General features: G+C 35.8%; 8 protein-coding genes and 1 long non-coding RNA gene across 20 annotated transcripts in view; 5 read left to right on the forward strand and 4 right to left on the reverse strand.

The window, feature by feature from the left end:
- Window positions 1–2,739: 2,739 nt before the first annotated feature.
- LOC115951746 lies at window positions 2,740–3,201 on the reverse strand. Its single transcript, XM_031068897.1, has one exon. It carries the CDS (start codon window positions 3,199–3,201, stop codon window positions 2,740–2,742), a length of 462 nt encoding a protein of 153 aa, XP_030924757.1.
- A 3,554-nt stretch (window positions 3,202–6,755) lies between these two features.
- LOC115953044 (tRNA-specific adenosine deaminase TAD2) lies at window positions 6,756–25,888 on the forward strand. Of its 4 annotated transcripts, none has more exons than XR_004083635.1 (8): window positions 6,756–7,589; window positions 9,057–9,134; window positions 14,561–14,598; window positions 16,986–17,052; window positions 20,798–20,957; window positions 21,042–21,163; window positions 23,430–23,533; window positions 25,627–25,888. XR_004083635.1 is itself a non-coding variant. In XM_031070477.1 (8 exons), exons 2-8 carry the CDS (start codon window positions 9,069–9,071, stop codon window positions 25,668–25,670), a joined length of 591 nt encoding a protein of 196 aa, XP_030926337.1. In that variant the 5' UTR covers window positions 6,760–7,589; window positions 9,057–9,068; the 3' UTR covers window positions 25,671–25,888. The 4 variants fall into 4 exon arrangements, 3 of the variants coding, with proteins under 3 accessions (XP_030926337.1, XP_030926338.1, XP_030926339.1); XM_031070477.1 differs by having other exon boundaries at window positions 6,760–7,589; window positions 21,042–21,138; window positions 25,612–25,888; XM_031070478.1 differs by having other exon boundaries at window positions 6,768–7,589; window positions 21,042–21,138.
- A 9,960-nt stretch (window positions 25,889–35,848) lies between these two features.
- On the reverse strand, window positions 35,849–39,301 carry LOC115953045. 3 transcript variants are annotated; one of them, XR_004083637.1, is made up of 4 exons: window positions 39,254–39,301; window positions 37,992–38,246; window positions 37,708–37,831; window positions 37,099–37,495 (listed from the first exon to the last, which is right to left on the reverse strand). It is a non-coding gene; the product is annotated as an uncharacterized LOC115953045 (long non-coding RNA). The 3 variants fall into 3 exon arrangements; XR_004083638.1 differs by lacking the exons at window positions 37,099–37,495; window positions 39,254–39,301 and adding an exon at window positions 35,849–36,578 and having other exon boundaries at window positions 37,992–39,247; XR_004083636.1 differs by lacking the exon at window positions 39,254–39,301 and having other exon boundaries at window positions 37,992–39,247.
- Window positions 39,302–39,682: 381 nt separating this feature from the next.
- LOC115953041 (putative pentatricopeptide repeat-containing protein At5g52630) lies at window positions 39,683–41,799 on the reverse strand. The gene has a single exon (XM_031070473.1). The coding sequence runs from the start codon at window positions 41,693–41,695 to the stop codon at window positions 39,794–39,796; it is 1,902 nt and encodes a 633-aa protein (XP_030926333.1). The 5' UTR covers window positions 41,696–41,799; the 3' UTR covers window positions 39,683–39,793.
- Window positions 41,800–59,054: 17,255 nt separating this feature from the next.
- Window positions 59,055–80,703, forward strand: LOC115952918. Of its 4 annotated transcripts, none has more exons than XM_031070270.1 (24): window positions 59,055–59,433; window positions 59,555–59,655; window positions 60,014–60,209; window positions 60,287–60,368; window positions 60,463–60,745; window positions 61,482–61,584; window positions 61,681–61,817; window positions 62,624–62,797; window positions 63,665–63,867; window positions 63,970–64,113; window positions 64,202–64,290; window positions 67,761–67,908; window positions 68,161–68,213; window positions 68,785–68,840; window positions 71,777–71,940; window positions 72,276–72,469; window positions 74,344–74,395; window positions 74,475–74,547; window positions 78,845–78,946; window positions 79,072–79,168; window positions 79,258–79,374; window positions 79,458–79,699; window positions 79,820–79,960; window positions 80,256–80,703. In XM_031070270.1, the coding sequence occupies exons 1-24, from the start codon at window positions 59,244–59,246 to the stop codon at window positions 80,436–80,438; spliced, it is 3,324 nt and encodes a 1,107-aa protein (XP_030926130.1). In that variant the 5' UTR covers window positions 59,055–59,243; the 3' UTR covers window positions 80,439–80,703. The 4 variants fall into 4 exon arrangements, with proteins under 4 accessions (XP_030926130.1, XP_030926131.1, XP_030926132.1 ...); XM_031070271.1 differs by having other exon boundaries at window positions 72,279–72,469; XM_031070272.1 differs by having other exon boundaries at window positions 60,035–60,209.
- A 2,267-nt stretch (window positions 80,704–82,970) lies between these two features.
- LOC115953711 lies at window positions 82,971–83,426 on the forward strand. The gene has a single exon (XM_031071472.1). It carries the CDS (start codon window positions 83,129–83,131, stop codon window positions 83,327–83,329), a length of 201 nt encoding a protein of 66 aa, XP_030927332.1. The 5' UTR covers window positions 82,971–83,128; the 3' UTR covers window positions 83,330–83,426.
- Window positions 83,427–104,367: 20,941 nt separating this feature from the next.
- Window positions 104,368–112,699, forward strand: LOC115953279. Of its 4 annotated transcripts, none has more exons than XR_004083667.1 (8): window positions 104,368–104,583; window positions 105,320–105,496; window positions 105,634–105,830; window positions 105,958–106,065; window positions 106,219–108,206; window positions 108,459–108,534; window positions 108,974–109,141; window positions 109,489–109,580. XR_004083667.1 is itself a non-coding variant. In XM_031070874.1 (8 exons), the coding sequence occupies exons 2-7, from the start codon at window positions 105,397–105,399 to the stop codon at window positions 109,645–109,647; spliced, it is 2,628 nt and encodes an 875-aa protein (XP_030926734.1). In that variant the 5' UTR covers window positions 104,372–104,583; window positions 105,320–105,396; the 3' UTR covers window positions 109,648–109,675; window positions 112,468–112,699. The 4 variants fall into 4 exon arrangements, 3 of the variants coding, with proteins under 3 accessions (XP_030926736.1, XP_030926734.1, XP_030926735.1); XM_031070874.1 differs by lacking the exon at window positions 108,974–109,141 and adding an exon at window positions 112,468–112,699 and having other exon boundaries at window positions 104,372–104,583; window positions 109,489–109,675; XM_031070875.1 differs by lacking the exons at window positions 104,368–104,583; window positions 108,974–109,141 and adding exons at window positions 104,635–104,718; window positions 112,468–112,699 and having other exon boundaries at window positions 109,489–109,675.
- Window positions 112,700–117,385: 4,686 nt separating this feature from the next.
- Window positions 117,386–118,459, forward strand: LOC115954122 (dehydration-responsive element-binding protein 2F). The gene has a single exon (XM_031072021.1). It carries the CDS (start codon window positions 117,458–117,460, stop codon window positions 118,316–118,318), a length of 861 nt encoding a protein of 286 aa, XP_030927881.1. The 5' UTR covers window positions 117,386–117,457; the 3' UTR covers window positions 118,319–118,459.
- Window positions 118,460–141,839: 23,380 nt separating this feature from the next.
- Window positions 141,840–144,179, reverse strand: part of LOC115953163 (DNA-binding protein SMUBP-2) — a 13,476-nt gene continuing 11,136 nt past the window's right edge. Inside the window, exons 15-16 of the mRNA XM_031070697.1 lie at window positions 142,274–142,464; window positions 141,840–142,130 (exon numbers count right to left, since the gene is read on the reverse strand). Coding sequence (XP_030926557.1) covers window positions 142,288–142,464 — 177 coding nt within the window. The 3' untranslated portion in view covers window positions 141,840–142,130; window positions 142,274–142,287. The remainder of the gene's footprint in view (window positions 142,131–142,273; window positions 142,465–144,179) is intronic.

The raw sequence follows: 144,179 nt of genomic DNA on the forward strand, positions 1-144,179 counted from the left end.
AAAGGCATAGAGACAAAACATGCGAAATAAAATAACAACAATTTTTATTAATACGAAAAATTATTACAACGTACAAAGAGGGGCTCAAACGAGCCTATACAAAATGTGAACTGCCTAAGCAACAATTACATCCGTAGTACAGATAAGTAAACTGTCAGGCGTCTTTTAAACTCGTCTTCAAAGTCTCTCCAATCTCTGCCTCAATACTGCTCATATTACGATAAGAACCTTCTTTGGGAAAAAATGAAGGAGAAGGAAATAGTAAGGAAGAAATCAATGAAGAAGATGGAGGAGATGAATGAAGAAGATGGAGGACATGAGTAAAGAAGGAGGAGAAGAAGAGAGAAGAGATGAAAAGAAAGAAAAAGGAGCAAAAGAGGGAGAATTGAAAGCACCAGGATGGAACTGGTGCTGGGAAGACTAAGAAAGGGAGACGGAGGATAGCACCAGTGAAGGAAGAGAGGAAGAAGTAGAGACACTTAGTCCCTGCCTCGATCCTGACTCCCAACACACTGGAGCCATACTAGGTATGCTCATAGGAGAGCGGTTGGTACTGATGATGGGTGTTCTCGACTCGGTCACGCCGAAAGTTTGGCGTGACAAGTCCCTGTTTCGGATTTTGACTGAAAGAAGGATGAGGTTGATTTTGAGTCTTCGTCATCCCTATCCCGATAGAGCCATAATGAGCTTTATTGGAACATGGCGTTTATGGGAGGGGTCTGGCTCCTGCATCACTCATTGTTATGGTAAAGTGTATCGCGATTTAGTTTATAAACCAGTGGGTAAAATGAACCCTAGGGGAGGCCAAGTATTTCAAATCTCAGAAGGATGAAAAGGAATTCTTTACAAAAAAAATAACCTCCTCCCTTCCTTCTTATACAGAGGGTGGAGCGGGAGACATTTAATAGGTTCAGATCTCCAAAGGAATCTGTCAACACAAACATGCCGGTTCCGTTTCTCCACCCCATCAAAACAAACCGCCGAATTAAAGTAGTCTCGTAAATAGTGGCCATTAAAAGCACGTTTTGGGATACCCAAACGATAAGAACGCATCAAGCGCGAAATCAAAAACTGTCTCATAGACCGGTGCATTTCTTGGACAGACAAAGAGCCGCCAGCATTATTAATAGGCCAAATTGATTGGGCCGCAGGAAGAGGTTCGGCATCACCAAAACCCCCCTTTCCAACCAAGAGGTTGGACAGCCGGGTTTTGAGGGGCTATTGTGGGGCCCAAATGATTTACGGGTCAGGCCCATCTACCCGGGGAGAATCCGAAGGCCCAAGCCGAGGAGGGCTATGGCCCAAGCTCGACAAAATAGCCTATGGATACCGCCGAGGACAACTCAGTCCTCGGCAGACCCAAAGTCCCCCCTGAAAGAAGGGTAAAAACGGTATAGGACTGAAACTTGGAAGAAAGATCTAAAATATTCAGGGAAAGCTGCCCTTACTGCCATTCAACGCTCTGAACCTGACAGAGCCGCATTCTTTGGTTTTTACAACCACCCCCAACGACTTTGAATATGGGCTGATGGGACAAGTATCAATCTTGGAAAGGTTGACCCTATACGTGGACGAAGGACAATGAACGCAGGCAAATATAAAAGGAAAAATAAGTAACCTAAAGAAGGGGTTGGGAAAAATGGCCAAAAACCAGAGCCTCCCAGCCCACCTCCAGGAGAAAGACTCCAGGGGTGAAAGAAAACTTAAACTTGTACGAACACCACGAAAAACCCACCGCCTGTCGATCAAGGCCTAGCCTTCCAAACCCACGCTCTACAAATGATATTGTTAGGGCCTTTTCACGGGCGAACCCGACGCTGTTACGGTCCGCCACGAATCGTGTCCTTACATATACATAATTGCAAAAGTGAAGTTTTCAAAAACTTATACATTGTCAATACTTTATACATACCTGTATTTTATTATTTCTTGTATATTATTTTGAAACTATATATGCTAAGAATGACTCAAAACTATATTTTTGAGAAAGTATTTGTCATATGATATATGATTAGTATTGGCAATATTGTAATAAAGTAAAAATGCTTTCAAACGGTCAGCTAGACAGTCTACAACCTTTGTCAACATAGAGTTAAGTGTTGGTATTCGGCCGATGTAGTGTTATTGTAGTGTGGTGCAGTGTTATTGTTTGCTCTTCGGTGTCAGTGTTATCGTTTGCTCTTTGGAGCCAGTGTTGCCTCTTTGAGGTTAGTGTTATCGTTCCCTATGAGAATCACCCACCGAGTGTTTAGCAGTTTATGTCTTTGTCTGACTAATGTTTTTCATATCAAACTATTGTTTTATTGTTATTGATTTTTATAAGTGGAAAAATTGTTTATTACTATAATATATTGTTTCTACCTATTTAGTGTATTTTGGCTAATTAAAGTGGTTATCATTTTATTTACAAATTACAGTGCTATAGTAAATGTTTTCTTTCTGACAGTTTTATAAAATAGATTATATTATTGTTAAAACTATTTGTAAATGTTTTGTAAAGATTATATTTTGTCAATGATACTATTATTTTGTTTTGAAAGACATCCTCATGTTATGTAGTCTCTTATTGGGCTTCTAGCTCACCCCCCCTTTCTCCACCCTTTCAGATTAGAGCAGTGAAATATCTTTTGGTGGTAGATCATTGGAGAAATAGATTGAAGACTTCTTTTGGAGCTATGTTAATTGATGGATTGTTTTAGTATATTTTCTTAGGATAGTGAGTTTGTTATTTGTGGAACTCTATAGAAAATAAGTAGGCAAATTTGATAGAGTGCTTTTAATTAAAGTAACTCTACCTCCATTGGATAAATGCAAACATTTCCATCCTACTAATCTCCTTTCCATCTTATCTAGAATCGGGTTCCATATTGTCTTATCCTTGAGTTTAGCACCCAAAGAAAGACCCAAATAGTTCATAGGAAGACTACCTTGCTTGCAGCCAAGAACAGACAGCAGTAACTCTATATTATGCACCACTCCAACAGGAACCAATTCTGACTTGCTTAGGTTTATTTTTAGACCAGTGCCCGCCTCAAACCAAATAAGCACTATACGAAGAATCAGAAGCTGATCAAGATCGGCATTACTGAAATTCAGAGTGTTATCAACAAAGAGGAGATGAGACACCACTAAAGATCTTCCCTCTAAATTACCCACATGAAAGCCTGATAGGCGACCTTCATGGACAACTTTGTCTAACATTCTTCCAAGGGCTTACATGACTAAGACAAACAGCAAAGGAGACAATGGATCGCCTTGTCTCAACCCTCTAGAACTCTCGAAAAACCCACATGGAGAACCATTAATCAATATTGAGAAACAAACAGTAGATAGACAAAAGAAAATCTACTGCCTCCACTTATTAGGAAACCCATTGCGTTCTAACAACTTCATAAGGAAACCCCAATTTACATGATCAAAAGCCTTCTCAACATCTAGTTTGCAGAGTAACCCTGGTAGACTAGTCTTCAATCTACTGTCTAGGCATTCATTAGCAATAAGTACAGGGTCAAGAATTTGCCTATTCTTCATAAAAGCATTCTATAAAGATGAGATTATATTTGTCATGATCGCGTGTAGTTGAGTAACCAAGACTTTAGCAATAATTTTGTAAACCCCCTCAATAAGACTAATCGGACGAAAATCCTTGACATCAATAGTGGTAGATTTTTTTGGAATGAGAGTAACGAATGTTGCATTCAGACTTTTTTTAAACTGACCTCTTGCATAAAAATGATGAAAGACAACCATATGATCAGATTTGAGAATCTCCTAGCAAGCTTGAAAAAATGCCATTGGAAACCCATCTTGCCTAGGATATTTATCACCATTGAAATTCTGAATGACTTCAAAAACCTCTGCCTCCTCAAAAGGTCTCTCTAACCAAACCGCATTATTTCCGAATATCATTGGAAATTCCAGCACATCTAGAAAAGGTCGAATCACTTGTTGTTCAGAGTATAAATTCATGAAAAAATGAGTTATACAATTCTCAATCATACCTTGATCGAAGGACAAACTGCCATTAACCAACAGGCTCTCAATACCATTATTTCTTCTATTAGAATTCGCCATCTTATGAAAAAAATCTTGTACCCCTCCCTCAAGTGGAGAACCCTAGAGCGTGCGTCTCCCTTCTAGCATCCAAAGCATTCAACTTACTCCAAAGTTGCTGCTTCTTAAAGGTGACATTGCCAAACTCTGTTTCATTCCACTTTTTTAGATCTAATTTCAAAGATGTCAACTTCTTAGCCAATATATAGCTAGGAGTACCTTGGCACATATAAGATGCCCGCCAAACCTTCACTTTATCCACAAACTCCTCTGCTCTCAGCCACATATTTTCAAACCGAAAAGGAATTCTCCGTCTCCGTTGACTCCCCCCTTCCAATAAAATTGGAAAATGATCTGATAGTACTCTAGATAACCTTTTTTGGGAGGAAAAAGTGAACTGATCTGCCAGAATTGGAAAGACGAGAAACCTATCTATTCTTGATGCTGAGCATGTATTAGACCAAGTGTAAAGAACCCCTTCCATAGGTATATCCATCAGCCTTTGAAGAGCGTTGAAATCAGAAAAACCATGCATAGCCCGGGTATAACTTACACCCCCTAATCTCTCCAATGGAAAGCGGACTATATTAAAATCGCCTCATAAAAACCATAGCAAATCTCACCAACTAATCAACTCGGTCAATTCCTCCCCTATTTTACGACACTTTTTGTTTGAATTTGGCCCATAGACTCCTGAGAAAGCCCACTCAAAATGATCACTAACATCTTTAAATTTGCAAGAAACAAAAAAAAAAAAAAAAAAAAAAAAAAAAATCCCACAACTTCCTCCACCTTTTCCACCACCCTTCGATCCCACATCAATAAAACATCTCCAGAAGCACCTCCAAAACCTAAGTACAGCCAATCAATATAAGGACAACTCAAAATGCTTCAAACAAGTCCTCTAGTAATCCACTCAAGTTTAGTCCCCTGCAAACACACAGTATCAGCCCTCCAAGTACGAAGCAAATTACGAATCTGTAGCCGCTTTTCCAACCTATTTAAGCCTCTAACATTCCAAGACAACAGCTTTACATTCATTGAGAAACAAGCAAAGCCCTATCCCTAATAATACCTCTACACCTTGTTGAGGTAGAGCCATAATTAATCGAGCTAAAAAGGCCTCTTAGCTCTCAAATACCTTTCACTCAAACTCTTCAAATTTTGTGTGTTTTGTTCCAAATCAGCCCTCTGCTTTAACTCAGCTTCAACAGCTAACAAAAAGTTAGTTGCTTGCTCTTCCAAACACTGTAGTGATGTTCCCAGAAAATCATCAAATCCATTGAACCTACTTTGGAACCACTCTGAATGTAGCTCATTCCTTGTTGTACTCTTAACACCCACTACTAGGCCAAGGGTAAAGAGAAAGCCAATGATTAAACAACCAAAGGAGAGAAACACTCTTCATTTGGGAGCTCAACTTCCTCCGATAAAGTATCTGAGACCTAATCCTCCACCACTACTATATCCCCTTCCATTTGAGCCATTGACGCTACCTCAGAGTCTGACTGAATCAAAGCCAGCTGATTTTGCTCTTCCACAACCTCGTCATCTTCATCCGATGATAGAGAAATCTAAATCAGGACTGCCACCCTCCTCCCATCTCGTAATTCAAGGACCTATTGCTCTGAATTAGGGGTGTCAAATGGGTGGGTTTGGGTGAGTTTAGGGTGGGCATAATTGAGTTGGGTATATAAAACCCATTCACCCATTAAAACCCATTTAACTAATTGCTTTTATCCCAAACCCAACCCAACCCAATTATAATGGATAAACCCCAATCCATCCAATTACTTAATTATCAAAATTACCAAAATGCCCCTTAAAGTGAAAAAGACCAAAGTACCAAAATATTTTAGTTTGCATTTTTTAAATGACACATCAACATTTTAATTTTCTGTCACTTTCTCGTCGATTTTCTCACTCTGCTCCTCCTCTTCGGCTTTGGTACTAGACAAAAGGGACAACCTACTCTTCAAGCTTCCACCGATTTCAACAAGATCGTTGTGATTGCAATTGTGATGATGATGATGATGATGGATCAACGACTGTGATTGAAGAAGGTGGTGGCAGGGCCAGGAAGTTGGCAACGTCGCAGAACTGGCGGCCGAGGGTTTAGCTGAGGGCGGAGAGGTCGTCTTTAACGCCATGAGGAGTCATGGATGGGCTGTGATCATCGTGATCTTGCTCTAACGAATCTGGATTGTGGGATTGGAACGATTTGAATAGCCGAGACATTACTGTAAATTTGAGTTAATGAAATTGAGAAACAAGAACATAATCGAAGAATGAGGACTATGCACTTGAATTTGAAGCTCTCTGTTTTTGTTTTTGTTTTTTGTTTTTTAAAGTGCTCCTTCTAGTCTTATCTAAACAACTGTTAAAGTGAGAAGTCGAGAGTAGTGCTTTTTTTTTTTCTTTTTTTTTTAATATTAAAGAGAATAGGTTTTTGTTTGGTTACCGAGAAAATCATAGGATGGTTAATTTTCATTTGTTTAGTCCAGATTTTTTATTATTAAAAACTATGTTTTATTCTTCTTCTTTATTTATTATTTTTTTTTTTTAATTACAGAAATGGGTAAGTTGAATTTGGGTATATTGTTTTTGGGTTAAATGAGTTTTTAGTTAAAACTCAATAACCATTAGATTTAATTGGGATGATATCTATTTAATCCAATTAATAATTTGGGAAGTTTAAGTGCAATTATAGTGGGTTGGTTTAGGAAGGCAAAGGGATTTAGGCTTACTTTGCCACCCAATTGTACTATTTCTTTATAACATTACCGAAATGCTCATGAAGGATCAATCGGAGATCTCATTGCAGATTCTCCTCACCCTCTGCAATGGATGTTGACCCATTCAGAGTCTCAACTGACTCATCGGCGCTGATGAACTCAGTAGCAGCACCATCAGAACCATGAAACACTTTAGGCTACAGTGGAGGACGACCCATTCAGAGCCTCATCGGACTCATTGGAGCCGTTGACCTCAGTAGCGGCACCATCAGAGCCGAGAATCACTTGGGCTGGCAACGCCGTACATGTCGGATCACTTTGAGTCTGAGGAGGCTTGGGATCCACTGCATCTGAACTCGAAATCACTGCGGTGACCATCGCGGTGCTCATCGAGGCATCACGGCACAAACATCGACTTCTCTGGGTGAGACTAATGGAGTGTGGGAATGTACCGTTTGGTCTCGCGAGGTGTAAAGGATGAGGAGACACCTTGATCAGTTTTGGGCCGCCACACAAAGATGGGCTTATGATTATAGTGATCGGCTTCTGATGGGTTATAAAGAATGGCCTTGGTGTGGATTTAATAACAACAGCCTTGGTTTTTATATTATTTGGGCTTACTTTAGAAAGGCCCACATTCCAACCTTAAAGATATATCCAAAGTGTGACTAGCTTCAGCCTTCAGTGCCGTTAGAAGCAACGCCTTTTATCACAGACGAAATATCTGCCGCGGTCCTATTTCTTTCTTTTTTTAATACCTTTATTTGCACAAGCTTCATACAACTTCAACTAGAAACAAAGGTACTCTCTCCTCTCTTCGCTCCCTACTTTTCTCTTCTCTCACACCATCTACTTCAAATCAACCTAAAATTGCTTACACTTATTCTTCATTTCCCTAATTATATTATTTATTCATGACATTTCGTTTCTTGTGGTTCTGTAAATTGATGATAATGGATCAGCTTAACTTATGGTTGTGTTTCTTATGATTTGAAATTTGATTTATAATCTTAATCTTAACCTTAATTTTGGGTAGTTAGATCATAAGGGTGACCTTGGCCTTGTGGGAATGTAAGCATATGTATAGCTTTTAGTTACTTGTAAATGCAGACCCTGCCCTCCTTACTTCAAATTTTAGTTGCAAAGTAAGGGACTGTAATGCCTGCCTGGGAAAGTAGACTCGAGTTTTCGTGTTCAACTGAGTAGGAAGGAGATTAATTAATTGGATACGGGTATGATTTAAGAGTTGAAAAAAGTGACCAAAATGTGCCACATCTTACCCCTAGGGATAATATATGGCACATTTGGCTTCTTGAAGTGGAGGTCAATAGTTTGAATCTTCCCTTCACCTTTTCTTTCAAGCCAACCTTTTTTAGGTTTTACCCAATGTACAAAACCTCACTTTTGCTGTAGGGTCTGGGATTAGTGATTGGTAGATAGCCATAACGCCCCACCCCTATTTTTTTTTTTGGAGAGGTTCATTCTTAGACTCGAATCTGCGACTTGTTGCTTTTTGGGGGGTGGGGACCCAACCCAAATAAATTATGCTTTTGATTTCTTTTTGGTTGTGCTCTTGGGGAGAGGTATTTGATGAAGAATATTAATTGGGTTGCTTTATTTCATTCCCTTTTCATAAAATATGGATGGTTCTCTTAATATTTTCTTCTTTAATTTTAAGTAGGGTTTGAGGTTTGTTTTTTAGTTTATTTCCCAACATTTTCTCAGCTACCTAAAAGTACAGCATTTGAATTTTGAGGAAATAATAAGTCAAATATAAGTTAAGGGCTTTCAAGAATCCTGCATGCATTCTCTAACATAAATTTTTGGAATTTGTTTGCCTTAGAATAGGCACATTGACTTTGACTTCATATTGTAGGAAATATAATATGCCAATAAGAGTTTGAGTTTCAAAGTTGCAGACTGATTTACAAATTAAATATTTGTTATAGTTTTTCATCTTGTGTTGGATGTTAATCTTTTGTTTGTGATCAAATTACTATTTTTAAGAAATGAAAAGGAAAAAGAAAAGACAACTAAGTGATTTTGCATTCATTGCAAGTTGTACAATTGTTTCATGATTGGCAACTAAATCAACTACTATGTCATGTAATTGAAAGAATTTACTATCAATATAGGAATCTGTTATTTTAAAATTGTAAGTCTGATCTGATTTCAAAATACAAACCAATATTACATGTTGCTTTTGTCTCAGGTGCCTAGGCACATGATTACACTTGCATATCTTTTCTAATATTTACGTCTTTTAAGGTTTTGGGTTAGATGGCATCACATGAGGAAGATTGCTCTCCCGATACTCTTGCATTTATGGAACTTGCGATACAGCAGGTAATGCATAGGCCTTCTCATTTATGCTAGGACTTATTGCCACTTATAACTTACACTCCGTTTGTTTCAACGAAAATGTTTTCTAAAAAATGACTCTTTTTCTAGAAAACATGATCTGGAAAACTGACTCACTTTTGTGTGTTTGGTTGCATCCCTAAAAAGGAGTTGGAAAATGTTTTTTGATGTTTGGTACATGCAAAAGATTAGTAATATTTCTTGTAATTCAATATAAGTATATGAAGCAAAACTCTTAGGATTGAGAATAAAAACAATTTTTTGATTTGGCTACGATAGGGTCCGTTCAATAAAGGATCATGCATGACATATATATTTTGTAAATCAACTACAAAGTCAACCAAAAATAGTTCATAAAAAAATAAAAATAAAATAATAATAAAAAAATAAAAAAAACCAAAAAAGAGATTGACCCTACAGAATTTGCATTGAGAAGTGCATTGGGAATTCATTAGAAGCTTAGTGAGTTAAGCTCAAGAAACACTGCTAAAGGAGCAGACCTGAAGTCCCCAAGTGAAATAAATAAATAAAAAAACATTAAAAAGCCTATATAACAAAATGGGAATCTACCAAAAATGATTATCACTAAAGCTCAAATACCAGAAATGCACAATAGCCATTGCAAATTCCCAATATGAAAATACAAACTTTACCCAAAAATAAAGACCCACGCAAGCATTGAAGCCTTGAAGGTGTGCATACTATTGGCGTTGGTGGAGTCTTTTCTGTGGCTTGTTTTCCCCAAAAAAATTGCGGAAAACAAGGGGAGCAAAAATAAGAGTGTTTTCTGTTGACTAAGAGGTTAGTTTTCTGTTGACCCATGTTTTCCAATCTACCAAACATAGGAAAATGTGGAAAAAGTACAAAACATTTTCCACCCAAACAAATGCAGCTGTTAATTGAATATAATGAGAAGACAGGCATATTACTTTCCCAACAAAACAGGTTGTTAGCTAGTCATCAAATAAAAATCATTGTTATATATGCATGTATGTGTATTCTTAGCCAAGCCAAAAAATAAGCATTAAATTATTTTCTTTTGAAGTCGTTAAAATTAGAGATTTTCTTTTTCCAACACAAAGTGGCTATGTCAAGTTCTTTTCAAAGAGTAGGGGAAAAAAGCAAAGGATTATAGGGTCATTACCTAGGGCTGAATCTGCTGATCCCACCTAAGTTGGGAAGTGGCTATGGAGATTTGAGCTTGAAAGGGATGCCCTTTGGAGGCAAGTGATAGAGGTGAAATATGGATGTGTATGGGGTGGCTGGTGTTCCGGTCCAATTTCTGGTGTCTAGTCCATATGGTGTTGGTTTCTGGAAAAATATTAGTTGGGGATGGCCTTCTATTTCTAGTTATATTTTGTATGATGTTGGTGATGGGTCGAGGGTGAAGTTTTGGCAAGATCATTGATGAGGGGAGATACCTCTTGTTTTTAGATATCCTGAATTGTTTAGATTTTGTCGAGATAAGGGGACAAGTGTGGTTGAGCTTATGAAGTTCACTAATGGGATCCTTTTTTGGGGTGTAAGTTTTTTTTAGGGGTTTTCTTGTTTGGGAATTAGAGGTTGTCTCGAGCTTCATGGATATCAAACATGGCTCTTCAGTAAGGGGGTTTGGGGAGGATATAATGAGCTGGAAACCAGGTAAAAATAAGAGGTTCATGGTTAATGCTTATTATAGTCTTCTAGTGGGCTCTAATTTTTTTGTTTCCCTTGGAAAAGTATTTGGAAGTAGAAGATCCCTTTTTGAGTGGCTTTCTTTGTCTGGATTGCTGCCTTGGGGAAATGGTTGATAATTGACAATTTACGAAAAATGAAGGTTTGGATATTGGATTGGTGTTATATGTGCAAGTGTAATGGTGAATCGATTGACCATCTTTTCCTTCATTGTCTAATTGCTATGGTTTTGGATTTATTTGGAGTAAGTTGGAGTTAGTTGGGGAGCTCCTTGCTTGCTGGCAAGGCCGGTTTGGTCATCATTGAAATGGTCATATATGGATAACTGTTCCCCATTGTTTAATGTGGTGTCTTTAGAGGGAAAGAAATAGTATGTGTTTTGAAGATACTGAGAGATCCATACCAGACCTCAAGTTATTTTTATTTAGAACTTTTTTGGATTGGTTATCTGCCTTACGAAACCAATCATTCTCTTCTATATTTGATTTTCTTGATTCTTAATTTTTGTATTTGACCCCTATACACTAACTGTGTACTAGGGTGACCCTTTTTTTCATAAGATTAAATTCTGTAAGGATGTGGTGTAAAACCCATGTTTTACCCCTTCAATCTCAACATGCCACATCATCTTATCACATATTTAAGAATAAGCACAACCACACCTAACCAAATTGGGAGTTTATTAAGATGTTATTAGGTTTTGGTAGGATATATTGAATTTTATGTAAAATGCTGATGTGACAATCTCTTCTTGAATGGTGTAAAATATGGGTTTTACACTCTATCCTTATTAAATTCGGACTTCTTCTTCTTCTTCTTCTTCTTCCTTTTCTTTTTTTATTTTTTTTTAATTATCAATTCTAGCTTCCAATTAAAAATCAATTAAACAATGCATCATATATATTTTATTCGTGTTCATGTCTCTTAGAGAGACATTTGACAAAGAGATACGAAAGAGCGAGGGCTTTTGATATCTTGGATCAATAATTCATAAGGATTGAGAGATTAAAAAAAATATGAATCATAGGATAAGAGCAGATGGATGAAATGGAGAAACACATCAAAAGTATTGTGAGGTTGTAGAATACCTATTAAGTTAAAGGGAAAATTTCATGAGACTACTATACGACCAACTATGCTCTATGGTACCAAATGTTGGGCTAATAAGAAGTAACATATTCATAAAATGAGTGTAGTTGAAATGAGAATGTTAAGATGAATAAGTGAAAATATATGGAAAGATAGGATCCAAAATGAGGGTATCCACTTGAGCATAGGGTATCCACTTGAGGGTATCCAAAATGAGGGTATCGACTATTATAATGATGTCAATATGCCCCTTCCATTCTGGTCTGTCACATTTTTGCCATTAACCTACCTAAAAACGACGTTGTTTTTTCAATTTTCTGTTAAAAAAATTGTCGCTTTTGTGATGGTCAAATTCTAATGGATATGGATGAAAGGGGCGCATTGACATTATTGGAATACTTGAGGTTATAAATTGCTGGATTTCAAAGTCAAGGGACCGATTTTGAAGCAACCTCAAACTAAAAGGGTGTAAATAGTATTTTCGTGTTTTGTTTTTTATATTTAAGAAGTTTGATGGTTTGTGCAAGTGAATATGGAGTTTTTAGCTAGAAGATCACCTTAAGCCTATAAGAGATAGTGGTAGTAGTAGTAGAAAGAGCCCCTTTGTCTTTCTCTTGTCATTTGATTATTCTCATGTTCTAGAGGATTATTCTCATGTTCTAGAGAAATATTGACACTGAAAGCATGCACCCATGGCATGTTTTTAGACTTGTAAGAATGAGAAACAACTGCCTGTCATCTACAAAATGAGTGTGCTATTACATCTGGAATTGAGCCAAGCTTTGACTGTTCAAATGCAGCTTGATTAGTAATCATTGTGTTCAAACTCATCTGAAGATTGCGTCGAACCTTGTGTTTCTTAGAACACTCTACAAGTGGATTGCAGCAATGGATTGTCTTTCTTTTTCTAATGTGTTGGATTTTAGAGTTGCTAATCTTTTAAATGTTAATATTTTTTCCCTTGTACTAGGGTGGTGCATCCTTTTTGTGCTCTTCCAATATATTTTGTTACTTATTAAAAAGATTTTTTTTATAAAAAACTAAAATATGGTTAATGAAAACGAAATGGATATTTTTATAAGAATTTGATGAAAAGGAGGATTGTGGATTTCTCTTGTTTGGGTGGAGGAATTGGTTCGGGAATCACTCATTGGATGTTTGGGATTTCGTCCCATTATGTTGGATGTGGCTATTGTGGAAGGAGTGAAATAGTCAGATTTTCAAAGATTCTGAAAGATCAAGGGCCCAGTTGGAATTTTTGCTTATTAGAATTCTGATTGATTGGGCTCGTGTGTTGGGTTTTACAAATTGTCACTCCCTTTTAGAATTCGCAGCGTCACTTAAAATAAAATAAGTAGATGTAGAATTGTGAAAATAGTTATTATCAATTACACTTATGTGACGTTTGGTACGGGATAATGTTTTAAGATTCTTAGGAATGTTTAAAGATTCCCATGTTTGGTTGCAAATCACACTAGGGAATCAAATACCAGAGGAATCTGGATTCCCCCCCCTTTAACCCCTTTTCGGTAGGAATGTGGATTCTCTTTAAAATAGGTGGGTGTCCAGATTCCCAAACTTGAAAGAAATTGTATTTTTTTAGAAATTGACAATTTTAATCATTTTTCCTTATCATTTAAGCAACTGAGATAAAATATAAAACAAATCATCAATATCTTTCCCTTTATCTTTATCTCTTCCCGCCGAAACAACATAAACAAGAAAGACAACCCTGTTGATATATTCATCTTTTCTTCTTCTAGACTATAGTTTTAATGAATTTGTCATAATTTATAGTTTATATTTTGTTTTTCATTATTTATTTAGAGGAAGATTATTATTATTTAAAAAAAAAAAAAGACTTATACTGGATTTATAAATCTAAGGATAGAATGGGAAAAATAAATAATTCAGTTTAGATTCCTAAGAATAAACCAAATATTATAATCTCACATTCCTAAGAATCTTATTAGATTCCCAATTAAACCAAACATAGGAATAGTTACATTCCTAAACATCCAGATTGAAAGGCATCACATTCCCAGGAATTTGGATACCAGGAGTAATGTGGATTCCCCCATACCAAACACCACCTTATAAAAAAAAAGTTTTTATCAATTACATATATAATTTTGTTATTAGTTCGATATTGGAGCTGCTTCATTGGTCAATCAAAGCTATCTTATGTTCAGATTTGGCTTGTTTATCAAAAAAGCCTAAAAATGCTGAGAACGGCTAATTAGTTGAATAAATAAGCGAAGTTGAGCTTTTTCCTGAGCCAAGCCCAGCCTGTTCTTGAGCAATTTCATTTGTTGCAGCTTTATGAGCTGTTCTTGATGATTGGATTTGTTGGACTTTATCGCTCACAAGTTTTGTGGTTTTTTTGGAATTCATTAAGTTTGGAGTGCTGGAAAATTACTTATTAGTTGGTGGCTTGCTCTGATCTGCAGATGCCATTCATTGCTTCTGCTTAGCTGAGGGTTGACTATATTATAGCTGGAAGCAACGCAGAGCTTCATGTTGATTTTCTTACTGTGCATGCCTAAGTTTATTCTAGTATTCTCTTTAGTATTTAAACTATTGTTTTGCTTTTTGGAATTTAAATGGTTTCTCTACTTAGTTTCTTGTTCATTCCTTTCATGTGGCAGGCAAAGCTTGCTATGGACAGCCTTGAAGTGCCTGTTGGGTAAGCTGTTTGTTGTGCTGTCTTTTTGTATGACAGTTTTTATTATTGGATCATTAAAGATGAACTTTATTTTTTTATTTTAAAAAGACTACTCTCTAGCCACAGAGTAGACAGGTGGTGTAATACTATAGGCCTATACAATTAACAAAATGAGCACAAATCTAAAACTTCTACAAGTGAGGAAAAGGAAAGATCACTTATCACAGACATTACGTTCCCCATCATCCAATCATACAAAGAACACAAGAAAAAACGTTTCAAGTCCAGTATGGAATGTTCCCCTAAAAAATGTGATGATTCCACTCTCTCCGAATAGTCCACATAGGACACAACTGAATAGCCCTTAATTATCTGCAGCCTGGCCATGCCTGAAACCCCCTTCCAACAGGCCAGCGCCTCCTCCGCTTGTTTAGGCATCACCCAAGAAACACCAAACAAGCATAGTAAAAAAGACCATAAGCTACTTGCATAGGTGCAATGAAAAAGCAAGTGGTCCACAGATTCGTCATTAGTCTTGCACAAACAGCACCAATTGACAACACAAATATTCCTCTTTTTCAAATTATCCAGTGTAAGAGTCTTTCTTTTTTGATAGATAATAGAAAATTATATTAATGAGAAAAGGAACAATGAGTTCACGGTGGTGAACCCACTGCACCTGAACATACTTCTCCAAATACTTCTCCAAGGGAAGGAATGTACACAACCGATTGTGAGGATTTTATAATATGACTTAATAGCAAAAAAGCCACTCTTTTCAGGAACCCAACATATCCTATCCTCCACTTGCTGATCAATGTTGTTGGAGTATAGAAGATAAAAAAAAGGCCTGTAAGCCCCCAACTCCTAATCATGAAGTGACCTTGTAAAGATAACATCCCACACAATATCCCCCATTGTTCCAACAGATAAGATCAACAACATGAGTTTCTTTGCTCTGAGCAGTTTGAAACAACGCTGGAAAAGCCTCTTTAAGAGGAATCTCCCCACACCACACATGATGCCAGACCGGGTACACCAAGCATTCCCCACCTCAAACCGAATGCAATGAGAAAACCTATCTCACCCACTTCGAATGTTTTTCCATAAAGTTTTACAATAAGCATTTTTCAGAAATATGTACCTTTTAATTGCTCTACAAGATATATTTGCTAACATTGTGAATAATACTCTACAAAATTTCATGGCATGCCTGTCACCAATTGTACTCTAAAAATTTATTGCTATGACAGTTTAAAATATTTTCTAAGTGCCACTGTTTTGTGAATTATTTTATTTTGTCAGAAACTATATTTCTTGCTGAATTCAGAGTTTGTATCCCTGCAATGCCCTGCCCCTGATTAATATTTCTCTGAGCTTTTATAGAATGCCACAAAACTAAAGCTTGACTCAAACACAAGTTCAAAAATATGAAGCTTCAACCTTATAGGTTAATTATACAATCATTTTCTCTGAGCATTTATAGAATGCCACAAAACTAAAGCTTGACTTGAACACAAGTTCAAAAATATGAAGCTTCAACCTTATAGGTTAATTATACAATCATTTTAAAAAAAAAATCTGGTACACTGTTTTTTCCCCAGTCATTTTTTAAGAAAAAATTATAAATGATTATGGTGGGGCTGCTTTGGCTGTATCAGTCTCTTACAATAAGAACACTAACTATCACATTTAGTGAGTTGGACTTTGACTTATAGCTTTCAAAATGTTTAGTTTAAGGCTTTAGGTTCCTTTTTAGCTGTTGACAATCTACATGAGTCTATTCTTTATTTTTTGGTAAGTTATACATGCAGCTAGTGGGTTTTGAACCCGCAATTTCACCCTTCATCGTATTATTATGGGAGGAGGAAGTGTATTTTGAGGTAGAGCTCATTGACTTAGGTGAGACTATTTATAGCTGAGCGAAGCATAGGTTTGAGAAATCTTGGGTTAATTTGTGCTGAGATTGGGTTATTTATGTTGATAGAAGCCTCATCATGTGACCTTTTTCTTATGTAAGTCACATTGTGTGAACCAGGAAAAAATTAAATGGAATAACTTTCTCATATTTTGCTCCAAATAGCTACTCAAAGCTTGCTTTTCTTGCCCATAACTATGTTTAAGAGAGAGGCGTGTTCATTTGATCTTCAGGCCATGTACTCCTTCACATATGCAGGGCTTGGTGGTATCTCACTGTTAACTGTGTTGTGAAGATGGACATTACACTATGTTCTTCAAAACAAACATTAGACTATGTTCTTACCTTCTTACATTATAACATAAGCTTTCAAAAAAAAAAAGTTTCATGAAGTGGTACAATGAGTCTTTCTTAATTCTTATGCTGATAATTTATTCCACATTATATCTGGAGTATGATTTTATGGTTACATTATTAATATGATTACCAGCTGTGTGATTGTTGAGGAGGGGAAAGTTATTGCCTCAGGAAGAAATCGAACTACTGAGACACGAAACGTAAGATCCACTTTTCTTTTTCCTTTCATATTTTTCCACTATGTGTTCTCTACTGGTTTCCATCATTTCAGAGCTGCTTTGATCTCCTTTTTTCTGCTTTCGTTTCCTTTTGTGTGTCGTAGAATTTTGATTTGCAAACATTTTTTTTTAACCACTTTATCTTGTAGTTATGAAGCTAATACCGGTTTATTACATCTAGTCTAACAAGAAATCAAATTGCAATCACTACCACATTTCATAGAAATTTCATCTCTTAGAAGGGACAACCCCTAGTTTTTTTTTTTTTTTTTGAAAAGCTACTTCATGCGGAAAGAGCACAAAGCAAACCAAGGAGTACACGGAGAAAAAGAAAAAGAACAAAAAAGAAAAAATTAAATACAAAGGTAAGGAATAAAGGGGGGGAGTCACTAGATGTGAGTCTCCAAGCTGGAGACTATTGAAAAAGAGAACCACTAAAAGAAGTAAGCAACTGATCTCTTGAACTCTCCACGTCCTCAAATGTTGTCTCTTACCTTCCCTCCATATACACCACATTAAGTACAACGGAACCAAATTCAAAATATTTAACGAGTGCCTCCCTAACCAAATTCCAAATATTTCATGTGTCTTACCAAGAACGGTCCCAAATATTCTCTTTGGTTGGGGAAGCACTCGTCAAATATTTCGAATTTGGCTCTGTTGTACTTAATGTGGTGTATATGGAGTGAAGGTAATAGATAGACATTTGAGGACGTGGAGAGTTTGGGAGATCAGTTGCTTGCTTCTTTTAGTAGTTCTCTTTTTGACTGGTCTTGGGCTTGGAGAAACTTGAGGATATTATGTCTCAAGGAAGGAGATAATAGTACTAAATTTTCCACAAGATGGCAATATCCCATAGGTATTATTTGGGTATTTTGGGGGTGGATGGGGTGATATATGAGGAGAAGTCAGTGGTGGCTACCCAATTAGTACAGTTTTACAAAACATTATATCAAGAGACAAAGGAGTTGAGATCTTTTGTGGAGGGTTTGGAGTTTGATCAAATTGGGACGAAAAGGGAATGGCTTGAAAGGAAGTTTGAGAAGGAGGAGGTCCTTCAAGTTATAAGAGATATAGAAGGAGATAGAGCTCTAGGTTCAGATGGCTTCTCTATGGCATTTTTTTCACCATTGTTGGAGAGTTGTGGAAAAAGATGTCTTATCCATCTTTAAGGAGTTTCATCACCACAATAATCTCTTAATACTACTTTCATTGCCTTAATCCCTAAAAAGAATGATGCATTTAATATTAGAGATTTCCGGCTCATCAGTTTGTTGGGGAGTGTATAAAATCTTGGTAAGGTATTGGTGAACCGTTTGAGAGGGGTTTTAGATTAGCTAATATCAGATAAAATGGCTTTGTGGGTGGAAGAAAAATTCTTGATTCAGTCTTTATTGTCAATGAATGTGTGGACAGTTGAGTCAAGAGTAAGATTCCAAGGGTTATATGTAAGCTAGATATTGAGAATGCTTACGATCATGTAAATTGGGAGGCACTCCCCCTAGTTTTGTTGAAGAGAATGGGCTTTGGGGAGAAGTGGTGTAAATGGATTCATACTTGTATATCCATGTTTCAATTCTTTGTTTTGGTAAATGAGTCTCCAGCTAATTTATTGGAAGTTCGAGAGGACTGAGACAAGGGAATCCGCTATCTCCTATGTTGTTTTTATTTATGATGGAGGTTTTTAGTAGGATGTTGAAGAGAGTGGAGGGGGCAGGTTTAATTCGAGGTTTCAAGGCTGATAGTAGGCGGGATGATGGGGTATGTGTTCCACATTTCTTGTTTTGCAGATGATACGATTCTTTTTTGTGATGCTGATGTGGAGCAGATCCTTCATATACGGATTCTGCTACTTTGTTTTCAAGTTGTGACAGGCTTGAAGGTTAATGTGTGTAAGAATGAAATGGTTCTAATATGGTTCCAATAAGGGAGGTTGATAATGTGCATGCTTTGCCAGAGATTTTGGGTTGTAGGGTCAGGGCTTTACCTATGTCTTATCTTGGCATGCCTTTGGGGGCTTCTCTTGATTCCCCTTCTATTTGGAATCCTACTAAGAGCAAAATTGGTGGGGTGGAAGAAGCTCTATTTGTCAAACAGTGGTAGATTGATGTTTCTTAAGGGTACATTATCGAGTCTCCCTACCTATTATTTGTCGCCTTTCACCATTCCTACTCATGTGGCTAATAAGATTGAGAAGTTGGGATTTTCTTTGGGGAGGTATGGGGGGCGAGTCCAAGTCACATTTAGTAGTATGGGACAAAGTGCATGTGCCTTCGGTCAATGGTGGCTTGGGAATAAGGAAACTCACTACCTTTAATAATGCCTTATTAGGGAAATGGCTATGGTGTTTTGGGGTTGAGAAGAAAAGACTTTGGAGGAGGGTGGTAGCTACTAAGTTTGGGGAAAAGCAGGGGGATGGACTTATAAGTTGGGTAGGGGTGTGCATGGTTGGGTTTATGAAGAGCCATCCGAATGGGTTGGGAAACATTTAGCCAACATATTTGGTTTGAGATTGGGGTGAGAAATAGAGTAAAATTCTGGCAAGATTGTTGGTGCGAGGATCAACCTCTTCAATTGACTTACCTGGTTTTGTATGAGATTTCCATTAATAGAGAGGCCTTAGTTGAGTTCTCCTTAGCAAGGCAGGGTGTGGGGGAGAGTAGGAGTTGGGATGTATGTTTCACTCAGGATTTGAATGATTGGGGGTTGGATTTAGTCGTGGATTTCCTTTATACTTTGGAATCCAATACCCCTTCAACTGAAAATGGGGATCGCATTTGATGAAAGTTGAAGAATGGGGAATTTGATATCCAATCGGTTTATAATGAGTTGTGAGGTCCTCTCTTTGGCATCTTTCCTTGGAAAGGCATTTGGAAAGTTAAGGCCCCTTGATGAGTCTCTTTTTTTGTTTAGACCGCAACTTAGGATATGTACTCACGGGTGATAGTTTGAGACTTAGGGGCTTCATTGTTGTTGACTTGTGTGTTATGTGCCGTTGTTGTGGGGAGACCGTGAATCATTTGTGGCTTTATTGTGAGAAGGCTCATCGGTTGTGGTATTTTGCTTTTCGATCTTTTGGGGTTTTGTGGGTTTTACAAATAACATTACCAAATTTTCTTTTCGGTTGGGGAAGCATCTTTCAAATGTTTGGAATTTAGTTCCATTGTGTTTGATGTGGTGTATATGGAGGGAGTGTAATATGAGGGACATTTGAGGATGTAGATAGTTTGGAAGACTAGCTGCTTGCTTCTTTTAGTGGTTCTCTTTTTGACTAGTCTCTTTTTGTTCATTATTTATCTTCTCTCTTGTATTTTAAGTCTTTTTCTTTGCTTTTATCTTTTTGACTTCTTTGTGCCCTTTTGCATAATGAAGCTTTATTTATATAGATTTTTCTTACCTATCAAAAAAAAAAAAAAAAACTGTTCCCAATGGTCAAGCACAAGTCATACAACTTGAAAAAGCTTTTAAGCCTATTGATTTGGGGCTTCCCTGAGTTCTTGAATAATATTATAGTCGTGACTTCTCAATTCAAACATCCTTGAAAAAGTATGACACTTTAACTTATAACATTTGTTTCTTACAGATAAAATAACAGTAATCATATGTAAATGTTAAAGGCCTTCCACTTTTAATGCTATTTTCAGCTGTGACTAATGCTTTTTAACTAATCTTGTGAGATTTTTTATTATAAAATTTTCAGTAAAATTGACTTGCGGTATGTGTACAGGCCACAAGACATGCGGAGATGGAAGCTATTGATATTCTTCTTGAGCACTGGCAGAAAAATGGACTTTCAAAGTTAGAAGTCGCTGAAAAATTTTCAAACTGCTACCTTTACGTTACCTGTGAACCATGCATAATGTGTGCAGCTGCTTTATCAATTCTTGGTATGCTCTTAACTCTATTAAAGGAAATTTATTTTATTTTTTAGGCGATAATCTGATCATTGCATTACCTTGTTCTCTCTTTAGGTATAAAAGAAGTATGTTATGGCTGTGCAAATGATAAATTTGGAGGTTGTGGATCAATATTGTCCTTGCATTTAGGTAGCTCTGAGCCACTTAAAAGGTTTATTTCTGGACCCATCCTCGCAGTTAAGTATTTGTTGATTGGTTCAATTTATTTTCTATTCCTTGGGAAACTTGCTTTTTGTTTCTCATAATAAATTGTTGCAAATATATTTGAGACTATGCCATATATATATTTCTTGATATGATATAAAGTGTAATTTAGGGGCATAGCATTACTGAGAGAAAAGTTAATAAAACAGCCTTAACATTTGGCTGATATTCAAACAAATCCAGAGAAAGACCCTCCAAAAAGGTCGTAAAGCATATGATATAATTCTTATTGTACCAAAAATCTGCTACTTGTTGATATTTTGTTTGCGAAATAGCTACACGGATCATCATCTTCTATGTTACAATAGCAAAATTGGTACATTAAGCAACCTGTGTTGACCAGTCCATGCCTCAACTTTTTAACCAGCAGATAGCTGAAACATTTAGTGATGACTAAGTTTTATCTTTGACATAACCAATAAATGGCACCATTGTACAAAAGTAATGGTACATGAGGTGATGGTCTATTATTAATGTCCTTGATAAAAATGCATCTCTTTGGCCTTACAAAGCTATTGGATATGAGAAGAGAATAAAAATATTACAAAAAGCTAGTCATCAAAAAAAAAAAAAAAAAAACCTATAAAAAGGCTAACCATAATACACTATCGTTAATGTTAAAGAGAAATCCAAATGTATGGCATGGAAAACCTGACCCTGGATTTAACTTGGTAAAACATGGATGGAGAAGGCTCATTGCTATTGTTGCATACTCTTGTTGGTGTGTCAGTGGTGTGGACACCAGAGCAAGGATGCAGGGATTGTTTGCCATAGTTTCCATATTGGGGGTGCCACTTACTGTCCCTTAATTACAGACTTTATTGTTTTAGATAGTTTCTCATTTTACCAGTGGACATTTTCAAATTTTGAATGTTTTCTTTTATTATGATCAAGAGATTTACGATGATGTATCGATGTCTAATTGTAGTCTTTGGAGCCCATTGAAGGGGACTCCACAAATGTTTTGGGCAGTGCATTTTGAATGAGAATATTTTCTAGTTAGAATTGTTCTTGCATGGTGATTCCAAGCACCCTTAAGTGGTGAAGCCTAGGGTTTTATTTTGTTTTCATATTTTCCTGCTTTCCTCAAACATGTTCTGCATCAACTTGGATTAGAGCGCCCAATCCCCCCTCCACCCACTCCAAATCAGACTAAAGAAGAAATCAACCTCAACCACGCTTGAACAAAAACCAAATACATACCTTATGGAATCATGCGAAGCCCCTTTTGACTGATGATGCCCCATTAAAGTTGCAGTCACCAAAGCTGCCGATTGCGGTCAAACTGTTGCTGCCCCCAAACTGACTGAGAATACTGCCACAAAACCCCAAACAGTCCATGAGTCCCACAAACCGCCTCGTGCACGGCTTTGAATCCTAGAGCCCAACCCCTTCAAAACAGCAGCCCAACACAATGAAACCTGAGTCAATGGAGGGGGGATCAGACTCTGATACCATGTTGATGCAGAACATGTTGGAAAGCAAGAGAACCCTAGGCTTCATCACCTAAGGTTGATTGGAATCACCACCAAGTGAGAACAATTCTAACTGGAAAATATTTTTCATTCAAAATGCACTGCCCAAAACATTTGTGGAGTCCCGTTCTAATAGGCTCCAGAGATTACAATCATACATCGATACATCGTAAATATCTCAATCACAATAAAAGTTAATATTCAAAATTTGAAAATGTCAAAAAACAATAAAATAAGACTCAAGTCAACTGTCCCTTGCCTCTTATAAGTCTTTAAAGAGGGCTCCAGTTATGTTCCCTGTCATGAATACTTTCTGCTGACACAAATTGATTTTAGTTATCATTTATCCTTTAATGGTGGACAAAGTTCCATTTCATCTATTTTCCTCTGTTCTTTTGTCAGTAGTATATTCTCTCTTAATAATTTACTAGTTTCTTTCTGTGTCTTTGCCACCTTCTTTGACAATTGTTAAATACAAAATTTTACAGTCTCTGGTTTCATTTGCCTTCTTTAGGGAATACTTCTTATGCTTTCAGAGTGTTGTCACAAAGAAAGAAAACCAAAATTTCTGCTTGACTTGGTAGTACCCAAGAATATTTTACTTTCATATTAGATTGTGAGTCTGGTTCCGAAAGTAGAAATCTAAAAGAAGAGTGTTTACGTAACTTTTCAATTGTTCTTTATTTTTGTATGCACTCTGACTAATTAATGCATTGTTAAGTTCATTCTAATGGACAGTCTGCAACTTTCTCTTTCATGATAGTCATGGTGTTCCTCAAGGAAAGGGATTTAAATGTACTGGAGGAATAATGGCATCAGAAGCAGTCTCTCTTCTACGAACATTCTATGAACAAGGGAACCCTAATGGTATGTAACTTCATCGTAATTAGGCTCTATTTGGCTGCGTTCAAGGAAGCAATTAATCTTTTTTTGAAAGAATTGGAAAACAAGGAGAAAAGAATTCATGAGTCACATTTGGAAATGCATCTCACAATTAACCTTCTGCAAGACTAAAATTTACTCTCAAACATATTGGTGTGCTAACCATGGCATTACTGGTAACACGCTGCACTGCTTATAAAAATCATTCATTCCTAAAATGTAAGCTAACAAACAAACACTAGTCCCCTGCCCCCTCCCCAAAACTAGAGGAAAAAAAAGGGGGGGGTCAGGTCTGCCTACCAAAAGCGGGCGTGTTAAATCAAATTATTAGTTCATTTACAGAAATTAATTTTGATGGCGCAACCATAGCATGATATATATATATATATATATTTTTTTTGGTATTTCTAAAGTGTAGGGCATTTAGTAATTCTACAAGTATTGGGTATGAGCCGTAGGTTTGCTTTTATTAATAAGTCTAATATAGTTTATGGATCTTTATGTACAGGCTTTGGTTTAATTCAATTAGGGTTTTGTTTACTAGTCAAAGTAGAAATCTTAGTTCTACTAGAAGTTATGTAGGGTCTATATAAGTGTCTTATCATACTCAAAAAAGTTATATTTAATTAATAAAAATTATACAGCATTTTGAGTATTGAGGCATGTTGGCCTTAGGCTTCTTTCTTCCTCCCTTTCTCTTCTCTCTTGTTTACTGTTCACAGATAGTTACGTGACTGTTCACTATTCACAAATGCAAAAATTATATTTCAGTTTCTTTTTCTTATCTTTTCAACCATAAAATAAATAGTTTCTGTTTTGAAGCCTAACCCTTTACAAGGGATTCTAAACTGAAAATCCACAAATCTTCTTAAACGGTCCTAAAGCCACCACAACCACCTGTAGACAAATTTTCCCAATTTATCCTACGTCAAATTTTTCTTTACCTATCCAAAAAAAAAAAAAAAAATGTAGGTCCTGTATTCCTAGGATTGGAAGTGTCCTCTTTGTCAAATCAAGGCTCTGATAGCATTTAGAAACCTTCCAATCAAAAAGTTCAATTTTTTAAGAAGTTGACCAACAATGTATACAGCACACAGATTTACGACATATAGAAGTATTTCTTGCTAACGTGGATAATTAACCATAAGCCAACCCTTTTTTGAATGGGTTGAAAGCTTGAACCGTATCTTGTAATCTGGGATAATAACAACTGAGATGTTCAACAAGCCGATATTGCATAATTAACATCAATATTAGATGATAATTGGATGTCTGCTAGTCATTAAGTTTAACCTATTACAATCTCCCACATGTATTAAATGTTTATAATAGATTTATAATATGAAAAGGTGAGTAGGGTTGTGATATTATGGCCTCATGTGATGTCCAATTTGCCTTGTTTGTCAGGCAAATATCATGTCTAATTTGTAATTTTGTATTTGTCGAGATTTTAATGAAATTGCCCTGTTGCGAGAAAATGATACTCATTGACAAATTCTTAGATATTATTTGTCCTTGTTATTTTAAAATCTTAAGAACCTAGCTAAATAGAAAAAGACAAGACAATTTGATACAAATTTGATTAGGCTATAAGGTTTATCCTCTTCTTTCGCGTAAGTCATGATCTTAGAAATGGAAAATACAAAAACAAAGAAAAACGAAAAATTGGTCAGGGGTCCTAGAAAGTATATTCCAAGTTCAAACCTTAAGATGTTCTCATGTCTCAAATTCCAACCTGAATTAATAGGAGAATTGCCTTAACTTTTATTTTCAGTAAACTATGCTGAAATGTAATAGATTTTTTTGAAGTAGCTAACTTTTATTTGGCTTCCATTTGTGCATTTAAGTGTTATGCTGCTTTTCCTTTTTAAAAAAAATTGTTATGCTGCTAATAATGCACCTAGGACGTCAAATTACACCTTTCATTTGTTCAATGTGGCAAACCTTATGTGCTTAAGATTTGATTTGTTAGCATAACAGTTACATGTGTTAGCACCCTAGTATATATAAATAAAATATGCTACTATATATAATTTCATCCTCTTCTTATACTTAAATTATAGTTTGTTTTGTTTCAGCTCCAAAGCCTCACAGACCTTTGGCTCAACAGGCAACACGTTGAATGTGCACACATATAGTTTGATTCTCACTTATATTTGGGTGTTGAGCCAAGTGCAAACCAAAAATTTCCGGTAGAAAATATTTGAGTAGTTCACATACAATTGTGAATCTCTTATTGGCTACATTGCACAAGCTCATCAGAGTATGATTTTTGAAGCCCTGGCTGATACAGTGCGATTCATTGGAGTCTAAAGTTACATTTAATTTTTTTGGCTGAATGATAGGAAGGGGCAACCAAAGTGTTTTCACTAACTTGGTGTGACTATAGTAGCATTCTATTCATTAGATTTAATAGAATCCAAAGCTAAATTCTTACGTAAGTTGGCCCCCCCAAGTTTTTATCAAGGCCAAAACTGATGGCAAGGGAATTTCCTACAGGTTGTTGGGGTGCTAATGTGGCTTAGCACTTAAAAGAAAACATAACATGTATTTTCCTCCATAAATAAAAGTTTATTATTTGAGGTATACTTCGAAAACATTAAGCTAGGAGGTTCCATACATCCCTTTCTCATATATTTTGACTATGGCAATACCAAAACTTGTAATGATTAATTGGGGAAAAGGAATGTTTGTGCATACCAAAAAGCAGCAGAATTTGACAATATTATTACAACATTCGAATTCTTTCAGAAATTTGGAAAAGTAATCTAGATCCCACCCCAATGAGATCATGTCCAATGAGAAGTTGTGATTAAAAGACAGTTTTCTTAGCATAAGAAAAATGAATACCTCTAAGACCTAGTATGTAAACCATGCTTTCATGGCTCAAATAGTTATTTCTTGTGATCGTGCTTGCCACTAGAGTAAGGAACATGAAATCCATGGCTTAAGAACCATGGCAAGGAGAATCTGGAAGAACAGCGGTGAGTTAACCCCCTATTGCATTAGTTATACAAATGGAAGGTTACGCCCCCTTTTGCAACCCACGCCAATGTATCGTGTATGTTACATGAGGAGTTAATACCATTAAAGTCTAGCTTTGTTGATTGGTCATCTTTACTAACGAGGTACCTTTTTTTTTTTTTTTTGATAGAGTTTTAATGTATAACGTCCATTTCTAATAATAGTTTTTTATTATCAGACCAAGACACAAATCAGTTTTTTGTATAAGCGGAGATTGAATCATAAATCTTTTATTCAACCATCAGAGATTTTGCTAGTTGAGCTAATTGAAATCCACCATTAATGAGTGACTTGATTGGCCAAACTTGGTTAAATTCTAACATTTTCCACTTAACACATAATGGGTATGGCTAAACCATGTATCTCTCATGCCATTTTCCTTCTTGTTCATAATTATTATTGTTAAAATATATCATGCATCGAATGCATTATGTGAGGCCAGAGAATTTGTGGTCCTGGTCCACTTTCCATTAGGGCCCAAGGCCCGCGCCGAGGAGAGTAGTTGTCGAGGACAAGCAGTGAAAGTCCAAATGGCCCGGAGGTGCAGCTGAGGATGAGCCTGTCCTCGGCATCCCAAGGCCTAAAAGGGAAAAGCGACACGTCGTCAAAGGTAGCCTCCAAAGCGTTCCCAGAAGAAAATGCGAATAGAATGGGACTCGCATGGGGGTACAGTGTGGGAGTGGTTCAAGGAAAAGACGTCACCTCCGCAGTGAATGCTCCAACAAACGTCCTGGCCACATTGATGGGAAAAGACCCCTAAATAGTGTAGCTTCGGTTATTGCAACTAACAGAAAGTGAGGGGAGGCGGCTGATGGGACAGGCACTTGAGTAGTTACCTGCCTGATTGACAGATAGAAGGTCAGGATCACCTGAGAATGGCTATATAATGTAAGGATTCATGCGCCAAAGAAGGGGGGCAAAAATAATTGTACCCAGAAAGTGAAAGGAATAATAAGAACATTAAGTTCAATGGACAAGATCCATAGACAAACTTAGTTCACCTCTGTGCGTCCACCATGATTAACCTCTGTCCGGTGACCAAGGCCTAACCTTTCAGCCCACTCTCTACAAATTTTATTGTTTGGGCCTTTAATGTACGAACCCAATATCAGTTTGGGATCGTTACAAATTGAGTCCTTACAATTGGTGCCGTCTGTGGGAAGGCTTGTGCGTTGGCACAGGCGGTGGTAGGATCAAGTCCCTGTCTAACAAGGGTCTGCGAAAGCCCCTCTATCATTTCCAACAGCTCGCTGTTGTTGCCTTAATATAAAGTTCCACTAGGGGCTACACTTCGAAGCGCCAGTGGCACGGGCAGTTCTAGGGGCTTCCAACATCATGTCAACGCCCAACACCTTGGTCGAGGGGCTAATCCTCGAAACCTTAAGAAAATCTAAGTTTTGGATAGAATCAAGGTCTTGCATGGTTTTCGGACTCAAACCTATGAGGAAACCAACTACTTTAAAGAAAAACTATAAGTTTTGGACAAAATCAGGGTATTGCATGGTCCTCGGACTCAAACCTATGGGGAAACCAACTACTTTGAGAAAAGCTATAAGTATTGGACAGAATTAGGGTATTGCATGGTCCTCAGACTCAAACCTATGAGGAAACCAACTACTTTAAAGAAAAACTATAAGTTTTGGACAGAACCAAGGTATTGCATGGTCCTCAGACTCAAACCTATGGGGAAACCAACTACTTTGAGAAAAGCTATAAGTTTTGGACAGAACCAAGGTATTGCATGGTTCTCAGACTCAAACCTATAGGGAAACCAACTACTTTAAAGAAAAGCTATAAGTTTTGGACAAAACCAAGGTATTGCATGGTTCTCGGACTCAAACCTATGGGGAAACCAACTACTTTAAAGAAAAGCTATAAGTTTTGGACAGAACCAAGGTATTGCATGGTCCTCGGACTCAAACCTATGGGGAAACCAAGTACTTTAAAAAAAAGCTATAAGTTTTAGACAGAACCAAGGTCTTGCATGGTCCTCGAACTCAAACCTATGAGGAAACCAATTACTTTAAAGAAAAGCTATAAGTTTTGAACAGAACTAAGGTATTGCATGGATCTCGGACTCAAACCTATGGGGAAACCAACTACTTTGAGAAAAGCTATAAGTTTTGGACAGAACCAAGGTATTGCATGATCCTCGGACTTAAACCTATGGGGAAACCAACTACTTTGAGAAAAGTTATAAGTTTTGGACAGAATCAAGGTATTGCATGGTCCTTGGACTCAAACCTATGGGGAAACCAACTACTTTAAAGAAAAGTTATAAGTTTTGGACAGAACTAAGGTCTTGCATGGTCCTCGAACTCAAACCTATGGGGAAACCAACTACTTTGAGAAAAGCTATAAGTTTTGGACAGAACTAAGGTCTTACATGGTCCTCGGACTCAAACTTATGGGAAAACCAACTACTTTAAAGAAAAACTATAAGTTTTGGACAGAACCAAGGTCTTGCATGGTCCTCAGACTCAAACTTATAGGGAAACCAATTATTTTGAGAAAAGCTATAAGTTTTGGACAGAACCAATGTCTTATATGGTTCTCGGACTCAAACCTATGGGGAAACTAGATACTCCAAGAAAATCTAAGTACCAGACACGGCCCAACAACACGCACGGCACCTCGAATGATGCCTTTAGTCCCTCAGAAGTATGTTTAGATACAAATTCAACGCCCCATGGGCGCGGGTAAGTTAGAACTCTAGGATGTGATCCCAAGTATATCATATGCACAACTATTCATACATGTTAAGATAACTAGTTCAAAAACCATGAGATTCGCAACAATAGTAAATATCGGCAAGGATAACGAACATGTAATTTAAAGGAAAGAGGAAGAAAAGAATTTCATACATGCGGTCAAAGAGTTTAATTACAAGAAAACTCTAAAGTCCTTAAAACAAAAGGGAAACTAATTAACAGTTAAACTAGAAACAAATGCAAAAGTTGGCCAGGGCTTCTACTTCTTCAATTTCGTTTTGGCCACACCCTGGGAAAGCTAAGCAGGATTAGCCTCAGGGCCCTGGGAGACATCTCCTTCCTGGGAAGGTTGAGCAGGATCAGCCTCAGTGCCCTTGGGGACATCAGCGAGGGGAATGGCCTGAAGGGGCTGAACAAAGATGGCTGGCTCCTCGGCACCAGAGATCTGAACACTGACTATAGACTTGGCAGCCTCTTGAGGCATCTCGGGATTCAGACCTCCAGGTGCTTTTGTCGCCTCATGAGGCTCTCCTCCCTCAGTCGACTCGCCAGGAATGACAATGATTTGAGCAGCTTCTGACTGAGCAGCCTCGGCCTCCTTTGGAACGCTCATAGTCTCGAAACTGGCGAAGGCGGTCTCACGGATGGCTGGAGGATAAAATACGCTCTCCGCCTTCCACAAGTCGGACGAAGCCTCCACCCCAGCTCGTTTGAGGGCCTCGTTTCAAACTTAGGAGTAGTATAGCCTGCATACTCCAGGGATTTGAGCTTTAAGGAGGGCTTGGGTTTCAGCCACCCCCGCCTTGTAGCCCTCCTCCTCGACCTTGTCCTTAGCAGTTTCGGCCTCAGTCCTAACAAACTCAACCTCCGTCTTGGCCCTCACGGCTTCATCCCTGGCAAATTCCACCACGCCCTTAGCATTGTCTGCTTTGATCAGTTTCTTCTTTAAATCACTGATCTGCTCCTTGGCAATCTCCAATTGCTCCTTGGCAGCAAGTAGGTGCATTGTCTGTTCCTCAGCCTGTTTTTGGGCACCAATCAAGCTTGCCTCAGCACTATCCCTGGCTCTGGTTGCTTCCTTTAAGTCCTCCCTGGCCTTCGCGAGGTCAGACTTGGAATTTTTGAGGGTTCGCGCTGCATCTATACGTTTATTGCGCTCAAGCTCTGCGGTCTTACTCTGCTCCTTAACTTCTTCCTCCATCCTATAGGTAGCTTGGATAGCCTGCCAATTGAGACAAACATGTTATGAACGAGAATCTAGGAGCAAGAATCGACGGAGTTATAGGTTTTAGGAGTCTTACCATACCCAGGTACCTCTTCACACTGAGGGCAACCTCCTGCATTCTCATATTCTTCAACTCTTCCATATCAGTGGGAAGCAGCAGGACCCTCTCTAGCGCGTCGGTCACATAACCACCTTCGTCGTCTCCAAGGTTCCTCATGGATGCGTCTTCCAGTAATGGCTCCCCGTGGAGCATTGGGGCGGGAAGCCAAGCATTCGGCGCGGATTGGGCGTCGATCCTTTTCCCCCGGCCTTGATGCCCTATCTTTAACTGCTTTTAGGCTCGCGGGGCTTCGTCCCCCTCCTGAGAGGATTGGGATTTTCCCCCATTCATTGGTTCCTTACCTTTAGGACTCCTCTTTCTCTTTGAGTTAGTGGGCTCAGGTCGAGAAGGCAGAGCTGATTGAGGAGGAGCAGGAAGTTTCGGGCGGGGAGATTGTGGCTGCGACTTGGAAGAGGAAGATCTAGTCTGAACAGGTTGGGGCTGGGGTGGGGGAGTTGGAACACTGGATTGCGACTTTCCCTGTGCACCCTTCCCCAGCTGACCTTCGATGAGGTCGAATAAGCTGGTTGGGGGCTTTCTCTTAAGACCCATCTCGGCTCGAGAGGATATTTCCACTGACAACAGTTCCGCTTCGGACAAGTCAGGGTCACCCAGATCACCGGGAGGATCCTCGGATGGGTCAACTTGGTCAAATACTCCAAATCCCTCCTCGGACAGACCCAAATCACCTTCGTCCTCCGCTGCTTGGTGAGACGAGGAAGAACCCGCCAACGGGATGCCCTCCGGGACAGGAGATCCTTCAGAGATCAAAAACCCGTGCTCGACTACAGTAATTTTCAGAAGCCAAGGATCGTTAGCTCTAATCACTTGCTTTGAGTCGACAAATGACTTCTGGATGGGATCGTACCCTAAGATTTTGTGAGCGACTCTAACTTGACCATCCTCGTCATTTACAAAAACCGCCGCTTGAAGAACAGTCTCCAAATCCACCCGGTTAACCAAATGAAAGTGTCGGTGAAAGGCGTGAGGATCTGCAAAAAAGGGCATGTACATGGTTAGTAACCGAACCACACCAAATTAAGACGGGGCAAAGGATTGGCACCCTCTTACTCTCTACACCCCACTTGGTTCTCCCTCCACAATTGGACAAGGAAGGTCATCATGCCATTCCCCAGATACAATACGAAAATCCTTGTTCAACCCTTTGTTGGACTCGGGGAGGTACTGGATTAGCCGAACCCTATCGTCTCTCGTCTTCATGTAGTAGGATTTGCCCCTCAAATTTTAGAGATTGTAGCACCAATTTACGTCATGATGGGTTAGTCTTAGCCCCATTTTTTCATTTAAGGCATCCACACAACCCAAAATCCTAAACATATTGGCAGTGCACTGGGTGGGAGCTAATCGGAAATGCCGAAAGTAACTCCTCATTACTGACCCCATGAGAATTCTCATACCCCCCTCTACGAAGGCGAGAAGGGGAATTACCACCTCGCCCGTCCTTCTCTTAAGATGCCACTCCCCCTCCTTGCAGTGCCTCAAACTTACATTGGGGGGAATCCTATAGTCGGCGATGAACTTTTCCATCGCCTCTTCGGTCTCAACCAACTTTTTCAATTTAACCATCTCTAGGAACTACTAAACAGATTCAAGGGGCAATGGGAGAAGGGGAGGAACGAGAGAAAAATAAACCCAGAAAAGAAAAAGTACGAGTTAGTGAAGGCAGAGAACTTACAGAAAAGAGGAAAGGTGCCTCGGACAGGCTTTTTATGCTGGAGATAGACTTGAATTTGGATGAAAGTTTGACTAAACCTAGGATATGTGCGCTAGAACTCTTAAGTGCAAAAGTGAGAAGACAAATCAGTTCTAAAAATTATTTATACCTCCCATCGAAAGTAACTGCACGAATTTTCCCGCCCATAAAGGTAAGGAAATCTCCACCGTTAGATTACCATCAAGCCGTTGAACGTGGGAAGCACATAGCCGCCCACATTTAATGAAGACACGTTTCACCTTCCAAGGCTCCAAGAACATGTCTTCGACAGACGAAGAGTCTCTAGAACTGATAGATGACAAGGATTGACAAGCTTTGACAGAGGCTTGACGTCATCAAAACCCTCTTCTCCGTCCGAGGATCCGGACAGCAGGATTTTGAGGGGCTATTGTGGGGCCAGAGAATTTGTAGTCCCGGCCCACTTTTCATTAGGGCCCAAGGCCCGCGCCGAGGAGAGTAGTTGCCAAGGACAAGCAGCGAAAGTCCAAATGGCCTAGAGGTGTAACCGAGGATGAACCTGTCCTCGGCATCCCAAGGCCTATAAGGGAAGAGCGACACGTCGTCAAAGGCAGTCTCCAAAGCGCTCCTAGAAGAAAAGGCAAATAGAATGGGACTCACACGGGGGTACAGTGTGGGAGTGGTTCAAGGAAAAGACATCACCTTCGCAGTGAATGCGCCAACAAACGTCCTGGCCACATTCATGGGAAAAGACCCCTGAATAGTGTGGTTTCGGTTATTGCAACTAACAAAAAGTAGGGGGAAACGGCTGATAGGACAGGCACTCGAGTAGTTACCTGCCGATTGACAGATGGAAGGTCAAGATCACCTGAGAAGGGATATATAATGTAAGGATTCATGCGCCAAAGAAGGGTGGCGGAAATAATTGTACCCAGAAAGTGAAAGGAATAATAAGAACATTAAGTTCAATGGATAAGATCCATGGACAAACTTAGTTCACCTCTGTGCGTCCACCATGAACACCATGATTAACTTCTGTCCGGTGACCAAGGCCTAACCTTTCAGCCCACTCTCTACAAATTTTATTGTTTGGGCCTTTAACGTACGAACCCAATATCAGTTTGGGATCGTTACAAATTGAGTCCTTACACATTATATACCTCCTCTTAAACATAACTATTTCAAAAATATGACCGTTAAAAAAATATGAGTGGGAAATATGGTTGAAAAATTTGCAAATGTTTCTATTGGGAGATCTAAAAACTATAGCTTTGGCAATCAAAAAAATATGGCTGTTTAGAAAGGGAAAAAAAATATTAAGGAAAATTGAAGAAAAAAAAAACAAAGAAAGAATGTAGAAATAATATTTAGATGGGATAGAGAAATGATAAAGAGTCTATTGAAAAATGTATTTGAAAAAATATAGGTAAACAAAAGATAGATTCCAAACAATTTGAAAATATGACTAAGCTGCGAGAAATGCTCTAACATTACAACAAGACTGTGAGCCATCAATCTAGCCACCCTATTCCCATTTCTAAGCAAAAAAGCATACTCACAAGAACCAACAATTTGTCAGAAGCAATTGGATCTCTTCAATCAAGTGACCATACATGATCATTGGGCAGTGATAAAATTATATGACTTGTTGGACAAATTCAACATCATCACACTTTGAAAAGGAAAACATATCTAAAGCAAATAAAATAAAAATAAAATCATGAAGAAAAATGGATTTGAAAGAGAAAAAAAAAAACACTATGAAAAATCAACTTGAAAGAAAGAAAAATATCCATAGATTATGTAGTGGCTTTGTTTTAGATCTTTATAAAAGGAAAGTGGTTAAAATACCGTTGGCTGAAAAGGGTTTTCGGCTTTGGGTTCAAGATGCCTGAGGAATTACTGGCTGCCCATTGTTCAATTCCTATCACTTTGCCTTTGGCTATTGGCAATCACTACTTCAGGATTTTATCTCACCAATTTTCTGGTGTGTGTGAGACATGGGACTACTACACAAGATTGTGGATCACTAAGTTGGTGGGGAGTGCCAAATACCTTGAAAATATAAGAAGAAAAAGTTGCTTTCTTTCTAAACCATTATTAAAAATTTTGGTTTCTTTTCAAGATTCAAATGGGAGGTGAAAAAGATTTTTTTATTTTTTTTTTTTAAGTAATGAAAAATATATTAAAATTTATATAAAAAAAGTCACCCAAGTATACAGAAAGTATACATCAGGGACAATGTACAATCAAGCACATAAATTACAAGAGTCCATTAAACCATGAACTGAAAAAAATAAAATAAAATCCTAACACCACAACCCCATCCAAAGATTAGATCTAAGTTAATGTATTAGGATCACGATGGGATGTAGATATTCTATTGAAGTCTAAATTTTTTGGAGGAAAACGAAGAAAAGCCTCTTCAAGTTGGTGAAACAAGCAGATCCTAGAGTTCTCACGCTCAATAGAATTGATAGGCAAGATACAATTTCTCTAGTAACAATTAGTCAAGTGTCCCTCATAAAGTTGACATAGCCTCTATTTACAAGTGGATAAAATCCATAAACATTTGTGACCTTGAATAATAGCCCTTAAATGACTGTAATCTTGATGATATATTAATTAAAAATATGTGAAACGACTCAATGCCTCTCTTTTTTCTTTTTTCTTTTTAATTTCGTTAAGAAAGAAAATTTTATTAATTAAATAGATTACGTCAGCACTCTATAACGTAAAAGAATTACAAAAAATTGTACACAACGAAGAAGTGATTTTGAGAAACCCACAAGCTTATTACAATTTGTAAGACCCCGTACTCAAGACCAATCAAATAAAGTGTGAATCAACAGTACTTCCAATGGATTCTTTGATTTGTTTGTATTCTCAAATGTATGGCTATTTCTCTCCTTCCATGATAGCCTCATCCAACATAGCAGAATGATGTTCTAGATTGCCAAAGAGTGTCTCTCAGACCAATTCTTCCATCCAAACAAAAGATCAACCACCCTCACTGGTAACACCCAAGGAATCCCAAAAGTTCTAAACACTAACTTCATAAATCATAGACAACACCACATTGAATCAACAAATGAGCCATTGTTTATCTACTGCACTGGCACATACAACACCACCCAACTAAGGTAAATCCAAGCTTGATAAGAGCATTCATACCAACTCATGTAAAATAGCTTAAAACCCAAAATATAGAAAATGAAACCCAAAAATCACCTATATCATATATGAACTGGTTATACAAAATGGAATTTCACTATAGTGATTGTGAAAATATACGAGTCACAATAGTTTATGCAAAATGATTTTTTATTATTTCTCGAGAGTAAAGGAAGAGAGTGGATGCTGATTGTTAGGTGTGAAGAGAGAGAAATAATTTAAAAAATCAATAAAAACTAATACTTTAATGAAATGGAGTATAAAATAGATAATCAAAAGTGAGTGTTTTGAAAAATGGTTAGTTAAATTAGAAAAAGTAAATTCTTATTCTAAAATAGACAATATTTTTTGCATTAGTTGATGTGAATGCTCTAAGCCTTTAAAGGTTATCAAAACTAAGAATTTTCTCATAGGCTGCGGTCCAAACATAAAAAGAGACCCTCTTGGGAGCATTAACACACAAAACACTTCCATGGGAAAGAGTTATTCGGTGCACCATGGAGAGCCTCATAACAAGGGTGAACAGTAAATGCTCTACTCTCTTTCAATTTCCATTACATCTTGTCACACCCTCCCTCCTAGGGATATGGGAGAATAGAAGGTCTAAGAAAGAACCAATGCCAACTCTCAATCATGAAAACATCTGTAAATTCCATATTTGGCCTTCCCACCTACCGGAATCTCCATGATTGAATGGATTGATGCATTCTGATCAAGCAAGCAAGCATACAAGCTAGGGTACAACTCTTTTAGAGAATGATTTCTACACCAAACATCGTGGAAGAACCTTAAACAAGTGTTGTCTCCCACCTTAAAAGATAAATTTTACTGAAAAGTATCCTATCCTGCGCAAATACTCCTCCACAAGCTACACCAATGAGGTGCTCTGAGTGAGCTTGAAGTTCAGCCACCACATTCTTCCCCATATTTTATATCAATAACCTGTCTCCATAGATGTGTTGCATCTGTCCATAAGCACTTCCCCAGTAGTTAATAGAGCTTGATTAAAACTCCTCAAATCGTTTGTTTAACTGATACCAAGAGATCTCAATGTCAAGTATTGTTGGGCTAGCATAGGAGAATTTTGCAGGGGCAGAATTGTGCTGCAGTCATTATATATAGATTTTAGTTAATTGAATGTTGGAGCAAAAAAAATGGAGGCTAAAGGGATCCTTTTAGTACAGGCCCGGATAATATTTTTGAACTTTTGGAGAAGAAAAAACTGTTAACTTCAAGGAGTTATGTGATTTCAACTCACTGTAGCAACATTGAATTTGTGAATTACTTCTCCAACCACCAGCAAGCCAGTTATGCAGATTTTCGCACCAATGTTACTCTAAAGAATCAAAATACCTTTCCTTTCAATATACATGAAAGCAAATTGTCACATGAAAGACAATATAAAATGATAACTTTTTCACCATCAATTTGGGGAGATAGGATGATGTCATGCATAGGGCGAGCTTCAGGAATAATATCAACTTATCTCCAAATATATGGTGTAAATATGGTCCCTAATTGTTGTCAATGAGATCTAGCTTAATGGCACCTCCTCCCTTTGTAAAAGTAAGTCGGAGGACTATGTTGTGTGCAAGACCCACCAAGTGCATGTATAAGTACCAATAATAAAAAGGTGTATAATAGTTTTTATTCTATCAACTGTCAATTATTAAATTAACTGCCAAGCAAGGTACGACCAATAATTAGTGAACAGTACTTCTTAGTCAAGACAAGAGTATCAATCTGATGAACCTATTACACTTTTTTACTCTTATACTTTTTTACTCTTAGAATTCAAGGAAAGCTGAAAGTCTTCATACTTGGTCACAGTTCCCCACAATAAAGGCATGATGTATTGCTTAACGAAACATTGTCTTAAAACTGAAACAGCTAGCACAGCAGGAGTGAAGATAATGTGAGGAGGAGATATTCTCTTAATTTTATTGAAGCTCCTCTATAAGTTCTTTGGATGCAGCATTCGCAGTGCTCATAAGTGATTTCCGAGATAGATAGTTGAAACCTAAGTTAATTGAAGGAGTTGTTTAAAGTTGGGCACCAAGAAAAAATGCTTTATAAATATGCATTTATTTGTAATCATTTGATGCCATGGAATATATATATATATATATATATATCCTATTCCATTGGCATAAGTAGGTTAAACACACAGGCCTTTGAGGAACAATAAACATAATAGACAATTGATTGTAGCACTAGTGAAAGAAAACTTACAGTCTCTACACCCACGTAATTCAATATTGGTTTAGCAGCAAAAATGAGAACAAAGCTTGTGAGCATGCTGCCAATGACCAACGCTGCTGAAGCTGATGGAATTTACCTTCTGTCATTTGTTTTCCTGTAACTACTGTAAATAAGTGATGACTTTTACTTTGACTCTGGTCAAAATAGACCATAACATATTAATAGGCAACAAAGTAATTCATAAAATGTTACATTGGAGGAAAAAGAAAAACTTTAGATATATTGGAATGATAGCAATTATTCCAAAAGTGTACCTCAACGAAAACAAGAGGGCTGAGAAGGTAAAATTCGCACCAACTTGTGGCATCAGATATTCTAGTTCCATCTCCTGATTGATAGCATAACCATTCTTGAGTACTCCATTGTCATCTGCTTCAGTACTCAAACTTTCAGTAGCATCCGCTCAATCACAAAAGAAGCTGTAACGCTGACAAGTAGGAATATTGCTATCTTTGATACTTGATTGAAAACAGCAATAGAAACTCCTACAATAGTAAGCTCCACAGGACCTAATTGAAGAACAGCCTAATTATAAAGACAAACCAAATAGTAACATAGTGCTGCAACTTGCAATAGCCCAATGATCCAGTGATCAAACTTATAGTTATGGAACTTGTCACAGGCTCACAGCATGTATAAAGCATATATACTAACTGTTGCATAATAATTAACAATACAATGCACATATAAGGATAAAATGAGTCAGTGATAGAATCTAATAACAATTAACATTTAATAATGAGTTGAACAAATGAATATAAATCTAAAAACCTTGTCTAGACAGAGTAAGGCAATATATTCTACAAGAACACAATTTTAAGAACCAGTCCAATAGATGATACTTCCAAAAACTGGTGGGGGTCCCTAATCTTGCTTATATCATAATAAATCAACAGATTTACTTTATATCTTCCATACTTTCATGAAAGTTCATAGTTATCCCCATCAGAACGAAACAACTTTAATGGAAGCAGATAGTCATCAAAATTATAGAATTAAATTCAAATAGAAAATTTGTGCCGAGTATTGTGGACTTTAAACAAAGTTTTCACCACAACGAAAATGTGAACTAATTTAAGAAAGCTTAGAAAATACTCAGCACATTTTTTTTTGGAAGTCTGAAAAACATTTAGTAAAAAAGGAAAGGAAAAAATCGTACATATTCCAAGTTCAACACATTTCACATGATCAATTAATTAGTAGCATGATTACTCGGAAGTAACAATGTGGACATACAAAATATAATCTAGATATGAGATTGGGTAAGCCAGTTAAGGCTTAGGAAACAAATTACAGACTGTATAGCAAAGACACCAAAATGACACAGAGAGAGAGAATACTTGACATGTAGAAAAAAGCAGCAGGAGGAGAAGTCACCTCTTACACACTTACAGATTTTTTAAGTGATATTTCCTTTTTTTTTTCTTTTTTTTTGGATTTGTACCTGTTAACATTCAAATTAATATACCCAAAGGATAAATGGATATGAAAAAATCCAAATTTTTTCTTAACCTACCCCTCAATATGAACTTGGATCAACCTTAATGCTGTCAGAGAAAGCATTGTTGGGTTTTGTGGAGCCTAGTTTTGTTTGATCCGGTTTGAAGACCTGACACGACCCGAATAATATTACGTGGTTTTTAATGGAAGATTTACTGAGGCTTAGTAGGAAAAAAATTTTGGGCCCATTTCATATATATATAAACCGACTTTGCCGTGATTAGGGTTTTTAAGATTGTAGGTTGTTGTTGCCGCATTCTTGAGGGTGAGAGAATTAAAATATTGTACCCGCAATTTTTGTATTTTTTTCTTCCCTAATAATAGTGAAATCCCTGCAACTCCGTGGATATAGGTAAATTGCCGAACCACGTAAATATTGTCTTGTGCGTGTGATTGTTTTCTTTGGCGTGTGTTTTTCTCTATTTTTATTTCTCACAGGTTGGAAATTCGGCTAAAATTCCCTACAAGCATTTCAGTGTATGGAATAATTGGAAATGCAATGAAGCATTCTTCTTTTCCTTTAATCATTTGCTTGTGAAATTTTACACAGAAATAATCACCAATAGTCTCCACACGAGCATTTCCCACCCTCAAATCGATGGAACCGCTTATTATCCCTCACAATGATTACCCTTCTAGAGCACTTCGACATAAACTTGATTGCAGTGTGACAATCACCACAAACACGCAAGTTTTTCATAACCCTGATTGGTCTCTCAGGTGGAAAGGTAATGAGCCCAAATGCAATGGCTAGTCTTTCACTGTGATATCTAATTGTCTGATTTTTCTCTTCACCATCAACTTCTCTAAGTACAAAACTTGTGTCTGCAACATAACCAGCTCTCTCCATTTCCTCCCCTAGTTCTTCCAACTTCTGATAGATTTCTTTTGTTTTTGCGTGACATCTATCCCCAGAAGCAAATGTGTGGACTCTATTTCCCTCCTCAACCCAGCTCAAACCTGTTTCCTTCTTCATCCCCCGGTCCCTTAGCATCTTCCGAGCTTTTGCTGCTTCATCCCATCTTCCAGCAGCGGCGTAAGCATTAGACAGTAACACATGAATGCCTGGGCTCACAGGACCCAACTCATAGACTTTATCAGCAGCAAAGGCAGCCAATTCAGTATCCCCATGAATTCTACACCCAGTCAATAAAGCTCCCCACACTGATTCTGTTGGTTCCATAGGCATTTCCTTAATGATTGAAATCGCATCCTGCAATTTACCAGCACGCCCAAGCAAGTCCACCACGGAAGCATAATGTTGATCACCTGGCTCAATCCCATACTCTTTCATTCGCTCGAAGTAATATCGCCCCTTTTCAACTAAACCTGTGTGGCTACAAGCATATAGGACACATAAAAAAGTAATGAAATTTGGCTTCATTCCTGCACCTTTCATCTCTTTAAACAGCTCAAAAGCTCTATCTGTGTGCGCATGCTGGGCACAAGCTATCAGCATTGCATTCCACATACCAAGATTCCTGACTGGTATATCATTAAAAACCCGATAAGCTCCCTCGATGACTCCACACTTTGAGTACAGCGAAACCAAAGAACTACCCACGAAGCTTGACGAATCAAAGCTCGTCTTGAAGCACAACCCGTGAATTTGCTTCCCCAATTCTAGTAAAGTTGAATTGCCACAAACACGTATAACACTTGAAAATGTAAAATCATTAACATCCAAATCATCAAACAAGGCTTGCTTAAATAACTTCAGAGCCTCCTCATCTTCACCCAATTGAGCATACCCATATATCATCCCACTCCAACAAACCACATTCTTCTCAGGCATTTCATCAAACAGTTTCCGTGCAGACTTAATCTTGCCACATTTGGCATACATATCCACCGTAGAACTCCCCACAAAGACATCAAATTCATACCCAGTCTTCACAGCAAGGCAATGTATAGACCGCCCAACATCACACATAGACAAAATGGCACAAGACTTAGTGGCACTAGGGAATATATGGTCGTCGGGAAGAGCCCCGGATTGGAGCATTTGACGAAAGAAGTGGAGGGCAAGTAAAGGAAGCTCATTCTGGGCAAAAGAGGAGATAACAGAGCTCCAATTGGTGGAGGACTTACGAGGGGCTTCGTCGAAAATTTGGCGGGAAAAAAGGGGTAGTTGGGACTTGGAATAGAAGTTGATGAGGTGATTGGAAATGAGAGGGATGGTTTGAAGGCCTGATTTGATGATGTGGGCATGGAGTTGGAGACCCTTTTGGAGGGACTTGGAGTGTGTTAAGGAGAGGAGGAGGTTGCAGATTTGCCTGTACTTTTGTTCAAAGCTGCTGCTGCGGCTGTGTTGGTTTAGAGGAGGGTTATTTGGGAGAGTGATAGTTGTTGTTTGTGTTTGTGTTTGTGTTTGTGCTTGTGGGTTTAAGAGAGGGAGTGTGAGTTGTTGGAGTTGAAGGGGTATTAGCCTTGTGGCTTTGGGAAGTGGATGAAGCATTAGAGTGAGTGAGTGTGTAATTGAAAGTTTGGCTCCAGGTCCAGGATTGCTTTGTTAAAGCCAGTGCTAGTCGGTTGAAAGAAAAGCTGCAGCTGCGAGAATAGCAACGACGTCGTTTTTTTGTCGGAACAAATTTTTGTGTGGTCAGCAAGCAAGGAAAAAAACTAATCTAAAATTCCATTTATAATTTATTATTCCGGTTGCTTTTATTTTATTTATTAAGTATAAAAGTAAGAAGTATGGTACTTGGCAATTGGCATTGCTCTCGAGAGCAAGTCTTTTTAGTGATTCCTAGATATATATAGGGCTCAACAATCCGGCTTAAAAGATAGTAATTTGTAAAACCGGATGTGAGTGTTGTAAGGTTGAATGGGAATGATCGCTTGTCATCTAAATCATGAGACTTCAAATTTCAAATCAAATTCTCAATCTACGAAAATGCATGAGTAATTATTTTATAAACTATGGATAAATTAATGATGAATTCATATATGGAAAGAAATTTCATGTTTTAGAATTTGGTAAAATGTATGTATTGTGCTTAGCCTTTGTTAGATACGAGTATTGTAGACACTCCGTTTGTTTCAAAGTAAAATATTTTACATGTAAAAGATTTTACTGAAAATATTTTAATTTTACAGCATTTGGTTGTTTACATTTAAATGACAAGAAATCAATTTCAAGTGTTTGTTTCCAAAAAAAAATTTAAAAATAAAATAAAAAAATAAAAATCTAATCTCACAACCCATCAAATCCAAGTAACCACCGTCATATAAGCAAAAACCAATCCACCACCAATCTATTGACCACCCAAACTACCACCATATTGGCAAAAACCAAACCACCACCCTCATTCCACTGGCCACTTAAATCAGCAAATTGGAGAGGAAAAGAATAAAAAAGCTTGCCAACCAACCACTGCAATCCACAAAATAGTCACCACAACAACTCACAAACCATTTCAACTACCCACTGCAACCCGAACCCCAGCCTCCACCACAACCTATAACCCAATCACCACCACTACACAGCCACCACAACAACCCACAAACCATTTCACCTGCTCACCGTAACCCACAACAAAGCCACCACAGAAAAAATAAAAAATAAAAAATTGAAACCACGGCATATGCTTGTTACTCATTTGAGCCATATGCTCACTCATATTGCCCACAATCTTCAAACATTCCTAGCCACAAAATAAGCTCATGATTAAATTTCCATAATCAGCATATTCTTATTCCATTTCAATGTAAAAGATGATTTTTTTTTTTTTTAATGAATTTGAAAATCCCACCATTCTTCATTCTTGTATAATAAAAGCTTTTTTGAAAACTAAAAAGGATTGGGGATACCCCATCACAATCACAAACATTCTTCTCTTCTCTTGTTTCTTTAAACAAATCTCTGTGATTGTGTACGAACAAAATAGTATATAATATGGAGGGAATACAGCAACGTGTAGAGACATGGATGAGAGAGTAGCAAGCACCGATCCTTAATGCCTTTTCCCCATAGGGTCCATTGCAATGGCGAGTATTGATGAACCACAACCATTTTAGCTACCCACTATAACCCACAACCCAGCCACCACCACAACCCACAACACAGGCACCATAACAACCCACAAACCATTTTAGCTACCCACCCTCCACCACCACGAACCACAACCCAACCACCACCACAACCCACAATTCGTCCCAACCATCCTCGACAACACACAAAAACAGCCACGCTTGACCCATATGGAGCAAAAACCTAGATCGGTAAACCCACTCAATAGTAAAGGGAAAAAAAATTAGAACTAAGAACTTGTGGATGAGTTGATGACAATGGAGGTGGCCAAGAAATGATGGAGTTGATGAAAACAATGGAGGATTATAGGGGGAAAAAACACTCATGTGGAGTTGGTGATGGGAAGCGTTAATGAAGGGAGGAGCCAGTGATAGGTAGCGCCGGCGAAGGGAGGAACCAATGATGGGTGGTGCCTAAGGTGGAGCCGGTAATAGGTGGGAGAGAAGGACCATGGTGGGTTGAGTTTTAGAGAGAAAACTGAGAGAGTGTGAGAGTGAGAGAAACAGGTAGAATATCGGGACTGAGAGAGTACACAAAATGTAAAATGTCCAATATTTCCTCTGTAAAATATTTTGCACAAATTTGCCTTGTTGTTTTGGTTGATTAAAAATATTTTACTTTTGACCAAAAATTTTAATACAAAACAATCACTATAAAATGCGAAAATATTTTCCTGAAAATATTTTACTTTGAAACAAATGGTGCGCACTTGTAATCAATGTTATTGATTCCGTGCCGTTCCGACCAAAACGGCTGGAATATTTCATATCGGTATGCAAACCGGTACAAGAATAGCTTACGTTCCACCTCAGGTTAGATTTCGGCCTATTTAAGGTCATTTCGGCCAATTTCGGCCGAGATAAAGATTTCGGCCGGTACTAGATTTTGCCTATTTAAAGAAGGAAAAAAAAATACCTCATCTACGCCATTTTGGGCTTCACTGTTTCTCATTCAGCTTCAACATTGTCTCTTTGAGCCATCACACTTCTTTATTGTTGACATTTCCTTTGCTAGAGAACACTTACCTGTTGGGCGTGTTGGGGTCCATCCTTGATTGTGTGAGGAAGTGTTAAAACCAAAGAAAGCATTCAAAAAAAAAAAAAAAAAATGCAAAGAAGTTTGTGGAGACTGGAGAAGAAGAATGAAGGAGATCATATGGAAAGGACATGGTAAGTGAAAATGGAAAATATGTGTGGAGTAATGGAGAATGTAAGGAAACTTCTAGGAAATTTCCTAGTTCAAAAACTAATCCTAGATTCTTATTTATTTACAATAATGCCACAAGTAAAAAGTTAAAAAATATTCACATCAATTTTTTATCAACTTTACTTCATTTGCTTTAAAGGTGAAAGAGTATACACTATACATTTATTAATTTGTTTACAATTATTCAAAATGTGAATTTTATTTGTAGAAAGTTAAAAATATTTAAATATTTTTTAATCCCACTTTATTTAAGATTTAAAAAAAATTAAATTCATTATTTTATATAATAGTAATAATATATATTATATATTTTTAAGGAACTTGAAAAACCTTAAAATGGTACACCGAAATAGGCCGGTACCGAAATATTCCATTCCACTGGACAAAACGAAACGGGTCCCGAAACGGAATTAATAACATTGCTTGTAATTACAGAGAAGCCTAGTTCCATCTAGGGTTGCTATCTTGAGAAAATTCTTGTCCCGTTGGGAAAATGCATGGAAACAATGTAAAGTTGCCCTAAAAGGTCAAATGTTTCTCTCTTTGAGTTTGTAGGCTATATTGTTAGCTTCTGATTACAACCTTGGGTGGCTGACAAAGCATTTGCCAAGCTTGGCCTCATTAACAAGGGTTCCACTAATCTTTGTCAAAAATACGAAATATGGTTCTTTGAGGTTAGGTGAACTTGTTAAGCTAAAAACTATAATTATTATTGGAGAAAAGGTATGGATGTCACTTGGGAAATGATAAATATCTTACTTTTCTTAACACATACATTATTCTTTTAAAAATTATTTACTTTGATGCGTTCTCACTAAATAAATGTTAAAAGAAATGCCATTAATCAACCCTAAGAGAAAATTCTTCATGGTGATGAAATAATACAGGCATGATACAATAATCAAGTGTGTCAAACAAACTGGCACATTTTTCCTAGGAATATGAGCGCATAACTTCCTCCTTCTTTTTTTTTTTTTTGGTTTGGGTCTTTGATTTGAAGATGTTGAAGAATGTGCATGTCAAATCTTCACAATGATGAGCTTGTCTACATACCTCAAGAACTTCAACACCTTTGGGAACTTTTTTTACTAATTTTAGGGATGCAATTATCTTTTAATAAGGTCTTAGGGATATAATTAAAGTTCTTATATATCACAAGATATTCATAAAATGTTTTACAACCTACAACTTTTTTTTTTAAGATGCTGAAGAATGTGCATGTCCAATCTTCACAATGATGAGTCTACCTACATGCCTCAAGAACTTCAAGACCTTTGGGGATTTTTTTCCACCAGTTTTAGGAATGTAATTATCTTTTGATTAGGTCTTAGGGATGTAATTAAAGTTCTTGCATATCACTAGATATTCATAAAATGTTTTACAAGCTAAAAAGGTATTTGGTTGTCGTTGTGTGAGTTTTGGATATAGTCATATAGATCCATCAGTAAGACAACAATGTGGGTGCAAAAATTTTAGACATGCAATTTGGCAGACATTTTTGTGAAGTGTTTATGTATGGAAGGTTGGTCTCCATAATATTATGGCCTAATACTCTTTCTATTTTTGGTGCCAAGGTAGGAAGACAATTAAAATACCATATATATGAGTATTTTGTTGTATAAGTTATGGACTCTGACTATAAATGGTAGCAAAACCCAAAATTAAAAAATAATAATAATCTTCATTTGGGTTCCCTAAAGATGAATATATCTTCTTCTTCTTCTTAAGGGAGGATTGTATTTCATTGATGTTGAAAAAGCATTACATTAGACTAAAGCTGATTCACCGCTATTGGGTATTTCCTTAAGCTAAATTGTCTCACCTGCTATATGACTTGCATACTTTGTTAAGTTATGTGCTACTTGATATCCATTACAACCAACAAGTCTAACAAAATTTATTTTAATTCATGCCATTTTCTCCTATACCTCCTGTTGGAAATAAAGGAGAGATATTACTTGAATTTTCCTTAAAATTTACACAAAAATGATATTCCCAAAAGAGGTGACGGGGATAAGGCATGGACTAAGTCACTATCTTGAAACAAATCGCACCATCTACGAATTTATCCGATGTAGTAGACCAATAATTTCTACACGTTGTCCCTAGGATACAACAACCCAACCGCCTTTTTGATTAAAGGTAGATGAACAATTGTTTAGAAAATAATTGCAGAAAATAAAGTTTGTTGTTGAGAAAATGAAAAGATGAGAATAAGTCTTTTTCCTTTTTTACTTCTTCTTTCTATATCTATATTTGCCGTACATGATGACCTACTTATAATATAGTGAATCCATGCCATTTCAAAATCAAGTTAAATGAGGCTAACAATGACTTACCCTTTTTTTTCTTTAAATGCGTTGACTATACTAAATCATAACAACCAAGAATATGAAAAATTATTAGGTCCACCGAGAGAATTGCTGACGTGGTCCTCTCTAACCTCCCAACCAATAAAATGATGTTATTTATGCAAATGTGATATCACTTGGTAATTTTTTATTTTTTATTCCTTATACTAATTAAGAAACTCATGCATACATTACATAGATAACATCGTCTCATTAGTTAGGAGGACTATGTCAGCAGTTCTCCCGATGGACCTAATAATTTCCCCAAGAATAGAAAGTAAAAGATAATTCCATAAATACATTAAGTCAAATAGTTATAATAGCATAAACTATCAACGGTAATATTATAAATATATAGTTGTATAGAATTAAGTTGCTAATACCTTCCATCTATAATGTTACCATATTAAATATTCAAATAAGAACATTTGAAAGAAAAACATTTACAATGGAAAAAAAAAAAATATATATATATATATATATATATTGCAATAAAACTAAAAAAGTTAGCAATTGGTGGTATTAATTGTGGGCGTAAGCGCCTGTGAATGAGTGTGGTTTCCTTTTGGGCCACTCACTGACATATATAAGTTTGTATATTAGATTATGGGTCCGAAGTTTGAGTACGGCTTGGAAAAGTGTTAGGCACCCAAGACTGCCCGGCTTGTAGGCTAGCCTTCATTATGTATTGCAAGGCCATGTTTAAATATAGAAGTTATCAAAGGAGCTCAAATCCTTAACATAAACATACATCATGCACTTAAGAAAATAACACACACAACATTTTAAATATCATATCACAATATAAAATGAAACAAATAAAACAAAATAAATTAAACATGGAAAGTTGACAATTAAATAAAACACACAAAGAAAAAATATCAAATAAACCAAGCATAACAAAAAGACTCAAACAACGTGGAAAATGATTAAACACAAATAATTAGCCTAAACAGAGTCAAACAAAATCAAATAACATGTCAAAAATGATTAAAACATTAAAAATAGGATTTTTGTCATGTTTGGGTTTAGGGGGACACACACTCAACTATGCGTACACATGGTCGAAACCACGTGCACGGAGACTTGATGATGCGTACGCATCTTTTAGCACAATATGTAAAAATCACATTTTTATGATTTAATCAATTGCATACTTGAATCTAAATCAAAGAGATAAACAAAGGAAACACAAAACTAAATAAAAACTACATCATGGTTAGATTAACATGCATAGAATAAATATAACAACAATCAAATAAAACACATGTGAATAATCAAACTAATATCAAAACAAAGAACATGTTAATATAAAATAAAAACCAAATAAAGTCACATAATCAACTAAGAATAGATTACAAACAACCTAAAATCAAATTAATACATATCAAAAAAATTAAAAAAACAAATAAAACAAAGATAACAATTAGAGAAACTACATTAAGAAACTCATGTGAATCATATTAAACAAAGAAAGAATTCATGGAAAGAATACTCACATTGCTTAAGATTATGAGTTTAGAGATTGTTTAACCAACCCCTCAGTGCCTACAACACAAAGATTAGATTGAGAGGATAAGAATAATCAAAAGAACATAATAGTTTTTAGAAATCACAACTCAAAAACAAAGTTTAATTGAAAATGGTTTTGAAAACAAATTAGAAGATAAACTTTCTACCTTAAAACTAACTAAAGAGAGGTTTTGAATTTGTAAAAAATGTGCAAGGATTTTGAGTGAGAGTTTAGAAAAGATGAACTATGTTTTAGAGAAGACGGAGGCAAACAATATATTCTCTCTAGCTAGGGTTTTTATTGGAGACATAAAATGAGTATTTATATGTTAAAATTAGGGTTTTCAAGGCTTTTTAGAGGCCTTTAGATGTTCTCAAGGGTCTAGGGACCGGCCCCCATAAAAGAATAATATTTTGGGGGCCCAAAAATCATGTTTTAATGACTTGGAAATGAGCATGTGTGCGCACATTTCGAGGGTGTGCACACACCCTTGATTCATGCTTACGCATGCTCCTAAAAAACCCTAATTTTGACTGCTATGTTGACTCGATTTCAAACGATCATAACACACTCAATCTAAGTCCAAGTTAAGTAAATGTTTTGTTTAAATTGAAGCCTATGCTATCTACTTTCCAATGAAATAAACCTTACTCAAACTTTATTTATGGATCAAAATTTATGGTTAAAACAATGAGTAAAGGTCATCTTTCGGTATAGTTTTCAAAGTGATTTAAGCACTTTTGAGTTGTAATTACTTTCAAACTATTGTGAACTCTTTAATTACCCTTGATTGACGTATGTCAAGCTCATCATTGGGGTCGGGGACCAAAAGTTATTAACCGGTACAAAATGAAGTGTCTACATTAATTATCACATTAATGTTTGGAAAATTTTCCTATCTAAAAACATTGACAATAGCTATTCAAATTCTAATTTAAATTTGAATTTCAAACTTTAGCAAAGAAACCAATTTGTCTTTAAGGTATAAAGTTATTTCCTCAATTCACTTAAATGAACATTAAAATAGATTATGGCATTTTTGCAAAAATATCCAACACCTCCTCTATTAGGCAACCAACCTTGGACGGGTGTGTTACCCATGATTGTTGTGCTGAAATGATTGAATTAGAGTCTCTATCTAAATTACATCTTGAATCCCAATTTCCCGAGCAAATTCCATTGCTCTCCTTAGTCCTTGCTGCCTCTGCTTCTTCCCCATCAGATATTGCTTGGCTTTTAGAACTTAGCACCATAAGCAAGTTTCCTTGCTCATCCCTTACGATGATTAATGGCGTTATAAAATGAGCCTAACTTCAATCTTGTCCATAAGGCTCGTCCAAGGGAGGAATGAGAAAACATATGGTATAGAGCACGCCCGTCCATGATAAGCTCGTTCGTCCAAAAAGAAGGATTGGATGAGCTCATTACGTTCTAAGCGTGCCCCTTAAAGGCAAGCCTTGAACAACCCCCACATTCCTACCAAGCACAAGAATTGAGGTTCATTATTACAAACCATTTCCAATAACGGTTATGGAAAACAAGACCAAACGATGTAACTTCCATAGTGGTTATGGAAGTTATCACTGACTCTTCTGAGCTCCTCAATGTTAAGGGAAGTTATTAGATAAATAACCGTTTCCATAAATCTATATAAACACTTATCTCCGACAATTAAAGGTAAGTTCTTACTTCCTAAAACACAACCCCAGAAGTTTGGAATTCTATATTTTTGGAAGAGAGAAACTAACTTCATCATCGGTCAACCCCGATCTCTTCTGATCTTTGTTTTCTTTTTTCAAGCCCTCCAAATTATCAAAGTCCGCACCATCCGACTTACTGATTTTTAGAGAGTTATCAACGATAATTATGCATGATATATGCTACTCATTAAGAACTTGTCCATCAAATTTATTATGTATAATCTGGTGGTGGTGGTGGTGGTCTCCATATATAGCTATTTGTTAGGCTTAGTCTCAATGTTTACGTTGTCGTATTTCTGGTCCTTGATGCATGCATTTTCATTTTCACAATACATAAATCTCATACAAGTGATACCTACAAATTGTGAGATGGAGAACGCAAACATCTAAAGTATGCAAGGAGAAGTATGCCTACAAATTAGGTAGGGTTTTAACAAGTCTCTCTCGTGTAAGAGTCTCTCTCTCTCTCACCCTGTAAGAGAACTTTTCTCCTCTCCCTTTGGTAGAGAACTTAGCTCCCCTATGTGGGGTTTTCCTACCCTTTCAATACACTCGTTTCTCAATGGAGCAAGAAATCATTGAGGAGCTGCAGCACCTTTGTCTGACTAAGGAGGAGGAAGAGGATATTCTAATTTTTATGCAAAGTCGGGATGACCTTTTGGAAGAATGCTCATTAAGCTTGTTTGGATGACTACTTTCAGATAGACAGCAAAACATGAGAGCTCTAAAAAACACATTGAGGGCAGCATGGAAGATGGGATTAGAGCTCAGAATCGTAGATGTTGGGAACAATACTTTGCAATTTAAATTTGGCTCCAGTTATCAGCGTGATTGGGTTGAAAATAGTGGGTCATGGAATTTTGAGAACAATTTGCTTCTTCTTTGTAGGTGGAAGAAAGGCTTTACTGCTACAAATATTGTTTTCACTCACTCTCCCTTTTGGGTTCAGTTATGGGGCTTACCATTTGAGCTCATGTCAGAGGAAGTTGGACAGGATATTGGAAGGAGTCTAGGGCGTTTGATAGAGGTTGATAAAAGGGCCAGTCAATTGGATCAAGCCAAATTCTTACGCATTAGAGTGGATCTCCCAATAGAAAAGCCACTTCGAAGAGGTGGGCATGTAGTAAACAAGAGTGGTGAAAAGTTTTGGATTAATTTTAGATATGAAAGGCTTCCCACTTTCTGCTATCTGTGTGGTCTGCCTGGCCATGATGACAAGAACTGTAGGGTTCATGCAGATTGGCAAAACACTCCAAAGCAATATGGAGAGTGGTTAAAAGCAAATGGAGCTTTCAATGGTGGAAGTGCGAAGCAAATGAACTTCAGCAGCAGAAACTTCGGTGCAAGGAATGATGTTAATGGCGGTGAAGGTCAGGTTGCAGATGAAAATTTTCTGCATGTTGCATCGACGGGTTGCAGAGAAGGAAGCGCCATTGGTGGGTGTTTTCAAAATTCAAAAAGAGTAGACAAGTTAGCTCAAAGTCACAGCTGTGGCGTGTCAGGCACTCAAGGTTGGCAGGCGGCGAAAGTCAGGTCTGAAGGGGACATAAAGGAAAATGAAATGTGGGATATAAGTCAAAAAGTTAAGGCATGTGCAGAGAGCCCCAATCCCATTCAACTAGATGCACCTGATCTAGTCACAAGGATTGGAGAGAGAAGCACGTTACAAAGTAGTTGCCAGTCAACTCTGAACATGGAAAGTAATGTTGAAGTCACAAGCCCACAAAAGCCATGGTATTGGGCCCAAATGCAAGAAGCAAAAGCAGATCACGCCCCAAAAGGAAAGGGTTGAATCAAAAAAATAGCATGGGAGAAAGGCCAAACACAAAGAAAGGAGAAGCAAGCTCTTGGCCCAAACTCTAGTACAAAACGTCAAATTGCTTTGCTATTTACAGAAGGGGAAGTAGAAAATTTAGATAATTCAGCCAGGAAAAGAAAATGTGAGGGTTTTGCTTGCATTGATCATGGTGTTCATGGTAGTGTTATTACTGGTGTTGCTCATGATGTTCATGATGGTATTACTCATGGTGTTAATAAGATGATGCAAATGGTGTTCAGAATGGTGTTGCTCTTGTTGTTCATAGTGTTGCTCACGGTATTCATTATGAATCTGATATATCGGGTTGGCTCTCCTGTGGACAAGAGAAATTAACTTGGAGATCAAAAGTTTTGGCAGCCACCACATTGATGCTGTTATTACAGAGGAGACCTCGAATTTTAGATGACAATTCACTGGCTTCTACGGTCACCCCCAAACTCACATGAGGCAGCAGTCTTGGGATTTGTTGGAGTTCTTAAAGAATTAATCTCAGCTCCCTTGGTTTTGTTTTGGAGATTTTAATGAGGTTTTATTAATGGATGAAAAATCAGGTGGGGCTGTAAGGTCACAGAGTTAGATGGATAAATTTCGAGATGTGGTTAATGCTTATGGTTTCAAAGACTTGGGATACTTGGGGCCGGATTTTACATGGTGTAACATGCAGTCTGGTGACAGCAGGGTGTATTTGAGGTTGGATAGGGCTTTTGCAACCAGTGATTGGATTGACAAGTTTGGCGAGGTCAGAGTTAATCATCTGGTTGATTCAACTTTTGATCATTGTGCGTTATATGTAGCGGATCCTAAAGCCCCTAAATAGCCTCGTACTCGCCACTTTCACTTTGAGGCTATGTGGGCTAAAAGTGACGAATGTAGAAACATTATTGAGGCTGCTTGGAGCATTGCAGGCAATGTGAATACGGTAGAAGGTATGGCTGCTGCCTTGAAGGCTTGTGCCATGGATCTAAAGGCTTGGAGCTCTGCCACTTTCGGGCAAATCCCAAAGAAAATACAGGGGAAAAGGAAAAGGCTTAGCAATCTGCTACAGTTGGATAGGGATGGCCAGTTGGGCGAGGAAATAAATTAGGTGAGGAAAGACATTAATGATCTTATTGATAGTGAAGAAATCTAGTGGTGTCAACGGTCGAAAGCTCATTGGCTCCGAGAGGGAGATAGGAATACGAAGTTTTTCCATGCTCGGGCTTCGGAAAGAAGGAAGCAAAATACTATCTTGGGTATATAGGATAAATTTGATAGTTGGTATGGTGATCAAGATAGTATTGCTAGGGCTACTATATCCTATTTTGAGGAAATCTACACTACTTCTTGGTCGAATCAGATTGAGGAAGTAACCAATCTCATCACGGTTAAGGTAATGGAAGGAATGAACATGGAGCTGTCCAGAAGCTTCACCAAAGAAGAAGTTCTTGCAGCTCTTAAGTAGCTTCACCCTACTAAGTCTTTAGACCCTGACGGTATGTCTGCACTTTTCTTCCAAAAATATTGGACCATTGTAGGCAATAATGTAACTAATTTAGTTCTGAATGTACTTAATTCTGGTATATCTATGGCTGAAATCAATAAAACTAATATAGCCCTTGTGCCAAAAAACAAGAATCCTCAGAGAATGACTGATTTTAGACCTATCAGCCTATGTAATGTTGTTTATAAGCTTATTTCTAAAACTTTGGCTAACCGTCTTAAAGCTATTCTTCCATATATCATTTCAGAGAATCAAAGTGCTTTTGTGGCTAACAGACTTATCACTGACAATGTCTTGGTGGCTTACGAGATTATGCACTATATAAAACACAAAAGGGGTGGGATCGATAGCTTTATGGCTGCAAAGTTGGATATGAGCAAAGCATTTGATAGGGTGGAATGGTCCTTTATTGATAAGGTAATAAGGAGGATGGGCTTTAATGAGTCTTGGATTGCCTTGGTGATGAAGTGCATAACCTTGGTAACCTACTCAATCATTATAAATGGTTCGGTTCATGGATTATGCCTACTAGGGGTCTCAGACAAGGCGACCCTCTGTCTCCTTATTTGTTCCTGCTTTGTGTTGAAGGCTTCTCAGCTCTTATTAATGAAGCGACAAGATGCCAGCAGTTGAATGGTATATCCATCAGTAGGGGGGCTCCAAAAATCAGCCACCTTTTCTTTGCCGATGATAGCCTCCTTTTTTGTAATGCCAATGGTGCTGAATGCAATAAGTTGAAGGAAATTCTAAGAATATATGAATCTGCTTCGGAGCAAAAGATTAGCATCGAGAAGTCCTCAATATTTTTTAGCCCAAACACTTCTCAAGAGCGTAAGGATGAAATCCTTGGCATTCTGGGGCCTATGAATGACTCTCGGCATACAAAGTATCTTGGTCTCCCCTCCATAATTGGTCGATCAAAAAAGCAAATCTTTGCGGAGATAAAAGAGAAGGTTGGTAAGAAGCTGGTTGGTTGGAAAGGTAAGCTTCTCTCGTTGGGAGGCAAGGAAATTCTAATCAAAGCGGTGGCTCAAGCCATCCCCTCTTACACTATGAGTTGTTTCCTTCTCCCAATGAGCCTATGTGAAGACCTTGAAAGGGATATGAGAAGCTTTTGATGGGGTCAGAAGCAGCAGGAATCTAAGATTGCTTGGGTCGGTTGGAAGAAAATGTGCCAGCCTAAATCCCTTAGTGGTATGGGTTTCCGCAACTTGCATGCGTTTAATTTGGCCTTGCTTGCAAAACAAGCTTGGTGGATTCTTACAAACCCATGCTCCTTAGCAGCCCGTATTTTAAAGGCGAAGTATTTCCCATATGAGGACATTCTGAATGCAAGCCTTGGTAGCAGTCCCTCGTACACTTGGCGAAGTATTTTTCAAAGTCTTGAAGTCATTAAGAGCGGAACCCATTGGAGAGTTGGAAATGGGCGTTTAATTCACATTTGGGAGGACAAGTGGCTCCTTACTCCTTCCACATTCAAAGTTATCTCCCCTCCTAGAGAATTTGGGGATTTCCCTATGGTTTCCTCTCTCATTGACCAAGAGACTAAGTGGTGGAAGCCCAATGTGGTAAGGACGCTCTTCTTGCCTTTTGAAGCGGACACTATACTAAAAATCCCCCTAAGTCAGAGTTTGCCGGTGGATTCTCTTATTTGGATTGGGAACAAAAGAGGGGTGTTCACTGTCAAAAGTGCGTACTTCATTGCTGCTAAGCTTGAGACCGATAAGGATTTGGGGGAAAGCTCCTCGGGGGACTCAAATAGTATCATTTGGAAGAAACTGTGGAAATTGAAGCTCCCTCCAAAGGTCAAGATTTTCTCTTGGAGAGCTTGTGTAAATGGCCTCCTTGTGTATGTGAAAATGGCGGAAAGAGGAATTCATTTAGGTTGTGACTGTCCTGCCTGTGGGGAAGAAATTGAAAGCCTCACTCATGCGTTAATTTTGTGTGATTTTGCTCTTTCTGTGTGGTCTCTTTGGCAAGACTGCCCCCTGAATTTGCTTGTAAATGCTACAGATTTCATTGATGTCGTGCATAAATTCTGTTCAAGCCCCAATGTTGTGCACTTAGAATATATTTTTGCAATTGCTTGGGCAATTTGGCACAATTGGAATCTGTTATGCATAATGATAAGGGCCTCTCTCCTCTGCAAGTTTGGGATTTGGCGAGAAGTGTTTTAGAGGATTTTCATGAAGCCAACGATGTGCTCTGTTTTGCGAAGTAAGGTTCGAATGATGGCTGGATGGCCCCTCCACCTGGGTATTTCAAGGTGAATGTGGATGGCGGGTAGCCTTTAGATGGCAAAGGCATCTCCGGGGTTGGTGCGATTGTTCGTAATGATGGAGGCAAGATTGTTGCGGCGCTGTGCAAGGCTCTGCCTTCGTGTTACCTAGCAGAATGGGCCGAGCTCTTTGCTTTGGAGCAATGCGTCCTTTTGGCTCAACAGTTGGCCATTTCCAACGTTATATTTGAATCAGATGCTGCTCCAGTGATTCAAGCTATTTCGCAGGATCTTTGTGGTGGTGGTGAAGCTGGCCATTTAATTCAGGGAATTCAGAGAGCAAAATCTTCTTTCGCTAGCAGCTCTTTCTGACATGTGAAAAAGGGCTTATAATGGGGTTGCTCATGAGCTCGCCCAGTTTGCAAAATGGAATAATGCTAGTCATGTATGGAAAGATGATTTTCCGTTGTTTTTAGAATTCTTGCTTCAGTCAGGCTCTGGCTGATGGTTGTATTGTTTCAACTCTGTTGTATTCCTTTTCTTTGAGTTAATGATATCTCATTTTCTTCTCAAAAAAAAAAAAAAAAAAGTATGCAAGGAGAAATAATTTGCAAATAAAAAAGAGGGGAGTGTGTCTAAATGAGGAGATAAAAGAAATGAATAAAAAAGAAATTTTTAAAAAATTTATCAAATAGAACATTGAATGAAGGGTACATTTCTTGATATTTGGTGTGCTAAAAGCCTAAAATATAGCACATCCAATGCTAGTGTTCTAGGTGACATAACCAAACTAAAATATGAATTGTAAGGACGCGATTCGTGGCGGACCGTAACAGTGTCGGGTTCGCACGTGAAAAGGCCCTAACAATATCATTTGTAGAGCGTGGGTTTGGAAGGCTAGGCCTTGATCGACAGGGGGTGGGTTTTTCGTGGTGTTCGTACAAGTTTAAGTTTTCCTTCACCCCTGGAGTCTTTCTCCTGGAGGTGGGCTGGGAGGCTCTGGTTTTTGACCATTTCCCCCCCCCCCCCCCGCCTTTACATTGGTGCACCTTCCTTTTTATTATATAGTCCGTCTTGGCTGATCCTGTCCCTCCACTTGTAGGTCAGGCAGGAGCTTATCTCTATATCCATCCCATCAACCGTCTCGTCTAACTTTCTATTAGTTGCATGGATCGAAACTTACACCGTCCAAACGTCTTTTCTCATTAATCAGTTATGGGTATTGGCAGGTGCATTTACTGAAGAGGGGACGCATTTTCCTTGGTCCAATTTCACACCCTGCTTCCCTATGGGCCCCATTCCGTCCACATCCCCTTGAGGGGGTTGTTTGGGGATTGCCTCCACCAAGGTGTTGGTCTTCCCATTGAAGCTTTGGAATGCCGAGGACAGGGTAAGTTCTCAGCCGTTCCCCTTGCTACCCCGGCCACTGATCATTCGTCCTCGGCAAGATACCTCCTCGGCATGGGCCCTGGGCCCAGATAGAGTTTGGGCCGGATTGCCGACCTCTCAGACCCACATGAATCATTATCATTTTTCTAGTCATGTTGAGGACTAAAAGCAACCATCCAAGTTAAATAATGACTAACAGTGACCACTTTTAAATTTGGTTAGTATGTGCTAAAATTAATCTATCACTTTAAGAATTCATAGTAGATTTTTTTTGGGGGGGGGGGGAGGTGAATGTAAAATATAACACCCACTATCTATTAAAAAAAAAAAAAAAGGAGAGAGAGGAGAGAAAAGAGAGATATATGAGAGAGAAAAGAGGATAGTTAGTAGAGAGGGGAGAGAAATTATTAAAAAAAAAATATTAGCGCATAGCTAGAAATAAAGAGAGTTAGTAGAAAGGGGAGAGAAATTGTAGCATGTGTTGAAATAATTTGGCATGCCACATATGATGAAGGCTTATTTTTGGTATTTGGTGTGCTAAATGCTAAAATTTTAGCATTTAGCATACTTGATGCCAATGCTCTCATTTCATGAATGTTTTAGGTTAAAATTTTAATTAAAATAAGAATGTTTAAAAGGAAAAAAATGACCAAATTGTTTCATTTTGACCTAGTGAAAGACTGAATTGACATAAATTAAATATTTAAAACTAATATGACTACTGAAATAGAAATAAATATTTAATTTAATTTTAACCAAAAAAAATGAAAAAACAAAAGGAAAAAATATATTAAATTACACTTCTGGTCTCTAAGTTTTTATTATTATTATTTTTAAATTTTTTTATATAAGATAAAATTATACTTTAGCCTAATCTATGTGTATATGTATATGAAACTCCCTTCTAGAGACATGAATCTCGGTCCTTACCCCTCCCACACTCTATAAGTACATATACTTATAAAGTGACCAACATGCCAATGGTGCACAGTGGCGATCTCTAAGTTTGAGGTTATTTTAATTTTAGTATTTTGGGTCCGTTTGATTGGAGAAAAGAGATGAGAGAAGAGAAAATATAAGAAAAAAATGGTGTTTGGTTGGAGAGGAGAGGAGGAAGAGAAAATGATGGAACATAAGGTTTGTTTGGTTTGGGAGATGGAAAAATAGGAGGATAGAAAATAATGAGAGAATAGAAAAGTGAGAGTATAGAAAATATTTAGTTTTATTTTGTGTGCGTTTGGTTGGAGAATTGGAAAAGTGAAGGGATGAAAAACTCCTTTATTTGATTGAGAAGAAAAATGAGAAGATGAAAAATATAGTTAGTACAAATTTACTTTTATACCCCTATTATATAAAACATTATTTTTTATTTATTTTTAATTATATTACCCACAAATATATAAATATGTTTATAAGCAAGTGAATCTAATTTTGATAGCTTGTTTGGTAAGAGTATTTAAATATAATTTTTTTTTTTTTTGCAATCCATAAAATGGTGGGTCCACACTTGAATTTATTGTTTGGCTAATATTTTCTAAATACAGTTTTCAAAAAATTGTATCATATTTTTCTGGATTAGAACAGAATTTTGAAAACGGTTAAGGAGGTGTTTTTAGGATACAAGATTTTGGGTGGCGAATTCAATGGCGTGAAATTTTGTGGGCGGCAAAGAGTGACGGTGAATGATCTTCATGGAGGACAACAGCGACTCGCCTCAACTCAGCCTTGATTGAGATGGATAATCTAAGGGGTATATGCATCATTTCAGGATTGGAGCTTTTTCTCGCCTATGTTTTCTTCCTAATTTGGGGAGATGAATTTTTGTGGGCTCAGGTGACATGTTTTCTCCTCTCTTGTCTCCCCCTTCAGTTTTCTCTCTCGAACCAAATGGGAGAAAACAACATATTCTCTCCTATTTTCTCCTCCCAGTTGTTTTTCCTCACTTTTTCACCCATCCTAACAAACCCCAAAAGTTTTCTCTGAACCTTTTTTTTGGGGGGGGGTTGGAATTACTCATTTGCCCTCTTCTATTTAAATTTTAAAACAAGCACAAAATGAAAATAACCCAAAGGTTTAAAACCAAATGACAAATGTGTATGAATAGGGAAAAAAAAAAAAATTTATACCATCAGTCCAGAGAAGTGAAATGCTCTAGAAACACACAGAAATAGCAAGCAACCCCTAATTCTGTATCAGTTGAGTATGAATCAGTGCGAGGCGGGTAGACATTTGAATAGGGCGAATACTCTTTCTCAGTAGTAAGTTGTTGACATTGAAATAAAAACATCTCTGAGCAAATGGAAGTAAAAGAATTAGAAGAAACGCAACAATTAATATGGAAATCAGAAGAAGAGTCACCACCTCCACAATCCATGCTCTCCGTTACGGTGGCCCGCGTCATCAACACTCTGCTCAGCGCTCGCCCCAAAAAACTCTACGACGCCGTTTCTCGCCTCTACCCAGACCCTAATAAAAAAACAACCTCAGGTATTAATTATTCAATTCTGGTCTCTCTCTCTCTCTCTTTTGTGTGTGTGTGTGTGTGTGTGTGTGTGTGTGTGTACTGTAGTTCTTTGAATTGAATCGGTTTTTGTTTTTTACTTTATAGGGTCTTTGGAGGACTCTCTCTGGTTTTTACACAAGTATGTAAACGACACCGTTGAGGACCAGGATGCATTTGATCAAATCCTTCTTCCCATTATTCAACATGTACTATATTTTATGCTCCCTTTGTTTCAATGAAGATAGTTTTTCGCATTTTCCAGTTTTGTAGTATCAGATAAATTTAACTACTTGGAGTGAGATAGGGCTGTTTTCGGCTAAAATTTTCTCTATAGAGAAAACAACACTATCTCACGTGAAGCTAAATAAGGGACGTTAAGAGAGTTTTGCAATTCATTTTAAGGCCTCTACCAAACATAGGAAATTGAGATAGTTTTCTAGAAAATTCTCTTTTGGAAATTGTTAGTGTCAAAACAAATATTCATTGTGTATTACTATATTCTTGTTATTTGATTTTTATTTTTTGATTTATTATTATTATTATTATTATTATTTATAATAATAGTCGTGGAAGAATGGAGGGCAGGCAATGATACTTGTTAACTGGCTATTTCAAGACGAGCTTCTTTTCCGACCTCTGGCGACTAATCTTGCCAACATTATCGTCAGAAAAGACGACCGTTATATAGCCCTCGCCTGGTGCATTCTTGTCCGCAATCTTCTCGAGTTTGAGACTTCCATGACTCAATTTTCAATGAATGGTAAACACCCCAACCACATTTTGACCATTGTTGTGTGTTAATCCGTGTGAATTACTTCAATTTGTTATTGATGGCAGGGATAAGGGAGAGGTACAATGATGTTTTGAAGATACTTTCTTCATGTATGCCACGTCTGTTAAGTATTGTATGTAAAGGAAGGTACAGCTCACTTTCGAGAAACTATATGTGTTGCAATTCCATTTTGTATCTTATGTGTGTGTGCGCGCGTGTGTTTGACCGTTTGTTTCTGTAGCACTTTGCAGGATGGATTTGAGTTGCCATCTCGTCTCTCGGTGTCTGCAGCTGATTGTATGTTAGCTCTTACTGAAGCATTGGCAAAAAAGGTGTCAAGTGACAAGCCGAAATCAACTTCAAATGCTTTGAATCGGCCGGTTACTTTAGTGCCTGAATCATCTACTGGTGATAAGAAAGTGAAACCAGCTTCTAAATCTTCAGAAGTCTCAAACCTGGAAATGGGACTTTTATTTTGGGACCATTTAGAGGAACTCGTTAATTTAGTGCAGAGACTCATTGCTGTATGTTCTGTACTTGTGTTATATTTATTTGGCTCCAACACAGAACCTGCTTACTTCTTGTACATATTATGTCATTATATTTACTTTTAATTGTAAATGCTGAGTTGGTGATACACGTGCTTTTGCTATATGTGTGATTATGATAGATGTCATTAATTATGATTTGTGCTCTAGACAGAAGAAATTAGTTATATAAATGAGCTAAAAGAAAACTAATTGATATTCATACCATGTGCCTGTATGCAATTCAAATTCTTTATTGAAACCTAGAATTTTGCTCAAGGAGAGAATACATCTCCAGTGATATGTACCCAGTTTTCCCCACCTTTTCCTTTTTCCTAAACTTATAGCTTCTGTCGTGTCTTCTATATTTTTTTCTCCATGAGTTTGAGAATAGAATCAGGAAGTTTTGTGTGGAATCCTGATAGATGAGTGAAGGAATTTCAGACAAAAATAATTCATGTATCTATACCTATGTGTAATGTGCCGTTACTGTGCTTATTTTAGACAGTTACGTTTTAACTTTTAAGGAATGCCCCATGAAAGAGGTTGTAGAATAATATAGATGTCTGCGAAAGAAACATTTGCTTTTGTTTGGTGACAAGTTGCCTGAAATATTTAATCAGTTTCTACTCTTTTCAAAACGTTGCTTCAAGCACTGATTTGATGGCACTGTGTGTTACTTGAAGTTTGTCACGATAATGAACTGTAATGGGGATTTTCCCATGCTGTGCAGTGGAGCAGAAAAAGTCGATCTTTACATGCTAAAGGATTGGAAAAAGTGCTCAAGTGGTTGCAAGAGATAAAAGGGCAATATGGATGCTTTCAAGATGAGGCAGGTCCAATACTCAATACATGCTTTCGTGCATATCGTATATCTTAGTATGTCTAATTTTCTATACATTGTGATTTCTTTTGCTACACATGGAAGACAGGCTCAAAGATACTCAAGACTGGAGTAACGTTACTCTCTTCTTGTTGGAAGCATTATGGCATACTATTACACCTGGAAGATCGCAAATTTTCTCAGCATTACAAAGAATTGTTGGAACAGTACTTATCTGGCATCCAGGTTATTCATTTCTTTTCTTCTTCTGTCAATGAATAAGTTGCCTAATTCATAGATCAAATCTGAATGATGATTCATGAAAAATTTGATTACGAAATATCAAAAAAAAAAAAAAAATTATTTGTTATCTTTACTCAATTCATATATATATATATATATATATATATGTCTTTTCAATCCAAATAATATATTTATTTTTGAGAGTTCTTTTATTATTTTAGAAATATAAATTAACATATATTAGTTTGAGTATCTGTTAATTTTGAGTGATGCGATAATTTGGTGTTTTGTTTGTAAAACAAACTTGCTATCTTTTTTATCTTTTCTCGAAGAATTGTTTTTGCTTATATGATTGAATCAAGTTGATAAATTACTAATTGTCTCAAAAATTGTTAGGAAAGGTTGAATTTAATCATTAACCATCTTTTTAATACTTCTCTTCACATGTGGACCCAAAATCCCCCTTTAACAAATGGAATCCATCACATGGGACTAAATTTTTTCAAATGGGAGGGTAGAGTGGAGGTAGGACTCAAGACCCTAACTCTGATACCATAATAAATTAGCAATGGTCCCAACACACACACACACACACACACACACACACAACACCTCTCACATGTGAGCTTAGACTCCTTAAGTGAGCTCAACATGTAAAATTTTAAATTTTTTAGTGGGAGGTAAATTGGAGACAGGATTCAAACTCATGACCACTTGCTTTGGTACCTTGGTAAATTATCGATTGTATTTGTGATGAAGCATATCCATTCTTCTTTCATTTCATGACGATAAATTGCTGATTCATGCAGTATTATACAGACAGCAATACTGGAGGGCATAGCGATAGTAAGGATGGTGGTGTAGAGACCAGAAAATTTTTTATAAACTGTTTATGCCTTTTATTAGGGCGTTTAGACAGCAAGAAATTTGAAAGCACCATTGTGGAATATGGGATGCAGATATCACGTGAACTTTTACCACAGGTATGCTTGAGGCCATGAAGAAACAAGTTGTGGTTATTTTGCATGATAGACATATACAGCTTTAGGGTTCTTGCAATTTGGATCACATCCCATTTTAGTTTATGGACGTACTATTTCATGGAATGCTTTAGGGGCTGTTGTTTTAAGAATTGGTAAAGTCCCATGCTACTAAACGCAGGAGCATGGGTTCAAGATTTGCATCTTCAGTGTGACCACTTCATGCAAAAAATACTTAATGTTGGGACCTTATACAGGACACCCCTCCCATGATCTCACTTAGGTGGGAACAATACCAGGTAATGATTCCATAGCTATTGGTCACTGTTTGCCTGCGTAATAGTCCATTGATCTTTTAGCTATGCATTGTGGACAGCTGTGGGGAGCTGTGAGCAATTTTAACATGTCTTGGACATGGTTCTGGTGACATTATTTTGAAATTTAGACCTTTTTTAATGGTTGAGCATAGTAATATTACCAAAAATTCTTGTAGTAACTCTTTCAAAACACTGAACCTCCCACAACCTCCCCCCCAAAAAAAATTTCAAGACTTAGTCATGATGATATCAAAATTGGTTAGCTTTAGATTAGACAACAGGTGTCAGAAGTTCTCCTATGTTTGTTTTAGAACTTTAGCCATTGTGTTCTGAACTGGCAAGATGGTTGTCACCACTGTTGTGATAGATTAGGTGTCTCTTGGTTAATTTTGATAGATAGATTAATTGCATTCAATCCTGGTATTCACATAATTATAATTAGTTTAACAGAATATACCATATATATATATATATATATATTTTTAAAGAATAGATTCATGGTTGGAATTCATTGTGTTCACTTGGTCATGATTTTTCTCTCTGCTTTTTGAAGCTTCATTGCGCTAATGAAGATGTGATAGACGGGGTTGTTTGCATATTTAAGGCAGTTATATTTAAGCCAACTTATTCATCTGGAAGCAGTCTAACTGATACTAGACTGATGGACTCCATGCTACCGTTGCTGCTTCACCTTCTAGATGAGCGGGATGGCGCAGCTAGAGCTGTTGTTAAGCTGATCGCAGAATACTGCTCAGTGTACTTTTTCCATTCTTTTCACCTTTTTAATACTTTGTGGCAGCAACACACTTATGACCTCTCTTTGGGATTATAACCTGACTTGCATTAATGATCCACCAGGAGCAGAGACAGTCGGTGCATTCAAGAAGTTTTAAAGCGAATTGCTTCTGGAAATGTTCTGCAGCGAAGGAATGCTGTTGATGTTATTTCAGAACTTATTTGCAAATCATCTGATTCAATAGATGAACTTTCTCATTTGGCATGGTTAAGACTACTCTAGTAGCTATTGTCATTTTGTGATTTCGCCCTTTGTAGCGTCTTTATAAGTCTCCTCTTCCTACTACTATGGCAGGCAAGATGTAGCAAACCAATTGCTAGAGTGCCTTGGAGATGAAGAAAGTGTAATTCGTGAGCAAGCCTCTAGTTTGCTTCCAATGCTAGGTTGGTTTTGACTATCTAAAATGTTTTATGATAATTCTTATATCGACATGATCTCAATATGTCTTTTGTATTCTGGTGTTTGACTATCTAAAATTACAAGGGATAGGTTACACAGATATGTTTATACTTGTTTAAACCATTGTGCACTTGGGCAACAAAAACTACTGCTGGCAAATGATGCTTGTTTGGAGACCTTAGTTAACTTAGGTTGTGAAATCATATTATTGTTGAGGCAACAACATACATTTCCTCTTGAGCTATGCATGTAGAAGTGCCGATGGGAACTTTCAACTTCCTGGTTATATGACTTGGGGTATTTTGTACAAACAATTAATCTTCTCCCCCTTTTTTGTTAGAACCATTGAGTTTGATTCCCCATGCACAAACAGGATTACGAAAGAAGTTACTGAATAGGAAGTGTTAGCATTAGCACTGTTATTTTATATTGTCTTATTATTCTTATATTAGCTTAATGGTATTCTTGTAATCATTTCATATCATTCAATTAAAATGTATGCTACCGTGAAGGGAATAAGGCCCTAAACCTATTTTTTAATCTTACTCTCTCTGTGTTCAATCTTCTCTCCCTTTTTCTCACCAAAACCTAATCTTTGATATTTTACAACACAACTTGGAATTAGAGCATTCCAATCCAAGCTAATATAAAAAAAAAACTATTAGAATAATGGTTAAATAATTAAATTCATCATTTCTTAATAGTTTAAGCTTTTGAGACAAGTGTTAGTTTATCATGATAGCAAAGAAGGTGGTTCTAATTTGAACCTTGTATCTGCTCTAGTCTTCACTCCACCTCCAACTTAAAAAGTTAAAAATTCCACGTGTTAGGTCCCACTTTTTAATGGAGTAGTGTTAGTGACATTGGACAAATAAGGGGAATGTGTCTATGTGTGCTTGTGGATTGTGGTGGATTAAGTTGTAGGAGAATTTGGGGATCTAGGGTTTATAATTGTTAAAGGTAGGTTATAGGTTCCTGATTTTTACCCCTACTGTACATTCCTTATCTCTATTAGACTTTCCTTTTGATTTGATTGTATTTGTTTCAAGAGCAGTGTGTATACAATGATAAATACATTGTTCCTTTTCATCAATAAAACTCTTATTATCTATCAAAAAAAAGAAAAAGAAAAAGGTTATAGGTTGTGATAGGAATAAAAAGATGGTTTGACGAGTTATTTGATGGCTATTTGGTAGAAAAACATATGTTGGGTTTTAGGGTTTTGATAGGTAAAATAAAGTACTTGATATGGGGTTGTAAGGAAGAAGAAAAGGAGACACTCTTATGGTGTCTCAGTGCTGTATGAATAGTATCTGGGAACAGTACCACAAGAAAGAAGAAGAAAAGAGAGAACCTGTGAACAGTGCCACAAGAAAGAGAAGAAGAAAAGAGAGAACAAACAGGGAATAAGAGAAAGGGTGAACAAAAAGGCCAACATGCCTAATACTTAGGGGCGGGCTCCCATCCCATTATAAATTCTTTAGTTCTCTCATGTTTTTACACAAATAAAAGACACGTGGCAAGCAACATCTCCTAAGGTTAGAAATAAGCCACATAATTTTCTCTCTTTCAACCGTTTCAGTTTTCAATAAAAATTTTCTGGGTTTGCTTCTATCACTTGTTACGAAAAATGATATTTCAAAATCATCTTTTGAGGGTTTCCACTATCACAAAATGACCAGCCGCTCCAGACCCATATCTAGGAAGCTCAAGAACTCTTCCAAGAGCTTCAAAGTTTGATGGGAACAACTTTTGATGGAGAACAGAACAATGAATTGGGTATTTGATTTGGGTTTTATTAATTGTGATTTGAATGTGAAGAGAAAGGCCAATTAATTGGATAAATGAATAAAAAAAATTAAGGAATAAAAGACTAGAGAAGAACATCATGGCTGCTTTCAAAACTTTGAAGAAGAAGAGGAAGCTTTCAAAGTTTCCGTAGCTGATTCTTTCACAGCTTTCAAAGTATATTGAGAAGTCTCATGCCAAACCCACAACCCATCACCCATCGGAACTCCCACGGCCAGAAATCCATATCAAACCCGATGTCTCACCTCCCCAAGCTCGTTGGAGGACCTAAATCTCACACGCCTCCGCCAGAACTAGCCTTGATGCTCATAGCGGCATAGCCATGAAACCCACTGTGTCAATCCAAACAGCCATGGTTTCTTGTTCTGATATGCCAATCTTAGCTGTGAAACCCACAGTTTTAGTCCAAACCCATTGCCATCAAGTTCCGATCTGCCAATCTGGACGCATCTGATGCTCAGGTAGGTGAGGTCCATTAGGATGGGGATGTTGGAGAAAGAGGCAAAGAAGAAGGAAAGACAGAATCAGTATGTGTGGGGATAGAGTGAAATTTTGGCATGATGTCTGGTGTGGGGATAATCCTTTGAGTACGTGTTTTCTAGATTTATTCAGAATCGGTAATGATAAGGAGGCTTATGTGGCTGATCTCATGCAATTTCCTAATGGGGTTCTTTTTTAGGACTTAGAATTCTCGCGAGAAATTCATGATAGGGAATCAGATTCATTGTCTGTTTTTTGGAATGTTATATATGGAGTCTCATTGAGAGGTATTGGTGAGGATAAGATGTGTTGGACATCTGCTAAGAGCAAGGGCTTTGAGGTAAGCAGTTACTATCAGGCTTTGTTGGGTGTATGTACTCAATCCTTCCCTTGGAGAAGTATTTGGAAGCAAAATGTTCCTTCCAAAGTTGCGTTTTTTGTTTGGACTGCATCTTTTGGAACTATCTTGACTATTGATAATTTACGTAAGAAGGTGTTGATTCTAGATTGGTGTTATATGTGCAAAAGTAATGGAGAATCGGTAGACCATCTTTTACTACATTGTCCTATTGTTTACGAGTTGTGGTCTATGGTGTTCACCTTGTTTGGTATCAACAATATATAAATTTTCTTATTTACCTATCAACAATATATTTGTATGTTGCATCACACTAGTGTAACTCCCGTGAAAAGGATTATGAAAACATAAAATAACTACTAGCATCACACTTGTAGTTCATAAGAAGCATCACGCCCAGGGTTTGAGGGAAATTCAAAGGCAGCCACAAAATTTCCATCAAACAATGATGATAAGAAAATTCTCAATACAGTTAAATAAACTAATCTGAACCATACATTATAATAGATTAAAACATAAGTAAAGGACTAGAAACCCTACTGATTAAACCCCTTATATTAGTAAAATTCTAAAGTTTGGCACTCTCTGAACATTTTTCTATAGTGCCATGAACAGTGAATTTTCAGTCCTCAACTTTAGCTTAACTCCCATGTTGGACCCACACCACAATCATTCCACCAAATTAAAGCTTGGGGTTGATAAATCTGATGTTTCTTGTTTCTCTTATAAATAATTGGCTGATTTCTATCAGATTGTCATGTGGATTGCAGTACTATGCATTGCTGAATTCTATGATTCTTCTTGCAGATCCTTCATTAGTTCTGCCAGCATTAGTTCGCCTTGTTTACTCTTCAGATGAAAGAGTTCAGTTATCTGCTGCTGATTCCTTAATTAGGGTGCTCAAATATCATAATCAGAAAGTTGAAGTTATTTGTATGCTGCTTGACTGTCTGAGGTATCTTGCCTTCCGTCTCTGGCGCTGCCCCCCCCCCCCCCCTTTCCCCTGCTCTCTTCCAATTCCTAAAGTTCAATTAATCCTGAGCAAAATGGAATTTGTTAATGGAAAGAGTGACGAGCATTTGTTGGAAGAAGAGGGTGGGGTTCTGACAGCAACCCAAACATTTGATCAGTTGAAGCTCATAATTCTAATAATATATTATATGGCATTTTCATCTATTTATGCATTCTTTTCCCCCTTTTCTCACAGCAACCTCAATCAGAGCCTAGATCTTCCACAAATTACAGGACATATAAGGGAAGGTTTGTTTCTCACTGTTTTAATGTTACGAGTTCTCAGTTGATGCAAGTTCTCATATGTACTTATATTATCTATAATTTTTCCTTGGATTGTATGACCACTTTCATGCTGATTTACCATATTTTATCATTCTTTTTTAATAATCAAAACTTAAAATTTTTTGGCATTGAAGGTATCTATGATGGTTCTAAAATATGAGGGGAGCTATGGATCTGTTACATACATCACCAATATTAACCGATTTTCTATTAGATTGTTAATGTTGATCACTGCATCTGTGTGTATTTAAATATATATCACATCAATTTTAATAAATTTTCTATTGGCTTATCCTTCTTTTGGTATTTTGGATTTGAAAAGAATAGTAATGTTTGGAATCTTGTAAGAATCTTCTAATTCAACGTTATTATAAAGTTCTAAAGTTCCTTCTCATATGCTCCATCTTCCTAGCAATAATAGAACTCGCCATTAGGTACTCATTCTGAATTGTTCTGACTGTTAGTGAGTTCTGTTAATTCACTTTGCCAAAAAAGGTAGATCCAATATATAATCATGCTTTTGTAACCATGGCAGGATCAAAGTTTGATAGCGATCAAGTACTGAAGCTAATCCCAGAGTGGTCAAAAAGTGTAAGATTTATTATGCTAATATAAATTGGTTATATTTTTGCCTTTTTCTTCCCTTTTGAAAATTCACTCAAGTGGCATAGGCTCTCCCTTGCTGTCCAAAGTGTTTTCTTTATACATTTTATGTATGAAATCACATCTATGTTTCTGTTTTTGTCCTGCTTTACTATTGGAGATTTTTGGCTTTCTAATAATAAGAAATGCATATTTTTCTGTATTTTTAATTGTTTGTGGTTTTGAACAAATGATATAAGACCTGATTTTGACTTGTGTTGCAACCTGTTCCCTCTCTCTCTCTCTCTCTAATATGATGAGATCATTTTGTATCAATCCACCACCATTGCAGGCTACACAATGGGGTATACCCTTCCCCCTCCCAAACAAATGATGACATCTAAACTACAGCATTTCTAAAAATAGCTGAAAGAACTGCACAGCATAGCATTTGCAGACATTTCCCAGTTGCTTCTTTTGATGTCAAAAATATATAAGAAATGAAAATGAAGAGATGTAATACAAGTATGGTTTCTTTAAAGTTTGGGATTACATGTCTCACTCTTTGTTTCACACAAATGTGCACACAAAGGGACATAAACTGTTATGAGTTATTAGATTCTGTTTTATAATTGACATCCATTTATGGCGAAGATTTAATTATTCACTAACTGAAAGGTTTACATAGTCGCATGTCATTTGGAATATCATTCCACCGATTAAGGAATGATAACTACTTTTAAATTATGTGGAAAAGTGCATCAAGAGTATTGTGTAGTTATAGAATACTTATTAAGTTAAGAGGGAAAGTTTCACAAAATTGCTATAAGACCAGCCATGCTATATTGTACTGAACAGTGGGCTATTATGAAACATGTTCATAAAATGAGATAGCTACATGAGAAACCTATTTTCGTTTTTGCTTCCTCTCACATGGACTTACCTCACGGTCTTGTTGCTTGAGAGCTTAGTATTTGCAAACTGATGGCCAAGCTCAAGCTCATACTTCACCTCTTCTGCCTTTACCTGGAAAGGTGGCATAGGCAAAGTGTATGGAGAAATTACAGAGAGATTTTCTGTGGAGTGGAATTAGTGGTGAACCTAAAATATGTCTGGTTAAATGGGCAAGGTTTGTAAGCCTTTGCAGATTGGGGGACTAGGTATAAGATGATTGGGGAGCTTTAATTCTGCCTTGCTAGGTAAATGGTTGTGGAGGTATGGCATGGAGACCGATGCTTTATGGAGGAGGGTTATAGAGGCAAAATATGGGAATATTTGAGGTGGTTGGCGTACGAAAAAGGTGAGAAGTCCTTAAGGGGTCAGCCTGTGGAGATTCATTAGAAGTGGCTGGTTGAACTTTTCTAAACTCCTTGTGTATGATGTGGAAGATGGTACTAGAGTGAAGTTTTGGAAGCATGTGTGGTGTGGGGACTGTACTTTCCAAGAGGCTTTTCTAGAGCTTTATTGTCTTAGTAGGTCAAAGGATTCCTTGGTGGCTAAAGTTATGGGTTGGTCTACTAGGAGGATTCATTGGAATGTGCAATTTTGTCGTTCACTACAAGATTGGGAACAAGAATCTTTTGATCAGTTTATAGGTATGGTCTATTCTTTGACTGTGTGGGGGTTTGGTCCTGACAAGGTTTGTTGGAAGCCAGCAAGGAGCAAAGGTTTTAAGGTTAGAGGATTTTATCGTTCCTTCTACCCTCCTACTATTTTATCCTTCCCTTGGAGAATGATATGGCAATCAAAGGTTCCTCCAAGGGTAGCTTTCTTTTCTTGGTTTGCTTCCTTAGGCAAGATCTTAACAACAAACAACCTTCATAAAAGACGTGTGCTTGTGTTTGATTGGTGCTATATGTGTAAGAGATGTGGAGAGTCAGTGGATCACCTTCTGCTTCATTGCCCCATAGCTTGGGAGTTGTGGTCATTGGTTTTCTGTTTGTGTGGTATTCACTAGGTTATGCCTCATACAGTTATTGAGTTGTTTGAGTCTTGGCAGGGAAAGTTTGGGTGACATCGTAACATAGATATCTGGAGACTAGTGCCTCATTGTTTGATATGGTGCATTTGGCGTGAAAGGAGTGCTAGAAGCTTTGAGGGTCGTGAACGTTCTTTGCTAGAGATAATGTATTTTTTCCTGCACACTCTCTTTGATTGGAGTGTGGTCTTTTCTCATTTTTCTTGTTCTTCCCTTCCTGTTTTTCTTGATCGTTGTAATTTTGGTTCCTGATTTGTTCCCCCATAGTACATCCCCAATGTACTCAGTTTGGCACTTTTATGTATAATATTTTTACGTTATCTATCAAATCAAAGATTGATAAGTGGAAATTTAACCAAAGATACGATATGAAATGAAGAATTTCGTTTAAGTATAGGGGTAGCTCATATTGAGAAAAAGATGAGGAAGAGTTGCTCAAAATGGTTTGGGCATGTGCATAGGAGAATGATTAATATATCAGTGAGGAAGAATGATTTGATTCAAGTCAAGAGGATCAAAAGAGGTAGGAAAAGATCTAAAATAACACTATTAAAAGTAATAAAAAGCTGACATGTTAATTAAGTAGGTGACAGCGAATGATTTTGGACAAGATAGAATGACGGGAATGAACACGTGATCGACCAATTAGTTTGTTGAAGATCCACAGCTGACCCTAAAAGTTTTGGAACTAAGGCTTTGTTGTTTTGCTTTTGGTTTATCAATCCCAAAGCTTGAATTTAGTGGGTTAACAATTCCATGCATTGTTGTTTATTTGTACATGGTGATGCAAACAATTGCCAGATATCTCATAACTTCATCTTACACATTCACGGTTAGGTTTTGCAGTTGTTCCTTGTGTGTCTCAGTGGACAAAAAATGGATCAATCGGATGTAGCTCAAATTTAGAAAAAGTATGCATTTGCTTCTCAAAGAAATTTCAGCTTTTTGATTTTTTGAAGTATCACAGGTTCAAGACTGGAACTGTTTGATTGGGCCATTGATTGACAAGATGTTTGCAGAGCCATCGAATGCTATTATTGTTAGGTTTCTGAGTTATATAAGTGAACGCCTTGGAGAAGCTGTTGATGTAGTCATTTATCATGTTCTATTGCATATGAAAGGACAGGACGAGTGAGTAAATTATTTTATCGTTTTTATCCAAATTTAATTGTAATATCTTGCATTTATTCCTCTTTTGTTGTTTAATTCTTATTTTTATATCTTAATGGTTTGTTTGTTTGTTTAAATTTATTAAATTGATCAGTAAACTACTGCTTGTTGATTCACTTTACCTGAACATAATTGTGAACTGAGTAGCACAAATGCTTCCAAAAGGGAGTTGTGTCTGTATAGCATATATCAGGATCTAATTTTATGTTAAATATATATTATAATCTTAAAGAATTTTATCTCCTTTTAAAGGAACTGTTCCTTGTCTGTTATCCATCACGTCCATTTCTTTTTAGCAGGATTGATGAAAGCGTTCTATCACGATGCGAGGGTAGAACCTCTACCAATGATGACCCTGTGAAAATGCAGCAATCTCTGTTTGAGCGCCTTTGCCCATTACTCATTATTAGGATGCTTCCATTGAGAATTTTTGATGACCTTAATTTGTCTGCCATGTATGATAAACTTCTCATTCAAGGCATTATGCATGGTATGCTTTTCTACCTTCCATAAGCTCTTTTTCTCTTCTTCCCTTTACAATCCAGAGCTCATTTCAATTTACTACATGTTTTTCTCATAGTTGTCAAGTTTGTACTGTAAATGCAAAATCATGTGGATCAGGATTTTTTTAAATAAAAAAAAAATCATGAAATATAATTCTGATTAAGTTCTGACTTGATTATTTTTACCATCTTCAGAATGCATTGACCCTTCTAATGTTCAACCCCTTAAATTTTGCATGATATAACAACAGCAGTAATGCTTTACTGAGATTTCTTTTGGTGGTTAGTGTCTAACAATAGAAGAAAGTAGGAAACAAGTTTGTCCATATGTCTCTGCTTCCTTGGGCATGATCTTAGTGCACGATTGTAAACTATACAGAATATCTTCTTGTTACAAATCACAAATTTTTGCCAAATCTTGGCTGGATGAATGTTTGAGTTTCCTCTTCACCCAACTTAGGCTTCTCATATAACAAAAATAGATTTTTTTTATCTTTTATTCAATAACAACAACAAAGCCTGAGTCCCAAAAACTTAAAAGGTGGCTATGGATCTTTACCAAACTAATTATGGTTAGTCACATGTATTTTTCTTTGCTATTCTATTCTATCCAAAAATCATACTGTCACCTTCTTAATTAATCTGTTATTTTTTTACTATTTCTATTCGTGGTATTTTATGTCTTACTCTCTCTCTCTTTTCATTCCTTCAACTTGAATCAAATTACTCTCTCACTAGTGCATTAATTGCTCTCCTTTGCTCATGACCAAAATGACTCTCACCCATCTTCATCAATAGGAACCATTCCTATTTTGAAACAAAGTTTTGCATTTTTTATCCTATATTTTCTTGTATTTTCATTCATCCATCTTGACATTCTTATTATGCCTATTCAATTTATGAACATGTTGCTTCTTTATTATACCAATATTTAGTACCAAAGCATAACTGTCCTTACAGCAATCTTGTAAAACTTTTTATTTTTTATTTTTTATTTTTTATTTTATCTTAATAGGTATTCTTCAATCACATAATGACCTGGATGCACTTCTCTTCCACCCTTCTCTTATCCTATAATTGGCATTCTCTTCAATCTGTCCATGCTTATGATATTGATGAAGATATCAAAAGCACTCACTCTTTGTTATCTTTTGACTATCAAGTTTTACAACTACTTCATCTTTGTCTCCTTTTACTGAAATACTTACACTTCATGTTCTTTGTTTTAATCCTACTTAACTTGAAGCCCTTAGATTCTTAGACATCCCTCCAGATTTTTAACTTGGCATTGAGTCCATGTCTAGTTTCATATACTAAAATTGCATTGTTTACAAAAAGCAAATGCCAAGGGTCTTCATTTGAATTGTTCTAATAAGTTCATTCATAACCAATACAAAGAGATATGGACTTAAAAGTTTATCCTTGATGCAAAGCTTTGGTGATAGGTTTATCATCACTGATTTCTTCTAAATATTAAGAGAAAGGTCAGCTATTCTTTGGCACAATTAATAAAAAATCTAAAACTTCCTTTTTGGATAATATTATAACAAAATTTATCAAAGGGGCCAATTATAGTGTCTATACCAGCTTGGAAGCAATACTCTGAACTTGAATTCAACAATTAGCTTTGGTGGAAAGATCTTATTTATGAATTCTACATATATTATAGAGATCTATCCACTTGGAATTATATTCTGAAATTTGAATGGGTAGTAATTGAAGTCTATCTATTGGATCCATATATGAAAAGCATGACTCACAGCTGTATGTCATTTGTTTATTGTCATTATGGATCTATGCATATTGTTTAGTTGTAGTCATTTATATGCTTACTTTCACTTGTTATTTGGGGCAATTTCAGGCTGTGGAGATATCAACAAGCATGATAGTGTTGCTGCTTTCCTTCTAAATAGGTTGATCCACAAGCATAACCATAATCAAGTTTCAGTAAACTGAATAAGAGAGCCTGATCTTTCCTCTTCTTTTCTTTAGGGCATTTCATAAGTTTGAATTTGAAGATGTACGGAAGCTTGCTGCTGAGCTCTGTGGTCGCATTCACCCTCAGGTATGCAAAAACTTTGCTCGACTTTGTTATTTGTGCATCCTAGTTGGCTTATGCAAGGGATATTGTTTTGTGTTTCCTTTATGTTATGTTATTTCTCAAATGAGGTCTTAGTGTTGGATTTACTTGCTGGAAACAATCATTTTTGTCATTCCTACACATTCAATGAAAGGTATTTAAGGTATGCTCCTAAAAGCGTAACTAACACTTCATATGTTTCTCTTTATGTTTTCAAATATAAAACATTTTCAATGAAAACATTTTACATTTGAAAACATTTTCAGTGAAATATTTTTAAGTGTTTGGTGTGGCATGTAAAACTTTTTAAGCACAAACTGCCAACATCAGTGGCTTAGCCACCGAAGCCTCCAGTCTGGCAATCGAACCATTGGCTCTGGCTGTCGGACTGAGAACCCTCTTACCACATGGGGGGGAGAACCAATGTGTGTTTTTGTAAAATGTTTTACCAAGTTTTTTAAGGTAAAATATTTTACAACATTTTACAAATGATTTTACAGTCAACGGAAAACATTTCCAGGGTTGACCAAATTTTACAATGAAAAAAACATGGCAAAATGTTGAAAATTTTTTTGGTAAAACATTATACAGCGAAACAAACGAAGTGTACAACTTCCATAGAATGTGCCTTAAGATTGGCAACTTTAAGCTTTCAAGGCATGAATATGCAAGCCTAGTTGAGTGTGAGATTTCTGCTGGGATACAGTTTACATTGTTTTGATCGGTAAATAAAAACTTTATTGATAAAAAGAGAAAAGTACAAGAAAAGAAACAAATTCCTTGGTACACAGGATGTGTATAAGAAAAGCAATTGTCTACCCAACATTACATAAATCTACAAAATCTAAAACAGAGGGTATGTCAAGACCACTCAAAGCAGTCCTCCATTAAAACAAAGACAAGGAAAATGTGCTTCAGCTTGATGATAGAATACTCCTCCCCCTCAAAGATACTGTTGTTCTGTTCTTGCCATATGTATGTTCCACATAAAAAACTGCGGAATAAAATCCCAAACAGATGCCAACCTATGTCACCCAACACCTCTAAACCAACTCAACCACTTGTTTAGGCATAACCCTGGAAGTACCAAACAAGCTTAATATGAAGGACCATAAATCAAAAGCGAAAGGACAATGAATGAGCAGGTACTCCACTGATTTCCAATCATTTTTACACATTCAACACCTATTAACAACGCAAATATTTCTCTTCCTCAGATTATCCAAAGTTAGAATCCTCCCTTTCACCATTGACCAAGTGAAAAAAGCTACCTTAGTAGGAGCTTTCACCTTCCAAATACTTTTCCAAGGGAAGGGTGAATACCTCTGTCAGATAAGATTGAATAGAACAACTTCACATCAAAAGAACCACTCTGGGTAGCTACCCGCACAACTTTATCTTCCTCATTCCCATCATCCTTAGAAGAATAAAGAAGAGCAAAGAAAGATCCCAAACTTTTTTTGATAAATAAAGAAAGATCCCAAACTTGCCAGTTCCCAATCTTGTCTCGGTCTAACTAAAAGCAAATCCTAGTGCGCAATCCCATTATGCCAACACAAATACTCCTCCATAAACGCATCCTTATTCCTTGCTATTCGATACAACATCAGAAATGCCTCCTTGAGAGATATTTCTCCTCCACACCATAAATCATCCCAAAAACAGATTCGAAGACCCCTTCCCACCTCGAATCTGATATTTTGAGAAAATCTTTCCCAACCACCTCTTATGTACTTCCATAAAGAAACCCCATAGGGTTTCTTTGTAGCTCCAGAACACCAACCACCCCCATCACTGCCATATTTGTTAACTATTACAGTTCTCCACATAGCATTTGTCTCCACAACAAATTGCCATTATCATTTTCCCAATAATACAGTGTCAAATGAGTGAACCTTTGAATCCCTAAACCACCTGATTGTATTGGCTGACATACAGACTTCCAGTTGACCAGGTGCATTTTAATTTCATCATCCAAACCACCCCACAAAAAGTCCTGTTGTAATTTTTCCAAACGGTTAGTCAGCCTAGCAGGGATCGGGAACAGTGATAAGAAATAAGTAGGGAGGCTAGAGAGGGTACTCTTGATGAGAGTAATTCTCCCACCCTTAGATAAATACCTCTTCTTCCATCCAGCAAGTTGCCTTTCCATCCTTTTTAGAATTGATGACCATATGGCTGTGGATTTAAATCGAGCTTCCAATGGCAAACCCAATTATTTCATGGGCACAGTTTACATTTAAATGGGGATATGGGTCTCCATAAACAATGAGTTAGAAAAGCCTTGTCTAGTCTTGGTTGATTGTTTCTTCTCTATATTATATATGAGTTAAATTCAAATTACACTAGTATAACTTCTATTCATGTCACACCACTCATTACTTTTTATTGGATAAGTTTTTTTTTTTTTTGAAAAATTTACCATTGGATTATAACATCTCCTTATATCTCTCATACTTGCAAACTATTAAGATGAAGATCAATAACTAAACTATCTCATTTGTAACATGATCAAATTTTATTTATATATTTATTCATAAAAAGTTATATTTTTATTTATTTTTGTATCTGAAAATTATGCACATAACATAAGTTTATGGATTGGATAGTAAATAACATTCAATTAACATGAAATTCAGTGTGTGTGTTAAGAATAAAGAGAAAATGTAATCCAACAGTGGGATTGTCAAAATATTAATCTAATAAAAAGTTAGTAAGTAGTGTAATGTTAACTTACACCAAGTGTAACTTTAATTGTTCTTTTATTACTAAATATTGCTAGCATAATGTATTTGTCAGTTCTGGTTAAAAATCGTACTATTTAAAAAAAAAATCATGTTCACATATATATATTGCTTTTTTTTTGGGGGGTGGTGGGGTTCAGTTAGTGTTGGATTTTAATTGTTCTTTTATTTCTAAATATTACTGCCAGTGTGTTTGTCAGTTCTGGTAAAAAATCGTACTGTATCGTGTTCTGATAGCAAATTGGAATATGCTCGAATGTATATTCAAAAGTTGTGTTCTAAACACATTAACCTTGTGTATAACCTTTTTTTTTTATAAGTAAGAAGAAAATATTATTAAAAAGGGAAAAGCATGAAAATACAAAGGGTTCACGGTAGTGAACAAAAAGACACAAGTAGCCACAAGCAGCCACCAAGAAAAACTAATAGACGAAAGGAATTCCATAAGGGTGGAACAATCCAAAAGACCCCGACACCGAGACCAATCAAAGAGGGTCCATTGGCATAAATCTAATAACTGAACCATAGTTTTCCCCTTATCCTCAAAAGAACGCTGATTCCGTTTAGTCCAAATAGTCCACATTAAACAGCCTGGAACCAAATTCCAAATATCGGAGCTATGCTTCCCAAGCCAATGGTACCAACAAAATAATAAGTCTGCTACTGAACCTAGCATGACCCAATCGATCCCAAACAACCGAAGCATATAAGTTCACAAAGAATGAGCTAGCAGACAAAAAAGTAATAGGTGATCCACAGATTCCACATTACAACAGCACATACAACAACGATTTGCCAAAGGGTGACCACAAAGTATAAGGTTATTTAAGATTAGAATCTAACCATGAGTTGCTGTCCACATAAAAAATGCCACCCTTTTAGGAACCTTGACTTTCCAAATGCCCTTCCAAGGGAAAGTGGAAGGAGCTGCATTTTGAATCTTATGATAAAAAGACCGAATGTCAAACATCCCACTTCCATTAAGACCCCAACGAAGCTTGTCACCCCCATCACCCCTAGGAATCCGGGTCAAATTAGACCACCTTTCCTTGAGGTTTATTGAAATGACACTCCCCCAAACATTTGCATGAATAACCCCCTTGAGGTATGTATAAATGCAATAGTTAACTCCCTGCCCTCTCAAACTATGATTAAACCAACAGAATATTCCATTTTAAAAATGATTCTTACCCAAACTATGAACTAAATGACACTCGCTTCCCTTGAGGTTTGCAAATGCATGACACTTCCCCCCACCCCTCCTCCCCCTCCCCCAAGTTATCTATAAATTAATAGGAATCAATAATAAAAATGGAAACTGTTAGTGAAAACTTGCATTTAAACAAATCTCACGGGAGGAGTGGTATAAAACTTCAATGGAGGTTTGTGTAATTGACCCTAACAAATATATATAAAGAATATGAACAAGTTAGATTTTTTTGACAGATATTGTTTTCTTATTTCTTGTTATGCATTTATTTGTCTTCTCAATTTGTATTCCAACTATTTTAAACTGTCTCTGCCTTCTAATTCTATAGGTGCTATTTCCAATTCTCTGCTCTGAATTAGAACATGCAGCAGCTTCTCAGGATATATTGAAGATAAAAGCTTGTTTGTTTTCAGTTTGCACTTCCCTCGTGGTAATTATCTTACACTGTCAACATATATCCATGCATTTGAGAACTATTGGTTTTCTCATATGCTTCAACTATAAGCAAATTTCATTCATACCACAGCTAATATAAAGGTTTCTTCTGGTTTGTAGATTAGGGGCAGCGATTCAGTTATGCATCCTGTTATGCTCAAGATTAGGAAGACGCTAGAAACAGTTCTCTTATGGCCTTCACTGAATGGGGATGAAGGTACAACTAATTAATTTTCTTTTCCCATCTTTCTTCTGATACCTCTTATTGTAATTGGAGTAATGGCTGTAAGTATACTCTTCCCTCAGTTTCCAAAGCACAACATGGATGCATTGATTGTCTAGCACTGATGATATGTGCCGAACTGCAAGCTCCAGAATCATTTGCCAACACCTCAGGAAAGAGTAGCATTCTTGGGAAGAAAGGTGGGATTTGGTTGGTTTCTTCTCCTTAATACAAGAATAAATATTTTCTGTTGTGCACATTTGATCTCTGTCTCAAATTGCAGGGGATGCTGCCTCGAGAAACTCTATCCTTGGTTATGTGATCCATCAATTTGTAGACGATAAGAACAAAGATGGTCCAACCTCCAAGTTGGGTAATGAAAACTGTACACTTGAGGCACCAGTCCATCTCTCTTTCCGGCTGTGCATGGCTAATGTTCTCATCAGTGCTTGCCAGAAGATCTCTGACTCTCACAAGAAACTGTTTGCTCGGAAGGCTCTCCCATGTATCATCCGTTCTGTTGAGGTATTTCAGTTATTGAATTTATAATTTGTAGATCCTGCTTGCTTTGGGTCTTGTAAAGGTTGGGGTTCTTTAAGTCACCTTATCTCCCATTTGCTTCTTACAATTGTATCAATTATGCAGGCGATAATGCAGTCAGAAATTAGAGCTGCATGCATCCAGGTTCTCTTTTCAGCTGTCTACCATTTGAAGGCTGTAGTTCTTCCTTACTCATCTGATCTTCTTAAACTCTCACTAAAAGCTCTAAGAAGTGAATCAGAAAAGGTAATAGAATCTATTCTTGCGCAAGATAAACAACTGTTTTGGTGTTGTTGGTTGTGCTTTAGCACCTGTCATCTCAAGTTTATAGATGGCCCCCTTTTCTTACCATATCTGTGTGCGCACCCATGCATGCACTTGTGCTCGTGTGCGCATGCATGCAAATGCACATCTTTCTGTTGAGCTGATTATTGTGCTGGTAGAGGGATTGGGTGCAGTAAATAAAAGCAGGGACAGAGGCAGTTATGCAAAATATTCTTATATCTATCACTTAACTTGGTTGCATACTATTTTCAATCAGGAAAGAATGGCAGGCGCGAAGCTTGTGGCATCTCTCATGGCCAGTGATGACATGATCTTGGGAAGTATATCAGGAGCACTAATAGAAGCTAGATCCATGCTTTCAACTGTATCTTTGACGGATCCCTCCCAAGAGCTTCGACAAGTATGCAAACAGTTGCTGATGTGCATGACTTCTACCTGAGTTGGTTTGAAGCACTTCTCCAGGATTGAAGATCATAAGACCATCCATGTGCCTCATAATTACTTAATTTAATGAAATTATGCTTATTAGTAGTTGTACAGTTAACTCTCCTGTATAAGGATAGAGTTTTAAGGTGGACCTTCTTTTATTAGCTATATGAGGTGAGGGTCCTACTTTTTAATTGGAGGACCCTCCAATTCGTGGTTTGTAGCTTAACTGACGTGATCCTTGTTAGCAGTGGCAGCTAATGATTTGGTCTTTGTAACCACTAATTTTTCGGAAAATAAATTAACAAATGGGTTGAAAATATTTTTAGAAAATGTAAAAAAAAAAAAAAAAAGGGAAAATAAATAAAATAAATTTATTTTTATTGCCTTTTGGACAACACTTTTTCAATTTAGTGTTTCATCATTTATAAATCTAGAACTTTAGAATGCTATTCATTATAATTTGTATAACATTCAAAATACGCAAACTTTCTAGTAGAACTCTATATTGCAAAATTACTACAAATTACAATTTTGTTAAAGACAGGATACTTATTTTTCTGCCTATATAACATGATGGTTATTTAGGCAAAAATACTATTTTGGTCTTTGTATTTTAGGGTTATTGTCAATTTGGTCCCTACCATTTAGTAACAATTAATTTGGTACTTATTATTTTCTACTTGCAATTAATTTCAATTAGTGAGTTGATAGTAAAAACCAAATTGATTAAAATGAGTGAAATTGACAACCACCCTAAAATATAGGGACTTAATGATATTTTCGCCTTATAAATCATTGGAATAGGATTATGGCATTCTTGGGGTATACTTTTCATTATTTTCAAAAACACTCCAACAGTTTAATTCAAATTGATTTTCTCACAAGTAGAAATTAAGGACAAACAAGTATTTAACAAGAAATGGGATCTAACTAAAAAATGAAATCACAAGGTGAAGTGCTGAACACACAGTTTCTACCTACGGGGACTGAGTTCAAAAAATGATGTTAGGTCTCTAAGTTTTGCCATCAACATTGCTCCTTTCATTTCCTTTTACCACTCAGTCTCATACTGCTCCCTTTCTGCCTCATCCCACCAACATAAAACTTAGCCCAGCACACTCTCTCTCTTTCTCTCTCCTGATTGTAAAATTAATTTTTTAGAATTCAAAGTGAATAATATGGGGTTATTTTGTTATGGGTTTAGTTGCATCCATTTTTCTAGTGCATCGGATGCGATATGATTCCAACACGTGATTAAAATTGGTGGATAGAATGGCTAAAAAAATGGTGGACAAAAGCTTTGTCCTTCTCTGATTCCTTTGGAGAACTCTGAAAGTGCAGTGCTGTGCATTTTTATCAATTATCAAGTTCTCAGATGTTTTGTTGACCGACCATTACGGAAGAATGTTACTAATTATTGTAGGCGGCATTAAATAGTATAATATTTTTTATTCTAACTATTAACATTATTTCTTTAAAAAAAAAAAAAAAAATTGTTTTCTGTAGTGTTCTCTATGTCAAGGGTTTGAAATTTTTAAGACTCACGCCTTCTACAGTTTTTTTAATTAAAAAAAAAGGTGGTGACTGGTTACCACTTGGCATGTGAGGGATTGGAATTTTGTTTTGTTTAGACCTTTTTTTTTTTTTGGTTTAGACTTTAGACTTAAGCCTTACACCACATGTTTTGTTTGGTTGACCCATAACTGAATTTGGTAAAAGTCTCTTCAGCTTCATTTTTTAGACCATTTAGCTGCCCCAGGAACACCTTCCTAGTTCTTCCTGTGGGCGGCGGCAGCATTTATTACTTTTCCAGTTTTCCAAAACAGGGCACCCTTATCACTTTCCTCTTTTTTTTAAATTATCACTTTCCTCATCTATTCCTATTATTTTATTAGTAATGTTATTTTTTCACAATATTCTTGCCTAATCAATAATTGTAACAGGGTAAATCAATAATTGTAACAGGGTAAGGAGTTGGCAGTGTTCGTTTACAAACAATTTATTTAATTTTTTATTATAAAATATTATAAATAAAAGAATTGAAGTTAAATAAAATAAATAATTAACTTACGTAAGATTAATAAATAATAGAAAAAATAAATGATAATCCAATTTATAAGTGTATCGCAGTACTTAATATTCATTTTTATTTTTCTGTACGAGTGATTTGAACTTACCTTCTTTCTCTATTATCTATACTAAAATAAAAAAGAAAGAAAATTATTGTATTAAGGTTTTTTATTTTTATAAACATTACTTTATTAAGTTTAATAATTTTTAAACCAGTCTATTTTTTTTTATTGTATATATATATTTTCCTGAATATTATATATCAGACTAGCAGTATGATTTAGCAATTATATACTATTATACAAAATTATGACAATAGTAGTTATTTTATTACCATTACTTTTAATGATAAAAAAGAAAAACAAATTGACTTTCAAAAAAAGAAAAAGAAAAAAAAATTGACTTTCACTATTGGGTATTATTACATATAAAGAAAGATTAGAAACCACTATAAATACAAGGAAAACATCGGTATACATCACACGATCCTAAACAAAAACAAAACAGAGGCACAAGTAGAATCAATCAACAGACAAAACCGATCATCCACAAAAACAAGAGAACTTGTAGAAAGGAAAGAAGAGTGAAGAAGTTTTGAGAGCTTGTGGTGGTGCTATTTGTTGAAATTCAATGCTGCAACTATTCTTCGCTGTGGCCTTCTCGGCTGTACCTTTGACTCTGTATGTACCGCCGATCCGAAGCCTAAATCTGTTCGTGGAGACCATAGAAGAGCTTCTTCGCCAGACCACAACCTATACAGTCAGAGCCTATCCTCGTGTACGCCTTGCTTTTTCTCGTATCCTCAACTCTATTATCCGCTTAACCAGGTAGACTCTTTTTCATTCAACCCCACAATCAATAATTGTATAAATTTAAGACCCAACTCAATTATTGTCTACTTATTTTTGATGGGTTTGTTGTAATTTGTGGGATTATTTATTTAATTTTTTTTGAGGGGAGATTTAATCTTCGAGATGATTCATGATTTACTTTGTTGTACATGGATGTGGTGGTGTTGTTGCAATTTGCAAATGACCCATAATAATATCAATTGGGTTTTTTATTAGAGCTCAAAGTTTTTATAGTTCTTTGATTTGTGGGATTAATTACTTGATGTTCATGGACTATATGGTTGTACCTGTAATAATATTACTCATGGTTCTTGTAATTTGTTGAACTAATTGATGGGGTAAATTTTGATGGTTGGATCTTGAATAAGGATTTGTTCTTGAGGAGAAATTGAATGATGAGCTTCTTCTTTTTTTTTTTTTTGGGGGGGGGGGGGTCTTTTAAAATTATCGTAGTTTTAGCCTAAGTGCTACTTTGCCCACCAATCAGATGGATGATGTTAGAAATTGTGGCGTTAGATTCTTCTGTCTTTTGGAGAACAAAGAAACAGTGAATTTCATTTTACTCTTTTCATTGTTTTTTTTTTTTTTTTTTTTTATAAACTAAACCTAATAATCTAGTACAATTCGTTTTTAGTTTTACTTTTTCATTACTTCTTTATTTTTATTTTTTTTGCTGAATATTACTTCTTTATTTAAATCTAATACAACTATTCGAAAATAATATCAATCTAGCACAATTATTGTCTTCAATTATTCAATGAAATTTTATATTAGTATTATTTTCTGATATCATTAATTTCTATTAAGATATTTTCGTTAAGGGTAAGGGGTTTGTTGGATTCAGCAATCAAAATGTGTGTGTCAGAGAGAGAGAGAGAGAGAGTTTTTGTTGTCTGCTATTCAACTGGTGAGAGGGTTGAGAGAGAGAGAAAAGAGTAATTTGCCTATGTTGTAGCTTATAACCCTCACAAAAAAAATTAAAATAGATACAAAATTTTAAAATCTAATTATTAGATTGCATGTACTTAGTGTGTGTTTGGGTTCCCTGTGTTTGCGTCTAGCTCCTGCGTTTGCTCTTTTTTTTTTTGAACCCGTGCCTCTTGCACTATTCATAGGACATAAACTGTGCATTTAGGCTAATGAACAGTAAATTTTTTATTATTATTTTTTATTGTTTTCAGTTTTTAGCCAAATAAACTGCATCCAAATGAACCCTTAATGTTCTTAACACACATGTTAATTTTTTGTATCAATAAGATGTTATTTACTCTTCGATTTATATACCTATTTTTTATGCATAATTTAAATTACAAAAACTTGAAATTTAAACCTTTGATTAATTACTAGTCATTGATTTTTGATCTTCTGAAAATTTTGCAAGCATGGAAGATATACGAAAAAAAATATAATTCACTAGTGGATTTATCAATATTCACATCCAATAAAGAGATATTAAATAAAGTTATTACATTTCACTATAACCAAGTTATAGCATAACTTAATCCTAAAATATCCTAATAGTGGATCGATGGTTTTCATGATTTGGACATTTCATGGACTTCTAATCATCTTTTTTATTTTATTTTTTTAGTTTGGTGCAAATTTGTGTATTAAGTGGCCAAATTTGGACTTGTACTAGGTTTGTCTTTTTATTTTTTTTAGTACATACTAGTTATTTATTGATGATATGCCAATATTAAATGCTAGCCTCACCACACGTGTTTTGCGTGTGTGATGAGGCTTTTTTTTTTTTTTAGTGTAAAAAATTTCTAGAAAAATAAAAGAGAAAGAAGCAACTAAAATCATATAGAACAATCAAAATCATATGAGCAATAAAATGATAAAAAAAAAAATGCATTTAGGGAAGGGCTACTCCTTCCTCTGAGAGAAAAAATAATGAGATTAAAAAAAAAAAAAAAGATTAAACATAGGAAGAGAGGCATTTATTTATATTAGATTTTAGTAACTGACTTGACGTTCAAAAAGAATAAAGAAAGATGGAAGTGCCTAATTTTAAGGGATATGAATAAATATCTAAAATTTAGGAGTATTTAAATTAGTATTTTTACGTATCTAACATTTTATTTTAACTTTCTAAACATATGAATTTGAAGGTATAGATAATAATGTTACGGATACACTAGACTCATCACACGCGTTTTGTGAGTGTAATAATGCTCTTTTTTATTTACCAGTATTTGTTTTTTTGGTTTAGTGTTATAATGCTTAAAGGTGATATATAAATAAGTGTTTTTTTTTTTTTTTATAATTTTTTTTTAAGGAGGTAAGGTAATGTAGAATAATATTTAAAAATGAGATAGAAAACCGTAAGAAGTTGAAATATAATGAGACATTTGAATTTATTGATTGGGAATATGGGATAAGAATTGTGATAAATAAATAAAAATTGAGATTTGAACAAAAGGAAGATGATATACGTTAGTGTGGATGGATGAAGATTTGTGATAACTGTATAGAATTTGGATAACAAAAATTTTGGAATGTTTTAAAGAATTAAAAAAAAAAAAAAACAACTATAGAAATTTAGGGATAAAATTGAGTAGTTTTTACTTTTTATGTGCGGTAGGTTTTTTTTTTTGGAAGAAGTAATTTTGTATTTTTTTTTAAAGATAATTGAAGTATTTGAATTCAAATAGATAACAAATATAAATAGAAATCAAACATTTGAATACAAATGGGTGATGAGAATAACGTTTTTTTTTTTTTTGGGTACATAAGATAGTATTATTGTTTTAACATTTATTGCTTTTTTGTAGGAAAAAAAAAAAAAAAAAACTAAAGGGTATGTTATTTCGTTCATATTTTTGTATGCCAAAAATTGAAGATGAAACATGAGAATCCACTTATTAATAGTATAAATTACCCTTATCCAACTCAAAAAAGATCACCTAGTAATTTGCAAGGTAAGTTTTTTATTTTTTTATTTTTTTTAGACCAAATATTTTGCAAGGTCAAAATATGATTTTTAATTCCTGAAACTTGTGTCATATTTTAATTACGTTTTTTTAACCATCAACTATCCATAGTTCTTCTTCTCAAAAAAAAAAAAAAAAAAAAAAAAAAAAAAAAACTATCCATAGTTCCAATGTAGATCATTAAAGTTTCAAAAACACCCTTTGCTCTGCGTTGTTATCACCACGTCAATGACAAATTGACAATTACTAATGTGGCAAACCTATCTTCTACGTGCTTTTATAATACTAAGTTGCATATTAAGTTACATTCTAAACTCATAAAATAATATACTGGTATGTGTTTGACAATCGTCTAAAAGTTAACTCTTTACTTAAATTATACATTGTTTGCACGTTTTATTTTACTTTTTGTCTCAACTCTCAACTTTGGGTGAGTTTGGTTCAGTTTTTTGAAGTTGGGTTTTTTGAAAAAGTTGAGTTTTCAAAAAGTGTATAATGAAAAAATGTTTTTTAAAAAAGTTGAGTATTTGGTAAAACTGTTAAAAAGTGCATTTTGAAAAAGTTGAGTGTTTAGCTAGCACTTATAAAAATGACGGTTTGAGTGGTAAATTACAAAAAAGGACAATATATATGTAAGTATTGTGAAAATACTTTCTAATTTTTTTTTTTTTTTAAAGAACTTTCAAAGTTTCTAAAAAAATTATTTTTTTCTTACCAATATTAACTAATAATAACTTATCACTTAAGATTTATTGTGAAAATATTGTGATTACATCTCTCAATTTTAATTTCTCATTCTTTATTTTATTTTTCCCTTATTTTTTTACTTTTTTTTTTCATCCATATTTCCTTTTTTTTTTCTTTTTTTTTTCCCTCTTCTTTTCTCCTCCACACACGTACCCTTTTAATTAATTATTTATTTTCCCTTTCTTTCCCCTTTTTCCCTACCTGGACACTCCAGAACATTCCACTTTTCTTTTTTTTTTTTTCTTTTTTCCTTCTTTCCCTTTTTCCCTTACCACTTCTTCCTCCAGAACATTCCCCCCCTTTTTTTTCCTACCACTTCCTCCAGAAAATTCCAGTTGCTGCAGAGCTCGGGTGTTCGGTCTGGTTGAGTAAGCAACTGAAGAAATTTTGTATACAGGATTTTAGTATTAGAGAGGTCTGGGTTTTCATCCATATTTCCTTCTTTTTTTTCTTTTTTTTTTCCCTCTTTTTTTCTCCTCCACACACGTACCCTTCTAATTATTTATTTATTTTCCCTTTCTTTCCCCTTTTTCCTACCTAGACACTCCAGAACATTCCACTTTTCTTTTTTTTCTTTTTTCCTTCTTTCCCTTTTTCCCTTACCACTTCTTCCTCCAAAACATTCCCCTTTCTTTTTCTTTTTTTTTCCTATTTTTTTTTCCTACCACTTCCTCCAGAAAATTCCAGTTGCCGCAGAGCTCGGGTATTCGGTCTAGTCGAGTAAGCAACTGAAGAAATTTCGTATACAGGATTTTGGTATTAGAAAGGTCTAGGTGATTGCAGTATATTCGGACCTGTAGTTAGCTCTGCTTGGGCAGCACCCCCATTGTGAGAAGCTACAAGGAAGAGAGAAGATCCCTTAAGTCTCTACCACCACTGGGTTTGTATTTGATTTTGATTTTGGGTTTGGGTTATGGGTTTTCAGTTGATGGTTTAATTTTGAGTTGATTTTCTGTGGATTTTGGGTTTGATTTTGAGTTGATTTTGTTTTGGGTTGATTTTGAGTTGGGTTTGGGATGAGTTTTCCAATGGGGTTTGAGTTGATTTTAAGTTGTTTTGTGTTGATTTTGAGTTATTTTTGGTTTGGTTTTGTTGATTTTGTGTTTGGATTATCAAATGTTGAAATGGGTTTTGTTGATTGTGGTGGTAGACCGGTGATAGTTGGGTGGTGCTGTGTTTGTAGCAGCACGGTGAGGGCAAAGCAGAGAGAAGAGATAAGAGGAATGAGGAACAGGCTTGAGAACTGAGAATTGATGAAGGGTAATTTGGTAATTGCCCAACTCACCCCAACGGATATATCAAAATGCACACGGACTTTTGGCAAAATGGACATGAAGAGCTCCTTTCAAGGATTGCGCGTTCTCTTCACAAGTATAAAACGCAACTTTTTCCAAAAAGTTGCGTTTTATTCTAACCAAACGCACTTAAAGGGCTGGCTTTTTTCAAAACGTGATTTTTGGGCTGAAAAAGTTGAAATAAACGGGCACTTTGTTTCAAAATATTTAACTTTTAGCTTTTTAAAAATAAGTTAGCTCTTAACTTTTTGGCTCACATTATGAAAATAAGTAATTGCTAGACGGACACAAATTTTTTTTATAGATACGATAGGAGACTTTAACAGTTGAGCTAATTGGAACCTATAGAAATCCATTAATTTAATATTTCAAAAATTCCAAACTAAATAGAAAATATTGTGATCTTTAATGTGTTTGCCATGTGTTTTCATATGTTATTCTTACTTCTTGGAGACTAATATGTGACGTAAATTCATAAAATTTATTTTGAGGTATTTTTTAATTTCAATGATTAAATTGATACCTAACACATAATTAAGAGATGAAAACTGTAATTTTTTTTTTACCTAATTTGCAACTTGATGCCATGATCTTTGAACAAAATCCTCTTGGTTTTCACTTGTTCACAATGTTTTATAAAGGGGGAGAATTATGTTTGGAAGCTTTGGGAATTGAAATCTGTACTATGGTTTACATCCTTTTCACTCGGGCCCTACATCCACATAAACTTTTGGGCCTGCAAGAGTCTTCCACCAAGTGGGTGGCTGCAGGATTTCTTTTACCTGTGCTCAGGTAGGAAAAAGATGGCCAAAATTGGGAATTAAGTCCATTTTCCCAACTTTATAGTTAGTAGGCACGGTCTCAAAAGTATATATTTTACTAACATCTCGAGTCTCAAAGACTCGATTCTAGCCTATAAATCGAGTCTCAAAAACTTAGTTTCCATGGTTTGATCACATTTGATGTGGCGTTTTTTCCACGTGGCGTCTACCTAGAAATCGAGTCTCTAAGACTCGATTTATAAACCAAAATTTTTTTTAAGTCTCAAGTCTCTCATGTACAAGCCATTCCTAGAAATACCAAAAAAAAAAAAAAGAAAAAAGAAAAAAAAGAAATCCCAAAGAGAGCTCACCTCACCTCGTCGGGTTGATGCCTGGGTTGCGCGGCCTGGGTCGCGCTGCCTAGGTCGTGTGGCGTGGGTCTAGCATGGTGGTGCGGTGGTGGCGTGGTTTGGCTGGATCGGGCGGCTGTGGGTTCTTTGGTTTCTGGTTTGATGAGAAGGTGGGGTGGGGTGGGGTGGGGTGAATGGTTTGTAGTGTAAGGAGGCTGAGTATGCAGGGTTAAAGGGTGGGCTTATAAATCGAGTCTTAGAGACTCGATTTCCAGGTGGTCATCACATGGAAAAAATGCCACATCAGACGTGATCAGACCATGGAAATCGAGTTTCAAAGACTCGATTTATAGGCCCTAAATCGAGTCTTTTAAACTCGAGATGTTAGTAAAAAATATAGTTTGAAAACAGTGCCTACTAATTATATTGTTTGGCAAATGATGTTAATTTCCAATTTTGGCCGGAAAAAGATCTTGCTGAAACTGCCTGGCTATTATAATGAATGCCCAACATATATGCAGTTTTTGCATTGAGCAAATTTAGTTACATTCATAGGGAGACCAGGAAAACAAAAAAAAAAAAAGTATCATGATCTATACTATTGAACTTCACTAATAATAATAAGTAGTTTGTTTGTGCAGCTAGTAGCTTCATTGGAGCAATGCTTGATCTCATATCCTCTAGAGCCCTTCCATAATAATAAATGACTTGCAATCATCAATAATAATCTACTTAGATTAAGATTCTAACCTGAACCTACCTAATACTTTTAACAATTATATCGCAACATTAGAATCAAGTTGTTGTTGATACCTGTCTTGGGCTAGTTCGAGTCTATCTCATCAAAACCTACAGCTCTGCTACCGTGTTGGTAGTGTGACCAATGGCATGAGCTAACCACTAACCCATGGCCCAAATAATTTCTAATAAGCCCCACCACCTATTATCCAACATTTCCCTCTTATGTTGAGATTACTCATCTATATTTTTATCATATTTTGCAAAGGAAACAATGCATGGCCCTGGGATTCCAAGTTGATTAAAAAAAAATTATGAACCTGTGGCACCCTTTGAGTACATGCATTATAGATTCATAGTGAGAATTGCAGAAGGCCATTTTACTGTAAGATTTTGAACTTGCAAGGATTCAACAATGGCGGAAAAGACAGTTGGAGTTGTAATAGAATGAGAAGAGAGAGAGAGAGAGAGGGAGAGAGTGAAGTTTCTGGAAACAAGATATTTTTTTTATTATGCAAAGCTCAATTACATATAATACAAGACTACCTATTTATACAAGTCTGAATAGATAGAAAGCTAGAGAAAACAAATCTAACAGAATCTTTCCTAATAATAATATCTTGTAACAAACTATCTGTAAATATTGGAATTACAGTTATCATTCACAGCTTGAAGATCATCTATGTAGCTTCTTCAACCTTGATCACGCAATAGAGGAATTCTAAAAGTGAAGCTGAATGAAGAAAGTAAAGTCCAAAACGTCACCGTTCAATTTAATACAAAACGCACCGTTTTCTCATCACTTCATTAAACATAACATGTGTTAAGTGGAACGGCACCATTTTGGCTTTTTTGAAAACCATCCGTTAGCAAGTAGCCGTTACTCATCCTCTTCCTCAGTTTTCGTTTTTGCTTGAAAACAATGTTATGAATACCATTTTAGACTCTGTTTCGGTTTGTTTTGTGGAATGGAATATTTTGGTATCGATATATTTCGATGTACAGTTTCAGAGTGTTTTGGGGTTTCTAAAAAAAATTAAAAATAATATATATTTATATTTTCTTATACAACATAAAATTATTGATCCAAATAAGTAATCCTCAAATAAAACAAATTATTTAGTTTTTCTTCTTTGACACTCAAATCATTTAGTTATTACATAACAATTACTATTTTAGAATATTAAAACATAAATATGTAATTAAATAATGAAAAACAACAACTAAAAATAGTACAATAAAAGTGTGTGTATATATATATATATATACATATATCAAGTATCAACTTAACATTGTTTTTTTTTTTTTTTTTTTTTTTTTTTTTTTTTTTTTTTTCTTTTATAATGTGTATTCATTTACTTTTTAAGGGACCATATACCACAACTCCAATTCAATGCCACGGCCCCATCCACCTCTACACTAAAAGACAAGAGTCGAACAACAATGTCAACAAAATTACATATTTTTATATTTATATACACTTACCCAAACAGTAAAAAACTAATCAATTTATATTGTCAAAAAGAAGACAAACAGTAAAAAACTAAGCAATTTATATGGTCAAACAAAGACAAAAGCAGAAAAGTTAAGCAATTTATATAATTATATCGTGAAAAGATAAGTCTAAACTCCAAACGGACCAAACACACAAGTCAGACACTCAGACTGAGAATCGAGCATGAGAGAGAGAGAGAGAGTGAGAGTCAGAGTCAGAGCAGAGATGAGATAGGGAAAACCGGAAAAGGAAAGAGAACTGAAATACCATCGCCGATCTCGCTTATGCTGTCGCCAATCTCCGTGTAATGATCAAGCTAACGGTCCAGAACTGTCAGGCCAAGGTGTGAGGTGTCCGTGGTGCCCTCCGCTGTCGCAGCACTAGTCATCAAGGCGGTGAAGGAGCCGAAGCACGATCGGAAGAAGACGAAGAACATCAAGCACAACGGTAACATCTCGCTCGACGATGTCATTGAGATCGCTAAGGTGATGAAGCCTAGGTCTATGGCGAAGGATTTTTTTTTTTTTTGACAAGTATGGCGAAGGATCTTAAAGGACTGAAGGAGATTCTGGAGCTTAGGGTTTGCTTTAGCCTTTATTGGGGTTTGGTTTTTTTTTTTTGAGAATCCGTGTGTTTGCTACTGTTGGGCTTGCCGTGGGCTTGATGTTGGTTGGGCTTGCCGTCTGTTTTTTTTTTTTTTAGAATCCGTGGGGTTGCCATTGATCTGTTACAATATATATATATAATATATATTTTTTTTTTTTTTTCAGATTTTAGTTCAAAATTTTTTTTTTGGGCTTTTTTTTTTTTCCTTGAAAGGAGGACAAATAATTTTTTTCTTTAATTGGAGAGTGTTCCTAATTTTTATCAGGGTATTCCTAATTTTTATTAGGGTGTTCCTAATTTTTTTTTTTAAGGATGAACAAATAAAAAAAATTAATTATTATATATAATTTTTTTTTTCCAGGTCAGGGTGTTCCCAGGAACACCCTGACCATAACGTGGCGCCACCACTGACCATGGGGGCAATGGACACCATGATTTTGGACTTAAGGAAGCAAAAACGAGCCGTAGGGAGACTTTTGGTAAAAATATCAGCTAATTGATCTCCAATAGCAATGTACTTAACCTGTAAATCTTTGCGCAAAACACGCTCTCGAACAAAAAGGTAGTCCACCTCCACATGCTTTGTGCGAGCATGAAAGACAGGGTTAGACGCATAGCCAAGGCATTGACATTATCACACCACAATTTCGGAGGATGGGAGAGAAAAATACCAAGATCCTTTAGAACTTGGCAAAGCCAAGATAACTTAACTGCAGTGGAGGCTAAAGCCTTGTACTCAGACTCTGTTGAGGACTTGAAGACAGTGTCCTGTTTCTTAGCACTCCAAGTGATAGGATTGTAGCCAAGATACACTAAATAACCAGTGGTGGAGCGCCTGTCAAAGGGTTCACTTGCCCAATCGGAATCAGAAAAGGTTGAAAGTGAAAGAGGTCCAGGCTGAAGAAAAACTCCAAATTGAAGAGTACCATTGAGATATCTAAGAATTCTTTTAGCTATAATCAAGTGAATATCAGTACGAGTTGTCATGAAAGACTTGATGGATGCAGAACTCAGATCAGGGCATGTGAAGGTGAGATAATGGAGAGTGCCAACCATACTTCTATACTGATGAGGATTGGAAAGCACAGAACCTTCAGTAGGAACAAGCCTAAGATTTGAAGCACAAGGAGATCGAGCGGGCTTAGAAGTATGCATATTATGTCGAAGAAGAAGGTCCTGAGCATATTTAGTTTAACTCAGAAACAAGCCTTTGGAAGTCTTGGTAATCTGAAGCCCTAGGAAATAATGAAGAGAACCTAAATCCTTAAGTTCAAAAGCCTTACTGAGTTGGGAAATGAGGGAGTTAAGGAATTAAGGATTGTTCCCGGTCAACACAATATCATCCACATAAACTAGTAAATAGACAATAAGCTTCCCATACCTCGGGATGAACAAAGAAGAATCGGCAAGAGAGGCTTGAAATCCCATGTGAAGCAATTAAGTTGAAAACTTCTCAAACCAAGCCCTCGGAGCCTATTTAAGACCATAGAGGGATTTCCAGAGCCTACACACATGATGAGGCTTTGAGGGATCAACATACCTAGGAGGCTGAACCATGTAAACCTCCTCTGTAAGAAAACCATGGAGAAAAGCATTACAGACATCCAGTTGCCTCAAAGGCCAACCAAATTGAACATCAAGAGAGAGAATCATTCTAACTATTGGAGGCTTTATGACTGGACTGAAAGTTTCTTCAAAATCAACACAAACTATTGATGAAATCCCTTAGCAACCAATCTGACCTTGTATCTACTAATACTACCATCACTATTATGCTTGAGTTTGAACACCCACTTGCAACCAACCACATTTTGTGTAGGAGAGTATGGCACTAAATACCAAGTACCCTGTCTTTGAAGGGCAGCAAACTCCTCATCCATTGCTTTACACCACTGTGGATATTAAATAGCAACCTTGAAGGAGGGTGGTTCAATGATAGTGTAATCAGGTGTAGCAGGCTTTGTTCAAACAGTCTTAGCCTTAGCGAGTAATGCTTTAGGCTTGTAAATGCCATTCTTAGACCTTGTCACCATAGGACGTGAATTAGTAGTAGAAGGAACCTGAATATCAAAAGTCACATATGGAACAGTGGCAAATGGATCAGACACAAGTGATGGAGAAAGGACTGGTGGAATGGAGAGAGTGATAGGTTGTGATTGAGAAGGTGACTGAGATGTGGTAGAGAGAGGAACAGAAGGTGTAGGTGAGGAGGTAGGAATATGGTCTGATGAAGGTATAAGAATAGACTGTGTTGCTGAGGGAGTAGGTTTTGGAAGGGCTTGAGAGCTAGGAATAGGGCTAGATTGAGATGAGGAAAGAGGATATATAGGACCAGAAGCTAACCTAGAAAACTGATGAATAATAGGATCTGAGGACTGTGTTTGACCAGAAGAAACATGATTTGGACTGATGGTTAAGGACTGAGAAGAAAGAAATTCAGTTTCATTGAACAAAACATTTCTTGAAATGTAAATACGAGAAGTAATAGGATCCAAGCAAATATAACCCTTTGTGTATGCAGGATAGCCAAGAAAACAATGACATTCTAGGCCCTAAGACAACAATGACACATTCCTTTGACTCTCTTCTCATATACATACTTTATTTCACTTGGAGAGAGTGAAAGAGATGTTAGTTCACTTGCAAGAAATGAAGTTGACAATGGCAAGGATCATATGAGTTTTATTGCATGAATTTGGAGTTTAGACTAGTGTTTTAAGCCTTTTAGCACACTAAAGGACGTAGAAATGTTTCAATCTAAGCTACTTGATGCTCTCAAAATTTATACTGTAAGCTCAATTTTCTCTTAATCTTATTGCCCTATGGTCAAACTAGAAAGAATTTTTTTGGTGGTTGCTATTTGATTCAAAGTAGTCATTACTTTTGGATGGTTGGTGTCATGTTACCTTTACATGGTTTAGCATTTGGAGTGAATTTCTAGTTTATATGTTGTTTTTATTTTTTATTTTTTATATTTATATTTAATGTTTAAAAAATGATTCCGATCAAGGGTTAGACGGGTGTGAGAGACCTCAAAAGTTGCCTCTTAAAAAAGAGAGAGAGAGTTTGGAGTGCTTTTTAGGGCACCTCTCTTTTTGGGTAAGTGGTATAGAGTTGCCACTTATTTTTTATACAAAAAATAAGAAAAACTAAATATGTGTCTGAATTATTCTCTTCATTGATTGAATAAAAAATTACATATTTGGAAAATTGAAAAATTACATGGCTTTGGGTCCTAGTTACAAACTATCAAACAATTACATGGCTTTTTTTCCTAGTTACATTCTACCCAAAATAAAAAGTAAAGACAAGGCTTAGATTTACTTAACCAAAGACCTAAATCTAGAGACTAGGTTAAGGAATGGGAAGGTGTTAGACACCTATTTTGCCCAAACAGAGTCTGGTCTTCTAGACTCTTGTGAGCAATGTACCTTTTTATGTATGTCATAAATGATATGTTGAACATGTTAAATAAAGATTAAATCACATAAATTTATTTATGAATGAAGTCTCTTCTTATGTTTAAAAAATTCAGATTTGTTTTGATTGGTAAAAAAAAATTGATTTTGATTTGTCAAAATACCAGATTTGTTTTGTAGGATGTAGAAAAAGGTAGTTTTTGGAGATAGAAAATTCAGATCTGTGTTTATCACATGAAATAAAGTCTTTTGATTTGAAAAATATCAGATTTTTTTTTTAAGAATTTAAAAAAAAAAAGTTTTTGATCATAGAAAAATCAGATTTGTTTTTTATATGTTTTAAAAGAATGAAAAAGATTTTTAAGAAGAAAGTTTCACTCATAATTTAAATTTATGCAACATGAATTAAATAAAACAATCACAAACACAATCATGTTTAATCTTTTTCTTTATTTCAAAAATCTGCATATGTTAAAGAAGAATCAGATTTGTATTTAAGAAAGATACAAATCGGTTTTTTATTTAAGAAAAATTCAGATATGTATTTAAGAAAGATACAAATTGGTTTTTTATTTAAGAAAAATTTAGATTTGCATCTAATGAAGATGCAGATCTTTTTTGAATTAAGAAAAATTTAGATCTACATCTAAGAAAGATGCAGATCTATTTTTGTTTAAGAAAAATTTAGATATACATCTAAGAAAATGCAAATCTGTTTTTGTTTTAAGAAAAAGAATTATTCACATGCAGATTATTGGAATTAAGAAAAAGATCATAACAATTGTATAAAAATCAAGATCATGCTTTAACAAAACAATAAATAATAATTCATGAATAAAGAAAAACATTCATCATCATAAACAAGAAGCATAAAAAGAAAAGGTGATTGAAAACAATTGCTTGAATGAGCACTTCTTATTCTTGAGAGGATGTTTTAGGGTTTAAAGAAACTTATTCGATTATCTTTGAAACCTAAAAACCCTAATTTTAGCAGAAAATATCATAGAGGATCAGCAAATATCAGCAATTTGAGAGCCTCAAAACGTATGCCTTCTAGAGCGTAGGAATGGTCTTGAATTATAAGACCCAGTCTCTATTTATAGAGGTCAGAAGACTCTAAAAAATAGTTTCAATGTGTAGAACACGAATCGGGACTCATCCTTTTGCGAAAAGATCGAAAAGGATGTGCCTTATCGTCCCCTGAAGGGTGTTGGGCCAAAGCCCAAAAGGGGGAAATTCGGCCCTTTTAAAGTGCCGTTTGGCACTCCAAAAGTGCCGAATGGGCTCTTGGACACCAAGCGTTCTTCCATGTTCGAGTGCATTTTGGACTCTCCTAGAGTTTTTTGATCCGGTCCTCGCACCTAGACGTGTTTTCATCCTTAGTCTATGATTTTTTTTTTTAATCTCTTTTCTAGATAATTTAGACTTTTTCGGGAATAATTATTTTGTAGATAAATACCCTAAAATAAATCTTGATAAAGTTTAGATTATCTACAATTTTATTGTTATCCAATCATCCCTTTTAATCCTATGCATGCAATCCTATTTTAAACACTAATTATCAACCAATCACAAAATTATTTAATTAATTTTAATTCCTTAACTAATCAAAATTAATTTAGATTGATCATGTGTGGTTGACTCTACCTAGACACAATGCATGTTGACTGTGCAACTTGATCATGCGATATCTTTCCATCTGATGGTTCGATTTGGAAACTGGACACACCATTATGATCGTTAGAATCTCAAGATCATTTTTATGATATGCAATGAATGAATTAATGCATGTAATGCAAAGACAAATGGATGCATGTACTACAAGAACAAATTGATGCATGTAATGCAATCATGATTTTTGGGTACATGTATGGTCATTAAAGTCATGTATTAGAAGCATGTACCATCTCTCTCACAATATGAATCATATGTGGATGGTGAAAAGTTCCTTTAAGTCAAAAACTTAGCATTAAGAAAGTTATTGTTGCATAAATAATAGAAAAATAATTAGTGATAAATACTCAAATTCCCTTTGCTAATACAATAGATTTAATATGAATAATCAATACAATAATAGAGAATTAAAATAAGTTCAAGAACAATCTCACAAAGTTATAGAATAACGCGAATGCGTTACTTCTATAAAAGTATTTCTATATTTTCACTCTTTTACCTCTATATCCTATATCTCTTCCTTTCGCTCTTACAATTTTCACAAGAGGGGGTAGGTATGGAATTAGTACGGCATCACGCCCTTGGAATCATGTGGGCTGTTGATCCCATCTATAACTCACACAAAAGGAAGGCTAATATTGGGCACTTGGTCTCATAAGAACCGCGAATCCTACCTACACCCAATGAGGTGTCATGGTAGGATGTTGCCACTTGCCACCCATAGAAAGAGCCACTTGGCAACTTGAGAGCTACCAGCTCGACCTACCTCATAAAAATTATTATTTTAATTTAATTACTAAGAAAATTTAGGTAGTAAAAATATACGATTCACTATAAATATCAAGTGTTTGGAACACACACCAATAGAAAACTCTAAATGAACTTGTCTAATGTGTCACATATACTTCCCAAGAGATAAGAGTCGTTTTGCACTTCTCTAGATTAGAACCCTACAAAAAGTCCCTTTGGAGTTTGCTAATATTCACGAAGTTTGTTCAAGAAAAGCATGTATGAGGTTGGGATAAATTAGGTAGTTGACTGTATCAAGGTTTCCTTTCTAGCGAAGTATAAAAGTTTTGACTTCCAACTTATGAGCCTTTTTTGCCATTTCTTAAGAAAGAATCTAGTATCTCAGGCTAGTGCATTTATCTAGTCAAGGAGAAACCCTAGGTATTTAGCATTTACCTAATTGGAGAGTGAAACTTGTTGGGAAACTGGGGCAAGCACAAGAAGAAAGAATCACAAAATATTGGCTTTAAGACACGTTGAATTGATATCACTAAGACTAGGATTGTCCAAGTCAAACATGGACCCAATAAAACTACTTGATTTAAAGTCACTTGAAATAAGAACTACTCTATTAGAGTAATGCGGCAATTGACGATGGGTATTCGAGTGTCCAAACTAATCAACATTGGATTTAGTGATGGTTTTCCCCTCCTAGATATCTATCTCATAGTAACACGTCCAAACATTTCCTATGTCGTGCATCATTTGAGCTAGTTCATGTATGCTCCACATTCGATTTACTAAGCTATTGTTTGCGCATTCTTCAATATCTCAATGACACTATTTTCTTGTCTTGAGAGCTTACTTTGCTACTAACTAGGCAAAAAACCTCACTAATTTACGACCCACAAATATATAATGCTTCCTCCTTAGCTCCTTTATGATCTCTTGATGATGCAATAAAGAGCCTGTAGTGTCCTATACTCCTATTCCAATACTGAAGTTGAATATTGTGCCCTTATCGATACCACATTTGAACCTCTTTGGTTGCATTGGATCCTAAAGGATTTTGGTGTTTCCACTTTATCTACCACTTAACTTACTGTGACAACTAGAGTGCAATTCTTATTGCTCATAATGATGACTTTTACGAATGGACCAAGCACATTAAGATTGATTGCCACTTTGTCTAGCATCATCTTCTTCAAGGTTCTCTTAAGTCACTATCTGTCATTTCCCAAGATCCGCTTGTAGACATCTTTGCCAACTCACATCCTATGGGATGTTTTCGTGCTCTAGTTAAGGGGAGGGGAGGGGGGGTGTTAGTGTATAAGCTCACTACGCTATATGCCCATTATCATTTTCTTATTTGTCACTCATAGAGTCAAACTTTAAATCAAAATATAAAAATAGAAACCTCATTTTCTAAAAGTTTAAAATTAATTCCAAACTCTAAAATCCTAAAACCTTCACCTACAACATCATGCTCATTTTCATTGTGTTTTTTCCATTGTCAACAAACCAAAACATATCATTCACAATACAGTCTACCTTAAAAATTAAAATTTCATAAGAAAATCGAAATAGAACTTAGTGAAAACCTTGTAAATCAACCAGTTACCATCTCTTGATGTATCTATGACATATAGGATTCAAATGCTATCTCGCCCATTGTAACTATCAAATTATAAATAAATTAAAAAAAAAATCCAATAAAAGCAAACCTGTCTTTTAGGGATGTAAACAAGTCGAGCTGAGTCAAGTATTAAAAGTTCAAGCTTGTTTATTTATTTGAACACAAGTCAAGTTCGAGCTCATCACCAAACAAGATTTTATATTCATGTTTGACTCATTTTCTTGTCGAGCAAGGTCAAACTTGTTCATGAGCTACTTAATTAATTTATTCATTTCTTATATATTGTGAAACTGTGACTAAAACATTTTCTCTCTTCACAATTTCATGAGATTTTCCCACTAATAAACTATTTATATTATCAATAAGTTACAAATAATAATTTAATATCATATAAACTTATAAAATCTAATTTCAAGTCTATATAAATATATTTTTAGACAAGTATATATATATAAAATTATAAAATTATATATATTTAAATTGTGCCCAATTATGAAGAAAAATATTTTTAGACAAGCTTTTTTTCAAGTTAAGGTTGAAATATTCTAAACAGGAACACCCTTTCCAAATAACATTAATATTCTAACAATTTCGTTAGTTGCCCGGTTCTAAAAGATAATGTGAAACTAGCATCTTGAGGTTCTAAAACTCGAGATTAAACTAAAACTCGAGTTTTTAAAACTCGTTTTTGGGGTTTTTCATATAATGACATGGACAGAGTTTTCCACGTGGATATCGAGTTTATAAAACTCAATTAATGTTTAACTTTTTTTTTTTTTAAAACTCCCTTCTAAAACCGAGTTTTTTGACCACTTAAAACCTATTTGCACTCTTAGACACTCCACACTCTCACTCTCAAACACTCCGCGCTCTCAAACTCACTCACTCACTCACTCTAAACTTTCAAAATCACTCACTCTCACACCTAAATCAGCTACCCTGTTCTCTCAGTCTCCACAGGCTCTCTTCTGCTTTGTTTATGGTCTTCGTTCTTCATCTTGCTTGCTAGGTAACAATTCTCCGTTCCTCTTTTGCTGAATTTATGTTATAGATTTGGGCTTTTTGCATGGTGGGTTACACATTGTTAGAAATCTAAATGTTAGAACTTATTTTGACTAAAGGACTTGTTGCTGCTGTTGTTTTTGTTTCTGGGTTGTGGATTTACTTGGGTTTTCAGTTGCTTTTGATACATGCCCATTTGGGTTTTGTTTAAAGTTGCTTTATATTTGTAGACATAGATGTCATTGAAATCAAAATTTTGTTTGTTTTGTTTTGCTTTTTTTTTTTGGTGGGATTGAGAATAAATGGATAAAGGAGTTTTCTTTATTTTGTTTCTCATTCAAGAATCAAGATTGTGTTTATGGGCTTTTAATAAAAATTCAAATTTTAATTTTCTTTAGTGATAAAAAGCTTAATGGGTATTCCTTGCTATGTGTGTTGTTGGATGGCCATATAGGAATAAGAAAAAGGTGAAATAAGAGGATATTCACCATAGTTAGTATGTGAAATTTCCCAATAAAGCATGGCTTATGTTGATTCAAGGAGATGTAAAAACCTATGTGGAGGGAGGACGCAGAATTGCTCTTTCAATGTTTCATTTCAAAGTTTTTGTGTTTCCATTTTCATTCTTTTAATGCTCACTCACACACGCTCACATATGAGAAGAACTCGAGTGTTTCATTTCTCTTTGAAACAAATCCGTTTTCATTCTTTTAATGCTCATTCTTTTACGCAGGTGCCTAGGTTTGCTGACAAACAAAACTCCAAAATTGTGATTTTGAAAGCTAGCCATATAAGTATATAACCACTACAGTTTTAAAAGAAAAAAAAAAAGATTTTTGCAATTAGTTTTCAAAGTAGTTTTAGACTTTTAGTACTCTCTGTCCCTTCAATTGAAGGGCTCAATCTTTTGGGGGAAAATTCAAAAACATATAATTATTGAAGTAGAAGTGTTTGAGATATGGGCCCAAAAGCTTGCTGTATTATATTGTGGTCCTAAACTAGGTAAAAGGACCTATGGTTCTTTCCTATCAGATTTTATTTTTGTACAATTTTGTGAGGTCCTTACTTCCAAGCAAAGGGCCACCTTTTGATGATGGAACTCCAAATCAAAGAGGGTTGAGCAGGCCACAAATCTTAGGACTTGTTTTGGGCTTAATTAGATTTTTCAATAGGCCCATTTTTCTACCAATCAACCCACTTGAAGTCTATGTATTATTTTTAATATTTCACATATATGACGATCGATAAAACACTCCTGAATCAATGAAAGTGGATTTTACACTCATGGTCCATGGGAAAAGATCAATGAAAGTGGATTTTTAAAATTTCCATATTCTGGATCTTACTGCAGGTAAATCTATTTTTTTCTTCCTATATTTATGTATTTTTTCCCAATTTTCTGTTCTCTTTTATTGCTTCCAAGTCACATTAGCTTCTATTTTCCTGAATCTGGGGTAATTTTTACTGGAGACACTTTGTCAGCTTATTGTGTGGAAAGCTTTTTGAAGGAAACCCTGAACAGGTAATCTTGGCTTACATTCCTAGTCATGCCCTGTTCCAAAGATCTGATATCTATAAATTGCGCTTTTACTATGACATCTATCCTTTATGACTCTATATTAAAAAGTTGAAGAATAGATGTTTTAGATTTATCTGTTAGCAAAGTTGAACAAGAGGTAACTAATCTGTCATGCAATAGGGCATTGATCCGTAATGTTTTGGACACTAATAACATTGTCTGCATTAGGTTGACTACCGTCCAATGTCCCATCGTCATCAATGTCCCTCCCAAAGTCCCCAAAGTCCCTCCCTCATTCAATCCTCTTTTCAAACTCATCTCTACTGACAAAATCTTCACCGTTAATGGTAGTAGTCTCATCAACATAGTCGTCATCATCACTCTCATCGTCATCATCATCGGCATGAACATCATCATCCTCTACATGTGTAGAATACTCATATTGAGCATCCAGAACTGTAACCTGTAAACTTGTGGTTGTTTGTTGGATTTCCTCGATACCAACTTCTGTACACGGCTCCAATTGTATGTACAACTCAATACCATTTACTGCAGGTATTCTATCCAACTTGTCAAACATGATCTTTACATATTTGTCTGTTCCTATCGCCATATACTTGTAATTAATTTGGTTCTGCAGGATTTCATGTGGCATACGATAAGTAATTTGTATGTTGTGTACAGCATGATTCGCACACAATTCTTCCATAACTATCATCTTCAATTCATTAAGGGTTTTCAACCTACGATCAATTTGGGTATAATAGGTCTTTATACCCGACCCTTCAAATGGCAATCCCTTGTTCGCATTGACATTCTTAAGTGGACCACTGTGGTATAAGATTATATCAATTTCAGGCATTGTGAACCTATTAGAGTCAAGTTACTATGTTAGTTAAAAAACATTTTATCTAGTCAAACTACACAAAGTACAAATTCCAATTCATTCAAAGGGTATGAATTACATTACACATTTCATACCCAAATAATTTTTCCATCATGCTAAGACTACCCATTCCATACCCAATACAAAAAAAAAGCCAAAATCCTTGTAAAAGTATACAATATTTTATCTAATTACATACCCATAACATTTACTTACCCATTTCATACCCAATACAAAAAAAAAGCCATTACATTACACATTAAAAGGGCATGAATTACATATCCATTTCATTACAATTCATTTTATATCCATAATTCACTCATTTCATTACATACCCATTTCATACCCATTTCATACCCATTCATTACAATTCATTTCACTACCCATTTCATACCCAAAATAATGATGAATAAAGTCAAGAAACTTGTAAGATCATGATAAAAATAAGAGCCTAGAAATGATGAATAAAATTTTGATAACAAAAACCATGCAAATTAATTCCTATCAAAATTAACACTAAAAAACAAAGTTCTATAATTCACAATATCGGTATCTTAACTAAGTAATGTTACTATCTACAAAATAAATAGACAAACTCTTTAACCCACACCCAACAACAATTAATACCCAACTACAATGACAATCAAATCAAAAAACCCTTACCTGAGATATGAATTTGTTGAGAGGGAAGAGCAATGAGAGAGGCAATGTGGTGAGTGAAAGTGAGAGACAATGTGGTGTGAGAGTTATGGTGAGAGTGAGAGGCAATGTGGTGTGAGAGTTATGGGTGAGTGAGGCAGTGAGGCTGTGTGTTTTGGGTGAGAGTGAGGGCTGATAATTTTTTATCTGTGAAGACTGATCTGTTTTTATAGACTGATGCGTGTTATAAAATTTTTTCCAGGGGAACTCGATCTAGTTCTATGCAAATTTTAAATAGATTTCGAGTTTCTAAGACTCGATTTTTATTTTGTAGAAATCGAGTCTTAAAGACTCGAGATCTAAGTGGCATTTTTAAGTCTAGCTCAGCAACTGATCCACTAGTGTAGTGCATTGAGATTTAAACAGCATCTCGAGTTTTAGAAACTCGAATTGCTATTTTCCTTAATTTTTCCAAACGTTGGTTAACTTACTACATTGTTAACCATTACACAGCTGGTCTGCAAATTTCCCCTTCTAAATAGCTTGGTTTATTTAAAGCAAAAGAAACAGAGAAAGAATAGAGTTAGAAATATTTATTTAATAATTTGAGGTTGGCGAGTTTTAATTAGGCCACCTGGATATCCATTAGCATTAATATTTACAGACAGGAATTGCAAATTAATAGACAGTCATTTTTTGAAGCTTTCGCCCTTCTTCCGTCTGTCGGTCTTCCCTCTGTCACTGTGTCAGTGTCAGTGTCAGTCATTTCTTCTTCTGTGCAATTGTTGGAGAAATTAGAAAGGTACGAACTCTAACCCCTCCAATTTCATTTTATTTCTTCTTCTGTGCAATTGTTTCTTTTCGCTGAAACTGAGAACTAAACTCAACCCCTGAAGTTTTCAAAATCTCTCTCAATATTTTTCCTCTATCGATTGAGGTACTGATGATAAATTAGATTTAGATTTTAGGGTTTAATCTAAGTGCGTATCAATGGCCTTTCAAATTCTCAATTCTATAACATTGAGAACAAATTACAACATAGGCTGAGGGCGAGGCTCCCCTTTTTTGGGTACATTTTTCCTAAAAGGGAACTTTTTTTTTTTTTTATTTTTTTTTAATGTTATTGGAAGAGTTCATTGACCCTAGTATGATCAACCTGCTTCAATTGTTTTTATTTAATTTTTAGTTTAAATTTATAGCATTGTGTTAATTTGGTGGAATATTAATCTGGAAAATTATTAGGCATCCCTCGACTATTATGACATGGTACTCCCTCCTCTCACAGAAATGGTGGGTCCCACCATAAATTTAAGGACTCATTATTATGTGGGAGGCTGTATTCCTAAATAATTAATTTATTAGTCTTAATCTCTTGATGTATTCATGCAAATTGTATTGGGGTATATTATGAGTCATTTTGCGTGCAAAATGGTAGGATATAGAAAGAGTAGTTGCAGCAGCTATACTTAAATCTTTTTAAATAGTTTCCTACCATGTTGATGTTGTTAGAATCTCAATTTTGGTTTCATTGATTTCAGCCCTTCTTCCTCATCAATTTAAGCTCAAAGCTCTTGCACTTGTATGTGGCGTGGGGTCAATAAATTTGTGGTCTCCCATGGACGAAGATTTATCTAATCGTGCTTCAATCCTTCCATGGATTTGGGTCATTGAAGCTCTTGCACGCTTCAAGCAAGTGGACGTTTCTGTTTTGCATGGTATTTGGAATCCAAATCTACCCAAAAAAAAAAAAAAAACTTGTTATAGTAATAGTTTATTTTTTGGATTATCTTTTTAATCAATCTTTTAGCCAAAGGTTGCGGTTTTGGGATATTACATGATTTCTTTGTTTCAGATTTGATTGAATTGGTTCCAGAATTACCTGATGATTTGGGGAAAAACATGAGGGAAATGTTAGCTTTGAGATGTTTGGAGTGTTTATTTGATCCCTCTAATGGAGTCAGAAATGGTGATTGTTCTACCCTGGATTCAAAAGTTGGGCTTGATTTTTCAAAAAGCTGTGAAGATGTTCTCCAACACATATTGCATGAGGTATTTAAATAAAAAAAATCTAATTTCAACACTTCATTTGTATGTAATATCGTGTGTATTTTATCATCTGCTTCTAAATTTTAGGAGCTTGGATTTCCATTTTGATGTTGAACATTTCTTTTGTTAGACATCATTATCAGATCTTAAAATTGCTGGACCTGAGCTCCTAAAATGGGATGTTCACCCCTTTATTATTCATAAAAGAGCTGGAATGCCTAAGCTTGCCTTACAACAGGTAAAGGGAGATTTTTTTTTCCCCTGTTTCTCTCTGATGACCTTTTCTTTGTTTAATCTATTATCATTCATTATTATCTGAAAATTTATTTATAAAAAAAAAAAAAAAATCTATTGTCATTCATTATTTGGTTTTGTGTTTCTTTATCAACAGCTGAAAGATTCAATTCTTGAAGGTATTCATCCATATGCTGATTCCTTGAAGGAAAGGAGTGGATTGACATTGACAAGTGCAGGTGATGGAATTCCTGTGAATAATGGTAATCACAATGCACTTACACATAGAGTTAATGGGAGCTGCTTTGATACTCAACACATGGGAGCAAAAGGGAACTTGATACCAACAATGCTTGAGAATGGGAATCAGCTATTGAAAAAAGATCCTTGTAATAGGAATTTATTACCTTCCAAGAGGGGAAGAAATAGGTCTGCTACTGAAAATATGGTTGGCGACTTCCATGAGAACCAAAATACATTAAATGATGGTTACATACTCCACATAAATGCCAAAAAGCAGAAGCAATGTCCCTCTTCTTCAATTCAGTCCATAGAAGAGAACCTAGTCCCTCTACATGGAACAGAACCGTTAGAAGATTCTTCTGCAAGAGTCATGCCAGTTTCTGAAAGAGAAGATTGTGATTTGGCAAAAGATCAGATAGGAACTCTGAAAGAAGGCAGGGTTCTAGAGGATGGTCATGATGAGCATACTGTCTCGGTGAGATGTGGCCACATCAGTGATGATGAATTCCATCATAATCAGTCAGAGACTTCTGATAATGCCACAATGATATGTCAAGATCCTTCTGCAGATGAACCTTGTAAAAATATCACTGTCAACAAAGACATAGATGATAGTGAGCACTGTGTTGACCCAAGACCATTAATTGGTCCCTATAGTGCAACCATGATGGTTCAAGACATGTCTGTTGAAGACAAAGATGATAGTGAGCATTGTGCTGAACCTAGAACATCAAGTGGTCCTCTCCTGAGCAAGACTCTAGAAGATGAATTCCATCATAATCAGTCAGGGACTCTTGATAGTGCCACAATAATGCTTCAAGATCCATCTGCAGATAAACCTTTCCAACATATCTCTGTCAACAAAGACAAAAATGATGGTGAGCATTGTGTTGAACCAAGACCATTTACTGGTTCTCTCCCTCCTTGTAGTGCCAGTGTGATGGTTCAGGGCATGTCTGAAGTTAAACATAGTCAAAAGATCTCTGTTGATGAAATCAAAGATGATAGTGACAATCGTGCTGAACCTAGAACATCAAGCGTTCCTCTCTTGAACAAGACTCTAGAAAATGAATCCCAATGTAATTGCGGACATGATTTTCAACTAAAAGCACCATATGCTGCATCACTGGATGGATTCCAGCAGAAGATTATCACTAATGAAGCTGAAGAGGTTATGGATCATTGTTGTGAAGCAGAGACATCAAACGTCAGCGATGAGTGTCACAAATATAAAATTGATGTCCCCAAGAAAAAACTTGAATTCTTGAGCTCCCAGTGCAAGTATAGTCATGATTCCTTAGCATCAGCTAGTTGTACAGAGCATAACTTTTGTGTGAGGTGTAATGAAGGTGGTCAATTGTTAGTATGTAACACCAGGAATTGCCCATTGGTGGTTCATGAGAACTGTTTGGGTTTCTCATCCAGATTTGACAACAATGGAAACTTTTACTGCCCCTTCTGTGTATATTCTCTTGCTATGTCAGAGTACCTTGAAGCTAAGAAAAAGGCCTCCTTGGCAGAGACAGAACTAAACAAGTTTATTCATATGGATTTGAAGCATCGGCGAAAAGAACTCATGCAACAAGCAGAACCTTCTGCATCATGTGATAATGTCAATGCAACACTAAGAGAGGAAGAGGCAACTGTAACTACTGGGACACTAAATGAATTCACTAACCAAGGACAAGCTCACCATGAGGAAAACACAGATGTTACTCCTGTCAATCAAAGACAAGCAGAAGAAGGATTTCATCAGGAAGTTTCAGGGCAACAGATTGCTGATCCACCACGGGAACCTGTTTGGGCACTTAATATTGATGGTGAAGGAACTTCTGGAGATGAAACTAATAAGTCTATCATTTTTAATTATTCAATAAGATTACGAAGGCGGGAGAGTTATCAGTAAGTTGTTCATGTATCAAGTCCTTTTAATGCAATTATCATCTTCCCTTCATGTCATTCTAGGTGTTAGGTATTTCTACCTTGCATAGCCAGTTAGAAATTTGTAATGTTCTCTGGTAACCATATTTGGTCTTGGAATCATGTTTTCTTACCCCATGCACTCTAGTTATGAGTGGCAGTTTAGGTTTGCATTGCATTGATTGTCCTTCATTGATAATGACTTTTTTTTTTTTTAATTTTTATAATTTGTAGTACATACCCAGTACTTCCTCCTCTGCGAAGGCGAAAAAGGGTTCCATGGACTGCCGAGGAGGAAGAGAGACTAAAGGTTTTTGTTTTACCTTTTGAATGCATCACTTCATATTGACAAGTAGTTTAAAAGTCCATAGTTTTACTTATCACATTTGTATGTAGTCATTGTTAGTTTAAGTGTATTCAAGTTCATATTTAAGACTGGGTCTCAAAATTTTATATTTTCTCTTTCAGAATTTCCAAAAAAGAAAAAAAAATTATAGTTTTTGTATGTACTTTACATGCATTTGATGAAGAATGAGAGTTGCTAGCAGTCGGCATGATAAGTTGTATACTTGTGGCTCTCATTTAGGACTAATGGCCAGTGTTTCATTGATTAGATATACAACAACAGGTCTTATATTCTTAATTTTTGTTTTTCCACTAAGAAGCACTGGTACTTCAAACATCAATTCAATACAGAAACTCTCAGATCTGGGGGGATAATTTTTTTTGATGACATGCAACCTCACCAGGGCAGGGCCGTTTGGACCCACCTCTAGGGAGTAAACCACTATTGCACAACCCCACCCACTTGAACCGTTTATCAGGTAATCCAGGGGAACTCCTAGTGGGGATTGAACTTGGATGTCTGGGTCTACAATTTATCCCAAGACTCCAACCGCTAGGCCACACCCTGACAGGTATGGGGGGAATACTTAACTTTGCTGCTCTTTCTCCCTCAATCTCACTTCTCTCTATGAAACTAATAATGTCTTAATTAGTTTTATTATTCAAACATGTTTTACGTCCTTTAGGATTTGTTGTCTATGTTTTATACTAAAATTTAGCATAATATGAGTTTAAGAATATTTATTTATGTAAATCATTGATTAAAGTACTCTTGTATCATATTTTAATTTTCAAGAATTAACATGTCTGCTGTGTTCATCTCAGATTATATATATATCATGTATCTATATCATTGCTTTTAGGAGGTTGCATATGTCTTAAGTTCTTATGTTGATTTTTTTTTCCTTGCCTATTTTAGGAGGGAGTGCAGAAACTTACAAACCCCAACGACAGTAATATCCCATGGAAGAACATTTTGGAATTTGGTGGTGATGTGTTCCGACCAGATCGTACAACAATAGACCTAAAGGACAAATGGAGGAACATGTGCAAAAGAAGCCCCAAGTCAAAACAGTAGTTTGTAATATATAGACGGATTATATATGGTAAGAGTTACATATGTGTTTCATTCAGTTCAAGTTTTTAAAAACCTTTTTTTAAAATTTGGCATAAAAAACAGTATGAATAAAGCGTAAATAGAAATACTTACAGGTATAGAAGTATATAGTGAATTTGTGTGAAAATTTTGGGGCTAAAAGAACATCTGTATGTTAATCATTTCTTTTATTATATTCAAATTTAGTAGCTTACGTATGTTATTTGTATGTTCTCATATGATGTTACCAACAGCCAACTAAATATTAATATATTTACTTAGTTTTCAATTTTTTGTTGTATTTCAAACGACCCTTCCTTCTCCCACAGGAATGGGTAGGAGGATAAGGTCACGGGTTCGATAGATTTGATTTTTGTTTTTTTAAACCTAGTAATAATAATATACATGCATACATACATGGGACGTTGAGATTCGGTCATTCAAATAATAATAAAAAATCAAGTAAATCAAATAAAAATTCAAGAGTTTTTTTTTTTGACAGTAAAATTTAAGATTATTAATTTTAGTATGAAAATGTTTTTTTTTTGATGATGTGGAACCTCACCAAGGCAGGAATAATAGTATGAAAATGCTGACATTTAATATAAATAGCTAAACATTTAAATATATATATATATATATATAAAATTTTTTTTATAATTTTATTGTTTTATATAATAATACACCTTAGCACAATAAACAATTTTAGTGCCAATAAGAGTATCAAAGTTTAGTCAGATTGAAGTAGTTTTGTACGAGTATAATTATGGAAAAGTTTAATATGTATTTTACGCTTTAATTTTTTATTTATCTTTTTAAAAGTGTGTTTTCAGAGCATTTTTATTTCAGACAGTAAATTAGAGTTCTTTTATTAAAAAAAAAGCACATGTAGCATACCTTATATTTCGAGTGTTTTACTAACTATGATCAAAACAAAGTGCTTTGTCCTGGTCAGCTTGCATATTGATATAGGGATATATTTTGCCCTTTTTGATCTGCCTTGATATCTCACTTTGACCCAATGATTTTATTTTATTTTATTTTATTTTTTTCTTTCATGAATCACTTTGATCCAATGACTTGTAGTTATTACGATTGCCTCTGGTGGTCAAAGTTTAAATAAGATCAATCTTATCTTGAAATATTTTAATAAGGTTTTTAATTTTGATAATATTTGCCAGGATAACTGTATATACTTTATTAAAAGAAAACTGTAATTACTTATTGATCATAATTCCTATGGATGATGTAAATACAGTTTACTTTTGATAAAGTAAGAGAAAACTTACTTATTGATCATAATTCCTAGAAAAGTGATACATCCACAACATTTTTACAACAAATCATAAGTGGTAGGTTGTTATTGGTTTTAATTTATACCTATCACTAAAATTACTTTTTTGCTTACTAATTACAACTTGTAACAACCTGTCACTAATGGGTGATGTGTACTAATAAAAAAAAAAAAATCCTATGGATGATTTGATTATTTTTTATGGAGGGACCTAAGGGCCCATTTGGTTGGGGTGATTATTGTGGGGATGGGAAATGAGGGAGAGAAAGGTGGGGAGAAAATGTTATGGGATAGTGTTTGGTTGAGGGGGGGAAATGGTAGAGAAAATGGTGAGGAGAAGAGGGGGCTTGATTGGAAATTACCCGCCTATTCCCTTCGCCTCCCACTTGTGTTTAATGTTGGGTTTTTTTTTTTTCCAAATTTAACGTTTAGTTTATCTATTTATTTATTTTTATTAATATACATTGATAGCATTTTTTTTTCTTTTGAATTTTATATATATTAATTTAATATGCTATCAATGAAGTGTTTACTGTTTTAAATGATTTTCATTGTCTGTTAGAGTTTTCTTATTCGTATATTTATAGAGGCTCAATAGATTTTTACTATTTAGCATACAATCTGAAAGCATGGATTCAGCCAAAGGTCTTGTAGCTGAATTAACACCTCCTCATGCACGAAGTGCTTGGAGGTCTAGGGGGGAAAGGGTTTAAGCTGCGGGGATAACAGCATTTTGTAATTATTTTTCAAAAAAATAAAAATAAAAGCATGGATTCATGTTGAGGGTGTCCCTTAAAATTGAAATCATTTGTTGATGAAAATAGGAACCAGTTAACAACCATGGAATATATTATGATTAATATTATTGAGCTGGGGTTTGGAACCTCAAATAAAACCCAAATACACATGCTATCTAGCTCAATTGGTATGGTGGACTGGGATCCCAGTCTGTCTAGGGGCAATTTTTTCTAGATTCAGAATCTGTACAGGGGACTGCCAATTGTTGGTACATGTTAAGGCTTGGGAACGGTTTTTCTGTTTTTGGAAAACTACAGGAACGATAGATTAGCTGGTCTTAAGTTTTTAATTGCTGGTCTCTTATGGATTGGTTCTGATAAAAAACTAGGACATAGAGCAGTTTGCAATTACTAGCAAAATGTTGAGCTTTTACAGAATATTAGTTGTGTGCCAGTCATTGTGGATAAATTTTTGGGAATTAAACCATGAATAATGAAATTCAATTATATATTTATAAGAATATGAATAACATTTTCTTTATGAGATTCGTTCTGGTTTTTTTGATTGGAATTTACTTTATGTCTTAAGACCTATGTTGCTAGGGATTTTTCACATGTGTTATGTTTTGGAATTCTCACAAAGAGTTCCTTTAGGTTTAGTGGTAAAAAGATCTGGTGGGGTGATTCTCTTATTGCTGTTTTGTTTAACACTATTATCCCAGTGGCTGTTAAGTTCATCTAAATAATGTATTTCTTCACAATTTTTGACAGCTGTACAGGTGGTCAACTTGAAGAGGGAGGGAGAAAGTTCTTTTTGATTCTTGACCTCAGAGATCACACTGCTAGGTTTTTATTTTTTTATTTTGTTATCTGGATTCTGGGTGCTAAAAGTGACAATCACTTGTCACTTGCCCTTTGCGTGAGTTGAATAGGGATTTTGCATCTCTTGTCATCATCATTCTCAATACAAAGGAAAATATATAGAATTCGTTTTATATTTGCTTCTTGCCGTTTCTTTCTCCCACAGATTGAGGCAGATGCACATTTAACTTGTCTTGATAGTTCAACTTTTACTGAGAACAAAAGCTACCATGTATATATAATGTATATATAATGAGAAGTGTCATGTCTGCAACATTTTCTTAATATTCTTACAATAAATCTTAAGCGGTAGGTTATTACAGGTTGTTATTGATAGGGCAAAAAAGTAATTTTAGTAACAAATTCAAATTAGAACCAATAACGACTAACCAACTATGATTTGTTGTGAAAATGCTGTAAAAATATTATAAACATATCACTTTTCATCTATAATATTAATAACACGTTATCCTGTTTGGTTTTCAACATTTTGCATACTTAAATACCCCCACACAAATTCTTTAACTCTTTAAAATACTCTTATCTTTTAGTTAAATAATTTTAAATTAAAAAACACAAACTAGTTAAAATAGTAATTTACTATTCCTAAGTTTTAGGTTTTTTTCTTTAACTTTTCCATTTAGCCTAAAAGGACACAATATCTATTTGTTTTTAAAACATTATTTTATGTTACCTTACTTTTTTATTTAAAAAAAAAAAAATACAAAAGATTATTTATTTATCATTTTTTTACATTATAACACTAAACCAAAATAAATAAACAAATAAAAAAGAGCATTATTACACACGCAAAGCACGTGTGATAAGTTTAGTATATAATAATAGTTTGATTGAAAAGGAAGAAAGATATTGAATGAACTAAAAGGGATTTTTTTAAGAATGTTTGATTCATTCTCAGTTTGGGAGTTTAAGAAGAAAGAATGGAAATGTTAAAATGGAATTCTTCTATTCCTTCCCCTTTTAAGCATTTCTCACTAAAGTGGGAGGAACATTATGTTTGGGTGCAAGATAAAAAGTGGTGGGGGGACAGTAAACATATGAAGGATGAAAAAAAAAAAAAAAAAGAGGAAAGAAGGTATTCTTGTTTGTCATATGTTTGGTAGAAGGAGAGAATCATGTTTACAAGGATGAAAATAGGAGGTATGGAAAATATAAGAAAAAATGAAAAGAAGAAGAAGAGGAAATAAGATATTCTTGCTTGTCATGTGTTTGGTACAAAGGAGAGAAAATTTTAATTATTAGATGACATCATATAAAAGTAAACGTATCATATTTATTATTTTATTTTGTTTTCTTTATCCATCGATTTTATATGAGAATAAAAATTGGATAAATTGAAATACTTAACATTATACCTTATAAATACACTTAAGAGATATAGATTAAACTGCAAATTTGCCAACTTATCTTAGCTGGGGACTATTGATCCCAAACCCAATTCCAATTTTTTTGGAGAGATTTTGTGGGTTTGGGGAGAAAATACTCTTCCAACCCTTTTTCTTTGTGCTGCATTTTCCTCTTTACCAAATAGAGGAAAGCTGTAATTACCCCACCATTCTCTCCTCAAGTTTCCCATATCTCACTTTCGACTCCAACAGAGAATATGAGAGGATCTGAATTTTGACAACTGACAAAGTAATAAACACATAAGAATTCTTGCTTATTCACCAATAGTCACATGGCGTAACATCTTATAACATAGAAAAAATAAATGGATAATAACACTTGTTTTTGGTTAAGTAAAATGATTATCAACACACAAAGGTCAACTTCATGGTTCTCTCATTTGACTCTGTTTCATTGATTGGGTTTTACTTGAAGTTTTTCCATCTCTGGTTGGGAGTATCGTTGATGCTGACTGAGTTATGAGCTGAAAATTTTCTAGTAAACTTACACCCATAATGTATTTATGATGAGATACGTCCATCACAGCCCTAGAGTAGAATTCTTTAGAGTCTCAAATTCAAATACTTTATATTCATAAAATATGGTTTGCAATCATGCTGTTTTGTATGTCATGCAACTTGGCCCATGTTAAAAATCTCTTAGCTATTGTAATCTCCTTGTTAACGTGTTTCACAAAGAGAAATAGAAAGTTCAACTTTAAAACCACAATTACAAGATTAGCAAATTGCAAAATTCTTGCAAAGTTATCATCCTCTTTATTGCGACGATTACGTAACCATTAATCGTGATTATCTCATGTCACAACCCTCGTTTATAAATGAGATGATATTGCGATTTGCAGCACTTATTGGTAAGAATGTGCTTCCATTGAGAGAGAGAGAGAGAGAGCATGGGATAAAGGTGAAGGAGACAGTCCCGGGAATCAGGTTATGAATGGCAGGAAAACATGTGAAATAAAGCTCGTGAAAATGAAAAATGTTTGTGAGGTGCATCTTCACCCTTCTTCTCTCTCCCTCTCTTTCTCTCTCTCTCTAAGTAAAAATTGAGCTCTTTAGATTTATGGAGAGCCAACGCTTATAGAATCCAAGGAAGAGATAGTGGGACTACATTCAAAGCATTCATCACTTGACTCAAAAAAGCAGTCTTGCCAAAAATTCCACTCACCACCTCAACATTTAATGCAATCTAACTAGTATTCAGTATTCGCTCACACTCACTACTTGTTCAATTGATACTTCGGCATGACTCCAGTGGCATCTCTGAGGATAAGAATATGAAAAACTATTAGAAAATTGAAGTTTTTGACACAGTTTGTAATTTGTCATAGTATCAAAGTAAGAGAATCATTATTCATTAGAAAATTGTGTGTTTTTCTCTTTTGAATTTTTAAAAGATATATTTATATACAAGATTGTTAGAAGTTGCACAATTTGGGTCATTATTTTAAATTATATTATTGGAGTTCAACTCAGTCTCTTGTCTCATTCAAGGATGTTCAAATTTATTCTCACGTAGTCATAAATATTTATATGTTTTTGGTTTCGTAGATATACTCAAAAAGTATAAATTTACAAGCGTTCCATTGACTCATGCTCATTAGAGCATAAACGATAAATCAAATGAAGTATATATTCTTGTCAAAAAAAAAAAAAAAAAAATGAAGTACATATTCTGTGAGAGAGAGCTACACTTTTTAGCCCACTTTAGTTGTGAACATCATGGCAAGGAAACATAGAATCGGTTTAAAACTACAAGGTTTCTAACAATTTTTTTTTTCTAGGTAACCTCCATCTCATATCGAGTATGTTTGTAGGGTAGAGTACCTCGCTTGTAATTCCTTTTTATTTATAGTCATTGAAGCATAGCAAAAAGAAAAAGACCCCCTTTTTTCAATTACAAAAATAAAATGGTTATCCATTGAATATTGTAACAACTCAAGAAAGTTTGAATTGGTAACTAGTACTCCTACAAGGCTACTACATTTTTGTTATTATATCTAAGACATGGGATCACAAATATGGAGTGGCATTATGAAATCTAGGAATTTCCAACAAGGAGTGATCATAGATTGGGTTGGGTTAGATTTGATGATTTTTTCAACTCAACCTAAGTTTGTCAAATTGAGAAATTCCCAACTCAACCCATTACATACATAGAAACTAACCCAACCCAACTCAACCCACATGGATCAGGTTGAGTTGAATCAACTCAGAAGGTTGTGTTTATATGTTTCAAGCATTGTAAAAAGATTGAATTTTTATTAATTTTTTAATAAACTATTACAAATAACATAATATGCTAAAATTATAGTGCAGATTTACAAATTCATGAAAACTAATTCTTAAACACAAAAATAAATCAAACTAAAAAATTAAAAAAATGATAATTAAATAAACTTATATTTATGATGGATCAGATTGAGTGTTAAAAAAACTATCAATTTGAATCCAACCAATCCGAAACTCAAAATAAAGTTCCAACTCAATTCACTAATCTATGAAAACCAATCCAAGATGTTGGATTGGGTCGGTCTTTTTGGGGTGATAGGTTGGATACGCACCACTACTAATTAACTAGTACAAAGGTGTTAAGAGTGTTAATTTGATATTTGTTACCTGGTCCATCTTAAAAGCATCAAATCTTAAGGCAGAAAAAGGCAAAAGACTTTCTTGTTTGATATACTTTAATTCAAGGAAGGTATCCATTTTTATTTTTTATTATTATTTTTATAATGCTAAATAAAGAAGTTACTGATTATGTTGATTGTTAAATCTGTTGGCTTCATATTTTTTGGAATCAAAGCCTACCTCCACCAAGATTACGAAGTTTAAAGGAAGAGATGCTATTTCGAATTTTAAAAATAAAAAATAAAAACGAAAAAGAAAGGAAGGGAAGCTATATATGAACCATGATAGTCATCCAATCTAGCCTTTATATATAGTTATAGGATTAAACATAAAACCAACTAATACAAGGTAATGTTGAATTATTTATGTATTCCTAAAATTTTGATACTTTTTCTTTCTATACGTAAAATTTTGGAGTTCAATCCATCGTAATATAGTGACTTTTAGAATTAAATGGTTTTTTTTTATTTGTTTTTTTTATTATCATTTTGATGAAAAAGAAAATTCAAAACGAAGACTCATCACAAAAATAGGAGTGAAATAATGCAATGATCATGAGTAAGAACTAAGAACATGCATAGATTCATTCACATATCCATGGATGTTAATGTTAGCAAACAGAGCTGATTTGAAACTCTCTGACTATTATTATACATAGACTTAACTGAGGGTCACATGGGCTAGAAAAGTTTCCCCAAACGTGAACACATTTAAACCAAGCTACACTCATTCCCTACATATCCCGCGCCTTCCAACCCATTTTCCTCACTCCCCCAACTCCTACTGCTACTAACACACTCACTCCCTCACTCAGCTTCCTCTAACCCACCAAATCAAACAAAGCCATGGAAAATTGCAGAAAATCCCCATTAAAACCATGGAAGAAAGGTCCAACAAGAGGCAAAGGTGGCCCTCAGAACGCCTTGTGTGAGTATCGAGGTGTTCGACAAAGAACTTGGGGCAAATGGGTTGCTGAGATAAGAGAGCCTAAGAAGAGAACTAGACTGTGGTTAGGCTCTTTTGCCACAGCTGAAGAAGCTGCCATGGCTTATGATGAGGCTGCAAGGAGATTGTATGGCCCAGATGCTTATCTCAATCTTCCTCACCTTCAGCCTCACCACTCCAATTCTCTTATCAAAACCCAAAAATTCAAATGGTTTCCTTCCAAGAATTTCATTTCCATGTTTCCTTCTTGTGGGTTGCTCAATATAAATGCCCAACCTAGTGTTCATGTCATTCATCAGAGGCTTCAAGAACTGAAGCAAAATGGGGTTCAAAATCAAACCCCTTCTTCCAGTTCATCTTCCTGTGATTCAAAAGCTGATCAAGTCCAGAGCATGAGTGAGAATACCCAAGTAGAAAATCCAGTCGCGAAGGAGAAAGACGCAAAAATTCCATCAGACAAGATGATAGGAGCTTGTGAGGAGAAACCACAGATTGATCTCAATGAGTTTCTTCAGCAGCTGGGTATACTGAAGCAAGAGAGACAGTCAGAAACAACCGATGCCACAGGAAGCTTGGCGGTGCCAGATTCTCCATTGAAAGATTATGGTGAAGAACTTGGAGCCTTAGCTGACAAGACTTTCAATTGGGATGCACTGATTGAGATGCATGGGATTGTTGATCAAGGAGAAGAACTGGGTAACCTCCAAGTTTATGATTGTAATGAGGATCTGAGTTTCCCTACTTCCATTTGGAATTTCTGAGAGAATCAGCTGATTTTGGAACGAGTAGGATTTAGCTTCAGCTGAGTTCAAAATCAGTTAGAAATAGGTAAATCAGTCACCGGTTAAGCTAAGCTATTGTAGTTCAGTTTGGCTTTAAATCCAGTACTGCTAGTTCTATCACTCTTACGTTGGTAGTATTTCAAAAGAAGAGATCTTTTTGTATTTTCTGATTAAACATTGGGTCATTTTTTCTAATCAACATCATGGTTATCTTGTATCAAAGCATGATTTTGCGTAGTCCCTGACTAACTGAAGAACTTACAGGTAAACATGTTACGAAGTAATCACAGCATAATTTAATTATCCTTGACCCGGGCTTTTGACATCTGGCATTCCATTAGGGACTATGTTTTTTACCCAGACTATTTTAGGGTTTAGTTTTACAAACAACCCAACGGTTTCAATTGTTTTTTGGAGTTATACCTATATGTGAAACAAGTATTACCATTCCATTGAGAAGGGAGAAATATGTACTATACAAAATATCTTTCCCTAATACTGGCACAAGAGGGGCTTTTTTCCCTTAAGCCTTGTTTGTTAGGTACAGAAGGATCATCATAGACTAATAGGCTTAATTTTTATGTGACACAATATGACATGAAATTGTCAATAACATATTTTATCCGTTATTGATCATTTTATATACAAAAAATTTCAAATTTCATTAAAAGAATACCGTAAACTGTATTTTTTTATGTTGGAATAATGAGAATATAAAAAATTAGGTTATAACCTAATTTTTCACAATCAAATGTCGGATTAATTAATTTTATCCCTAGGAAGCCAAAGTCATCATGGGCCAAAAACTGAATTTTATATTCAAATGACTTGAGGCTCGATAGATCGAGAGGTGTCGAGCAGATATCGAGGTTCTTTAACTCTCGATAGATCTACGGGTATCGAATATGTATCAAAATCTACAGTTTCAGCTTTTCTTGATCATTTTCTTGAGTAGTCTTGTATCTTCAATAATACCACTTGTTTTTCAACCTCAAAGTCTTCTTGAACACACTAGAAACAAAGATTCAAATACAAGTAAAGTGCGTTTTGTTTGTCGGATATGCTAATTACATAAAATATGAACCTTACAGTATTGTTAGCAAATAATTCATGCTATTTATATGGTATATGATATGTAATTTGAGAAAAAAAAAATTATACTTATACAATATTCTTTTACATCTAAAAAATTTTCAAATAAAAGAATTATAACAGGAATTCTTAAAAATATTTACATTTGAATGATAATGATGTAAACTTTTTTTCTTCCAATGTAGTTTTTTTCGGTTTAAATACAAAAAGTACTTAGATAAAATATGTACAATTTATTGGAGTTTAAGTGATAGCGAATAGTAATGGCACCCTTTGTGGTGCCTTAGGTTTGCATTTCATACCCCATCCTCCTTTCTCCCACTATCTACCTATAAAAATAAAAACAAAAGATTAATCTTAGCCCTCCTAAAGAATTTTTTTTTGGCTTTGCCACTAGGTTAAATAAAAATGAATGGAGGGAAGAAGAGTAAAAAACATGAAGTTGAATGGTTAAGTAAAATTAAATGAATGAATTGGTAAAATTGCTTGTGTTTGGATTTGAAATGTTAATAATCAAATAGTTTCTAAAATTACATGATTGGATTTAAAAATATTTTAATATTTCTTTATATTTAATATTGTTTAAATTAAATAAACTAAAAATTGATAGGAAAGAAGGATGATGACGTGGTCGATAAGGTGGCACAACAAGAACTTTGTAAAATTAAATGCAATACTTCCATTATTATATATTGTGAAGATATATGTAGGGATAAAGGGCCCAAGAATATATATTGAGCCTTGGGCTTTGTCTGAGGACACTTAGTAGTCTGAGAACAGATAAACAGTAATGAAGATGTAACACTCAGAACTCCACGAGCAAGTTATGAATAAGAAGGCTAAGGAGGGTAAGTTGAGGAGGAGTATCTCCTCGACTAAACGAGGCAGAGATCAGAAGGTGTGCTTTGGGTGAGTTTGGTTCAGCTTTTTGTAAAAGTGCATAATGAAAAAGTTGAGTTTTCAAAAAGTGCATAATGAAAATGTGCATTTTCAAAAAGCTGAGTGTTTGGTAAAAACTGTTAAAAAGTACTTTTTGAAAAAGCTGAGTGTTTGGCTAGCACTTATAAAAGTGGCAGTTTGAAGGATAAATTACCAAAAAGGACAATGTATATATAAGGGAGTTTATTTCATACTTTTTATTATTATTTTTTTTTTATGTGAGTTTGGTTTATACTGAAATCAACTACTGCATCATACTTAAATCAATTTTTTTCTTTCTAAATTTTTATTTTTCTCACCAATATTAGTTAATAATAACCTATCACTTAAAATTTATTGTGAAAGTATTGTGAAAATGTTGTGATCAAAATTGATACTGATTTTAATTTTAATGTGCTATTAAAATTATTTTTTCCTCTTTCTAAAAAAATTATTTTTTTCTCACCAATATTAGTTAATAATAACCTACCACTTAAGATTTATTGTGAAAGTATTGTGAAAAATATTGTGATAAAAATTGATACTGATTTTAATTTTAACGTGCTATTAAAATTATTTTTTTCTCTTTCTAAATTTTTTTTTTCTCACCAATATTAGCTAATAATAACTTACCACTTAAGATTTATTGTGAAAATATTGTGATAAAAATTGATACTGATTTTAATTTGAACGTGCTATTAAAATTATTTTTTTCTCTTTCTAAAAAAATTATTTTTTTCACACCAATATTAGCTAATAATAACATACCACTTAAAATTTATTGTGAAAATATTGTGATTCCATTTTTTTTTTCCTCTTTTTTTATCCTCCACACACGTACCGTATTTCTTTTTCTTTTTTCCTTTTTTTCCCTTTGTTTTTTCTCCTCCACACACATACCCTTCCACTTTTCTTTTTATACATCTTTCATCTTTTGTAATCTACTACTTCCTCCAAACCCAGATCGTTCCAGCTCTCCTTCTTCCTCTCTCTTTTTTTTTTTTTTTTTTTTTTTTTTTTTTTTTTTTTTTTTTTTTTTTTCTTTTCATCCTTCCTTTTCTCTTAGCACTTCCTTTCTTCCTTTACTAAAAATATACCCTTACTCTTTTCTTTTTTTTCCTTCTTTCTTTTTTTCCTTTACTCTTTTCTGATCTTTGTTTTTCCCAGAACTTTTCTACAGACTCACAGAGCTCTCCTTCAGTCATTCTTCCTTTTTTCTTTTTTTCTTTTTTCCCCTTTTCTCTTAGCACATTGTCTGTAACACCCATGCAAGGGATTGATTTTTTTTTTTTTTTTCCTTAGCTGATTTGGGAATTTGTTATAGATTTTTTTTGTGTTTGGATTTGGAAATTTGTTATTGAGAGGGCAAAGCAAAGAGATGAGATGAGAGGAATGAGGACCGTGTGAGAACTGAAGCCATTTATCAAGGGTAATTTGGTATTTTTCTGCAGAGCCCAACGGATACCATTCAAACGCGCATTCAACTTTTGTTTATGGACCTCCAGAGGTCCATAACTGTCTTGCGCGTTTATGCCTTCGTCCAAAACGCAACTTTTATATAAAAGTTGCGTTTCTGCTTCACCAAACGCATAGTTCCGTCCGGCTTTTAGTCAAACGCGCGTTTCAGCCCCTAAAAGCTGAAACAAACGGGCACTTTGTCATCCAGAGTAACATTCAAGGAAATTTTATTGAAAAGGGTATGTATTATGAACGTACATGACAAATGGGAGCTGTGAAATATCTAAGAGAAATCTGCTACCACTGCATTGAATGCTCTGTAGCTAACTCTTTGGTAGCATTTATGAGGAAGTGATATTTGAACAGCACTTTTCAGCCTTACAGCTACTCCCAAAAACTTTAGGAAGGTGTTAATGGGACAAGGATCAACACTAGCAATCTAATGTACACGTGGAGGGTGGAGATAAAAGAAAGAAGAGAGTATAAAATAGGGAGGAGATCGGAGAATTAAGAGAAAAACACTGTCACAACAAGAATGGTGCTTGTAACCAACTTCAAGAAATATATACAAGAACTATTCTCCTTGGATTGTGCCGAAAATGATTTTCTTTAAATAAAATCAATCTATCTTTGTTTTATAGTGATCTGAATCCATTATAATTGTCACCCAACTCATTAGAGCCTAGTTTTCTAACTCACTCTTTACAAATTCATTGTATTGGACTCTTAGGGTCTAGATCCTTTTACCTTTTGGGCCTAGGACTTGATTTATGTCCTTACAATATAAATATAGATATAGTATATGGATATAGATATAGATTACATTAATAAAATAAACCATTCTCCTTTAATAGGTAGAATCTAAGACATTTTTCTATGAAATAATATAATGGATTTGAGATATCTCACTTGAATACAACGAATAATGTGGGTTTCACTTAACTCAATTGATAAAATTTCTAATGGTTAAGTAAGATATCTGGGGTTTAATCTCCGCTTACACTAGAAACCGATTGGTGTCTTGGTTTGATAATAAAGAGCTATCATTAGGAGTAGACGCCATAAGTTGAAACCCTCTCTCAAAAAAAAAAAAAAAAAAAAAAGAATACAATGATAAATATTTTATTCTTTTATTTGTAGTACATATTTTAAAAAGTAACAACATGATGGAGGAAATTTTAAACGCAATATCTAAGACTTATTCGAGCATCCCACATAGCAAGAATCCACATTACTCTTCACATTGTGTAAATTTGTCACATGAAAATTAAAACATTGATGAGATTCATATTTTCTAACAGGGGTTGTATAAAAATAGTCTAGAAAAATTATAGACTTCATTTGCGGTGAATTGCATTCTGTCTTACAAAGATTGAAACAAATATACAATTGGATAAGGTCAAATTTTTGTTGTTTGGATAAGCAGCTAAAAACACACTTCAAATCGGAAAGAATACTGGGCGATGGTGAGGGTGATGGTGAAGGAGATAAAGGCTTCTTAGCTTGCGCTACAGCAAGCGAAGCATCATTATCACAACTATAAATCTTTTTGTACTAATTCCTTCCATGGTTCCTCTCTGTCACTTCAACTCTTGAAAGTGTTTTTAATTATCTAGTGGATAAAGGAAACCACTATTTATATTGAACTTTTGTCCAATTACATTAAATTTGCAGTCTTAATTATAAATTGGAAGCTAATAATCATCAATCAATCTATATATTACTAAAAGCTGAAGCGTAACGTTTAATATTGTTGCTCTCATATTGCACCACATCAGTTGCCACGTCATTCTTTTTTTTCTTTTCTTTTTTAAAATATAATTTGTTCTACAATTTTAAAATGGTTTTTACAATTTTCAACCCTATAAATGCAGCCCACTACTTATTTGTTTACTTCTACTATCACCCTATAATAAATCCAGCCCACTACTTATTTATTTACTTCCACTATCACCCTATAATAAATCTTTAAAATTAATCCAGTCCACCTCTTATTTATTTAGTTCCACTATCAAGCCCAACCCAAAACCTTTTCAGTTCAGTTTTAGGGTTTTGTTTGAGCCTTTTCAGCTTAAAGGAAAAAAAAAAAAAAAAAAAAAAAAAAAAAAAAAAAAAAAAAAAAAAAACCCTAAAGCTCAGCTGTTTTTTTTTTTAATAAATGTTTTTAATATTTACACTTCTCCAACCTTTCTCTCTCCCTTACCATTTCATCTCCCCACTACTTCTTCAATCTTTCTTTCTCCTTTACCTTTTCATCTCCCCACTACCCTCTACATTAATATCATTCTTCCTCTTTTCCTTCATCTTCCTTTATTTTTGTCTCTTCTTATTCACATTCTCTTATTATAAATTATCTCTTCTATTCTATGCATAGTTTCCCCTCACAAAAAAAAGGTTCTCTCTCTCTCTAAATTTTTTGGTGGATTTTTTTATTTTATTTTTCTTGCATCTCTACTTTAGGCTGATAATTTTTTATATTCTTTAAAACTCTATTTTGGGTTAATGTTATTTAGTTTTGTTTTTTAAATTGTGATTTAGTTTTTTTTTTTAATTCTCTTTGATTGTTAAATGTTATCCTATTGCGTTCTAAAGAATTAAATATAGCATATAAAAATATAATATTATTCTATTACATAGCATGATTTGGATAATTTGGTATTTATTCTGTTACATATCATGATTTTTTATAATGCTCAATTTAGATGTTAAACTATGAGACTTTATTAATTTTTGTTTATTTTCTAATTCTTTGCGGTGGACAAAGTACTCTTAATAGTTATATTAGAAGTACTCTATAATGCCATTTATTTAAAGAAAAGTAAAGGTTAGCCAAACAAAAATAATCGGATAGGTGACAAATTTTAACTTTTGTAATTTTATTTTTATTATTATTATTTTATAACAATGCATATATAGAAATTTAATTATTAGATTTTGCTAATAATTGTTTATTTGATAATATGTTTTGGGTGGCCGAAATTATAATTTCTACAAAGAAAATAACCTTAATAGATTATCAAAAACAAAATTTTATCCTAATATTAGTTCAATTAATCATTGTTAAATTTTATTAATTTTTTTAGTTTACGTCTTTTTGGTGTTTTGGACTGTTCCTATATTACATTTAGGATTATTCCTATAATAAATAAAAATATAATTACGAAATACATTGCTCATTACTATATTAGTTTAAATTGTAATTTTTTTAAAAATAAAATCACCATAAAAATAATTATTACGTGCAATGTGCGGGTTCACGGCTAGTATATATATATATAAAAGTAGAGATTTCATGCGGAAGTGTATGAGATTTTGCCAAGTGGCACTCTAATTTTGCATTTAACCTTTTTTACCTCTTTCATTAAGTATTTTTTACTATTACCCAAAAGTTCACCTTAACTTATTTTATTGTTATCTCATTAATTTCCTAAACTTATACAACACATTTCTCTATTCTTCATGTCTTTTAACATATCCATTATTTTAGTATTTTGAAAAAAGCAAAAAATAAAATAAATAAAATAAGTAAGGACTAATAGTAATAACTAACCAAATAAGACCCTGGAGATAGATAGAAAGACACAAAATGTTGTCGATTGATAAATAAAACACACTATTTCATTATATATTAACCAAATAAAATATCTGAGACTAATAAAACATTTGAAAGAGAGAGAAAGAGGAATCTAAGAGGTTACCACGTCCATTATACTAACCTCTCACCACAATCAAGACACTGAAACCCCTATGGTTGGTTTTTTTTTTTTTTTTTTTTTTTTTTAAAGTTAGGGGGCTTAAATATGGTTTAGGTTTAGGTAATTTGGTTGGATAATTTTTGTTTTGGGTATATAAGTAGAGATAATATTTAATGTCAAGCCATATTCTACCATAGTTTAATTTTAAAATCATTTATAAAACACATGCATACACACTTACCCAAACCATGTCCTAATGTCGCACTATCAATGAGTGGAAGATAGTCAGAGAGTTGAGAATTCTTTCATTTCATGGTATGAAATATGTGAACACAACACAAATTAGTTAATTTTCATTGCCCCGTTACTCTTTTGCATTTATTTTTGGTTTCTTGATTTAAAAAAAAAAAAAATAATCTTACCTTTAAAAGACTACAAATATGCAGTGAAGTTACTAAACTAATTTTTAATATATCAAAATGTATATGTTTCTTTACTCTAATTTAGTTTACTTTTTCCTTATAATATATGTACAACATTATTCAAAACCGTCTTATATAAATATTAGAAAATTATCCGTACATCTCATGGGCAACTTACTAGTTATTTTAAAATGCCAACCTTGAGATTATATTGCACAAAATTAAAGTTACCTTTTTCTTTAAAGAAAAAATCATGAGTTACCTTAAAATGCAAACCACAATATTGATCTTAGAATACATACTAGTACTTTATAAGCTAGTAATTCAAAATGAATATTTTAATTACCTTAAAATGCAAACAAATATGTCAAAATTTTAAATTAGTTTACATATATATATATATATATGTGTGTGTGTGTGTGTGTGTGTGTGTGTGAAATGCAAATTATTCTTGATATATTTGATAGATTTTATTCCTTTAATTTCCTTCCAAATTTTGATCAATTTCTTTACTTTTAAGGATGGACATTTTAATTACCACCTTGCACTCTTAGTTCGGTGGTCACTCCACAAGTATAAATGCTTGTGGGGCGTGGGGGGTAAGAGTCGGGGTTCAAGTCTCCAAGAAGGAGCTTCACACACATATACACTTAGATTATGTTAGAATAGAAATTCTATCTTGTATCAAAAAAGGATGAACATTTTAATTCCCTTAAAATTCAAACATATATGTCAATATTTTTAATTAGTTGACATATATGTTTGAGGGAAGTTTAAATTCTTCATGAATTTAATAGCTTTTGATTTCTTCAATTTCTTTCCAAAATTTGACCAATTATATTACTTTATGGATACTTTACACTACCTAGATGATGATGCCAAAAATCGCCAGTAAGCCGCACAGCCTCACGTGTTCTAGACAAAACATGCACAACAAAGAAGAAGAAAAACCCTACAGAGAGCACCGGTTTGGTATCGGCCAAAGACCTTCCAAAGGTTAAGTTAGATAACTTTCACAACTCTAGAATGCCAGAGTTGGTGTAAATTTTTTGCATACCTTTTTTATGAGGGCTTGAGGTTTTTATAGTAGTGTAGAACCGACTCCTATTTATTGGGCAGAAAGATATTTCCTTATAGAAAAGCTCCTAATAAATGTACATATTTTGCTTGATTCTTCCCATATAGGGACTCCATTGACCAGGGGTTATCGTAGGGCGCAAAATATTTCCATTTAGGATTCCTTGAAGTTTACTTAAGCCATGTGGGTGCCACATGGCCTTGGTATCCGTTGGCCTCGGGCCCATATACCTAGAATCCGTCCAAATAGAAGGACAATTTGTCACATGATCTCTCCGTTCAACACCTCAATTTGTCATCTTATTTTTGATAACCCATTAATTTAGTACCGTTAGGTTTATTTGAACAAATCCATCAACCTTAATTTTTATCCTCTTCAGTTGCCCCTTCACTCCATGGGTCTGTCACCCTCTTTCATGGACGGACCTGTGGAGTGATGGTCCAACTCAGCCCCTGAGAAACGTGCTTTGATTGACAGGTTAGCCTAGGGCTATAAATGTCGTAGGAGCACGTGGCATATTTTTAGTGGCTAATCACTCGGACCGAGGCGTCCCTTCGTCTTCCATGCCATTCCTTCTATATATACGTACTTCTTTACCTTTCATTTTGACTTTTCGCAACGAATTTACAACCAAAATGCTACCGTCCTTTTTATCAAACCGGCATACCGTCTACTTGGTACGACCGTCAGCCACACCTTTGTTTCCCTCTCTGCATTGTTCAATCGGTAAGTATCCTTTACCTCATGTTGAATTCCTTTGTCATTTATTTAAAATTTGCATACCCGTCGTATATGCAAACCCGTCAGAGTCTTAGGGTTTATCTGTCACATGTAGGTGATAGATGTCTAATGCGTCAAGTGAACAATCGTGTGGTTGTGAGGGAGTGGGCTACGATGAGGTGTATTCGTTAGGTCAGGACGACCCCAACACCTCTTCTGATGAAACAGTCCCGTCCACCAACTCACCTTCCACGAAGGAGGATGATGATTTGTATGTAGACGGATCAAAAAGTGACTCAAAAGAGGATGAAGACATAGGCAATGATGAACCCCCCATTCAGTCCATCAAAGGCCCTGATGGTTTTAGGCAGTTCATACTCCTTCCATTGTGGACGGTGAATGATTTTAACTCAAGCATAAAGAAAAGACATTTTGAAACCCTTAGGGAGAAATATCAGATTCCCGTTGGCATCCCTATCCGTCTACCTTTTAAGTTTGAAAAGTGCTACTACCAAAATGCTGAAGACGTTGGGGGTGTATGAGTAGATGCTGGAGGTGGGGCTTAGATTCCTTTTAAGTGCTCTTCACCATCATTTTCTTCTATACCTAGGATTTGCTATCACCCAAATCTCTCCGAAAGCTTGGAGAGTCTTCCTAGGTGCTAAAGTTTTATACGGTGTGTTATCTAATAGGGCACGCAGGATGATGGTGGAAGAGTTCTTCCACTGCTACCGTCCATCCGAAATAGTCCAGTCCAAAGGCATGTATAGCTTTTTACCAAGGAAGCCGACCCTTAGGTTAGTGTGCGAGACCCCCGACTCCAACAGAAACTGGAAGAGTTGGTACTTCTTCCTCTAAGGGGACGACTGGATGTGTCAACCAAGAGTATATGCCTGTGGACAAGGCTTGAGGTATAATGCCCTAATCTGGTAGGTGTCTGTCTGTTTGAAATCTCTTTTCATTCTTTCACATAATGTTCTAGCCGTCTCTTATTGCAACTCGGAATTGTCCAAAGATTACTCTTGAATAGTGGAGTTTCCTTGAGCGGCTATTCAAGATCAAGTTGTCGGAAAGTATGTGGGCGCAACTAATTACCTTGGACACTCTCCATTGGATGTGAGCCAATGTAAGTCCATCGCTCCATACTTTTCTTTTTTGTTTTTTAGTAGTTTATCTAATTCCTTTTATTCGTCTACCTTTATGTAGAAATGGAAGATAGTAAGAGGAGAGCTTTCATCAAGCAGCAGGCTGCTGCTAAGAAAAAATTAGAGGGGAGTTTACCTCTAAGGTGATGGGTCAAGTTATAAAAAGGAACCATTTGAAAAAGCTGACCGTCCACCTAAAAAGCCTAAGGTGGCCCCGAGGTCAATTGTTGGTGAGACCTCTACTACCAGCAAGTTGCCACCCAAGCTTGGTCCGAGGAAGGGGAAAGGCTTGATGTCAGGTAAGGGTCCCGTCATCAAGAAAACCCTCGTACTCCTCTGCGTATGCCCTCATGCAAATTTCTTCAATCATCAAGGATGAAGATTATGAGGACCTGGGCAATCATGCCGCCGAGGCTATGGGGGAGACAAGTCTCTTTAGCCTAGCTCAAGTATATATTCATCATTTTTCTTTTATTCATCTTGTTATGTATTCCTTACTCTAACAAGGGTTTTTGATTTCTTTAAGAGGTGCTTATGATGAAAGGTCTGATGGACCACTGTGCATCTTATGAGACGGTGCTAGGCCATTTAAGGGAGAAGGTTGAGGCAAGGGAGACGGAGCTTCGAGAGCTAACAGCCTGGAAGGAGGTCCAAGTTAACAAGTTAGACCTAACAAGGAAGCTGTTGGAGGAGTTGGAAGCACAAGTTGAGGCTAAAAGAAATACTAAAAGACAAGGAAAGGGAAATCTCGGAGGCCAAAAATCAACTCTGTCAGGCTAAGGAGGATGCGATAAGGGAGTATCATGACTTCGACGCCCTCCTAAAGAAGCTTGGTGGCTCCTTTGCTGATGGCTTTGACGACTGCTTCTGTCAGGTCAAGGCCTCTTTCCCAAACCTGGACCTCTCCCATATTTCATTAACGCCCTGGTTCAGACTCTAGCCAAGCTCGTCTACTCTGAAGGAATTGACGAGCTCTTTGCCAATGAAATCAATCCCAACCCTCAAGGTGACAGGGATGCTGCTCAAGTTGATTAAGAAAAATCCGTTGAGGACGTTACCCTCATCTTTAAGGGGATCAAACTGTGGAGGAGAAGAATGAAGAGACCCTTGCCGTTTAGCAGTAGTTTTTTTCTTTTTTACTTGTAAATTATCAACTTTTGATCACTTGAGAGAACTATATCCATTTCTTCCATTGACTTTAGATGTAAACATTTTTTCTGGGCTTTTATTCATTACCTTTATTTATCTATTGCTTATGTTTGTTCATTCATATGTAGCTTTTTGTTTCCAATTTCTAAAACATGTTCTTGTTCGTCCATTTAAGGAACTATTTATTCAAGAACTTAATATGCCCGTCCAGTTTGGTATTTCTGAATGATACCATGGGATATATTCGTCCATTTTTGGACTTTTAAGTAGAAATATAGATAGCACTTGTGGTATCTTTGAAAAATTCCTATTATTGTGATGAACCCGTCCACCTATTTACTTATGGACTTCATAATAGTTATGTTACCCCTAGGGTGGGCCCGTCCACTCATGGGCTTGATAATTTTTCAATCACCCCTTTGGGATGACCCCATCCTCTAATGGACATCATGATTTTTTGATCACCCATTAGGATGAACCCTCTACTTGTGTACTTGTCTGCTTTAGACTCATTGCTTATGATGAACTCGTCCACTTGTGGACTTATAATTTTAACTCATCCCTTGATATGAGCCTGTCCACTACTGGACTTGTTTTCTTTAGATTCACCCCTTACGATGAACCCGTCCACTTGTGGACTTATAATTTTAACTCATCCCTTGGGATGAACCCGTTCACTTATGGACTTGATTTTTGATCTCCTCTTGGGATGAATCCATCCACTTGTGGACCTAATAATTTTTAGCTCACTCCTTGGTGAACTTGTCCACTTAGGGACTTTAACAAGTTGTAAGACATCCTGTTCACGTAAGAAATTGGTTGTAGACATGGTTTTGTAGAGATGCACATATGCTTATGATAATTTTGAATAAACTCCCCTTATTATGTGATAAATATGTGTAGATATTGTTCTTAAAAAATAAAATAAAATAAAACGTCGTTTGGGTTTAAAAGTACTGTAAATAGTAAAAACTAACTAAAAGGAAATAAACTGGAAATGAGGAGTGTCGTTTTTCGTGCCACTGTCTACTGGTAGTACTTCTTCAGGTGCTCCGTGTTCCTTGGGTGATGCAACTTTTGCCCGTCCAGTGTTTCCAGGTGGTAGGTTCCCTTCTTATGCCATAATGCAATTTTATAAGATCCTTCCTAGTTAGGTCCTAGCTTCCCCTGGGAGGTGTGTTTATTGGCACTCATCACCTTTCTTAAGACAAGATCTCCAACTTGGAAGTCCCTACATCTGACTTTGGAGTTGTAGCATGTGGCAATGAGGTCCTGGTATCGTGCTAACCTTTGTTCAGCAGTTGCTCTAACCTCATCCACCAGGTCAAGTTGCAAGCGCATAGCTTCATCATTTCTACTTTTTTCATGGTTTCCCATTCTATAGCTTGTGAGCCTCACTTCGGCTGGGATGACTGCCTTGCTTCCGTATGCTAGTCGAAACGGTGTCTCTACTGTAGGCGTCCTTGCCATCGGCCTGTATGCCCATAAAACACTTGGTAATTCTTCTAGCCATACACCCTTTGCCTCCTCGAGCCGAGTTTTGATGATTTTGAGTAAGGATCGATTTGTGACCTCAACTTGTCCATTGGCCTGAGGGTGAGCTAGCGATGAATAGTGAATCTTGATCCCTAGCTGTGAGCAAAAGTCTCTGAACCTGTTATTGTCAAACTGCTTCCCATTGTCTATGACTAGCATTCTGGGTATATCGTACCTGCAGATGATGTTCCTCCACACAAAGCTTCACATATTTTTCTCCGTGATGGTTGCTAGGGCTTTGGCTTCTACCCACTTGGTGAAGTAGTCTATACTGGCCACCATGAATTTTAGTTGTCAAATTGCTACTGGGAACGGACTCATGATGTCTAATCCCCATTGAGCAAAAGGCCACAGGTCGTCATAAGGGTGAGTTCCTTTGTTGGCTGCGGATGAGGTTGCCAAACCTCTGACACTTGTCGCAAGCTTTAACGTACGCAATGGCGTCCTTTTGCATGGTTGGCCAATAGTATCCTGCTCGGATTAGTTTATGCACTAAGGACTGTGATCCAGAATGATTTTCGTAAACTCCTTCGTGGACTTCTTGCATGACATAGTCTACCTCCTTGAGGATAAGACACCTTAGGTACGGGCGTAAGAAGCCCCCTTTTGTATAAGACATCTTTAATCAGCACGAATAGTGTTGCTTGAACCTTTAACCTCCTTGCAGCATCTTTGCCGTCTGGTAGTACACTGTTCTTCAGGTAGGAGGTTATTGGCATCATCCAATCGTTCTTGGAACCAATCTCTTGTACACTGATAATTTGCTTTACTGATGCAGCCTTGGGATTTGAACAAATTTTGCTTGGAGGTCGTTCACCCAATCCTTTACTTGCTCTAGGTACTTCTTCATCCGTTCACACTTGCATTCATAGTTGTCGTTAACCTGACTAGTGACTACTTAAGAATCGCAATACACACCACATTTGTGGCTCCTGCTACTTTGGCTAGATCCAGCCCTACTATCATGGCTTCATATTTTGCCTCGTTATTTGTCGTAGGGAAATCGAGTCGGACCATGCATTCAACCTCGTCCCTTTCTGGACTGTAGAGTACCACACCAACTTTGCCTGCTTATTTGGTGAACAATTTGTCCGTATGGATACTCCATTGAGGAACTTCTCCTGCCTCCTGGTCTGCGATGAAGTCAACGATAACTTGCCCCTTTATGGCTGTACAAGGGCAAACTGTACATCGAAGTCACTCAATTCAATTGCCAATAGCACCATCCGTAGAGGCTTGTCCATTAGAACAATCACTATATGCACCTAAAATTAAGGTTTGAGTTTGCGGGCTTCTGTTACTAGGTCGAAAGCTAGCTTTTCCATTGGTGGGTACCTCTCTTCTACACCTCAAAGTGCTCGGCTCATGAAGTATATAAGCTTTTGAACTCTGTCCACCTCTCTGACTAAAGCTGCACTAACAGTGGCTGGGGAGACAGTTAGGTAGAGAAACAATTCTTCACCTGGTTTGGATGGGTTCAGCAAAGGTGGGGAAGAAAGATATGCCTTCAGATCCTTGAATCCTTGCTGATACTTAGTCGTCCATTCAAAGGACTTTTTCAATGTGCGAAAGAACGGTAGGCACCTATTCGTTGCTCTTGAGACGAATCTATTCAGTGCAGCTACCTTACTATTTAGACTTTGTACCTCCTTGACATTTTTTGGCAGGTTCAGCTCCATTATGGCCTGTATTTTATCTGGGTTGACCTCAATACCTCTTTGGGACATCATGAATCCAAGGAATTTTCCCGCACTCACTCCGAATGCACATTTGCTCGGCTTCAACTTTTAATAGGCCAAAAACGAATTGACCCTTTGTAATAAATTAATCAATTAATTTAGCCAAGTGAATTAATTAAGTTAATTAACATGCAAACGCATGGTAGCACAAATAAATCATCAATAAATTAAGTAGGCAGCGGAAAATAAATTTGATACGGTGATTTGTTTACGAATAGGAAAAACTAACTTGGCAAAAACTTTACCGGGTGATTTTAGGGTCATCACTCTCGAGAATCCACTTGTGAGAGACCGCACCCCCGGCCCACTTTTTTAGGATGTTGGGCCAAACCCACGTGAATGAGTGGAGTCGTGTTATTGCCTCTCAAAATGGAGGTTTAACCAACTATATTTTTCCCTTTAGGTTAAGGGTTTTACAATGGAGTCGCCACTAATTTAATTATTGGGATAAATAAGAAAACCAAAATTGAAAAATTTCTCATTTTATTAATTTTCAATTGAATTTACATTGATCATAGGAAATTACATGACTTTGGTCCTAGATTGTAATCTAAGATAACGTAAATGACTTTGTTTCTTAGTTACAATCTAAAAATTGAAAATTACATGGATAAGTATTCGATCTACTAACCCTTGATCTAAACTCGGAGGCTATATTATAAGATGGGAAGGTGTTAGGCACCCACCTTGCCCGGTGAAACCGATCTTCTAGACTATGATGACCAACATTAATATCACATCATCCAATATGTTATCAATCAATTTGCATGTTGAATTTAAAGTGAGTGCATGTGATAAATCCTAATTCAATTTATTAAGCATTTTATATTGATTGAAAAATAAATTCTAGTGAATGTGTGTGGATTGTGATACCTTAGATTCAAGAATTTAAAAGAATTATTAAATAAACATCTTTTTCATGTTTTTTATGTGAATTTAAGATTGAAACTAGTGTTATGCATAAACATGTGATGAACAATCAAGAACACATAAGAACATTTAAGAACATTTAAACATATTCAAAAGAATTTAAATAGTTACTATCATGCTTTAATCTTAAATTTTCAACATGAAAACATAAAAAACAAGTTCGGGAAAGGGATTATACTTTCATGTAAGATCCATATGGTGGAGAATGAGACTCTTGATAGAGGTCCTAAGGATAGAGGAAAAGAAGAGTTAGGAAAGGAAGAGTGAGCCCCACTCAATACCTTGAGTCTCAGGAAGACCAAGATATGACAAAACTACTCAACTTCACTAGAACTCAAGAGAGGGGAAGAGAGGGGATTTTTTGTGTGTTTTGGAATGAAGGAGAGTGGGGGTTTATATAGTAGTGGTGGAGGAAATATGAATGGAATGCCATTTAATGAGGGTTGACAAATAATCATGAACCTAGACCTCATTTTAGCCTTTGGGGAAATTTGGTGCATTAAAATGTGGAGATTGATGAAAGTGAGGAGAAGCAAAGTTCGGTTTTCCCGTAACTATTGTAACAGCCTGTGAAGCCAATTTCGAAAAATTATATCTGACTCAATTCTGATTACAATTGTCTCATTCTTGTGCTCAAATTGAAACCCCGGATGTCTAGTTTCTGGGAAAATTAACCTCATTCATATATTCAAAATATTCTGAGAGATATCGATGAAATGGTGAGTAGAGATTATTTGTTAAAAAATGGTTTCAGAACAATTAACATTAATAGGTCCCAAATTAGCTCCCAATTAATATTAAATGACTCCAATCACTCCCATTTCAGACTTAATTGGTTCCAAATTTACTTTAATTAAAAGATAATTGCACAAATTACTTATTGAATAATTAATGTTTAACTATCTAGTTAATTAGGTGTGTGCAACCCTACCATAAAATGTAATCCTAACCAATCAAATTATGACACATCATTAATTTCAAATTTATTATACTTATAACCAATTGAAATCAATTGTTCATAATCACATATAGTTGGACTCAATTTGTGATAGTGCATCTCAGCCATTAAAACTTGATTTGATGATAACTTTCAATCTGATGGTCTGATTAGGGCTTATGACCAGTCGATTTGATCGTTACAACATCAAGATCATTTTGGTGAAATGAGATTAAGAATCTAATTATCAGAATCAAAATGCATATCTCCAAAGTGAAAATACATTTTTACCCTCCATGTGAGGTTAAATGCGGGTTGCAAAATAGGATGTCAACAGCACTATTATCAAAACAAGTAGTTACAAGTAAAGGAATCTCAGTACCGTATATCAAATTATAGTTGCACCCTTATCCCAATACCCAATTGGACTTGTTCTGTAGTGACAATCTCTCCTTGTAATGCATGGCTTCTAGTACGTGACTAACCAATTGATGTGCAGATCCCAGTACATGACTTACTCCTTTGCACGAATCCAGTACGTGACTAACTCCATAGCAGCCCTTTAATTGTTGTAGTTGATTTGCAGTAGCTTCACATAGAAACACCAATAAGATCTTCAATGTTGGTGCGAGGGACTTTGCTTGGTTACAGAACCCAAAGGTGTGCAAGAACTCTTTCTTCTGTTGGAGGAGGTTAGGGTTTCAAAAAGAAAATCTTATGAAGCTCTCTAGGGTTAGGGTTTTTCTTTTTCCACCTCTTTTAAATAGGAGTTTAATGGGCTCTCCTATTCCAAATAGGTTTACACAAACCTTAGGCTTTTCTAGTCCAATAAGGATTATACAAGCCCATAAACCTTGGGTTTTCCTAGTCCTATAAGGATTATATAAAATCAATAAACAATTATTAGCCTTTTAGAATAAAAACATTGCTGGCTATTATCTAAATCCCGCAAGCTCGATAGATCGAGACATCTGTCGAGCTTTAATGAATCTCAATAGATTGAGCTTCTGTCGAGGAGGTATCAAGACCTGCAGATTGCATTTTTCTTGAGCAGTTCTTAAGTAATCTTCATGTCTTCAATTTAACCACTTGTAATGATCATTTTGAACCTACTTAGATTTACTCAAATACAAGTAAAGTGCGTTTTGTCAAAGGATATGCCAATTACATAAAAATATGTCCCTAACAGCTTCATGTTAAAAGAGCAAAGGGTATTGAAAGTTTCCTTGAGGTTATCCAAATAGTCATCCTCCCGAATGCTTTTTACCAACATGTCACTCACGTAGACTTGAACATTTCTCCCAATCTAATGTGTGAACATCTTGTTCATCAGCCTTTGATACGTGGCTCCCACGTTCTTGAGTTCAAATGGTATTACTTTGTAGCAGAAGAGACCCTGGTTGGTGACGAATGAAGTCTTCTCTTGATCAGTTTCAGTAAGCTTGATCTGGTTATAACCAGGAAATGCGCCCATGAAGCTCAGTAATTGGTGTCTTACCGTTGAGTCCACCAAGATGTCGATTCGCGATAGTGGATAGTTGTCCTTAGGGCATGCCTTGTTCAAGTCTGTGAAGTCCACGCATGTCCTCCACTTCCCGTTGACCTTTTTGGCCATCACTACATTGGCCAGCCAGTCAGGTTAGTATACTTCTCGTATGAATCCTGCTTCTTGTAACTTGTAAACCTCTTCCACTATGGCCTTGTCTCGCTCTTGCGCGAATACCCGTTTCTTTTGACGGATAGAGGGAAAAGAAGACATTACATTTAACTTGTGGACAATAATAAAGGAACAACTTCAGGCATGTCTTCATGGCTCTAAGCGAAGACGTCCTGGTTCTCTCTCAGAAATGCAGTGAGCGCCTGTTTTATTGGTAGGCTGGCAAGAGTGTCGATCCTAGTCGTTCTCTCAAGCCTAGAATTATCAAGGAGCACCTCCTCTAGCCCTTCTATGGGCTCTACCACCATTCGCTGCTCCTCTATACACATTTTTTGTAAATGATCATCCATTTCCAACAAGGCAATGTAGCACTCGTGCACTGCTACTTGATCTCCTCGTACCTCCCCCACTCCATACTTAGTAGGAAATTTGATCATCAAGTGGTAAGTTGATGTTACGTCCTTCCACGAATTAAGGGTAGGCCTACCTAGGATGGCGTTGTAAGCAAACGAACAATCAATAACCAGGAACAAGACATCTTTGGTGATCTGTTGAGGGTAATCCCCGACTATCACCAGCAAAGTAACTGCGTCGAAGGGGTATACTCTCATTCCTCCGAATCCAATGAGCGGTGCATTGGTTGGAACTAATCGTTCTCTCTCAATCCTCATTTGTTGGAATGCCGAGTAATAAAGGATATCAGCAAAGCTCCCATTGTCCACAAGGACTCGATGGGTGTTGTAGTCCCCCACCCGTATGCTAACTACAAGCACATCGTCATGTGGGTGGTGAAGACTTCGGGCATCTTCCTCTATGAACCCAATTACAGGGTTGTCAATTCGTGCCATCTTTGGGACGAAGCCCATTAGCTGGACGTTCTGCACCATCCGTAGGTAGGTTTTGCATGCCTTCCTGGATGAACTAGCAGCTATGGTTCTTCCTACGATCATCCTTATGTCTCCCAGGAGGGCCTAGGATGCTCGTTTTCATTCTGGGAAGCTTGCTCCTGTGGTGGGTTCATCCTCTCTTTGCTAAGGAACCTTTGTAGTTTCCTTATCTAATAAGAGCTTTTATCTGCTTCTTTAAGTCATAGCAGTCGTACGTATCATGACCATGATCATGGTAGAAACGGCAGTACCTATCCATGGGCCTCTTACTAGGATCTCCCTTCAGCTTACCAGGAAATGTTAAGGCTCCTTCGTCCATGATCTGCATCAAGAATTGGTCGATCAAGGCAGTTAGCGGGGTAAAACTTGTGAACCTCCCAGTGGGGGGTTTGGAGTGCCTGTCCTCCTATTGATCTCTGGTCCTAGCCATCTTCCGTCCTTTATCTTGTTGTATATCCTCTGGTTTCTCCCTCTTCTTAGGCTTCTCTTCTCAGGCCAACAGCGTGTCTTCCACGTTCATGTACTTGGTAGTCCTGTAAAGTACATCTAACATGGTCTTTGGGTAGTTTTTGTATAAGGAAAATAGAAACTTACCCTTTCGTAACCCATTGGTAAATGCATCCACTAGTATCTTGTCGTCAACCTCATCAATCAAAAGGGCCTCCTTGTTAAAACGGGTTATATAGGATCTCAACGTTTCTTCCTCCCACTGCATAATGGTCATTAGGCACGCAGTAGACTTCTTATACTTATGCCCCCTATAAAATGCAAAGCAAATTGCACGCTTAGCTCCTTGAAGATATTGATGGAGTTAGGCATTAGCCTGCTGAACCATACACTTGTAGGACCTTTCAGTGTAGTCGAGAAGGCTCAACACATGATTTTGTCCATTATGCCTTGTAAGTGCATGAGGGTTTTGAACGACTCTAGATGATCTAAAGGGATCCTTTAACCCATCATAAGCTTCTACTTGTGGCATACGAAATTTCGGTGGAAGGGGGAATGATGTGACAGGTGCAGTAAAAGGCGAGTCCGTCTGATGGACCAACTCATCGAGGTCGCTGGCCACCCGTCCTCTAAGGGCATCATCATGAAGTCCTTCAGTTCCTTCATCATCTGCATCTTCGCAACCATGTACGATGGAGCAGTATCCGCGGTGGATGGACGGCTTGTATCCTATTGCTTTTGTCTGCTTAGGGTGTTGCTGCCTTCTGGCCCCTCCTAGTTCCTTCTCTTGGTGTTAGTGCCTTCCTGGTCCTCCTCCTGGGTGTTAAGTGTTGCATTTTTTTGGTGTAGCTGCTCCTTTAAGTTATGATTTTGCTTGGTGAAGCGTTCTACTGTTGTTGCGAGAGTTTGAACCTGTCTCTCAAGAGCGGTGGTGCGCGGTTCATCCCCTTGATTATTATTGGTGGTGCCATCAAGCGAGTAAGTACCATGCAACTTTTCATCTGGGAAGCGATAGTATGGCTTACTTCCTATATCTTCTTCCCATAGACGGTGCCAATTAATGAAGCCAAAAATTGCCAGTAAGCCGTATAGCCTCACATGCTCTAGACAAAACCTGCACAACAAAGAAGAAGAAAAACCCTATAAAAAGCACCGGTGTGGTACCGGCCAAAAACTCTCTGAAAGTTAAGTTAGAGAACTTTCACAACTCTAGAATGCTAGAGTGGGGGTAAATTTTTTGCGTACCTTGTTTATGAGAGCTTGGGGTTTTTATAGTAGTGTAGAACCGATTCCTATTTCTTGGGAAGAAAGATCTTTCCTTATAGAAAAGATCCTAATAAATGTACGTATTTTGCGGAATTCTTCCCATATAAGGACTTGATTGAGCAGGGGCTATCGTAGGGCGCAAGATATTTCCATTTAGGTTTCCTTGGAGTTTACTTAAGCCATGTGGGTTCCACGTGGCCTCGGTATTCGTCTGCCTCGGGCCCATGTACCTAGAATCCGTCCATATAAGAGGACCATCCGTCACGTGATCTCTCTGTCCCGTACCTCAATTTGTCGTCTTATTTTTGATAACCCATTAATTTAGTACCATCAAGTTTATTTGAACGAATCCGTCAACCTTAATTTTTATCCTCTTCACTAGAGATTAGGAAAATGAGGATGGGAATTTAATTCTCCCATTTTTATATTCTTTTTAGACTTTGAAGGGGTTTGGAGTTCTTTCTTTTTTTTGAGAAAGGTTTGGAGTTCTTTCTAACCATTCCATATAATATTTTTTAATTCATCTACTTTGGGAAAATATAGAAAGGAAGGGATTCAAGTTTCATGTATTTTTTTTATTTAATTCCTATTTTGTCCTTAATATTTCTTAAGTATAGAGTTTAATATAAATGATGGGATGTAAGTCCCATGGTATAAAATAATGCTTGTTTAACAAATTCTTTGTCCAAATATCCCATCCTATCTAAGAGCATTCCCCTAGGGTATAAAGGCATAAGGCAAAAAATGTTAAAAGTGAACTTTTTATATTTAAAATCAATAAAAAAAAATTTTATATAATTTTTTTTTGAGATATAAAAATTACTAATTAAGCTTTTGTAATTTGGTTTTGCAAATACCTACTATTTAGTTAATAATATGACTAATATACTAAATTTTCATGTGACATAAATTGATTTTAAGGTTTGCATTTTATTGATTTAATTTGGCAAACTTCTATTTGTATAATCATATGTACCAAGTATTATCAATAAAATTAATTATGAGGAGCATATAGAACACTCGTCATGGATAAATTGATAATTGTAAAGGATGCGCCATAAACATTTATGAATGAATGCACTAAATTAATGGTGAAATTAATTAGTTTAAAATTTAATTAGGGTGTAGAGGAAAATTATCACTGAACCAAATCTATTGGATGGAAAAGGACGCCATTGAAGCTGAGGTACTTATGCAATCATGACACTGGGGAGGTTCATCTTGATTGGTGGAATTGAGGTTGGGCATCAAAGGCAAGATTGTGAGATACCTTGGTCTTGGTCACCAAAACTAATTTGATTGATACTTCAAATTTGGGGGGAGTGATCCTCCCAGTGAACTGACCGTACCCCAAACTGACATAGGTGAATGAGAGAGTATATTAGGGCGCTTGAGAGAACCATGACGAAGGAACTCGGCAAAATGACCCTCGTAACTTCGGGAGAAGGGGTGTTCTCTCTCTCTCATCGTAAATGTGATTTAAAGGATGTCTTGGGTGGTAGACGCTATTAAGATTTTGCATTTTTAGAGAATGTTGGATGGTTTCAATGTGTAGAATCTCACCGTAGATCCAAGCCAAAATCCACAGAATTTCTAGAGTCAAAATCGGCACCATTTGATGGTGGGTAGAATTTGGCAAAATCATCAACTTAGATCGATGTAGGTTTATCGAATAAATTCATTAGGGTGCTGACTCATAAGTTACTTTAAAATGCAAACCACAATATTGATCTTAGAATACATACTACTTTATAAGTTAGTATTTAAGGATGAACATTGTAATTACCTATAAGTGCAAAAATATATGTCAACATTTTTAATTAGTTGAGATATTAGGACTAATACACTTAATTTTTATGTGACACAATCGATTGTAAGGTTTGTACGAAAAGGAACCAAGAAGAAAAAAGTTTGGCTTACGCATAGAAATCAGTCATATTTGCCCAGGTAGTTGCCAATTAAATATTCAGGAATTCAATATACAATGATCACGTCTGCTAAAAGTATAAAAACTGCGTCAATAAATGATAAAACACTGAGCAATGAAGTTGACTCTTAGGGCCAAAACTCAAAAACGAAAAAGCAAAGCATTCTAACGTGACACATTCGTGGACACTAAGAAAAGGTAAACTTATATTATATTAAAAAGGTGAAACTTTAGTGAAAAATTCCTGTAGGCTTTTTACAATTACTAGGTAATTATGAATATAGTTGTCACACATCCATATCTTCAGTTTTAAGTTTTCACCCATTTTAAATGAGGAGGTTCAAGCATTACCATAAAAATCTTTTAAACAGTCAGCAACTTGATCTCATTTAGTAGGATTTTGCACCTACTTATCTTTTTTTTTTTTCTTTTAATGAAAAGCGATAGTAGTTTTTATTAATAACAAAAAGAAAATTCTACATTACTTGTAACAAAAGGACTCGGAAAGGATAGGCACAAACCCACATTTATTCATTCTTTGCTACGTAAACAAAGTATTTTGCAGGCCCATTCATATCGACTTTTACATAATAGAAATTCAACTGGTCCCAGCCCAATACAAAAAAGCCTTTTACGTCTTCAATTAACATTCCCAACTCAGACCAACTTAGGATTTTTTAGTGAAATGAACCAAAAATGAGGCCCTGCATCACCTTCAACAACAACACACCTCCAATCTGCTATACCACCATACTTCTCTTCAAACCATTCTTCTGCTTTTCTCATTTCTGTACGCCACAAAAAAGAATGTGGTGACAGGTCTTAAAAAGAGTATCCCAGATCAACTCTTTTGTACCACAAAACACAACCAATAGATTGATACACCCCAAAAAAATAAAAAATAAAAATAAAAAGCAAAGAGCCACCTTACCTAGGTATCTTTGCTTATTCATTTTGATACTCTGAAGCACTTAGATATTCAGCATGCTCCTCAAAGTACTCAATTAATCGTTTTAAGAATCCATCACTACTTACTGTCTCAGTGTCACAGACAAGGCAGCATTGTCTTCTAGCCCGTGTCACAGCCACATTCATTCGCCTGTGGTCACTCAGAAATCCCACCTGAAATATTTTGGAAAAAAAATAGTTCAATTTCCTTCCATTCTACAATCTTGATAGTAAATGGAATTTCTACCATATAAACTAAAATTATTTTACTCCAACTGCAATGTCATCGCCATTTTGGTCTCTCAAGTTTCAAAAAAGAACATTCGAATTGCTGTCAATGTGGCCCTTCCATCAAGTGTTGTTAATTGTTAACCATTAATTACCCCTAAATGACATCATTTTGTTCATAATTTTTTCCCAAGTTTCAAACTAAAAGACATAGCTTAGGGATAGTTAACAGTCACCAATCACTTGAACCATACAGAAGGGCCATTTCTTTCCTTTTCTTTTCTTTTTATAAGTAAGAAATTTTATTAAAAGTAAGACAAAAATTACATCCAAGTACACAGGTTTTGTACTCAAAAGGAAATACAAATCAACTAAAATTACAATAATCTAAGAACTAGAGTAAATTAGAGAAAGAATGAAATAGACATCCAATCATACAGGGAAGAAGATCATTTTAAGATTTTTCATGGTTCGTTCAGTTCCTTCAAACATCCAGCTATTTTGTTCTGTCCATATGGTCCCCATTAAGCACAGGGGGATCACATTCCAAATATCACCTTTCTGATGTCCAGCAAACCTCTTCTTCCAAGAAGCCAGCATATGAATTACCCTCCCAGGCATGACACAACACCCCAAAAATACATGATACTAGAGACCGCAACTCTCAATCAATAATGTAGTGTAGAAGTAAATAATCAACTGATTCTCCATCCATCTTGCACATACAACATTTCATAACAATTATATTTCATCTTCATAAGCTATCTATTGTCAAAAATTTCCCGAAGGTCACTGTCCAAGTAAAATGCTACTTTTATAGGGGCTTTAACCCTCCAAATACCTTTTCACGGAAAAGGCTTCACAACTTCAGCACATAGTACTCTATAGAAAGGTTTTACCTCAAATAAATCTGGTCTCTTCCAACATCTTTTTTAACCTTTGTGGAGTAAATGAGATTTTAGGAAATTGGTTAGGGCATCCATCTCCCAATCCTGGATAGCTCTTATTAAAGTGGCATCCCAGTGAAGGTGACCTTTTTTTTTAAATAATGGGTGCATCACAATCAAACTCTCAAAGTACAATAATCAATTAGATCTAAGAGAAAAGTAAAAGAAAATGAATACAAAGATGACATCCAACCAAACAAAAATTTAAAACAAAAAACACAAGGAAAAAAAACCAAAAAAAAAAAAAAATTCAACTCAGGAAAAGTCTATTCGCGTCCCTCAAGACTTCCAACAGGCAACGAGGAACCGCTTTCCAAATTTTTATATTTCAATGGCTACAAACTGACCTTGCCAAGAAGATAACTCTGGCATAACCCATTGAACACCAAAGAAGCCCAATACCACGGTCCACAACTTTGTAGCCAAGTAGATGGTCCGTCCACAATTTCCCCACTTAGATTAGTCGCACATCGCAAAGCATACTGTACAACAACCCTCACTGTAAATCAAACTCCTATGAGCAATTGACCCCACCCACCAGAGGGCACATATAACACCATTCTATCACGATAATGCATCTCTTCCACAAACTATCAATAATCAGAATTTTCCCCTAAGCAGCAATCCATGAAAAGAAAGCAAACTCAAGGTGGTATCTACATTACAGCACATAATTTACCAGAAAGGTCTCCTTATTTTGAGCAATTCTATATA

This window comes from Quercus lobata, chromosome 7 (assembly GCF_001633185.2).
Source record: "Quercus lobata isolate SW786 chromosome 7, ValleyOak3.0 Primary Assembly, whole genome shotgun sequence".
Lineage (NCBI taxonomy): Eukaryota > Viridiplantae > Streptophyta > Magnoliopsida > Fagales > Fagaceae > Quercus > Quercus lobata.

Coding starts and splice junctions, on each gene's coding strand:
- LOC115953711 (XM_031071472.1), top strand. CDS start 83,129: ATGCTGCAACTATTCTTCGCTGTGGCCTTCTCGGCTGTACCTTTGACT.
- LOC115951746 (XM_031068897.1), bottom strand. CDS start 3,201: ATGTTAGACAAAGTTGTCCATGAAGGTCGCCTATCAGGCTTTCATGTG.
- LOC115953041 (XM_031070473.1), bottom strand. CDS start 41,695: ATGCTTCATCCACTTCCCAAAGCCACAAGGCTAATACCCCTTCAACTC.
- LOC115954122 (XM_031072021.1), top strand. CDS start 117,458: ATGGAAAATTGCAGAAAATCCCCATTAAAACCATGGAAGAAAGGTCCA.
- LOC115953279 (XM_031070874.1), top strand. CDS start 105,397: ATGGACGAAGATTTATCTAATCGTGCTTCAATCCTTCCATGGATTTGG. Junction 108,207..108,458: donor CGAAGGCGGGAGAGTTATCA/GTAAGTTGTTCA, acceptor TATAATTTGTAG/TACATACCCAGTACTTCCTC. Junction 108,535..109,488: donor AGGAGGAAGAGAGACTAAAG/GTTTTTGTTTTA, acceptor TGCCTATTTTAG/GAGGGAGTGCAGAAACTTAC.
- LOC115952918 (XM_031070270.1), top strand. CDS start 59,244: ATGGAAGTAAAAGAATTAGAAGAAACGCAACAATTAATATGGAAATCA. Junction 68,841..71,776: donor TCCCAGAGTGGTCAAAAAGT/GTAAGATTTATT, acceptor GAAGTATCACAG/GTTCAAGACTGGAACTGTTT. Junction 78,947..79,071: donor CAGTTTGCACTTCCCTCGTG/GTAATTATCTTA, acceptor TCTGGTTTGTAG/ATTAGGGGCAGCGATTCAGT.
- LOC115953044 (XM_031070477.1), top strand. CDS start 9,069: ATGGCATCACATGAGGAAGATTGCTCTCCCGATACTCTTGCATTTATG. Junction 14,599..16,985: donor AGCCTTGAAGTGCCTGTTGG/GTAAGCTGTTTG, acceptor TATGATTACCAG/CTGTGTGATTGTTGAGGAGG. Junction 20,958..21,041: donor AGCTGCTTTATCAATTCTTG/GTATGCTCTTAA, acceptor TTCTCTCTTTAG/GTATAAAAGAAGTATGTTAT.